Raw genomic sequence first — 134,728 nt, forward strand, 5'->3', positions numbered from 1 at the left:
TGTACTTCAAGCAACACCTTTGTTAAGTGAATGTAACACAGGGCCAGTGACTACGTTTTAAGACTTTGTTGCCAATTGGCAAGTCACCTTATGTTTCAATAAGACAGTAAGTTGACCTACATCTTAGTAGCACTCTGTGTTTTTCAGCACTTCAAAGCCCCACTCCAACAAATTACTTTTTATCAAAGGGAAGCATATAGATAGGGCAAGACTTATATTGCTCAATGTTTCACCATATATTCCCAATTAACTGTTTGTTCCTTTCACAATGTTTGTCTTTTTCATCTTCTTACATTCCTCTTACCTTTCTCCATAGTTCAGTTCCTTCGTTAACATCAGTTAGTCTTGTCTTCTTATTTTCCCCGTACATTGGTTCATCCAATGTTAGTGTTTTTTTGGCTTGTCTTCTTACTCTGTAGGTTTCTCCCTTGTTAGATCCTGGAGATATTGAGTGGGATCAGTACAACATCCAACACCATAAACTTTGTTAAGTTCAAACCAAGAGAACTTGAAACATTACAGCAGTTTGGGAACTTGATGGTTCCCCCCTTCCGCCTCCCCCCACCCCACCTTGTGTTTAGGGTTTAGCCACAAAAACTGTTTTAATTTATTAGGGATTCACCTCAACAGCCACTGGGATTTAAAATTCATCAAAATTTATAATACAGAGTTCTGTTACATATGATACTTAGTTCTTTCATTTACATGTCTTGATTTTTCATATAATACGGTATCTCTAATTTATATCAATGTTCTACACTGTATTACCAGAGGTTACAAATAGCTCTGGTGACACAGACAACAGTTAGCCCATCTCCTGCAGAAGCCTGTTGTTGTCAGTGGTTGTGTCATTATTTTCTGCTCTTGATACATGTACTTTAGGTTAGAAAAAGATACACTGTGCTTGGACAATGGAAGGGAGTGAAGTGAAGCCAGCAAGAGTAGCTCCTCCTAAACCAATGCCCTACCTCCCACAGAGACCTCCCATAGAACCTTTAACACAGCCTGCACCTTCTAATGGACCCCCTCCTTCTAAACCTGGTAAAAAGCCTCCACCTTCTGTCCCCCCTCCCCTTCCTCCTAGAGTGGACCTTGGTGAGACAGCAGTGGATGTGGGCAGTTCAACCAAAGAACAAAGTAACATTGACCTGGCACAGAAAGGATCACCTAAACCTAAGTATGAAATTAACCTGTTTCTTTGTGTGTATTTGTCAGTAACCTGAGCCAGCCAAGGACCAAGAGGCAGCAAATTTCTGCTTGTTTCCATGACAGTCTCTTAGTTTTGAATTAGAATTGTTGTTAGGGAAAATGGTAAAAGCATGCATACACCAAGGATAAAAATTGAGGGGTGTTAAAAGGCCGCTAAGTCCCTGTGATATAATGTCAACTTCTCCTTTATTTCATAAGCAAATACATGTCAATTTAGAGAGCTTTAGAGGGAGAATCAACAGTTTATCATTTTGATGTCACTTGGAACTTTTTAATAGGCCCCCTTCATTAGAAGATTTTAGCAGCCACAATTAAAATATGTATATTTTTTTGGAGATCATAATTTTTGTCAATCTTATCTGAGGTCTTAAGTCATGCCAATTTTGCAATTGTGCAATTTTTGCCATATTAATTTACTGTGTAGATTATACTATTTTTGTGAAGAGGAATTTTGTTGTGTACTGTTGAATTTTCAACTTTTGAGTTTAACATGCTAGTGATGAATATTGTATCACTTTTGCATCATCTCACATTAGAATAAATTGGAAACTGTCTTCTGTGCATGAGCAAGGCCAGCTGTACTCTAGCAGCACCCAGCCCCTGGTGCCTAACCTTTGCTACTGGTTACTACAAAATCATTTTAATGCCCCCCCCCCCTGATAATTTGAACCAATTTGCTTTTTCCAAAGGTGGTTGAAAAATCGGGATTCCACTGTATTATTAAAACTAATTCTACCCCTAGTACTATGTAATGACCAATTTTTTCTCTCCATGTACTTCCCATAAATTCAGTCATTTTAAGCAACCTTTCAGTTCTACAACAGTTACAGCCATTTAGTAGCGTTCCAATAATTATTGTACAAACGATCTTTCTACAACACTGTACAAGCAGTTAAAAGCTGCCAGTGCACAATCTAATGCACGCACTGTATCATACTCGCTTTGTTTAGTTGAAATATTCTAGTCATTTTATATTTTTATTGTAATTCCTAAAGCTTTCTAAATAAACTTCGTCTCTGTATAGCCGATTTTTATGGAAAAAATAACGCATAATTTCCATTCTTACATTAAACCTAACCTTACTTGCAATTCACATTTGATTTGGGTTTTTTTTCACTCCATTTGCCTGCCAAATATTCCATGTAACTTTTCACAGATTCTTCCCAAAGTGGCAATCGCAGAGAAGTTGTACTGTAACTGAATGTATATGTTTTTGTTTGTTTAGTCCTAAAGGTAGACCTGAAATCTCCATTGTACCAGCAAAACCAATGGATTCTTCAGGAGTGATTCCACCTCCTGCAGTCCCCGCCCAACCTGCTCCAGTATTTGAAGAGCCTTTACCCAAAGCACCACAATGGCGAAAACCCAAGGGCCGTGAACCCCCGCCTAGACCCAAAACACGCCCAGTAAGTGAGCTTACCCTGGAATCAGATGAACTGGATATGGGCTCAGTAATATCTGATAAGAAGATAAATACTCACAAAGAGGATGTTACTAAGGCTGATGGCTCCAGGTTGAGTAATACTCCAACTTTTCCAACACAGAAGGTGAAAAATGACAAGCCTGAAATTAATGATGTTTTAAGAACTGGTGAGCATACTAATGACAGTGGAAGTGTTAACGAGAAGTCAGAGTTACACCCAAGACATTTGTGCGGTGAGATAGGAGAGGAAGATCAACAGGTTAACAAAGTTACTGACAAATCAACTGCAGTAAAAGCAAAATCCAGAGAGAGGGAATCTAGATCTTCATCTGATGTTGATGAAGTGAAGGAAAAAGGTTTGGATCGAACTGGAATCCCAGTTGTGGATGCAGTGGCTGCAGAAAAGAAGACTAAACCAACAGTTATTATTGCTAAACCTCCGAAGAAAACGACTTCTTCTCAGGGACCAGAGGAAAAAGACGGAATTGAGGAACATAAGGGAGAAAAACCGATTCCTGTCAGTACCCAGGAGAGAAAGCCACCTCCTCCGGCTAAGAAACCCAAGCCAGCTGTTAAACCCAAGCCCTCCAGTGTGCTGGAACCAGCTGTTAAGGAATCCGCAGAGGACAAGAAGCTTGATAGTACTGTAGCCCCTAAACCAAAGGCGAAACCCACAGTGATATTGCCAGCTAAACCATCTAAAACCACAGACCTACCAAAGACTGGTGGTGAATCTGCTGGGGAGAAGGAAGTGAATGGAGTCCAAAAGAAAGCACCTCGGCCGACTGTGATATTGGCGGCCAAACCTTCTAAAGCTACAGAAACACCGACGCCTGATAGGGAATCTGTTAGGGAGAAAGACGAAACTGTAGCCCAGGTGAAAACATCACCTCGGCCCACTGTGGTATTGCCCTCTCAACCTTCTAAGATTCCTGAAGCACCGAGAGATTCTGATAAGGAGACTTCTAAGAGCGAAGAAGATGGTCAGACCTCTTCAAAGGTAGCTTCTGCTGAACCTAGAGAAATGCAAGATCAGTCTGCTGCACCTCAACCAGTGAAAACTAAGCGCGTACCAACTGTTATTAGAGCGCCACGCCCTCAGGGGCAAGAGACAGGCGTAGAGCGCAAAGCACCCAAAAGACCACAGAGAGGACCAAGTATTAGAAGATCAGCACCACCACGGCCAGATAGTGCTCCTCCCGCAAAGAATGAGGATCAGAGTGAGCTTGCAGCTGGTACTCAGAAAGAAGAAGCGAAACCAGATGCTTCTGCTCTGCTGAGTGATAAAGTACAAACCAAATCAAGGCCTCAAAGACCAGTTAGTATGCGTGGAGTTAAAGAATATGAATCAGTTTTAGATAAAAGGAAATTGCGTGAGTCAGAGTCATCACTAGGGACAGAAAAAAATATAACTAGAAAAGGCTCAAAGAAGGGACCTCCTCCTCCCAGACCCCCTGCAGCTGATTCTGTTAGAGGGGAAGTGGAGCCTACATCAGACATACGCGATGAAGTTCATTCCTCAGATGAAAAATCAAACGAGAAACATAGACCTGCGCCTCGTAGACCCCCTTCGAGTAAGCTTGCTGGTGGTAAGACCAGCGTTAGTTCAGACGCTCAAAAAACACAGGATCATAAACCTAAAGAAAAAAGCAAGCCGCCTCGACCTTCTTCTCGAACTCTAGATAGTACACACCCTAAAGATTTGCATGACGAGCCTGTGGAAGCTCACGTGGAAGTTAAAACCAAACCAGCTAGACCAGCTCCTGCCGCTTCAAAGGCAGATGCTGCCAGTAGGAATGCAGCTGAGATACGAACAGTAGCAGAGTCATCAGCGGATGATCACGTGAACAACATATGCACTGTACGTGGCTCAAGGGAGACAGATCATTCTGCTGCTAAGGGCCTTGAAAAGGCTTCAAAGTCCAAAGCAAGACCACCTCGACCCATATCTGCATCGACTTCAAAGCACGAGAAACAAGCACCATCACAGCCAGTCGCAAAGTAAGTAACATTGTCTTTACTGCTCGTCGCTCTCTTAAGTGTTTAGTGAAATAAGAAAGCGCCTTGCTTATAGAGGAGGTACACTTTAAAGCCCCTTTAGCTCGTTTGCTAACAGCATACTAAAAGCAACGCCAGCAAAACGTCAAATTTGGCATATAATGTAGCATGATTGAAATATCAACTGTCTGGAGGGAAAACAACAAGCTGTTTACAGCAAACGCCGAAGAGATGAACTTAGGACCACAGAGAAACAGTTCTTGCGAGAAGTCAGAGCGGAGCCCGACCTCAGACCTCTCCAATAAGAGTCCACTGGTCACATGACCACGCCATATCCTTCTCGCTGGTACACTCCGCCAGTGTTTACCGTATTTTTTCGATTAAAAGCCGGACCCCGATGAAACGCCGGGTCATAACTGCCGATTTTTAAGTAAACACCGGGGGCGTTTAATCGGGGCCCTGGCGGTTGACCGAGGTCCTGCGTTTATTTGCGGTCGAGGTCATAAGGACCGGTAACAAATAAATAAAATCTCTTGAACAGCACTGTAACGGCATACCAAGTACAGTACGCTGTTTTGGTATTTTAGCAAACGTTCAAAGGAAAAATACTGGTATAACATAACTATACCATAATACTGTAACTTTGGGTAATGTACATAAGGTAATCATCCTCGGAGATCCAGGGGCGGGACGAAGGGAAAAAATCGTCCTCCCGTCCCCCCTGACAAACTGCCCCCGGGTCTACAAAGATCGGTATTAATAAATCAACCTAAAAATGACAGAAAATTGCGTTTCATTAATAAACGCCGGCCTCGAAGACAAGCCGGGTCAAAACTGCCCAGAGCGTTTTTATCGAGAAAATACTGTACATTAGCTATCATCTGGGTCATGTAGAAATGGAAAAAAAGAAAAGGTGCCATTTAGCTGAACCGCTTATCTTGTTTCAGGTCCAGGAAAAAGAAAACCGAAGACGCTTCCTCAACCCAAGTGTCATCTGTTCTTGAAACGTACATTGAGCCCTCTGCTATAGCACTCTATGATTATGAGCCTGCCGCCTTGGATGATTTGTCTTTTAGCGTAAGTAGTTCTCATGTTTTTGTTTGTAATATAAAACCTGATTTTTTCCCTTGCAACCAGACTTTCTTCACAACTGAAACATCCGGTAAGAAAGTTCCCCCCGGAGCTAAGGAAAGGTTTTCAGGTCGTGGGTTCCCTTAGCTTCAGTGTACAGGGGCCATTCCCCGTTTCTCGAAAGTCGCGGTAACCTTTCAGAAATCAAATATTCAAACAAAATTTAAAGGATAAAAGCGTGGTTCGCAGAAAAAAAATCAGTTCATTTTGTTCTGCTTACTAATAATTTTGGCATGGTTTCTGTAAAGCTGTTGAAACCTTTATCTTAAATGTAAACGGAACAGCAGCTTTCCTGGACCTTCAAGAAACGGCTCCCTAATGTACCAAACCTAATGTCAGACCTTCCTTAAGGCGATGTTACACGAGACGATTCGCAACGACGATTTTTAGCACAACACAGCGTTGCAAGACTGTTGCGATATTGTTTTAAAGGCTTGCCACATTGTTCCAACATTGTAAAGCTGTGTTCCGCTAAAAACCGTCGTTGCCAATCGTCCCGTGTAAAATCACCCTTACATGGATTGGTACAGTACGTTTCGCGGGTACTTACTTTAGCGATTTTGGTGAGACAGTTTGTCGCGGGGTTTTATTTTCGCCATTACAATAGGCGAATATGAAAAAAGGGTATTACATTTTATGATTTAAGCGTTTTGGACTTTATTATATTTTTTAAAACTTCTGAACTTTTTAAAGTTTGTAGATGAACTGGATGAGGATGACAGCTAGATTCTCTAGCATAAGTTAAAATACATTACGGCACGTACCAGTAAAACCAGTTAATGATTTGTGTATTTGTCAGTTCATATCCTGTGTACATGTTTTTAAAGGTTGGCCATTTTTCCCTTTATCTGACTGATGATTTTCTACAATGGGTATTTATTATTTTGGCGTCGGTGTTTAAATTTCGCGAGGATTTTTATTAGCGGAGCGATGTTTTCACAATCGCTAAAAACGCGAAATTAAACACCCGCGCGAAATTAACCATTAAGGTACTTATGCAGATTCAATTTGACAATTTCTCAAAATCACGATAGAAAATGAGTAGATAAAAATTCTTGTGCAAACAAATTCTTGTGGATGAAACTGCCGCGCAACTACTAACTTTTATGTGGACGTGATGAATAGTAACCGTCGAGTAAAGGAAAAACTTGCTCACATGAAACAAATTGCTGTTTGTCGTTTGCCGTAGACGCGATTCAAAGGACTTGGTGTAGAAGTTGTGAGGGGTATTATACGGGACTTGTTTCTACAAGTATGTAGATTTTAAGAGAATTCCTCGAAAGAAATCCACTATTATAATTTTTAGTGATTTTTCCGAGTCACACTGGGCTAACTTGAGAAATGTTACCCTAATTTTGACCAAGTTGCTGCCCTTTTCCTCATCTTCACCCGTCGGCGGAGACAACCACAGAGCTTTAGAGAAATTTGTGAAGTATTTGTTAACAAAAGGGGAATATAAATTTTTGTAATATTTTCTTTCCTTCAAATACATTTTTTTTTCTCTAAATTTCTTTTTTCTGCATGCTTTTTGTGTTGTTTCTGATTACCAACTAGCAATTTTGCTCACTGAAAAATGCAATTGGGTATGGTTGGAAAGATCTCTTATCTCCCTCTGTACAATTTAAGCGTCAAAGTTATCTGTGACCGTCAAATTGATGATGTCACAAGGGGTACAAGGACGTAGATCTGTTACGGGCGGCGCGGGTGTGAGTGGGTTAAACCATTACTGACTTATTAGTTTTGCAGTCATTACTTTCTGAATTAATGCGCTTGGTTTTTGCATTTCATTTATCCTTATAGGCAGGAGATGAGATTGTGCTTGTTAAAAAGATTGATGATGATTGGTACGTTGGTCGGCTTGGTAACCAGGAGGGGATGTTTCCTGTGAAGTTTGTGGAAATCATTGAGGATCTTCCTCAAGAGACGGCACAGGAAGACCAGGTGAGAATCCCTGAAAAGGGCTACTAAATGTACACGAAGTCCACACTTTTTGGTTACCAATAGAAAAACGTGTAACATTTATTGGCATTTTTTTTCCATTCTAAATCTTTTTCCCCCCCTCAGGGTTCCGGCCTTAGAGCCCAGAACCCGAGGAGGCACCTTAAATTCCCCCGCGTATAGAAGTATCGAAATCTTCTCAAATGAAGAAACTAGGCGCGCAAGGTGGTCCCGGTTAATTTTTCAGCATGCGTACAAGGAGGTATTGGGAAATTCTGGAAACACGTCGTTGACCGGTTAGCATTTAAGACTCCATCATCCAGAACCACGTTCCCCTCTTAGGTACACTTACATGAAATTTTTAAGTCTCTTCAAACTTTTACTCTTCTTTTCTTTTCCTAAGTCTAAGTCCCTTCTATTATGTAGTGACAAACCTAGCAGTAAATGAAAGCTAACCATTTCGAGTCAGTGCTTAGACGACCTAATAACTGTATTCAGTGCTTAACCCTAATCACTATAACGTTTTTCGCAAAAATTAAAATCCCGATTTAATATCAGCCCTGGGTTTAGACAAGGGTGGGTGGGCGTTTAGGCTTTTATCCGGGGGGGGGGGGGGCTTGTAAGAGAAATAAATATAGTCTCGAAACGAACTGATAACAACACTCAATTTAATTCAATCCAAGAGAAAATCCACAACTCGATTTTAAATTGCTACCAGAACATATCCAAACAAGTTATATATATACGTTAGATACCTGCCGAAAGGCCTATAACCTGGGAGGTGATTATGATCGAAATTTTTTTATAAATTCTGTCTACAAATAAATGGGCTTATAGGAAACTACGTTTCGATTTTTTATCCCACGACTGGAGCGTTAGACCTGAATGGCATTTCATTAATCTCAGCACAGAATTCAGGGGAACATCAATTATTTTGGGGGGCGTTTCACTCTTATCACCTATACTAAACGTTTCATTTACGGTGCTTTCCACAGCTGGTGCCAGCAAGCTCCCCGTTTGATGTAATGGCTTTATATGATTTCCATGGAAACGACCAGGATGGCGAGCTTGTCTTTAGTGCAGGGGACATGGTCCACGTGATCGAAAAGATCAATGATGATTGGTTAAAAGGAGAAACCGGTGGACAGACAGGGTCTTTCCCTTGCAGTTTCGTTGATATAAGTATAGACGTAATCAATAAATTACCACAAACTGAAAGAAACGTGTCGGCAAACAAGAGTAGGAAAGAGACGCATTCAAAACCAGGGCGTACTCTTCAGTGTAAAGCTATGTTTGATTACAACAGCGGTGTGGCAGAAGATCTCAGGTTTAGCGTGGGAGATGTCATTGAAGTGCACGAGAAAATAAGTGACGAGTGGATTAAGGGCAAGCTTCATGGACATGTCGGGATGTTTCCCTCGGCTTTTGTGGAGATGCTTGAAGGTGCACAGGAGAAAATAGGAATTGAAACAGGTAAAAAACGAAATTTATTTCACAGTTTGTCGATCTATTTTTAGCTGCAGCAGCCTCTGACATTACAATAGCCAAGAATAGAGCTGTGATTCTCTCCTGGCCACTCGCCCCTACGGATAGGAGAGAATTGTGGTAACGAGGTTGCTGTGATTTTTGTTATCAGCGGATTTGACTTGGAAGCAAGGCAAAGGGCTCAGTGTGTATTGTAGGTACCCACTAAGTTCTTTTGCTTGTCTTTTGAACAAAAGAATATTTGACTGCAGGTTTAGCTGCAAGATAGCAACAGATCGTTTTCATATGACGTCACGGCGGCCATATTTGATGGCGGTTATGTCGGTGTACCACAAAAGTCCTATGGGGATGAAACTCTTTTCTCATGTAAAAACGTTTTTTTGTTCAAATACATTTGTAGAGCTGCTGACGACGTAAGTGAAAGCGGTCTTTTGCACCGAGGTAAAATCCACAATCATGAGTGATGCGCGAGTCTTGTTCAAGTCTTGAAAGTTTCATTCATGTTTAATGAGTTGTTAAGCGGTGTTTATCATTACTAAGTGGTAAATGAATCAGATACGCTTTCCTTCAGTATTAGAATAAAGCGAGGTGTTACGCAGGCTAATTTCAACATTAATGTGCGGGATCAATTTAGGCTTCTGGGAAACTGCCCATCTACCCCTCCCCTAAGTCAACATTAACACTTACTTCTACGTAAGGCAAAATGTTGACCAAGATGCGTAGCGCGTGTTAAAGAAAAACGTGAAATAAGTATTCCTCGTTCTACAAGCCAACTATTTGTTACACTTCAATGCTTGCCACGCCACGCCACACGGGTGGACAACACAAATAACGCACCAAGCTTGTAAGCAGGCAGATTCAGTCTTACCAGTTGCACAGCTCGTCGCACGAGAGCGATTACGAGTCGCACCACTTGAAAATAGCCCCTCTCTACCTTCCGCAACTTGCCACTCAAATTCGAAGTGTCCATAATAAGGTGCATGTTAACCATGGGTATTTATCATTTACATGGGAAAACCGGAGATTCCGGGTGGAAATTCAAATGTTTCGCGCCATCCGTTTGGGAAGTTCAGAAAATATGGGCTGTGATTTGAGGTGATGCAATTTTTCAACTCATTTTTGTCTGTTCAGTTAATTTGTATCTACTTTGTAGCGGATCGTTATTCCACCACGTCAAATTTTATAGTCTCATACTTATGCACAAGATTTTCACCCTGGTGGTTTGTGTAAATGGTAAGCAACCCAGCTGCACAACTCGTACGACCCTCCCTCACCTCTCAGGTTCATAAAGCCCTCGTAATATACCGTATAATTGGATGTACGACGCGTAGAAGTTGTACCCCTTGAAAAGACTCCCTACAGGGTACCCCTCCGGAGCTTGTTAGCTCTCTCCTGAATTACTGTACTTCACTTATTTTCTGTTATTAGAAGAGACGGAGAAACCTGTGGTGGAATACGGCACAGCTCGGTATGATTTCACTGCCTCAGCATTTGATGAATTGTCCTTCAAGAAAGGAGACAGAATAGAAGTTACAGAAGTTGTCAGCGATGATTGGCTGAGAGGGAGGCTTGGAGATCACGAGGGAATGTTTCCTCAGGCTTTTGTTCAACTTTCAAAAGAGCCAGGTACAGCCAGCAATCGTCTCATTTATTGTCACGCTCTTAAATAGCAGTTTTATCTGTTTTACTTCATCTTAAGTATGTACATAGACGAACCAAACTTTGACCAAACTGGATGTCTGGCTCCTCGACCAGTCTGTTGTTTGATTACAAACTTTCTGTACAATTCCTTTAGCAAACTTTTCGACCGGGTACAAAACAAATATATTGCTTTGTAAGTTGTTTTTAAGCATTTCACGATAAATAGGAAAGCCTTTAGTTTGCTATTTTTAAGTACCCCTGGAAGAAACGCAAATGCCGTGAGAATTTAGTCACGGATTGTCATACCTGACAACAACGATCCTGTCCCAGGCTATTGCCCTATGAGCCAATCGTCAGTTTGTACAGACTACATTGCCTGGTTGATTTCGATATCTGTGTTTGTTAAACCCTTTTAGGACCTCAGCCTAGGAAGAATGTCAAAGCTACACCAAAGGCGAAGGCTTTGTTCGATTTTGATGGCGAATATGAAGATGAATTATCTTTTAAGGTAATTACTTACCTTCAATTTGTTTAGGATCTTGGCATTGTTCTTAGTTTTTGCTCGCAGGCTAAAGTCCTTTCCGCGTCCGCCTATTTCCCTTTCGTAAACGGTCGTTGCCATTTTTAATGGTCGATGCCACCATTGGTAACCAAGCCTTTAGACATGAAGGATGTAATATAATCCCTGGACTAAGTTACAATAAGGCAAATAATACATTTTTGAATAGTCTTAGAAAGAACGAAGTTGAAGCCCGAGTCGAATTTACGTTAAAAATTATGGAAAGAGCTAGGGCGGTCACCTGAATTAACAGTTATGAAAGACAGTTTGCTAGTGAATGTAATTAAAATTTTTGTAAATTTTGGCGGTCGGTGTTGTAGTGTAGTGGTAAGGGAGAGAGATTACGGTACCTGATCGCAACCCTGACCTTGGGTTGCGATTTTCTTTCATTTTAATACAAACGCTTTCAAAAACAGGTCAAAAAATTTTTAAGTGTCTTAAAAATCGCAGCGACCGTTTACGAAAGAGACAACTGCTCCGCCTCCAGTTACGCTTAGGGCGCGAATATAAAGTTGAATGCCAGACTAAAACGACCAGAAATACCACGCTCTCTGGATTGTTAAATCATGACATTAATCAATTAGTCATTGAAAAAATTACTTACTCATTATATATGTCATTGGATTGTACTTAGAAATCTAACCTTTTTGGTCTGACTTTACAAACTAAAGTGAAACTTGCGCCACATGACATGACAAAAGAGAGTTTTAGATTCTGAGACGAGGACGACTGCAAGTACGAGATTTTTTCAATACTAAGCGGTGCTCGCGCGTGAACCAGCGTCATTTTGGCGGGAGTTTTAGCTAGATAGCCTCACTAATTTTTCAGGTAAAAAATATTGCAATGAAGCTTTCCGGGTTGAATATTTTTGAGAATACGCGAAAAAACTTAAAGTTAAATCGCGTACTCGTACTCGTCCTCTTCCTCAAATCTAAATCTCTCTAAAAACTAAACACAACGGACAACAATCTGCTAAAGGTCTTGGACCGACAAAAAAGAATGAGGTTATTCTCTTGTCTGTCCCATTAAGGCGCTAACCTTTCCAAGGCAAACACTAGCCTCCTCCGCAGGCAACTCCTATTGTAACGGTTGTACTGACCGTGAGGAGTCTGAGAACGAGAAAAAGAGAAAAAAGTTGGGAAGGGGTTGGGATCACTGTATCTCCCCATTTTCCCATTTCTCCCCATTCTCCTACTCGTTCTCTAAAACAGGACTGTGAAGCCCGCGGAGGGGGCTATAGGCAAACACTTGGAGCAGCTCTTCAAATGAGTTCAGAAGCATCGCCCCTTTTAAACCTCTAACTGAAGGTTATGTGAGACGCCATAGCAAGCGATACCGGGTCCTGATTATGCATGCGCTTGTCTTTGTCTTTACTCAGGTCGATGATGACATTATTTTGTTGGAACGGATAAATGACGAATGGCTGAAAGGTCAAGTAAACCACAGAGTCGGCAGATTTCCTGCACCATTTGTCAAAGTTTTGACACCACTTCCTTAGGTTTTATTTAATTCAAGACCACTATTAGGTTTTAAAATTGGGACTAGGAAAGAGCTTTATGATTGGGTCAAACCTTCCTCCTCTGTCGGTTCGGTTTACCCTGAGGCGTAGGCAACGGACGTAAAGGAAGCAGAAACAGTTTCAGAAGAAAAAGGAAAAATTCGTTTTCTTTGTATCTCCACTTTCATCTTGCTTCCGTCTCCGTCTGTCTATTCACTTTAGAATCAATTAGCTACTTTTTGGTTGTCTGAGGATGTGATCGTTAAATTAATTGCTGTTTATTTTGTGAAAAGTTTGAACCCAGGAGTGATTTCATAAATAAGTTGAGTTTGAATGATCGTCCGGGTGAACGAAGTCCTGAATAGAGCTGTTGTTGACAGTGACTGACGTTTCGACAACCTTTGCGGTATAGTCATCTAGTGTATCACGTCAGTTGAGGGTATAAAACTCCGGTTATTGATCTGATTGGTCAATTAAGTAGCAGAGGAAGCTATGGTGAAAACGTGCTTTCTTTAGGATTTTGACCTATCAGATTAACTGCTCGGTTTAGCTTGGCCAGAGTAGGTTTTTTTGAAATTGGTACGTAGCAGTCAAGTAAAAACCGCATCTTTGTATAGGTTATATAGCATTCTGCAGGTATCTTCTATTCCGGTATTGTGAAACTATCTCGGAGGGGGACATAGAGATTTTTTGGCTTAAACCAGTTTTAATATCGGTTTCTGCTCTTGAAATTTTGGAGCTCTTTGGATAGTGTTTCTTTTTGACGCTGGTTTTTCAATTTTTAAAGGTTCGGAGTTTTTTAATATACGTATGGAGTCTCATAGCCTCCCACGCAGCCGTTTTTGGGGGGCTCGAATTTCGTCCCTCCCCACAAACGCCAGCTCAACCGAAGACAACATTCCTTTCCCAATCACATTGTACCTTCCAAATTCTGGAAGGTTGACCTTGACCGCAGGGTAATCCGATAATTACTCGATATGCATGTTCACTGGGAAAGCTTTATGACCATTGGGAAGGAATGTTGTTTTTGGTTGAGCAGGCGTTTGTGGGGACGGACGAAATACGAGCTCCCCTAAAAACGCCCGCGTGAGAGGCTGGGAGTTTCAGTGATTAGTGCTTTTTCCCGGATTTCCCTGTGTTTGTCCATTTGCGAAAGAGTACAATTTAGGCAAGTTGAAAATCACTTCCAAGAACGTTTTAAAATTGTTTTTCAAACTGCAATGAAATTTGTGAATTTGCCTGTTTTAATCCACTTTTTAGTAGTTTTGTTGTTTTCAATACCCCTCTCTATGCCAGTGATCGCATAGCAAGGTTTTTAAATTACTTTCCCTGATAATGGCAGACTTGAGACTCATGATTATTTTATGGTTTAATTGAGGTAAACTACATCATGTCACCTTTCTAAAGGGTAGATGAACTATAACATTTGTCCTTGATTTTACAGGGAATAACTTCTTAATAGATATATAATTTTTTAATTTCGGTTAGTTAGCAAGAAGAATTCATTTAACAAATTGTGATATTTTTATTTGTAAATTTTGTGGTAATTTCGACGTGACAATGGTAAAAGTGTACATTAAAATGAAAGTTCCGGCAAAATTTGTTTTATGTTAAAGTAACTTAGGAGTTGTGTTAAGCCTGTCAACACTTTGTTTCAAGACTGTTGATTGGTTACTTACCACGCTCTCTTGGTAAGAGTGCTCTCTTGAAGTTAACGGTTCCATAGCGGTTTCAAAAATACCTCTGTGGCTCCTATTAAGTACCTCCCCCCCCCTTCCCCGCTTCGCGTGCATCACAGAATTTCTATTTGCGATCCTTTGTCGACATTTTGGCCTTTTGCAATAGATGGTTAAGTCTTCTCGTTGCTAAACAACACCGAGATCCAAATTTACGTCCGAAATGCTGAAAAGCAAACACGTGTGTTGTTGTCGTTGTTGTTATTATTGTTATTATTATTATTATCATTATCGTCATCATCATTATTGTTATTGTTGTTGTTATTATTATTATTATTATTATTATTATTATTATTATTATTATTATTATTATTATTGTCTCTTCTGTCACAGTCTTTGCTGGTGTTCTTTTTGTGCATCAGCCGGGCGCAAACCATGCACCTGGACCGTCAGTCACTCAAGTCAGTCGTTCTGTTCATACACTACTTAGCACCTTCCTGAGGATTTGTGCAAATCCCAGCAAGCAGATCTTTGGGTCTCTGTCACAGTAGCTCCCTCTGATACTTTCTTGATGTTTTCTACCATCCCCTCCTTTACTGTACCATGCGCACCAAAATCAACAGCGATCAATTCGGTTTTCATCTGCCACATTCTCTGTATTTCTAGTTCTAGGTCTTTGTACTTGTTTTTCTTTTCGATTTCCTTCAATGCGATGTTTCTATCTGATGGAATAGTCATATACATAATAACAATAAAAAATAATAATAATTATACTACTACATGACAAATTTCTGCAATTTGATTGGCTTAAAGCAGTGGTATTTCAGCTCAATTTGAAATACCTACATGTGAAAATTACAAACCTTTTGTGGGTAGTAGTATAAACAAATAATAGCATGATTTGTACGTGATATTACGCATAAATACCACTCGCGATATTTCAAAATTGTCTCAAATTTCACTCGCCTAACGGCACGTGAATTACGTATAACAATTTCGAAATATCACTCGTGGTATTTATGCCAAATATCACTACAAATCGTGCTTTTTCCTATACTACTAATAATAATGGGTTTTATGGCTCATTTATGCGCTTACAATAGTAAATAAAATCTAAATGAAACTAGGATTACTGTATAGTAATTATTCCTAAAGAGAAAAGTTTTTAAACGTTGTTTAAAAGTAGAAACAGATTCAGAGTTTTTTATATGATCAAACAGTTAGCAGGTGGCATTCACTGAAACTTTAACGATGATGTCTGGTCTGTTCGCTGTTATAGTTCTATCAGTATTGACTGGCATGTCCCACATGATCATGGTGATGTTGTTGCCTTTATTGTGCATTACAGTCTCTGGCTTGTGCTCGTACCATTTGTCTGTAATTTCGATATCGTGATCTTTACAGATGCTCCAGTGGAGATTGGCTGCAGCTTATTAGTATTAGTATGATTATGATGATGATGATGATGATGGTGATGATGATGATGATTATTATTATTACAAGTTTAAAAGAGGTATATAATCCTTCTCTATGGTGATTGACAGTTTTCAAGGATGACTTTTTCGGTTTCCGTGTATAATTAAAATCTTTAACTGATCGCAGCCGACTTAAAGCTCACAATAAACCCATTAATACTCTTTCACGTTTGATCCATACCGGGGAACGTTTAGAAATTTATGGACTATCGATCTCGTGGCCACCGACTGAACAGTATGACCGTACGATTCTCTCCCTGCTCGTAAGGTGTCTTCATATGTCGGGAAAACATTAACACAACATTGTTTATCATTATTTCCATTGTTTTAGGTTAGGGTAGCAAACCATTTGGCTTTTAGGGTTCGAAGAACTACTACATGATATCTCTCCCCAGAATGAAGAAACACAATATGGCCGCCAAATACATCCTTAAAGCTTTGAAAGTTCTTCTTTATAAACAAACGTTGAACATTTATTTCGGCAAACAAACAGTAAAGGGTTGAAAAAGGATTTTACAAAAGTCTCAAAAGTAGGTCTCCTTTTCGATTTTAATTTGCAATATCGGTCGATTTACGCAACTTTTAAACTTGTGGCTCAGTTTTAGTTTGCTTCTGCCTTGAAAATGGAATAATAATTACTCAGGGCTAATAAAGTGTAAAGATTTATAGAGAAAGACAACAAAAACTTGCAGATTTATGGCGAAAAATGTAATTTTAAAAACGAACTAAAATATTGAAAACGCTCTGACACGTCACTGATGACGTCATGTCCCTCTTTTGGTAAAAAAAAATTGTCAGGTAGAACATTACTTTCCTGCAAATTTTCTCTGCCGTGTGATGAAACGTCAACTCTCTACAGCCCTCGGCCTAGTTTCCCGACTTTTTCGCTCATGTTCATTGCCCCCTTAAATTTTAAATTCCGGACGTAAACTAGTTATTTTTAAATGCTCCACACAACCAAACCCTCAAATATGCTATATTATTTTATTTTAACGATGAAATCTTGTCACAGCAACAAAAAACCCTGATTCAGCAATGGTCACGTGACTGATGACGTCATCACCCAAGATGTGATATGAGACGATATTTTATGGCAAATGTTATCTGTTGTGGTCTCACATTCTTTTACGTATAAAATTGTCAAAGTTATAAAGCTTTTAATTAGAAAAATGCCTCAAAGAATTTTGGGATAATTTTTATCATAATTATAATTTACTTTTATAATTATTATTATTCGCCTTACTGGTAGCCTGAATTTCAGGGGTGTCTAGAAAACGACGACCTAGAAAGCGACAACCTAGGAAACGACGACTTAAAAAACGAAGGTTAACTGAAGTCAAATTTAATTATAGTTTAATTGAAAAGAAATATAACCGGATCCGCTTCTTGTCTGTACGGGTTAAAGTCAAGCCAGCCCAGCTCGGTATGTCGCTGCTGCAAGTAGTATCAAATTCAAATCTACATTCCTGCATTCAACAGTGAATTTTTCACGATAACTTCTCTGTATTCGCCAGATTGAAAAATCTTTGAATAGATGACATGGCTATGAAGACATGTATGTATATATCTAGCCGATTTTTTGACAACCAACCTAACGAAATTTGCAGTCATTTGAGTGAAAAAGCGTCAAAAGGCACGTTTCTTCAAACCCGAGAAGCTCCAAAATCACAGTAACGAAGGAAAAGGAAAGGAGCCGAAAGAAAGAGTGAGGAGAAGGAAAGGAGGAGAAGAAAAAAAAGCAGTTGCACTCTTAGTTTTTGTAATAGCTACTTTGGAGATAATTTTTGGCCGAAAAAAACTGTTGGACGCAAAAGGTCTATTTGGCGATAACGTTATCAAAAATCCGGCTAGATATATATATATATATATACTTTGTACAAAGGAGAATGGACTACATATGTTGATTTTAATCCTTTATTGACCCGACGCGTTTCGGCTTACGCCTTCTTCAGGGGTCTAAACTGCGTTCGGTATTACAGTTAATTATATTACGTGTTAAAGGTAATTTCATCCGTAAATTGCTTAATTGTATAGCATAATTGTGTATGTACATCAATTACGAATTTGCGGTATTTAGCGACCCTTACAACGTATGTTAAAAACATTTTGTGTACCCAGAACTTTGTCACCCAGTTTTCTTAAATTTGATATATATATATATATATATATATATATATCAAATTTAAGAAAACTGGGTGACAAAAATTGCTTAACTTACTTCACTGCTCGCCCATACTCATTTAATACGCAAGCAGACATGAATCTGAAATCTACAATGTCAAGAAAGTCTTCTACGCACCGAACGAGGCGGTTTGTGCCGTGTCACGCAACTCCAAGATTCCAGTGGTGTTTGTGTACTGAGATATAGATCGCATAGAGCAAGTCGGGGGCCTCTGGACCGAAATAGAAATTTTTCTGATCGTAATCCACAATTAGCATTCATAACCGGAAGGTCTTCATGAGGTAATAAAATTTACGTTTTTTTTCAAATGACAATTAAGAATTTTCTTGGCTTTTCAGCGGCTCTAACGGTTATTTGCAATCCATTGCAGTTAACAGAGATCTGAAGAAGAAAACTCTATTTTTTTTTTTCGAAAAAGTTGTAAAGATTTGTCAATTTCGGCCTCTGAAGCCCTTTTCAAGATGAAAAAAAAAAGGTTGTAAGGGAGCCCTCAGGGGCGACCAACGACGGTTTCCTCCTAAATACTTTAAAACACTTTTCAGGCGATCCAGAGTACTTTTAGATCTCTAGAAATGTATTCTAAGTGAGTCTTTTCGAAATTTAAAGGGCTTCAGTACTATTTTCCCGAAAATTTTAGCTGCAATTTAAAGTTTTACGAAAGTGATAGTTTTCTGATTCCTCTCTGCATCGCATTTTCGATTCCGATAACCTGGGGAGTGAAATGGGAAAAATTAAGGTTTACATGATCGTATGGAATTTATTAGATAAGCTTCGAAAATTGTACATGAATGGTACGGTCATCTCAAAGTTTTTAGCCTTCCTTAAGCAATAGAAAATTCTAGGCAATTTTTGCTTCTCCGAACAGATATTTCGTAGAAAACAGTCGTTGGGTGCTCCTGAGCCCTCAGCCACGAGACAGTGCAAGTCACGAAGGCCGAACAAGCTTCTTCCCTAAAAAAAAAAAACAGAAAAAATGACGGTCAACTTTTTATGACCAATATTAAATTTGTTATTGGTTCTTTTACTAATAACAGTAAAGCCCACTGAAACCCCCTTGCTCAGAGGGACAGTGAAACACGGTTTACTCATCTGCTCATCAGTGGCACCAACTGACACATGAACTGAATACTTTCCGTAGTTTTCTGCCGTTTAATATGTAGCCCACAGGGAGCCCATCGAATCAGGCTACCTTGCTGTTCGACAACGCGACAGACAATAAAAGACGAGATGAAGTGTTGCGGAATGTGACGGATCTCCTTGCGTCCCCTCAAAAAAGATTTTGTTTGACAGTAACGGATCGCGAAAATTTTACCAAAAGGAAGCATTGCATCCACGTACACGAAGTTACACGCCTGGCGCAAAGGATCATGGGAAAGCTTTTTAACCCAACTTAGTAAGCGAAGTGAAGGCGTTACACTCTTGGAGGTGAAGATGGCCTCAAAGTTTGATAATTTCCAGCTCTCTTTGCTTAAGCAGTTCGTGGATTTATGTAAGGAAAAGCCAGACCTACTGCATGCTCCTCAGCTGAAGTTTTTTAGAGACTGGCTTGAGAGGTAGGAAAGAAGCGAGAAGCGATGTAGGCACGTGCCTCTCCTTGTGTTCTCGCACCTACGTACATGTATGTAACACCTTGTGTGTGGAAAGACCCTCACGTTTTATAAGAAGGGCAATACAGGGAAACAATTCGGTCAATAAGGGATATATGTTATTGTCGCTATCATGGTTTTAATGATTTTATCCAAGTTTGGGTCTAGTGTACGTGACTATTTGAGGCCAAAGGGCTGCTCAAAACGTAAAACATGGTTAAACATAAGCAGAGTTATTTTACTTATCGTACGATCTTTATGTACATATTCTTTTGTCTGAAATATTGTGATGAAACTTAGAAGAGCCGACTTTAAGCAATACATGCATTTGTTCCCTCTTGGATATAATCAACACAGAGCTCCTGGTGTAAGCTCGCAAGGAAGCGGAAGTAACCGATCTCTAGGGGTGGGGGTAAGGTGGGTTGTCAAAGTCATTGTTTGGCGTTTTAAATTTTACAAGCTTTCAGTGGATTTTTTTAATGGCTCCTCTCCTCTTTTAGAGATTTACAAAATCGTGAGTTTCCGAAATGGGTCATTTGATCTCAAGTTTGACAAAGGAAGGAGATAATGCATCAGTCAATTCCACCTGCGCCCAGCCCCCCTCCCCCCCCCCCCCACAGGCCACTGCGGGGCATTTGCCCGCCATGTCAGTCCCAGGGGTGGGGTATTGCAAGTTTTGCACTGCCCGGGGGCCGGGCATTTACCAACGCCAGGACCATTCCCAAGCTTTTGACACACACCCGGTTTCCTATCACAATATAACTACACAGAAGGTTTTACTGGAAAAAAAGCAGATCGGCTCATCTGTCAAGGACAGGAATAAATTGAAGAGGGTTGTAAAGGCATGTTCTTGATTTTATGCATGCATTTCTTCGTTGCTTATCAAGCCAGAATTACATAGCGAAAATTGGAGCTATCAACGTGAATCAACGTTTTTTGTTATTGAATCTTATTTCTGTTTATTATTATTTAAAGAACATCCTTTCATATTTATAAAACTATTCATAACATATAACTTTACAGCGCTCTATTAATTTTAATGTCAATAATTTTATATCAATACTAAAACCATAAACTGGTGCATGTCGTTGCGGTGTGAAGTCTTAATTAGAATCCCAGCGCTATTACAAAGAAAGACGTTTATTGAAACCAAAAATCGCACATTAAAATGCCTAAAATGACACTATTCGACTGTGCGATCAATGAAAAAAGGTTGCAGTGTTGACGGAGGACAGGGCATTTGCCTTCTTTTTTCGACAGCTCAACGGTTCCCACCCCTGGGAATTTGCCATCCAAGGCAAAAAAAATGCTAATGCCCAGGGGTCAGCGCAGGGTGGGGGTGGGGAGGGGGCTGGGCGAGGAAATTGGAAGGTGGCGAGGTGGCGAGGTGGAATTGACTGATGCATAATGACTTTCATTTTTGTGATGTGAAGACTGACAATTTTGCCACATGTATAAAATACCTGACAGATCCCTTTGGATGAATGATTTTATTTTTTCAAGGGTTGAGTTTTTATTTTTACCACACTAACTTAGACATGAGCAGCTCCGTTGCTCCCTGGTTCTTCATTTTAGGGCAGCTCAATAGCAATTCAGTGGTGTGTCTGCTCTGTGTAGAATTGAAAAAAAGGGGGAATAATTAAAGCACCTGTCATTTCTTTCATTCAAATGATTGTATTGTAGTTTGGGTGCCAATATCCCTCCACCACCAGAGAAACCAAAAGAACCTGAACCAACTGAAGAAGCAAAAACCCCAGAAAAAGATGAACCAATGACTGAACCAGAGCCTAAAGAGGTAACAGCTAATTCAAACCTCCTGATAGAGTGGAAAAAATTTTGGAAAACACCGTCTTTACTTGAATAAGTGTTGCATTTAGTACAAAAAAAGGTGTTAAGTGCTGCCCCTGAATAAGACAGTGCTGTGGCACCTGTTCAATCAAAATCAAACTAAGACGTTTATTCTGTCAGTTTTATACTAAAAGTGATAATACGATTTACTTGAGACAATTCTTTGTTACATGTAACTTTCAAATAAATGTTGCATTCAAATAAGTGCTGCCCTTGAATAAGTGCTGCATTTGAAGGGTTAAAAAATTTAATAAGCAGTGCAGCCCTTATTCAAGTAAATGCCAATGATATGCAACCTTTTTTCGGGTGTCCCATTTTTTGTCAAAATTTTTATTCACCATTTTTGCAAATGTCCATATTTATACACCTTGTTTTCCCTAATAAATTTTCCATATAATTATAGCTTTTGTCTCCAATTTCTCTTGTGTATTGCAGTCATCCCATGAGAAATTGAAGACAATTCCTATGCAAAATTTAGTTGTTTTTATCATTGAAGGTTCACAGTAGTTTATCAGCCTAAAATTATGTCTTAAATTAGTTTACTCCCCCAGATTATGCAATTTTTTTATTATTCATTAATGATGTTTCTTATGGAATAATTGGTCAATAATATTGTGTGCACCTACCATACATATATATTGTAATATCAGAAGCCCTGATAAATGGATCTGAATGTCACTTTAAAAATAATTGAATTATCATTAACAGAAGTTAATGAAATTATATCCTTTAAGAAGGCATGGCAGTATTATTGTAGGGTTCAAATGCGTGTAAAATCTTTTATAAATTAAATTGTTCTTAGGAGGCACAAACAGAAGAGGCAATGGAGAGTTCAAGTGAAGAGAGTGATGTGGGTCAGTGTGTGAAGTCAATTAGGCTTTAATACTTCTACATGTACAATGTATATGTACAGGACTGATTAAGAGTTCAAAGCACAATATTCTGTAACTTAATTGTCATGTGGCTGTTCAGCGTAGCAATAATTTGAAAGGGCTTTCTTAGGATTTCACCTTCTTTTAATCAAGGAGGGTTCCTTCGTTTCCTTTAATTCATGTAGACTTAATGAGCCTCCATTAATGTGGCCCTGGTTCAAATCCCAGAAATCCCAGAATACAAGGCTGTGCAGTTTAGTAGTGCCTGGTGGCACTGGACACCTACACTGTAGCTAATTTATTGCTCCCAGGCAGATAAAAAAAGATTAAATATTATTTTTTTCATATGATGAGCACTGCACCTGGCCCTGGATTTGACGGGCACAAAGCACTGAGCTCCTTCCATTTTTTCTTAAAGCACAGCCTTGCAATAATTATACCATCAATTATGTTTGTTGTTGGTTTCCATCTTTATTCAGAGAGGATTATACTCCAAGAATTCTTGTTTCCCCTCTCCTCAAAAACCAACATTTCCAAATACAAATTTGATCTGGATTGGTTAAATGCATTATAACCATTTTGTTGAATTGTGATACTTTTTCATTCATTTCTTTGTTTATTTTACATGTTATTTATTCAGTCAGGTAGTAATAAATAAGTAAAGAAATGTTTAATTACTGATTTTGACTTATAAAATGATTTACTTATGCCCTCTTGTTTACCTCTGTAGTTAAGGTTTAATTATATTGTTACATAAGCATCTGTTTGTAAATTTTAAACTGTACCAAATTTTTTTTTATAATAATACTGTATTTTAACATTATTATTTTAACAGAGATTGACAGGGAGGGATGTATTGAGCCAGACAATGATGAACCTCAGCAGATGGGAGATGCAAGCATTGAAGTAAATAATGAGTTACTTAATAAATAATTAACAATAAAATTCCTGCAAAATTCACCTAGTAATCTCATGCATGTACTACCACTTTACATCAACCTCAAAATACATGCTCAATAACGTGTAGTTAATATCAAAGTTTTGTTCAAAATATGCTACCCTGCTGATGTGCTGAACCTAAATTATTGATTATTGAATTAGGTAGGGCCACAGAAGAGCAGTGTTTGAATCTCAGTTTGGTTAGGCAGTTTGGTTTTCTAGTACATTGCTGTTGGCTGCCGGATAAGATTTTGACACAGCAACATTTTTTTAAGTGTGCTGTATACAATGAGTGTGAGTTATCAGTCTAAAATGAAACTTTGTCTAGTTCTGTGTTCTGTGTAGTCATGGCAGGCGGATTTTCGAACCAGACCTATGCTACTATTGAAACATTCTCGGTGCTGTTTTAGCATCCAAATTATTTAATTAGTCAAGGTTATGACAGTTATGAAGAACTGAGACATGCAGTTAAATATTACAACCTCAGTCATTCGAAGTTAGAACCAACTTGTGTGCATGTTTAATTAATGATTTACAGCTTTCATTGACAATACCACAACTATAGTCATGTGGGAACAGTTTGTTGTGAATCAATAATTACTTTATCTTATTAATTGTAGTGATATTTCATTTTCTGATGTTAGTTTCTCAAATCAATAATATCATAAATTTAGGAATGAAATAATTTCTATCTGCAATAAACCAAATTACTGATATGATTTTTTTCTTCCTAGGTTACTGATGAGATGAGAGAAGAGGCATCTGAAAAAAGAAGTCAAGGAATGGCTGCCATGAGTGAAGGTTTGAAGTGATAGAAAGTTTTTTTTAAGAAGCCTCTGCCTGGTGGAACACAGGCTGTTAGTTGTATAAGATGTTTATTTTTTTAAATTTGGTCTTTGGAAATATAATTGGAGGGCAACATTCTTATGTTTATGTGTAGTGGATGTTTCAGATATACTTCTCATTTGTTCTGTCTGTTGTGTGATAATAATAATTTTTATTTTTAAATAGGAAATCTTGAGGAAGCAGCTAAACTATTCACAGAAGCCATTTTAAAACATCCTACAACTGCCAGCATGTATGCTAAACGAGCAAGGTATAGTTACTAAAAATATTCTGTGTGTATTTTGGACATTTAATTTTTCCATTTCTCTTCATTTTTACAATTTGACCAATAATTAGTTAAATTATTATTATTATTATTATTATTATTCTTTTGCTCCAAACCTTTTCCAGCTGTTTTATTCGAATGCAGAAGCCAAATGCGGCAATCAGAGACTGTAATGAAGCAATCAAGATCAACCCAGACTCCGCCCAGCCTTACAAGTGGAGAGGACGGGCCCACAGGTTATTGTGCTTGCACTTCTTTTCATCAGTTATACTGACTTTTGAATTAAAGCCACTGTTGAATTAAAGGCTCTGTCGTTTAAAAATGGAGGAACCTACTGTTACCTTGAGGGCTTAAACATTTCGTTAGAAGTTTCTCAAAGTTCTTGCTTTTTACTAGCAGTATTTTCTTTTCTTTCATCAGACCATAAATAAATTTTATTCTTGTAGACTCTTGGGTCACTGGGAAGAGGCCGCTAAGGATCTTGGCATGGCCTGCAAACTTGACTATGATGATCAAGCTAATGAGTGGCTTAAAGAAGTTACTCCTAAGGTGCAGTCATTATTTGTGATTATGAGTGACAGCAAAACCCAAAATGTTGTTTACAAGTCTAATACAACAATAGTGGTTTGTGTTTCTGATGCCAAATTACTACGACCTTACAGTCTGAAGGCAAAATTTTGCGTCAATATAGGGACAATTCCCCCTCAACTACTTCATTTTATGATTGTTATGTAAAGAAGTTTGATAGAGCAGAAGTCCGTTTTACTCCTTTTGGTGCCATTTTCTTTGTCACTGCCTCCATGACTAGAAGACTAAGCTGTCTTTTTTTGTACCATAAATGTGGTATATCCTTACTGAACATGCAGGATGGTTGTACATGTAGAAGCCCCCGCAATGATTTGTTTCTTTGTAAAATCTCAGAATAATTTGGTGTGAATGCTTGCCGTACATGGTAATGTCAATCAGCCAACAGCCTTTGTTGCCTCTATCTTTTTACCAATGCTATTTTTGCATATTGTGTTCCCAGGCACACCTTCTTACTGAGCACCGAAGAAAATATGAAAGGAAACAGGAAGACAAAGAAGAAAAGGAACGAATGGATAGAATGTAAGAATGCCCTCGCACTTTTAGTTATGGAAATTTTGTGGTTTAACTTTTTTTTAAGGGAGGAGGGGGGAGGGTTGAAATTTGATTTTGCATTCGAACCTCATCCAACGAGAGCCCCTCCCTTATCTCCTACGCAGTTTTCTTCGTGTCGTCACGCAAAGAAAAAACGGCTGCATACTGGAGACTAGCATTTTCGGCTCCAGTCCTTTCCTATTCGCGCATTCTTGACCAACGGAAAGTACAGGCTGTTTTGCAGCCCTGGCCCCACTGTTTTATTGACTGGATATTATGTGTCAATATTCCTTAAAGATATTTGTTACATTAGACCACTACATCCATCCGTCCCAAGGTGGCCTTTGTAGAGTGGTTTGACCAAGATAAACTTAGAAGAAAACATGATGGTTGCTTTTGCCTTTATCAACCATTCACACCAGAACCACCCGCAATTACTGTGGTGTATCGATGGCATGATTTACTAAAAATACGTGGAACGTTTTTCTTTCCATTTTAGAAAAAAAGCGAAAGAAGCGCAAGAAAAAGCAAGAAAGGTAAATTCAGATGGGCATTAACGTTATTGTCTGTTTTTTAACAAGTTCTAATGGTTGCTTTTCAATTTTGAATATCCACTTTACAGGAAGAAGAAGAAAGACAAAAGCGGCAACAAGAGATGCCTGGTGGCTTCCCAGGGGGCTTTCCTGGTGGTTTCCCCGGCGGTGCGGCAGGATTCCCTGGGGGCTTCCCCGGTGGTGCAGGAGGATTCCCCGGAGGTGCTGGGGGATTCACTGGTGCTGGAGGAGCAGGAGGTATTTAAAAACTGCTGTTTCCCAACTCCTTCACGTTTTTAAACTGTACAGACGACATAAAAGATCGTGTACATCTACCAACGGGGGAAAAAATGACGAACACCTATGACGAAGTCCTACTTCTTAAAGGTTTTTTTGCAAGGCTGATACTATTGTGTGACCTGGGAAATTCAAATCTGCTTAAGAAACTGAGCTCTGGGAATTTATTGACCTCAGAAATGGGAGGCTGTTTTTCATCAGCGGCTGTGGGTATCACAGTTAGTTTCACTTGCTCCTCGCAGAAAGCGCAGCTAGGTCAAGAAGGAACATGTGGACTCTAAGTCTGATTGCTGAAGTTGTGGATCTTTTTTTCTTTCTCAGGTGGTGCAACACCCAACTTAAATGACCTTTTAAGCGATCCAGAGCTGTTAGAAGCATTTCAGGTTTGTCGTGATCAAATCCATTTTGGCTGAGTGTGGAGATTTTGTTTATTTGTCGTGTTTGGATATGTTGCAGTTAATAATAATATTTATAATATTTGTTGCAGTTAATAATAATATTTTATTTCAGTTGATTTTTATTTTTCCTTTGTTTCAAATTCATTAGCATACATTACCATGATACTCAAAAACAATAAAAAATAAAGATTAATTGAGATAAAAAATTAAAACTACAACAGATATCTGGGCCCAGTTGTTCGAAGGCCAATTTATCGCTAACTCGGGGTTAAATTTTAGTCCGGGTTTCATGTACTTTTGTTCAAAAGCATTTTCTCGAATAATTTCCCCTGTTCTCTTTAAAGCATCAAAATGAAGAGAAAAAGAAGTAAACGGAATTTGTTTCTGAATCCTTCATATCTGAATTCGAATTTCGCGGTAAGCCTGGGTTATCTTAACCCAGCTTTGAACAACCCGGCCCAGAAACTTGATCCTGGACTCCGAATTTCGTTGGGTTTAGCAAAGAAAGCAAACTCTAGCTGGTTCCGGTTGTTCAAGATTTGGATAGCGTTATCACCCACTCCGGATGAATCACTTTAACTTACAGGTGTTGTGGCAGCCAATTAGGTTATACAGTGGATAGCACCGCCCACCTTTTAAACAATACCCTTCCCCGTAGGAGAGGGGGGGCGGGGGGAAGTAGTGAGCACTACTTTCTCGTTTCGAAGGTGTACCTTGCTCCATGCGAATTCTTGCTAAGGTAGCAATGTTACCTCAAGCCTCTTATCACTGTTGGGGTTTCGTGGCTTGCCGTACGCTATACAGTGTACGTGCGCCTTCTCCAGCCTTCCTCAAAACCTTACGTTGTACCTGATTTGGACTGGGAATTAAAAACCGCCATTATGTACTTATAGTGACAGTACAATCCGATCTTTGTCTTTTTTTCGTTTGTTTGTTTTCTGGTGTTCGCTGCAGATGGACACACTTGGATATTCTGGTTTCTTCTACTTTCAGGATCCCGAAGTAATGGCAGCATTTCAAGATGTCAGCCAAAATCCAGAAAACCTCTCAAAATACGAAGACAATCCTAAAGTGAAAAAGATTCTTGTTAAACTGGCGAAGAAGTTCGGTCCCGCGGGATCCGGCCCTCCGCCCGGGAGCGGAGCCGGGTTTCCGGGTGGTATGCCTTTTGGTAATATGTTTGGCGGGCAGTAGTTATCGGGTCTTGTGTACAACATGAAGACGAAAAGACATCTTCGTAGGCTGCTTGGAAAATGATTCGTAGTTTTCTACTGAAACGTTTCTTGAGGTTTTATGCGGATATTCCACCGACAGCTAATCCTAAAGTTTTTCCGTGAACTTCTTTTTCTGAAAGGGGTCGAGGATGTGTTTTAGTGACAAAGTGTAGCTGTATTTGTCTCGCGAGTTTTTGGTCTTGCCATAATACGTCGATCTGTGTCTCTAAGAATACTAGGCCTTGCAATGAAATATTTGTAACGACAGCAAATAAATAGCGTTATATATGTGTGCAGTTGTCTTTGTCTGTACTCACAAACCTCGTGAAGTTGACAGAATCTTTGCCGCGACCATTTCCAGTGATATTCTTGTTCACGACACGTAACATTGCCATAGCAACTATCTGTTCTTCCAACTACAACACAGTTCTTCGAAGTTGATTGTTTCTGATATTAGGAAGGAACTGCATTTTGGACTTAACCTCGGTGTAAGAACGTGTGAACGTTTTCTTTGTTTCCTACCTTTTGTTTTCCGAGGTTCTATTTTGTTGACTTCTTTGTTCCTTTTTTAACTCGTGGGTACGCGCGAGCGTACCACGAGTTATTGCAGGGACTGAGATATGCAAATGAGTCACTCGCTCACTCGTAGTAGATGCAAACAGGGGTCTTTTTTGCATGAGCATGCGCGACCGCTGAGCAAGAGATTTGCATGGAGGCTCACCACAGGGTTTGCCTTCATCAAAATGGCGCGTCTCTAAGCTATCATAGCGATTATTTTGCTCATTGGTCTTGGCGAATGTGCTCGTGATTTAACAAAATGTGTAGTTTGCAAAAAAAAACGCTAACATAGTCTTAACAAAAGCGAAGTAGACCGGCTTTAACATACACGAGCCACTATCAAATTTCATCTCCCCACTTGACCTGGACATCAGCGCGCGTATACGTAGTGCCTGGAGGATTGCGCTGACCTCATCAAAGTCTAAACGAAGTGCAGAAACGATTGTTGATGCAAGTAAACACTTTCATTTTTTTTTTGTTTTGAAATCAGAAAGGTAGAGAAATATTAAAAAAAAAAACATAGCAAATTTCAGCGAGTGGTTCGAAGTGCGCGAAAGCCGATGTTCAGTTCAGCAGTGAATTAATATATGTTCTACAATTTTCCCAGCACTTTAAAGCTACAAAATTAAGAGCACACGAGACGTAGATTAGTCACCTGGTGAGATGTAGGTGGTAGTCAATCTGTATGTCTCGAACAATAAAAAAAATGAATATCAATGAGACACAGTCCAAACTGCATTCAATGTATAGGACTGAAATTAAAGTCCAATCTTGTGACCGATTTTGATGAAACAAACGGTTAGGTTTCCCAAGAAGTACAGTAAACATGTGATGCCGACCAAAAGTTAAAAATCATTAGAAAATTTAAGTTCTGGCTAAAAGCAAATTCCTGTAAAAGATGCGTTACAATGTTAGTCCACGCAAAAACAAGAAGTTCTACAATTTTCCTATAAACAAACTTTGTATCGCTAAAATACTTAAGGCAAAAACTTTCTATTCCAACTGAAAACGGCGTGGTAGTCGCCCGCTGATCGTTATTAATCCACCCCCGAAATATGGCTAAATCAGCTATTAACAAATAATTGACAGAAATCCTCTACGGCATCGAGAAACTGATTTACATCCGATTTATAGACAAACACTAAATAAAGAACAATTTGCTCAGTAGCTACGCATCAGCAATGCCCTCTATGCCAAACTTTGTGGTTCTTAAAGGGGAATCAAGACACGAGTCGAGCGCCAAACAACAACAAGCAGCCATGTTCGTGTCAGACATCCTTGAGAAACTTGCTCTTTCACCTCGTTCAGCGCATCAGTCTCCACTTTAAATCAACAGATCTTTACTTATTTTGTACAACGAAGGTCTTTCCTAAGTTCCTGCTACCATTTCAATCTCAAGCAAGCTTTCAAAGTGAACAATTTGGTTCCTAAAACCATGCAGCACGTTCGCTGTCACTGGTCGCGTGCTCTTTGACAAGTCAGCGGTCGCGCATGCTCATGCAAAAAAGACCCCTGTTAGTAGATGCACTTCGTAATTAATCGGGTCCGAACTCGAGAGCGCGAAGATCTATCGTTTCCAAGGAAGGACGCGCTCGCCGAAGTTCGGTAGCATCAAATTCCGCGCTGCGAGCGTGCATCGTGCGCTACAGCACGGTTAGGATAGAGGTCTTACCAAATTTAAGACAGGCAGGAATCTTTCAAATTAGTACGATTCAAAAGCCTTTGACCCGTCCAGGCGTTAAACTTGACAAGAAGATGAGCATTTGCTCTTCGACTCCTTCAACTTCGACGCTGGCTTGATCTCCTACCTTGTTGCCCCCGCAGGGTTCCGGCCCTGAGGCCGGAACCCGAGGAGGCACCCTAATGTCCCCCGCGTAAAGAAGAAGTATCGTATTACTGTTAGTATATGCGAAGCTTTCCCGATTTGATGAAACTAGGCGCGCACGGTGGTCCCGGTTAATTTTCTGCGCGTGCGCGTGGCTCAGCAACCGCGCAAACTGGGTTTGTCAACGAGTCGCATTCGCCGAATTGTGTCGTACACAAGCACAACAAGTGGCTCCAAATGCTCGTCCGGGAAGATTTTCCACCGAAACTCCTCTAGAGCGAGAACGCCGACTTCAAATTCAGCGTGAACAACGAAGGAGAAGACGTCAACAAGAAACCGCGGAGTAGAAGGAACATCGATGAGCACAGCGAAGGCAACGCCGACAACAACAGACAGAGGAACAGGAGATTGGAATCAAAGGAATTATGATCGTTTTACACTGTCGAAAACCCAGATTTCTTAGTTTGCCGGTTTCCCCGCAGATATATAGATCAAAGTCTGCAAAGTTTCAGCTCCGTATTACGGCCCGAATAACAATAATTTTCAGGCGAACTGCACCGGGCCATATTTGTTCTTTGTTTTTGTCTTTTTCTAAATGCGAAATAATGCTAAATGTGCTTTTCAATACACTGCTAACAATAACACTACATAATACGCAAAAAAGAAGAAGAAGAAGAAGAGAAAGAACAACGTATGGACCTTTAACACGATATTCGCGGTTGGTCACCCGTCCAGTTCGTAACCCCGACCGACAGGGCTTAACTTGAGTGCCGTTACCAAACCGAGTTTCGCGAAGGTTATTGTGAGATACATATTTCTATAGAGTTAAAAAGTTATTCAGCAGTACTGCACAATTGTTTGGTATTAGAGAACTTGATTTGTCAGACACAAATCAGCAACGTGGATCGACAGAACTTTAAACTGGTTTTGTCAACGTGGATCGACAAACTCGATTCAAACCATATCAGGAATAGCTCAAATTTCTCAAAACCCAGTCAAAGACAAGAAAGGTGCTATCGTAAAATAACCGGGTTTTGTTCTATATTAAGGTATTCAGGGTTTAATAAACAGTGGTCCATGTGTTTTTAGGGTTAGTTTATGGCGAAATCCCGATTATTTTATTTGATACAAGGACATGCCAGAAAAAATGAACTGGGAAATATCTCAAAGGTGAGAAACTTGAAACGGTGGTCCATGTTTTTGTATGGTTAGTTTATTGCGAAATCATTTATATCAGTTGCGTTCGACGTTGCGTTCAAGAATGTCACACTCGAAGCCAACGCATCCGTTCGACACATTAGTTCTAGGAAATTTAGTTACAAATAGATAATTAAAGATGGTTTTGCTGTTTAACACGCGTTCTATTACATTTGCAGTGTTGGTTGAACTCATTATGAGATGTATAAAAAACAATTGTCCATCCTAGGCATGTCATGTATGAGGATTTTCATTAACCCAGGAAACAAAGTGTAATAATTGAGAAAACACAAAAGAGAACAAAAGAATTACACTCAGAAACTCTAATACGAAAACTGCATTTCAAAGGTTCATGGCAAATACATGGACAACCACAAGGTGTCTTCATTCGGGTTTTAAAAGGTCGGGGGCAGATTTAGTGACAACTATAACTAGTAGTAGTGTAGTAGTTTATGTGTATGAATGAATTTATGGCGGTCAGTATAAAACACGGACTGCGGACTACGGACTGCGGACTGGGTATAAAATACGGACTATAAAATACGGACTGGTGAAATGTATGGTAAATAAAGGCACTTCTTCTTCTTCTTCTTAAGGACTCCCCAAGATCACGGGGGGAAATGGATGTGAGTTTGAGCATTACCTTTTTAAAATAACAGCGGAAATCGAGATAAGAAAACATAAGCTAGTGTTTTGCGTCCTACTTCGCGGAGGAGTTGTGTCGGCTTTGTATCGCATATGTTCTTTCACTGCCATGAAATGCGTTTACTTGTCAGTAGCCTGGTTTCAATTAGCCTTAATTTCATCCCATTGCTTGGAGTCGTTTTTATGGCTCGATCGTTTGCCCCGGTCGTTTGCCGGCGGAAGTTCCATGGAAAAGGCATTAAAATTGAGACTTTTCGCCACGTCATGTGACCATCCTCAATGGCGTAGTGGCTATATGAGGTCCGGTTAAACTGAAGGTACCGGGTTCAAATCCTGCTAAAGACCTTCTTTTTCCCTTCTTCCTTCTTTTTTCTTTTCTGTTTTGTCTTGTTTGCTTATTTGTTTTGCTATTTGTTTTGTTTTTTGTTTTTAAATATATACTTAAATAACTGTTACTAAAGTGCAATAAACAGCAAGAAAAGTATTGTGTTTCCAGAACAAGGATAGTATATTTATAATATGAATTTCTATCATTTCCTCAAATTCACTGTGGGAAAACCAGAGGTGATAACTAATTGATTATTTTCTAAACAACGTACCCACGAGTTGACGATAGTCTTTCTTTGATTACTTCACTTGTGAGTTTTACAAGTTCTTACACCGAGGATAAGCCGTATTATGTCATGGCTACGATTATTGTTTAACTAAACAACAGCTAATTTGCGGGCGTATCATTCTACTTTCTATCTTCTTAACTGAACGAAGTTTGGCGTATTAATGCTGATACACCAGACATGCTTTATTTAGTTAAATATTAAAACTGCGGCTATAAATATCAGAAACGGCAAAGCTGAAAGAATGAGCGCTTATGCAAGATGTCTGTAGTTTTCACAGGACCCTTTGAGAGCGTGACATTACTTTCTTGAGGTGAACTAAGATGGCGGCTCCCTTCTTGTATCATAGTGTTGTTTTGTTTGTGAATTACTTACACTTATAAGAGAAATATTTTCTATTCGGCGGAGCGTAGCGAAAGAGAACAGAATAGAGATCTACATATCTCGTACCTAAAAGTGATTTTAAGTTGCAAATTTGCTTGCCTGAATAAAATTATCGGAATTAAAGCAACAATAGTAATTATCTCTTTCCACCCTAGATCACTTGTTGTAACAACTCGTTAACACTTTTTGTCAAAAATTTGAGGCTCTGCTTTGCTATTTTTTCTATTTAGTCAGCGACGACACAACTAAATAGCACGGAATATTTTCTCGTAGCCTTTTAGTCAACTTAACGGAATCGCAGACAATGTTCTTGCTGAAAGTTTTGATGGTTAGTGATCCCGTATTTTTGTGGGGCTCCCGAGAAATTTGATATCTGAAGCATGAAGTTAAGTACACCACAAATCGTAACCAATTCCCCACAAAAGACGCCTCCGAACAACTCTTTACGGAGTAACAGTTTTCCCGGCATCGAAGAGACCACCAAACATGAGCCATCAAAGTTACGCAGAGCCAGTATTGAGGCGCCATCTTTGCCTTTGCTTGGACGACGATCGAGTGTTTGTGGTACGCTATTAAATGTCCCTGGATCCCTTAAGAGAGAACTGTCAGACCCGATTTTGGAACAGCAAGAAAAACAACCAACCCTGTTGAGACGTGGATCGATCGCTCCTCGCATGCGTTCAGGCAGTGTGTTTGGAAAGAGCCTTGGAGTACCTTCCACTGGTATCTTGAGGACAAGGCGACGCAGTAGAGTTTTCAGTGCAAGAGAGATCAAAATATTTCAGGTGAGTGCCAAGGCTCGACTTCGTAAAGCAACAACCTCCTCCTGTAAATAAATTGTTTAAAGAAAAAAAAAACCAGCCTCCTCCTCAGGCGCTCCGTTTTTCGTACAGGGGCGGGCGCGACACGCGAGTGACACGCGAGTGGCTGGTGAAGAAACGCAAGGGTCCATGGGAAGGAGAATAAATGAGCGACAAAGACGTCTCGCCCGTTTTCTCCTTCCCGCCTTTCTTTGCGTGCAAATTTTCATCGAGAGAGAGAAACGACTTATTATACATGATTAGTGACATCTGAGTGATTGATGGTTTCCAAAAACTAGCACAGTTATTGGCATAATTTTAAAAATGTACAAGCACTGCTAGTAGCATATTATGCTACTTTTCAGGAGCGTAGCGTCCTTATACGCACATGGGTACGCCCGTGAGTACAGCTGAAATCTGGAAAAAATATACGTTTCATCATATTCCCTGAAAGCATTTTTATCGTTAAATCGGTATGACTGATAAATCTATCCCATTACATTGGTGTATTTGCCCGTCAGAAGGATAGATGTCTCACCCTTTGCTTGTGACCTCCTTCATGACCTCACTGTTTTACCCTTTGTTTTCCACAAACACCGTACCCTGCCGATAACACTGGATATGTAAAATAAATAACTATTGCATCCTTCGTATTTATTTACTGAACATGTCCTGCGGAAAACGCAGGAAATGGCATTTCTGAGCACCTAAATCTGAAAAATTTTCTGAGCGGAGCATGCCCCAAGTCCCCCCTGGTTTGCAGTACCTTCGGACAGATGATAAAGATGAAGCAGAATAAACAACAAAATCAATGTTTTTTTGTAATATTCGTTTACTAGAGAGCAACGCCAGTCTTCAGTAATATGTTTGATATAAATACTCTTTTGGATCATCCACCGTTATCGGATAATTATCGATTATCGACTGTTCTCGATTTTTGCCAATCAATAAAAATCGACAATTTTTTCTGTGAGTTCGATTGTTATCGATTTCCAATATCGATTTCTATCGATTGACTACGCCTGCTGTGGAGCATACGATAATTTTAAAAAGCTAACTGAGAAACAAAATACAATCAATACCTAGAGACAGGGGGTCCTGCTAGAGAGGAAGTAGGTCGTTTGTATTAAAAAAAAATGAGACGAGAGGATCAGTTGATTCGAGAAGGAAGGAACCAATTATCAAATGTTATCTTTTGTTATTTTAAAAAACACGAAACGTGGAAACCGAGATACCATCTCCACAATCCCCAACATTCGGGTACTTATAATACTCAACTGAATTTTTGTAGTTGTTGCTCATGCTGAAAACTTGCTAAGTATGGTGATAATTTGATTAGATGGTTATAAAAGCAAAAAAAAAAAAGCATATCGAAAGTTATTTCGGACATCAAAGGTTCGAAAAGGTCAAGGTACAAACCTTAGAGTCAAATTTCCTCAGCGTCTTAGTGCGATCCATCATCTGAGAATGATAAGCTTAGTTAATACTAAACATAAAGCTTTCGCGTTGCGTTTGTTTAGAAATGCGTCCTGCCTTTGAAAAAAAGCCGCTGGTAAAGCGTGATGGTCAAAATTGGTGGGAAATGAACAAGACTAGTCCTAATAGCTCAGATTTCGAGGCTTTATTAACCGAACGTGATCGCGGTAAGAATCTTAAAACATGTACACGACTGCAGTCTCGAACAACTACCGTTGCTCGCAAAGACAGCCTTCCAATCATTGCTGAACAGCCGGATCAAACGTGCTTTAGTAGAGCGGCGCCTAGCCTCGTTTTGAGCGAAGAGTGCAACCAGTCATTGGGATCAAGGAATGAAAAAATTCGGACATGTGTTAAACGGTGGAAGAAATTAAGTAGCAACAAATCCAGTGTATCGGCGACATGTCCTTTAACAACTGGTTGTCACGATCACTTTGAGGTAAGTTATCGTCTCTGAGTGGGAATGTTGTTTTCAAAAAAACCGTCCAGGATGTGAAAATCAAGCACTCAGTATTATTTGCAAAAAGGCTAAGAATTAAACAGAGCACTGCAGCTTAACAGCTTTATATGTGATCCGCCACATCATTTACTAGGAAGCCTACTTTGTGAACTTAAATGACTACTACATTTTTAGACTAACCAAGGATTTAGATACTTATATTTTAAAAATCATTTCTAAAAGCTCAGTACATAATATGATTGAAAGCTTATTAGTCCGTCATCATTCATCTAAAATTAACTGAGCTTCGGCGTAGCTCTTTCCCTGGACTGTGAAAAACTGAACTTGATTTCGGTAGGACAAGTTTTCTCCTGTCTTTTTCTATAAGTACCTCAATCCGGCAAAGCTTAATAGAGGGGTCACCAACAACACTCAAGTCTTAGCTTGCAAGAGTGGAAGTCCAATCGTAACTTTTTTATTGTAAACGCTTGCTGTTGGACACTAGATAAAAAAACAAAAATTTCACTAAAAGACAAAGTAGCATCCCAATCCTACTGTTTGTATATCGTGCAGGAGGCCTTACTTTCCTAGTTGTCTCACGTCTCGTTTCCCCTTCCTGTATCTAACTGATAGGCTTGAAGGTGTCCCCATGCACGCAAGCCTCTGAGCTGTCACGCTATCTCCCAGGGGCCCAAACAATAAATCCTCTGTGTGAAAGTAAGGGATAAAAAGTGATTAGTTTTACTGAAATTGCTGTGGAGCGATCCTTTAGATTCTGGGTGATATTAATCAATTGAGGACATCATCATGTGGTTTTTGTTTTGCTATGTACTGTGCATGATTATCACTGTATGCTCTGTCCGTGAGATCTTTCGCACCAGCCCGACTAAATAAAATATTGTGTACCGTGAAGATAAGTGTATGTTATCCAGATGTATTTTGCGGTTAATTGAGTTATTTGACCCACATGCTATCGAATATGGTAAATTTGTGGTAATGCATGAATTAAGCGCAACTTAATTAGCATGCACGATAATGATTAACTGCCGTTTTAAACTGGATATACCTTCTCACGGTTTTTTCAACTTTTTATATGGACACGTTCGGAAAAATCCGTCGACACCACTGAAAAGAGCGCTAACATTGCCAAATTTGAAAGTGATTTGTTGAAAACTTATGAAGATATAGCTCCTCAAAATTGCGAAAATTTACAGACGTTTGTATGGTGGGGGTGCGGGGGGGGGGGGGGACAAGTTTGTCCCCCCTCCCCCCCCCCCCATACAAACGTCTGTAAAATTTCTCGACCTTGAGGCGCTATATCTCCATAAGTTTTCAACAAGTCACTTTCAAATTTGGTAATTTTCCTAATTTTAAGGCGCTCTTTTCAGTGGTGTCGACAGATTTTTCGGAACGTGTCCATATCTCACGTGTCCGTGTCCACGTCTCTCAGTCAATAGCCCATGAGGCCGAAGGCCTTATGGGCTATTGACTCAGAGGCCATGAGAGGAGAGGAATAATTGTTTTAGTAAAATCCAACTAGTTGGTAAAAAATATTGAGACAATAAAACTTAAGCTAGCAAAACCCGATTCAGCCGCCATAGTTTTGGTTTTCAAAGCCGGTGCTTTTCGCTACTGGTGGACTATAACATATAACCTATTAGTAGCTCAACCAATCAGAACGCAGCATTGATAATAGACCACTAATTGGATTTTGCTAATTGGGGATATCGTTAGAAGTCATGCGTGAGTGGGACGCGAAAGGTGAAGCGAGATAGATGGGTGGAGAATGAAAATAAAGGGAGCCTCGCGGCTTTGACGTTCTCGCCCGCATTCGCATTGCGGCTCACTTCGCTCGCGCCTTGTAAAGTAGTGCGCACGCCCAAATGAAGGACTTGCTTGCATGCAGTCATTGTTACTTAAGAACCTTTTCTTCTAATTTTTGAGGTTATATTATTTTTCTTATAGCCGTTAGAGAGCTTTAGACGATTAGCAAAAATGGTTCAAGTTGTCATACGTGTAGCACGGGCTCTCAAAAAGTAAGTATTGACAATACCTTAATCAGAAGATACTCTTTACATAACTGCATGAGGATGAGAAAACTAACTACCATCTATACAGTTTTTTTACAGTTTTTGTTAACTTGGCAATACGTGATAAGCTATAAGCCTGAAATCTGCATACAGCTGATAAAGTAGCCGAGTCAGTTAAACGAATCATCATCATAGCTTTTTGCATGGCAGGATCGATCTTCTGGTGCAGCATTGTAATTTTAATTTACAATTTGTTTACCACTACACGGAGCAATTAGGAGTTCTTAAAACCTCATTAAAACGTGTCCGTGCGTTCAGCTCGTGCCACGCGATCACCAAATTTACTGAAACATCAAAATAACTTCTTTAAAACTGATATTAAAAGCCGAAAAGAAAGAGCAATATTGACTGACTTGATAGATAGAGGGTGTGGTTGCCTTGTACCGATCTCATATCTTATATATTTGTTATGTAGAGATGAATTTGTCAAAAAAGGTGTGTCTTTTACCAATTTGTAGTTTAACCACTTAGTTAGGGATAAATATATATCAAAAAAAAGAAGGGAAAATGTGATGTATTAGAGCGTTAAACAGATATCAAAAAGGCAATACTATGGAACTTGTTCTTATAGATTGAATTAATGTGTAAAAATACACTACAAAGCAGATGGGTGATCTTCTTTAGCTTTTAAATCACATTTATTGCCGTAAAACTGAATAGGTTTTTATTGTCCTCCTGTCTATGGCAAACTGGCTTTGGCTATATTCCTTTTCAGTGACCCAAAGGCTGTGTTACAGCAGGATGGAATCTGTAAGTCATTTCTTGAGATCATGGAAGGATACATGGCAACAAGAGAAAAGCACCTGTCCAATAACAATGAATACAGACCGGGCTTCTCAAGTGCTGCCCCTGTGTTTGATCCAAAACAGTTTAAAGCCAATAGAGAGGTCAGTAAAAGCTCCATGTTGGACATTAGATCATAACTGCAACAATAGGGTGCTTTAGCAACTAGGCGGGCGACGGTTACGAAAGCGTCATTTAAAAAGTGAATTCGCGCTGCCTCAGACTTTATCGCGCTTATCCCAACTTGTTCAATTCGTCAAATGTTGGCAATTTATTCTGGAGTTGAATTCTAAAATACTGTATCAAAGTTCAGGAAAAGAAAAAGGAAGTCGTTGTCTTGTGTTCACCGTCCTCCACAAAACGTGAAATAGTAGCCACTTTCACGCTGTAAGACCGGATGTTACACGAGACGATTTGCAACGACGATTTTTAGCGCAACACAGCGTGGCAATGGTAGAACAATGTTGCAAGCATTCAAAACAATGTCGCAACAATGTTGTAATGCTGCGTTGCGCTAAAAATCGTCCGTTGTGAATCGTTCCGTGTATCATCACCTATTGCTTTTTTGCCGTTCTCGTTGCCGTCGGCGTCGTCGTTGCTTAAGGTGATGTTACACGAGACAATTAGCAACGACGATTTTTAGCGCAGCACAGCGTTGCATCATTGTTGTGACATTGTTTCGTATGGTCGTAACATTGTTCCAATATTGTATTACTATGTTGCGCAAAAAATCGTCGTTGCGAATCGTTCCGTGTAACATCACCTTTAAGCTCCCTAGTGTAACAACGAAGGCGAAGGCCTCTATACAAAAATCTTTCACCAGTCGCACCCTCTATAAAGGAACCCCTTCAGGAAAGTGGTTCCTGGATCCTTACTTAATGATAGAGTCTTGTGAGCCGGTTCTAGCATGTCTGCCTTCCGAGTATATGGACGAAATCCTGTGGAGTCGCCATTCAAATGAAACGACCTCTAGCTTTGGCAGTACTGTCATGTTTTTTTTACATTCAGTAAATGTTCTCGAACTCTCTGGGACGAAAAACAACCTTAATGAGATTTCTTTAGTTGATCCGTTTGAGCGTGAGTTGAGCAAGGGTTTTGGATAGAGTGTCGTTTTATGGCAAAACAGCGGCAGGGAATAACCTTGCTGATCATTATTATTATCATTATTGTTAGAAATTCGTACCGCGCAGTTTCTGTGAAAATATTCAACTGGGGCTCACATAAGAAATTAAGTAAGGATGGAAAATAAAACCTTCTAATTTAAAGCCTTACTAAATAAGAAAGTTCTAAGGTTTAACATAATAGCAAACATTTGTCGACAGGTAAAGATAAGCAAAGAAGTTCAGCAGTTTTTGAGCTCAAGACCAGACGAAAGGACAAGTTACCAACTTCAAACTGTAAGTCTAACATGCTGACAGATTCTGTTGCATCAGACAGTGATTGAGGGAAAGAAGGTATTATTTATGATCGTAACAGCGGATAAATGCGGGAGTCAGAAGACATGCGTAGATCTTAGCCTCTTCCTGGAGCCAGATCACCTATAGTGGGGATGGCTCAATAAGGAGCCCACTGGAACAGGCGAGTTAGGCCCTCAAATTGAAGGGAGAGGAGAGGAGAGGAGAGGATACATGTGTTACCGCGATTACGAAAAAATGAAGTGCTCGCTCCTCCCTTACACTGTTCACAGTTCTCCTTCTCGACCTGTTTTTTTTTTTCGTAAGAGAGGTCGAAATCGAGCGATTACCTTTAAAGCGACCAACCTGGTTTCAAATATACCGAGGTGGCGAGCCCCGGGAATTAAAGTGATGGGGGAGGGAGGCGAAAAATACAGGGACTGTTCACTCTGTTGTTCTCACCTCCTCCCAAATCGTTCCCCACCACCTGAATAGATTTGATACTCAGCCCAAGCTAGAAACGGCACATTTTATGACCAGCTGTAAGGGTAGGGGGCTAGATCTCGACGATCTTATGAAAAAATAGGGGACTGCATGTGAACTACTCCTACCTTGCGAACCCAAATCACCTCCCTCTCACGTTTTGAGTGTCTGCCATGCAGGCTACCATTAAGTATGTGCAGGAGCCAATCATTTGATGGGCTCCTGGTATGTGTAGACTTTCATTTTCTATAGCTCATGGCCTACCTCTCCTTACCTGTCCGCGTGTCTCTGCAAAACCAGTGTAATTTATGTTGAACAATCCTGAATTACTCCAGCAAAGGATCGAGCTCTTACATGTAATTAAAAGGTAATGATCTTGAATTTGCCTTGATGTAGATTCTATACGCTCTTCAAACCCTGGAGTCATTTTCCGACCTTCCTCTTCACATGCAACAGGATGTCTGCAAAGTTGCTTGGCTACAAAGGTAATCAACGCTGATTTTGTTATGTTCGCCTTGTACTTGAGGTCCCTAATTTCAAAATGTAAAACCGTATTTCTTTTTTTTACAAAATTCTTTATAGCTTGTACAGGGTGCGTGCGGGCTACGAAGTCGCCAAAGGATTGACCTTTGCTCAAGTAACATGTTTATTGTCTCCAAACTTCTCAGAACGATTTTCTTAGGCTCAGTATTTCCAACACTCAGCAACACTTTGTTCTATCGCTTCTTTTCTTTTTTTTCTAGTCTTCCTCCTAATAAAATAATCATCAAACAAGATCATGTGGCAGATAACTTCTATTTTATTATAAATGGATCAGGTAAGTCAAGTCTGGCATTTGCAGTGATCGTTAAACTGACACCTTAACTAGGCAAACATTTGATGGAGAACCCGAGCACCTTTGAAATGCTTAATAATACAGACGAAAATCGCTCTAGTGAACCTTTCATCTCAAGTAGATAATAGTTTTGCCTGTTAAAACCAGAGTTAATTGTCTGGTAGTATTTTTTTTTCTGGTTTTGGATTCTCATTCTTTTAACTTTTCCCGAATCGTAGTTACGGTGGTTTCAGAAAATGACCCAACATTGGACACTCCTTTCACTTCACTGGCGACACTCAAACGAGGATCAAGTTTTGGGGTGAGTCATGCTCTACACGTAGAGAAGTTAAAGAATATAAGAGATGATTGTGACGAAAAGAATAAAAATCTATCGACTAGATGAATTAACTTCGGATAAGCAAAAGAATACAAAATGTAATCCTAGCAGGCCTCTTAAAGTTACTCCACTAAACTAAGAAAAGAAAATTAATTATGATGAACATTCTGATTATTGGACCTGACGTTTCTTTTAAGGCCCAGACGCTCGGCTGGAATAACATACGTCACATAGTGGAGCAGTTAAACAAGGACCTAAGAAAAAGCTAAGGCTTATTCAAGAACCGCGGAATTGAACCTTGACCTTTGCGATTACATGGCTACAGCGTTTCTGTAAAAGTGTGCCCAAAACTACTAATCGCAGACCGGTTTCAGCACTAATCTTCAGGGATCTTCAGCAAAACAACAGTCGTGGGCAAAATTCCCTGGGAGAGTGATACGATAGATGCAATATTCGTAATTGTCTGTAATTTCAGGGTACCTCCATAAAAAGAGTGCTATACAAGTGCCTTGCAATTTCTCCCGCGGCCCCCTCCCCATGCAATATTGACAGTGTGGGGAAAGATTGTGTATGTGGAGTGGAGGAGGGGGCTGAGCATGTGTGGTGTGTGGCCACAAATACAATTCAGTCGCAAGACTTTTTTTTCATGATTTTAGTTCAATCTGGCTTCATTTTCAAATACTAAACTCGACCATATTTGGCTAACCTAGTCGTGTTTGTTATTTTGTTCTCCAGGAAACCGCCATACTAAATAACTGCCGCAGAACAGCCACTGTAGTCAGTAATGATCCTGTGCAGCTTCTAGTTGTTGGAAAAGAAGTATGAAAATTACTATGCTTTGTGGATAACGCGCCACCCTCTAGTTTAGCAACGACCCGATTTTTTCTCAGCGCTGCCGCAAGAACCTGTGAGAGCCCAAATAATCGCCACTTAAAACAAGCGCATCGTTTTCTTCGAAACTTTTGGATTCAGTACTGTTAAGAGTGGTAATATATTATTCAAAGGGGCATACAAAAGGTTAAACATATTTTCTTTAAGCAGCAGCAGAAATGTATTCTTCATCGGATTCAGTGACCCTTGAGAATTGTAGGGAGACGATGCTATACGATAAAACAGAGTCTCCACCGTATTAGTGGCCCTGCCTAACAATGCGACAGGGTAAAAAAATTAACCAAATGGTTCGCTTTCTGTTTTTCGCAGGACTATAAGAGGATTTTTATGGGTCAAACGAAAACAGGAGAGGAACCAGCACATTTGAAATTTTGTAGGTGAGTATATAGTTTTCCTTCGATTTCGTGTGGGATTAAAGGAGCTTTGTCAAAATCTTTTGGAGTTACTTTAAAACCCTAAAAACACATTGGACTCCAAAAAAAAATCCTGAAATAATTTTCAGTTTTATTTGAAGTTACTCTAGTCTTCTGGCTACTATATCTCGTCTTTTGCTTTCGATGGCCAGGATGGAAACTGGTTGCAACTTGAAAAAGTTGGTTGCCAACATTTTTAACGTTTACCGCCCCATGTGTTTTCGAAAACTGTCCAAAAACCGATCATGCAAGCTGCTTTTTTTTTGTTTAATGCAATCATTTATTTTTGATATCATTCTCTCAGACTTCAAAGTACGACAACTCACCATGACATACCCCCCTTTCAGACCAAGCTAGTTCACAGAGAGTATAGGGTAGGGGAGGATTTCACCCGAACATGTGTTCATTTCCTTATAAACGGAAGCTACAACTAACAGAGCTCAAACTCTTCAGGCGCGATTTGCTACGTGCGCATCAATCCATCAATCTAAGCCTGTGCACGCGTCTCGACTGATTCGAAAACAATGAAACGTTCATTGGAATACATATTTTCTCAGGAGTTTGGATTTTCTTGCTGATTGGCCAGTAGATCTTCTAGTTGCACACCCGGAAAACTGCCTCTTTCATTACTTCAGGTAAGCTTTCAGCACGATTGTTTTTTTTTTTCGCCGGTATTGATTAAGGAGTCATTTGTTGCTTATGATTGCCGTCTTTAATGGCTATGGGTGGAGTTTTCTATATGTTTTAATGAAGTATTTGTCTATTTCTTTTAAACAGAAGAGGAACAGTCATTGTTAAAGATAGCAATAAATCAGACTGGCTATACATCATAGTCTCGGTAAGCAAATAATTTCGATTTAAATAATTTTAATTTGGCTATATCCGAGTTGGCATGACCTAAGCCTCTGTGATTGTTTCAAAGCTTTCAAAGCAGGGCTAAGTGGGCGACGCCCTTGGACCCAGACTCCCGCACGTAGTTATGACCATTTTATTCATTCATTAATACTGTGAAAGGTTTGAACCCAGGAGTCATTTCAAAAGTATTTTGAGTTTGATCGTCCGGGTGAACGTAGTCCTGAATAGGACTGTTGTTGTTGACAGTGACTGACGTTTCGACAACCTGTGCGGTATTCATCTTCAGAGTCAAAGTGAGTTGTATCACGTCAGTTGATGGTATTATACTCTGGTTATTGATCTGATTGGTCAATTAAGTCGCGATGGTATTGGTCATCTATCAGTTAAGCCGTGATGTTATTGGCTATGAAGACTCGTAATCAGTAATTGGTGCATTTCGATCCGTCTATTGTCACAGTTAAACAGTCGTCTATTAGTCAAATTGTCAGTTCTCCAGTAGTTCTCTCGTAGTTAGTTTTGCTTGATCTCGTCAATAAGTCGTTTGTACGGCGCTGGTAACTGTTGGCAACGATTCAGTGGCGTTTGTTCTAAGTTAGTAAACCAGCTTTAATATTGTTGCTATTTTTTTTCCCAGCAGGCCGAAACACTTTTATGAAAGAGGAGCCGATAGTAAACGATACACTTAATTAGCGTGGCCTAATAGAAGAAACGTTTCTTTTTGAAACGAAATGTTCCTCAGCTTTCCCTCTTTGGCATTGATTCAATTAATTCTATGCATAAAACAAAACTTTTTATCGAAAATCGAGTTTTCTATTTGTCCATTGACTGCAGGGAGTTTGTCAAGTTCTGCTGAGACTTGAAATAATCAAGCCAAAATTACACAACGTCTCTGGCAAACTACAATGCAGGGAGGACTTATCAACAGCTGATAAACTGGCTGATTTGACAGAGAACCGTCATCGAAAAACCACTTACTCAGCTTCAAGGGCTGGACGAACGCCTGCAAGAAGACAGACACATCAAGGTGAGTTCCTTCTGCTCCTTCTTTACCGGTATTTCAATTCTAACGGTGTAATGTGTCATTGTATTGTTATCAATTTGCTGAAATTAAAAGTCGCCTATTAAAGTAGTGACAGCATAGCGCCTAGCTGGGTGTCATTAAACGCATGAGCATTAAGTGAATAATCATGCGTCATGTTAAAAGACGGCAAAATAACACATCTCTCAGTTTCAATGGAAATGATAATGAACTGAAGATAAGGTAAAAAAAAGAGGCATTCGTTTGCGAATTTGAATTGCATACCGGATTACAGTATCGCGACGAAAACTCCTCATTACAAATAAGAATACGGTCATCTCCCCATCCGAAGCATTGCTATCTGAAAGGATAAGAAAATCACGCAAAAAAACTCTTATCTAAAGTAAAAGACTGTCTCATGTACATGTTAGACGAGAAAATCGGTAAAACATTGTAACGCAACTAGAAATTTATATTTATATAATTCAACAAAAATAACAAAAGTTTCCCGACGAGGGAAGAATTCACAATGTGGAACGCATGCGGCCATACAGGGTCTTTACAGCATCGACCCAAACAATCGCTCTTTACCATATCAGTTCTGTTAGATTTAACTGACGCTGAAGTGCAACTGTGTTTATAAACAAGGAGGATTAAGAAGTATTCTTAAATGCTCCAGCTTGTCTAAGCTTTTCGCTGTTTGTTGCCGTTGTTGTTGTTGTCTAACGTCAGACGGGCGTTTTCTTTTTGTTTAGTCTGATTTCAATTTCTAGCTAACACAAGGAAAACGCTTTGCACCTTTGTTTGACTAAAGGTACGGAAAAGCGGGCAACAAAATGTGCCACTTATTTTGCAACATTGTTGCAAAAACGAGTTGAAAAGCGATGTTGGGCGTTTTAGTACCCTGGAATCAAACCTGTCTTGCAACAATAGGTTGTTGCAAGAGCCATAATATGGCTCTTGGATGTTGCAGGTTGTGAAAAATTGTTGCAGAAAGTAGAGAGACTTTCTACTTCCTGCAACAAAATCTGTACATGTTGCGCGTTTTACCGGCCAACGCAAACTTGTGCAACAAGTGACTAAGTGCTGTGCACGACGTGACTCCGGCATAATTCTTTCCAGTCAGTTGTCAGTATTCACGCAATTTACAACAACCTGATTGGTAGCAAGAAAGGTTTGAACGTACGTGGTAAAACGCGCAACATGACTTTCGACACCTTCTGTAGTAATGTTCCAAAACAAGTTGCCCGTTTTTGTTACCGATGTTACGGTAGCTTAAGAAAGTTTATTTTCTTTTTATCAACAGCTTTTTCTAGTTCCCATTCCACTCGCCAAAGGCGAATCAATTCTCTTCCTCCTGTGGTAAGTTGCTGAAACTATTACAGGACTTTTGTAGCCCCCTGAATGAGGAGAACTTAATGGGTGACTTATGGTTCACCTAGTCCCAAAACTTGAAATGCAGTGTGGTCTTTGATGATGAAGTTACACCTCCCAGAAACACAGACAGATCCCTATATTACATAATGCTCTTGTTTTACTTACTTTGACTTCCAGTTTCCTGTCACTGAAGCATCATTTATCATCCCCCATCAGCACCAGAAAAAGCAAACGGCTTTTGTACAGTTGGGATTACTCCATCCTAGAAGTGTGTTTGTGAGTATTACTCTTCTACGTATACGTTGATGAACTGGGACTTAAACTCATTACCATCATTACACAGGCCTGATCATTACATGTACCACTTTTATTAGAAAAAAAGTCCGTCAAACAGAGCCACTTCATTCGCCGTAATATGTAGCCCGTGTTTTTTTGGCAGCCAGCCTCTTTTGCATCCAATCTACTTGCGCTATGAATGTTTGCATCGTTTGATTGACAGAAATCTATTTCTATATGGTTTGATTTCGAAGGTCGCTTAGCTCTAGCATTAGAAGAAATCTTAAGCATTTACTTGAAAAGAGCAGATCATAGAGCATTTGCTGATTTTCGACGAAAGGAATTTATCAGAATATTATTGTGCCCTAACCATGTGGAAGTACCCCTTTGAAATGGCGGACCTTTTCACAAGTAGTGATTCACTTACAATCATGCATTTCCCTTTATATAGGGTACCTTTTTTTCATTCTTATAGGGGAAAACCATAGTCTTTTTCAAGTCTATTAATCCTCCTTTAAGGAGCAACTAAACTGAATCAGTGTCTCAGTCATAATATACTACAAGCTATCACTTGGAAATGATCAGAGAATTAAATTGAGGAAAGTTAATTGCACTTTTTACTTACTTCCTGTTTTTGGCTTTACTTATAAGGGTTTATCTACACTTTTAAATTTCGAGGAGGACTTTCAGTTTCTTCAGGAGCCCGCTAGCGTAAGCCTGGTGAGTCACTGCTGTCATTTGATAGCTTAAGTCAATGAAACAAGCAACCGATTTTTCCTTTCCCCGCTTCGAAACTTAGATACCGCCGAGAGACAGATCGAGTTTTGTGAGGCGCTGTTAGTATAAAGCCTATAACCCAAACCTTCACTCCACGCCTTACGCTCTCACACATTTTGCAAAAAAGATATTCAACAATGCAGCTAACTGCTCAATGACATTGAAAAATGAACTGAAAAGGAAAAGGCAAACGGGAGAGATGATCATCCTTATTGCTCACAAGAAAACGTCCTCTTCAAGCTGAAAACGAGCAGCGACAAAAGGCAAGTAAACGCCGACTGCGGAAATGGTCACGTGGTCATCTTTGCCTTTTGCCTTCTTGCCGTTTTCTCGCTATTGTTATTCATTGTCGTAATTAATATCATTAGATAGCGTTGTCTTAACCTCCTCTTATTCTCCGTTATAGGTCAGTCGAGGAGCCGAGTGTGTAATGATTTCCAAAAAGTTCTTTATAAATCAAGCAAGCGAGCTTACCAAAAAATGGATACGACATAATGTAAGTATTTACCCCGAAAAAGCCCCCCCCCCCCCCTGCACAAATCATAACAAAGAAAATGGAGCTTCGAGGTTAAACCAGTTTCGAGCGCATGAAAATTAATGAATAAAAGGTGGATAACTAAAACTGCAGGCAAACATTGCACACGTTGCCACTTAAGAAACGGAAGCAAACTTGGCCGAATGGACTTTCACAAAGACTTCTGGGTCTGCGGTTACTAAGCGGTTACTAAGGATAGGGGAAAATTGGCCAATAGCCAGGAGCTGACCAGCCCGTCCCTATTAACGATCCCAGAGGCAATTGCGGGACACAATTCGGCTCCAGATCCCTTCTCGTTTCTATAGTGGCGAATGCAGGAGCCGGCTTTTGAGATATATAAAAATGTCCAGTTACCCTATTTTGACTCAGACTTCTCGACACGAAGGATTCAGATCAGGGAAGCTATTTGAGAAAGGCATTAACCGTCCACTGATTATTTCAAGGCAGCAGCTCTAACTGGGAAGCTGTAGATTTGACTATAAAATTCAAGATTTTATTTTCTTCTCATAAATATTTCAGGTCAGATCTTACCCTTCCAGAGAGACACTGCAGAGAAATCTACAAGAAAAAATCAACTGGGATGCGTACAAACAGGACCTTGTACAAACTATAATCACCAGATAGCATTCCTACACGATCACTGCACCAAAAGCAGTTCGGTTAAAACTTTCAAACGTTCCTTGAAACAGATTCATCTTTAGCTCTTTTCTCTCTTATTCACTTGTAAACTAGACATTCTCCATATATTTTATATGTATAATTGTGAAGAAAAAGAATCACGCCGTAGTTAAAAAAAAGTATAAAAATGGATAGTTTTGTGCAAGGAGACTGTGCATGCCGAGTGTTCCTGTCAACAAGGGTTTAAGGAAAGCACTATTATTTTCCGTGAATACGTCATCTCATACCCAGAACCCTTGGACTCTTTGGACAGCGAGGGGGGCGATTCTTCTTGCTATTCTCACTGCATTTTTTCCCCTGATTAATTAGCTCATCGCAGGAATTATGTACCCGTGCGCATTCCCTTGGGTTCGAGCATGCTTGTTGTAGTTGTAATGCTTTGCGCCCCTTGACTATAAATTTGGCCGTGGTCATTTTCAGTGATCGTGATTCGAGACCACTTTTAATTTTCCGGACCCGCCTCTCCTGCCCTGGTGACGAGTTTATAAGATTTGTTTTATCATGTTCATTCTCTCTCCATTAAAACAGACACCAGTTATCAGGTCTTCCTACCTTCCTCTCCGCAGCGATGGCTCGTTTCTTTTCCGCTTTCGGGCTGACTCCGGGCTTGCCTTCCCCACCTCAGGCCAGTCCCCTGATGACCAATTTCTCAACCTCGTTCCCAGGGTTCTCTCAGGAAAGAGAACCTGGAAACGAGGTTCCCAACTTCTCACCAGACAGCGAAACAGTCGGTTCTTTTCTCAAAATCGGTTTAGTGTAGCTTAGTTCAGCTTAAGAGTCTCGCTGTCGGTTTTCAACCTCGCTCCAGACATTTTGTTTGACGGTTCGCGCGTACTTGAATACGCAAAAATGCGGTATTTGTTTTAGTCTAATTCCTCACCGTTGGAATGTACAGCTTGAGAAATAGATATATAGATAGATAGATAGATAGATAGATAGATAGATAGATAGATAGATAGATAGATAGATAGATAGATAGATAGATAGATAATCTTTATTTATCCACGGTTCAAAATTCGTCAGCTATAAAAATGCGTAATACTAAATAAATATAATAAAAATATTTAAATAAAAAAGCTGCTTTCCACGAATGCCGTGCCTTACAGTTCTTTGAGTAATCGTTTAAATTACCCAAGGGACTCTGCTTCCCTTAAGTTACAAGGAAGACTGTTCCAGAGAATGGCGCCACTATAGCTGAAGCTGTTTTTGTAATAGTTTGTGCGCGGTAATGGAACATTGAGTTTATTTTCAGAGTCCCTAAGGTTATATGCGACTTCTCGCCTTTCAAATTTAGAACTAAGATAGTTTGGACCCAACCCGTGCAGAGACCTGTAAACCATCGTAGCTCTTTGAACTTGTTGTCGGCAAGCTAGGGTTTTCCACCCTACAAGTTTGAAAAGGTGACCAGCATCTACGTCATAGCTTGAGTAGGTCAAAACACGGGCTGCTCTGTTTTGTAGCTTTTGAACCTTATTCTGTAAAGTTATCCCACCGTTTCCCCAAACAATGTTGCAATAATCAAAGTGTGGCTGTATTAAAGCTTGATATATTAGTTGTAAGGTCGCCTGAGGGACAAGGTGCCTTATTTGTTTTATGGCCCCAGTACCAGAAGCGACTTTCTTATTTGTTACTTTCTCGATATGGCCACTCAAATCAAGTCTGTCATCGATGGTCACTCCAAGTGATTTTGCAGTGGTGACCTGGCTAACTTGAAAATCATTAATTGCAAATGTCGGGGACTCTGTGAGAGTACTTAGCCTCTGCCTAGATCCGATAAGCATAAATTCGGTTTTAGTCATATTTAGAGTAAGTTTGTTTGCTCTCAGCCAATTGTGAACATTTTCTAAATCTTGATTTAGATGCAACTGAATATTGTCTGCATTATCACCTGCGTATGTAAGGTGGGTGTCATCAGCGTACATCCTCGGCTGACAGTTTGAAAGACAGTCTGGAAGATCGTTGATGTATAACAGAAATAGAAGTGGACCTAAAATCGTCCCCTGGGGAACACCACAACTTAATAAACAGCTTTGAGAGAGCGATCCGTTGATGGAGCACATTTGAGTACGATTCTCTAAACATGACTTAACCCATTTGTGCACGTTACCATATATGCCGTAATTGCTTAATTTTGATAAAAGAATCTCATGGTCAACTGTGTCGAAGGCCTTTTTGAGATCTAAGAAAACAACGGCGTTGATTTTACCGCGGTCAACAGTGTACGCCCAAGTGTCCGTGGCCTCAAGGAGAGCCTTGACAGTTGAGTGAATAGCACGAAAGCCTGATTGATATTTACAGCTTATATTGTGCTCGTCTAGGTAGGTATATAATTGATCATAGACGATTCTTTCAAAGACCTTGGCCATAACTGAGATCACCGAAATTGGACGATAATTATTTAAGTCGTCCCTATCGCCTTGTTTAAAAAGTGGGATGACCTTTGCGCATTTCCAGTCATCCGGAAACATGCCTTGACTTATTGACTGGTTAAAAACATCACGGATAGGAATGCAAATGAGATCTGCACATTCCCAAATGAGCCTAGCAGATATCTTGTCAAGGCCAGCTGCCTTTGACTTATTTAGACGATTCAAAAGTGAGAGAACTTTATTTGTACTGGTCGGATGGAGCTGAAACCGTTTTTCTGCGCCAGTGAGGTACTTTTGATAACCATCACTATTTGAGGAATCAATATTGCTGGCAAGTTCTGGACCGATAGTAGCAAAGTGATTGTTAAATTGGTTCGACAGCACAGTTGGATTTGGTATTGATACTCCATTTACTTTCAGAGACTCCACCGATTTTTTCCCGGATTTTCGTGAAGTAAGTTCATTGATAGTCTGCCAGGTCTTTTTAGAATCGCCCGTATACTTGTTAAAACTATTTTGATAATAGGCTTGCTTGGCTAATCTGATTTCGCTATTTACTATATTGCGTTGTTTTTTTAAAAGTGACCAAGCATTTGAATCATTCGATTTACTTGCTTTAATCTTTAGAATATCCCGATCATGCATTCGTTTCTTAAGCTCAGATGTAATCCATGGGGAACTACGCGTGCGAACACGCATTGCTCTCAAGGGAGCATGCTTGTTAACAATAAATAGAAACGAGCATTTCCATTGTAGCCACATTTCATTGGGATCAGTTGAATTGTATTTGTTATCCCAACAATGAGATGCAATATCGTTCCGAAAATTTATTCGATTAAATTTTCGAAAGTTTCTGTAGGTTATAGTATTGTGCCCACCAGACATTCCATTCACGGATAATTTTCGATAGGCAAAAACTATGCTATGATCGCTAATACTGATATGACGAACCCCCGAACACACAACTTTATCTGGACAATTAGTATAGATTACATCAATCAAAGTTGCAGAAGTCGGAGTATTCTGGTTGGTTCAGTGATAAGTTGCTGTAGACCATAAATATCAGTAATACTCATTAATTTGCATGTATTGTTGTCATATCGAGTAGCAATCATGTCGCAGTTAAGGTCTCCCATTAGAAAATATTCAATATTTTCGGAATCGAGTTTCCCAATTAAAGTTTCGAAAGGTGAAAAAATACCAATAGGAGAATCAGGTGGTCTATACCACGTGGCAACAACAAACGGTTTAGATCTAGGTCTTTGAATTTCCAGACATAGATTTTCAAGAGTGTCCATGTTTAAATCATTTCGTATGGTAAAATTTATTGAACTTTTCACATAGAAACACACTCCTCCTCCACCGTTTGTAATTCTATCACGTCGAATTATATCATAGCCAGAGATGTTGACCTCATTGTCGCTAATAGTTTCATTGTGCTTAGTTTCATTAATCGATAAAATATCTATTTCGTTATGCGCTAGAAGAATTCTAAGTTGATCTATGTGTGTGATTAATTTATTGATATTTAAAGAGGCTAATTTAAAACCTCGTTGAGATGGTAACACTGAGGTAGGCTCATGAGATTCCTCAGTATTGCGCTTTGTACATTGAACAGGCACGGCATCGGTGGATAGCGCCTATGCCCTATAGGAGGCCCGGGGGGAGTACTCCCTTATAAGGGCTTAATGGGGACGTGCGGCCAGCCAGGGTATGTTTTTTGGGATTTTTGTCTTAAACAGGGTATCGATTTTATCATGTTTTGTCTTAATCAGGGTATCGATTTTATCAATTTTGTCTTAAACAGGGTATCTTTTCTTGGACGATAAACAGCCTGCGCGTTTGTTCTACAAACTAAACTACAGCAAAATTTATATTTATTACTGTCTTACACGGGGTATGGTCTCGGGTTAAATGTCTTAAACAGGGTATCAAAAATGGGAATTCTGTCTTAAACAGGGTAGGAAAATCAGCGATTTTTATCTTAAACAGGGTCAGGGTATGAGGAGCCGGGCCGCACCTCCCCACCCAAGGATATATCGTGTACCCGCCCTGGGAGAGGAGGCTTGGCTTGTCGGAGGGGCTTTTTTTTCTTGCATGCCTTTTTAAAATGTTATTTATTTACTAACAGATATCTTAGCTCAAGTCTAATTATCGGTTGTAATATTTTACCTTACATTTTAAAGGGGAAAAAAAGAGAGAGAAAAAAAATAGATAGAAGAACAAAGTCCACAAAAAGACAACAATAGATCGTTTTCACGGTCACGCAACAAAAAAATAAATTGAAAACCGTCCAGTGGAAGAAGCCAAGAAACTGAAAACAAAATGTCATAAAAGACTAATACATAACAATTCGTCCAAGTCTCAGGTCTTTGTGGTTCACAGTTTCTGAGTTATTTGCCGAAACGTTTCACGCACCTTTGTAGAGCTTTGTATGGAGACCCCATATTGGTGTACATCAACAAAAACCAGTCTGGAGTTCACTTTTTCTATAAAAGCTCTTTCTTTTCACTCGAGAACTAGCATACGTGCGCATAAATATATCTTCTAATAGGTGAAATGGTTATACTGCTTAAGAGGAGAGACTTTTTTTCAACGAGGCCGCATTCTTATTTTGGTGTCACGCACTGTGAAATCTCGGAAGTTCAAATTGCTGTATTTTCGAAATGAAGCATGCTACGGGAATGGAAACTTATGCAAAGATTTACTTTGGGTTTATCTTCAACCCGAGTGTAAATAAGAATTCGTAAAACCTCGCTATTTTGACATTACAATTTGATGACGTCACGGTGAAAACCATCTATAACAATCACACGGAAGGAACCAAGGTTGCCTGCCCTTTGGTCCTCCCTCCCCATGTGCCTGCCTTGGGCTTTTTTGGTCGGTAAGGCGTGGAATCTGGGTACGAGATTGTCTCGGAATCCAAAAAAAAAAAAACAACAACAACAACAACAACCGAGAGTCTTCCACAGAATGACTCAAAATATTCTTGAATCAGCGCTGGAGTACTGAGCCCGCCAATTTCTTAGAACGTACTCTATATATGACGCCTGAAACTGTCTACTGCAAAACAAAATGGCGGATATTAATTGTGGTACGGCAAGTTTTGATCACTTCTTTCTTTTATAAAATAATCAGTGATAGTCATCCTAGAAAATGATCAGAGATGAGGCCAAGGACTCGATTCTATGCAGAATCATTGAAAAGCTCCAGAAAAGTTCACTTTTTTCAGAGATGAGAGCTGATTTGCAGGTGACATAAATTTTTAACGTACGTCTGAAAACAATGCTGAAATGTCTGTCACACTTACTGAAAACGCTACGTAGCTACCTAAAGTCTCTCACGTATCCCATCAACGTTAATTTAGAACAGTTTGTTTGAAATCCACAATTGAGATCAAGTGTCTACGAAATTTAAGTGCTGGTGGGACAAAAATGACAGGGCGGATTGTAGCTTTAAAAGGCCGATACACACGAGGGGTTTTGCTCCCGGAGCATGCTCCAGGGGCACGCTCCGGGAGCAAAGCTCCTCCGTGTGTACCAACGATTTCATGGGTATACTTCATCCTCGGGAGCAGAATTTCCACCCCGCAAAATGCTCCACGATATTTAACCGCTTAAATACTTGGGAGCAAGCTCCCGGGGCAAATGACGCTCCCTCGTGTGTACTGACACGTGCAAAATGATCCTGGAGCATGCTCCGGGAGCAAAACCCCTCGTGTGTATCGACCTTTGCATTCGTAGGTCCATTCCATTTAATATACAGGTAATCGGTCATCTCACCATCAAACCATCTCGCCACCGACAAGTCGACTCACCGCCAACCAACCCGCCACCAAATAATAACTCTGTAATCATATTCGAATAAGCTTGGTGTAGAAGTAAAAATTCTACGTAAGTAATCCTAGGTGAGTAAACATGATGATTAATGCAGAGTCATTACTTGGGGGCGATTAGACCTCTTGGTGGCGAGTTGGTTAGCAACGAGTTGACTTCTTGGTGGCGATTTCATAGAGACAGTTTAGTGGACAGTTGCATGGCGAGATAACCATAGACCAATTTTCACCCCCTCCCCTGCCCCTTGACGAAGGACTTTGAAATTGTCCGAGCTCTCAGAAAAATGCTTTTCTCTCCCTCCAATGCCCTCAAAAAATTCAGTGATGAACATAAATTATATCCCTTCAGAAAATTTGCCCTACAAGTCTAATAGCTTTAAGAATTTTTTTCTTCTACTTGGTACCCTCAGAAAATCTGGCCTTCAGTCTCACAACCTTCAGAAATTTTTGATTTTCTGCTACTTCCCCTCAGAAAATCTGGTATTCAGTCCTACAGCCTTCAGTCATTACTTTTTTGTACACATCTTCAAAAAGTTTTTTGAACAGGGGGGTAGGTGGGGGGTATATTTAATGGGATGGCCGTAGATCAGACCGTTCTCGGGGCAACCACTAAGAGTAAAGATTAAACAGAACAAAAGCAAAAGCTAGCTTAATAACGCACTTTTAATGGCGTTACTGTGCTTTTCACAAACATGCGAGTTATGAAGTTCAAAAGCCAACTGACGATTGCGTTTTTTGCTGCTGTCAGTCATCTTAACGGACCTCTTAGGAAACAAAACTTTACTTTAACGGGTTCAAAAGGTCATGGTTTGTGATTTGTGATTGGTGGATTTCGATCCGTTTTGTGTGTTTCTGTGTTTCAAGGTTCGTTGCTTGTGATCCTAATTATGATTGATGGCAGCGAAAAACGCAATTAGGAAGGCGGCTTTTGAACTTTAGAGTTTGCGTGTTTGTGAAAAGCGCAGTAACGCAAAAAATGTGTGGCTGTTTTGCATGTGTTTTGGATGCTTTTCTAGCTCTGAGGTGTACTGTACAAGATGCATAGTTATTATTTTGTTGCTGCATCTCTCGAACCACACCTCTGAGGTACATACATTTAATTGTATAGGGGCATAACTAACAAAAACAAGTAGAAAGACAAAGCAAGGGAAACCAAAGAAATGTTGAACCTCCATTTGTATTGACATCATATTTGTCCATTTTTTGAAGAGAGAGGTTTCAAAGCCTCATATTCATGTTACAGACATGAAAAAGAGTATACAGAGCTACTTACGGGATTCTGGATGGGAGATGAAGGTGCAGAATGCTGTGTATGCTCAGTTGAAGAGGTCAGTATTTTTTGGTTTTCATCAGCAACAAAGTGACATCGTAAATTATTGAGCTGTAAATTGAAAAGCTAATAAATAAATTATTTTTCACCTAAAAGACTCCTACATTGCATCCTGCGAGCAGAGCCTCCAACTGTCTGCCTGAGTAAGGAGGAGAAAAGAAGGCTGTGCCAGATCAGAATTGTGTAAAGCCTTTGAGGTTGCCGCAGTGCAAACTTCTGGACTATAGTCAATCTTATTTTCTCTCATTAAACTTGTTTTTTGGGTGCAAGCATCTGCTCATTGATAAACCGGTGGTCATAACTAAGCCCACTGTAGCAAGCGCATGGCTACTAAGCTTGGGTTCAAAACTATATCCTAGAAATATGCTGGGCATGCTCAACAAAGATCTTACTCCATTCCTTTTTGGAATACACCAAAATTGAACAAGCAGAAGAAAGGCTCTGCTGGCAGAGTGCCTACGAAGTTCAGTAATGCTGCAACAAAGTTTAGTTGGCAATAATACAGTGTATGTCACCAATAGAGCATCAGTCTGCATAGTACTGATGGGTTTTTAAAACCAAATGTGTTTTTGGTACAATGGATTTTCTTGGAGCAATATCTGCATTAGGTCTCCTGTGTGAAAGCAAAGTTGTAAAATTTTAAGCCTGTACGTGTGTACAGTGTGTATAGTACACTGTCAGACTGATGGTAAGGGTCAGTAAAGTGACTTGGAATAACAAAGATGTGATGATAGGTTGCAATAATTTCATTTCCAAGCCTCTGACATCACTGAATGTTACATCTGTCTACATTGAAGATGCAGTCTGGTGAATGTTCTACGACACAGATAGTGCTGATGTGTGCTTGATCACAGACTTCATTCAAGTGACTACACAATTGCAAAACCCAGGAGTTATTTCAGAATGTCAATCACGTGCCTGTAGAATACAATCCTTTCATTGTATAATAGAAGCTTGTAGATCACATAACATACTACTTCCTTTTGCTTAACAATAATTGAAAACCAAAAATAATAATGATAAGAGAAATTACTAGCCCTTAAACTATTTTCTAAGTGTCAATCAACATCTCTGAGCATAGATCACTGTCAATCAAAGAAACATCAATAAACACATCAATAGATGACAAGTCCAGTTTTAATTTCGCTTTGAAACGACCATTTGTTATGGTCCTTAATCAGACATAGTCCTTCAGATATGCAGGCTTTCTGGTAGCTCTCTTGGGCCTTAATGACACTGCAATAGGTGTTTCACTGGGCAGCCTCACTTCCTATGATGGATGAATGCCTAGAGGAAGTAGAGCGCAGCACTCGTGAAGATGAGTGAGGTTAAAACACACCGATGTGACAATACTGCCAGCTACGCAGGCTAGCAATCCGTAACATAAAGTTATTGTCTTAGCTTGCAGACTTTAAAATAAGTAGCCCACTCTTTCTGATCTCAAATGTTCTTATACAGGCCAATCCTCACTCTGGTCTTCCAAGACTGGTCTATTGGTTTGAGTTACTCTTTAGCCTAGACTTTTGTACAACACCACAAGTATTTACCCCCTGGAACATGTAAAACTTAATTTTGATTTCATGTATTAATGTCCCGTCTGAATCCTCAAATCAATGCACACAGTTAGTTTGCGGCTATTCTCATGTGCACTGTAATTAGTGAATTGAACTACCTGTAGCCAGTTGTTATACCGGTAGTTCAGTTCCAAGTTTAATCTCTTTTTAGTTTGCCAGATGTATCATCCATGCCAGAAACTTTACAGAGCCAAGTGAAGGAACCACTAGCATTCATCCGCAAGGCACAGGTATAGTAATAATCATATATGTGTAGCCCATGAGGGAAACCTGTATCCGCAGATGGTCTGTGTTGTAAATTGGGTTTATGGAGTACAACACAGAATCCCCCCCCCCCCCCCCCCCAAAGCATTAATTGTATAGTGTAGAATTTAGGGAACTTGGACGTGAAAAGGTTACATAAAAATTATGCAGACCTACTGTGTGTCTGGTCTTCTTCCTCTACAACATTATTTTTGTGTACTGATGCCCACCCAGTGATCAAGAAAATAGCCTGTCTCTTCTCAAAAGTGTACATGTATAATGTAATCTTTTTGATCTGAAATGAAGCTTGTCTGTGCAAGTCTTGTTTGATCGGACATGATTTTGCTGCATTTTGTTCCTAGATGAACTGGGAGAAGAGGATAGTTAAGAGCATCAACAGTATGTGTACTGAGTTATCGCTTCCACTGGCAAGGAAAGTAGGTTTAAGATGTGCAATCTTGTTATTATCCTTGCATAATATCACACCCATGATCAATGTAATCGAGAAAGAGAGAAATACTTGTGTTTCTCCTTAGGTTCCTGAATTTTCTCAGTCCTCTTCCTAAAAAAGTTCAGAGTTCCCATTGAAAAAATCCCGTAAAAAAAGACAAACATCCACACAAGATTTTATTCTATGGCGTAAGCGCTCCTCCCCTAAATCCGGGGACGTTTATTTGAAACTGTCAATCAATCTTCCCGCGCGTAAAGTAATTTCCGGTAAAAATGCACTTCCGGTTCGCTCTTACAAACAATTCTTTTAGAAAAAAGGCACAAGAAATAATCCTTAACATTTTCCCCCTCCTGGATTTACATTTGACTGAAAATCCAACACTTCAATCGATCTCTGTTACAAACATAACGCAAATTATTCAAATGTTCCAATAACTGTTCAAATGTTAAAATGCAAATGTTCAAATGTCAAATGTTAAAAGGTTCAATCTGTCAGATTTAGACTTAAAATTCTCTGACTAAACAAATCATGAACTGTTCAACTGTTCCTACAAGTGTTCATGATGCAAATCTTTACGACTATAGCTAGTTAGTTCACTGTTCCGTCCCGTCACTTAGTAATCTTCAAATTCCAACGGTGAAATTCTGGAAATTGGTCTTCGTTTCACCCCTCCTTTGGTTCTAACGTCTACAGCTCGTACTAGTCCATCTTTACCAGGATGCACTGCCTCTATTCGTCCAAGCTTCCAATCCCGTCTTGGTGCGTCTGGATCAATTACCAACACCACGTCCCCCAATGTTAGATTCTTTGAAGGTGGGAACCACTTTTGCCGGGATCCAATACTTGGCAAATACTCTCTCATCCAACGACTCCATACTCTACGAATCAGTTCCTGTATTCGTCTCCATCGTCTACGCACACTGACTGCCTTCGTATCGACTGTGTCTGGGGCTAGCTCTCCACCCATTTGGCCAATTAAGAAATGGTTTGGAGTCAGCACAGACTCGTCATTGACATCTCCACTAACTGTAGTTGAAGGCCTCGAATTTAACAAACTTTCGGCTCCAGTAAACACGGTTTGTAATTCTTCATCATTGACATCAGCTTCGTTCAAAATTGCATAAATTGCCCTCTTGGCTGACTTGATCATTCTTTCGAAGACACCGCCAAAGTGTGGCGCTTCCGGTGGGTTAAACTGCAACTCAATTCCTTGGTTGGAAGTAAGCCTTTGAATTTTGTCTTGGTTCATGCTATCCACTAACTCCTTGATTTCTCGTGCTACTCCGACGTAATAACTTCCATTGTCACCGAGCATCAACTTAGGCCACCCTCGGCTAGCCACCATTCGCGTCAGTGCATTTAAGAAATCATCCTTCTCCAGGGAAGCAGCCATTTCTAAATGACAACAGTGTGTCTGTAAACACACAAATAAGCAAAGGTAGCGCTTTACTCGTGGTCTACCTCGTCCTTGCATCGTGTAGAATGGTCCTGCAAAATCTGTCGCACAATTTGCAAATGGTTTCTGAGTCATCTCTAATCGAATTCTAGGTAATGGTGCCATTTGTTGTCGTGCTGGACAGCCCCTGAATCTTCGGTTACGTTCCGCACATTTCTTGATACATTTCTTCACTTGTTGTCGTCCTTGAATCACAAAGTACTTCTCTCGTAAATGGTTTAATGTAAAGTTCACTCCCATCTCGTGACCTTCCCTCTCATGGTGATACTTCACGATTAACTTGGTAACGATGTGATTCTTTGGAAGGATGATTGGAAACTTCGTCTCTTCTGGCAAATCATCTGAATATCGCAGTCGCGTGTTTGATCGAAGGAGTCACCCACATAACTTTGGTGTAATCTTTAGTAACGTACTCTTACAAGGGAGAGGCCTGTTGTTTTCAAGTGCTCTTATCACGTCAGGAAAGCACTTTGCTGAACCGCCCGGATGATTTGCTCTTCTGCTTGATTAAGTTCCCTTGGGTTCAACTCCCCACTTTCTCGATCGTTTTGAGGCTTTTTGACATTTGCTAAGAATCGATTAATCCAACTCCAACCAGTCACCCACACCAAAGACATTCCGATCTCCAGCTTTCCTTTTGGCTTGGTTCTGTACCATTTTGAATACTCCATTGGGTCTGGTGTGCTCTTTGGTTTGACTGTTTCCACGTAATAGCTCTGTGCATTCATGCTTAGCTCCCTTTCCACGAGCTGTTCTCGTTTCTCTGATTTAACTTCTTTGTAAGCTTCTGGGGCTTTTCCAAATTTCCTCTCTGGCCACTCATCCTCTCTACGTTTTAGAAACGGGGGTCCATACCACCAGCAGTCATCCTTAACTAGCTCTTGAACTGAAGCTCCTCGAGTCCCTTGATCCGCAGGGTTGAGTTTCGTTGGAACGTACCGCCATTGATGTGGACTGCTATCGTCATGAATTTCCCCAACCCGGTGGAATACAAAAGGTTTAAAATTTCGACTCTGTCCTTGGACCCAAAACCCGACATTTACGCTGTCCACCCGAAATGTGGCCTTGTTCCTAGGAAGCTCCAGTGCTGCACATATCTTCAATGTCAGTCGGAGACCAGTCAGTGCTCCCATGAGTTCTACCCGCGGAATGCTCATGGCCTTCAATGGCGCCAACCTTGACTTTGCTGCGACTAATCTTGTGCTAACTGTTCCATCTTCATACTCATGGCGAACGTACGATGCTGCGGCATAAGCCTTCTCAGACGCGTCACTGAGCGTGTGAATAGTAACATCTCGAAGTTCCTTGTCTTCCTTCAGGCATCGTAAAACATGGACCGCACCAAGTTCTCCAAGTTCCCCGAACCATCTTTTCCATTCCATTTTAAAATGATCTGGCAATTCTTCATCCCATCCGAGAGCTTCAATCCAAGCTTCCTGCATCAGCATTTTAGCTCGCACTACGAAGGGCGTCAGAAATCCAAAGGGGTCATAAATTGAGGCCGTTTTCTTCAGCACGTTCCTCTTTGTTAATACCAATTCGTCTGGGGGTGGAACAAAGGAAAATGAGAACTTGTCTTCCTGAACAATCCACACGACTCCCAAGGTCTTCGTCACTGGAAATTCTTTCTTTTCGAGATCCACTTTAGTTGCTCGATCAGCTTCTGTTATGTGCATGATAACTTCAGGCTTCTGAGAGATCCATTTGCGAATGTGAAATCCTGCTTTATCTCCAAGCTCGGTTAACTGCTGTCGCATCTCCTTTGCTGTTTCCACCGTTTCCACTGAAGGCATCAGGTCATCCATATAACAACTGTTCTTCACCGCTTCAGCTGCTAGAGGATACTCTGCTCTGTGATCATCCGCATGCTTCTGCCACACATACTGCGCACAAAAAGGACAGTAACACCCTCCGAACACATATCTCAAGAATTCGTAAACTTCTGGCTCCTTGCTCTGATCCATATTTCTCCATAGAAACCTGTGTAGTGGCCTGTCTTCAAGAGTAAGGGCAAGCTGATGATACATTTGACTTACGTCACCCACCAGGGCAACCAGTTCCTTTCGAAATCTGACTAGAATGCTAAACATGTCCGCTTGCAGTTTCGGTCCCGGTAACGCTTCGCTGTTCAAACTCTTTCCTTGAAACTTAGCTGACGCATCAAATACAATCCTCCTTTTCGTTGTAGTCCTGTCAGCACGCACAAGGGGAAAATGGGGAAGTAACCATTCTTCAGTGGGTGTCGGCTCATCTGGCGGCACTCGGCGGGTGTAATTCTTCTCCAAATATTCTTCAATGACTTTCTGATAGGACTCTGCTATTTCTGGATTCTTTGCCAATTTACGCTTTATGGACTCCAAGCGCTTCTCAGCTAACGGCCTGTTGTTTGGAAGGCTTGGTCGCTCATTCCGCCAAGCAACAGCTACTACGTAATGATCATTCTCGAACTTGATTGACTTGCTCACTTTATGCCAGGTTGCTGTTTCATCGGTAGTCATAACCGGTTTAGGAGGTGTAATTCCCATGGTTTCCAGGTCCCAGAATCTCTTCAACAACGCATTTAAATCATCTGACTGATCCACTGTCGGTGCCACTTCTCCAAACTGTTGCATGCGAAAAGTATGACACAAACTGGTGTTGTGATCTGCTCCTGTGTTCTCCATATTTATCCTCCCCACTGCCGTCCACCCCAGAGGACAAAGTCGTGCACATGGCTCCTCGGCTCCACCAATCACTTCTCTCTTGGGGTACATCAATTGATAGTTATCAGTTCCGAGCAACACATCAATCTTTCCCCGATTCGCAAGCTTTGGGAATGGAATGTCCTGCAAATGGTTCCAATTGCCCTTAACCCTAACCCAGTCAACTGCTTTCATCCCACCGCAGATTTTCTCAGAAGACTGTGCTACACTCTTAGCGTTCACACTACCGTCAACACTCTCTAATCCAATAGATGGATGGAAAACGAACTTCCTGATCATTAGCAACGTTCACAATTATCAACTCTTTCTCCCCTTTGACTCCGAGCTCCTCAACTACATCTTCATTAACATATGTAGTGTCACTTCCCTCATCCAAGAAACAATTGACAAGAGTTCTCTTCTTACCATGTTTCAAGATTGCTGGAACAGTTCGCAGTGCCACCTTTTCTGCTTTCTGTATTTTTAGCGAAGTTGAATTGGTGTTAGCATCCCCCTCCGTGCTAAGCCCGCCGCTTTGTTCTCGAGTTCCTTGTGACAGAATGTTGTCATCTCTGTTTGACTGGATTTCCCTTCTTCCTTGAATTGTCCTGGCCAACTGAAGCTGGGTTGACTGGGACTGGGCTCCCTGAGGCCGTGTTCCTTGAGGCTGAGTTTCTTGAGGCTGAGTTCCCAGGGGTCGAGACTGAGAGTTGTTTCCATTTCGATTCCCATGTAACAACCGGTTGTGTCGGTCCCTGCAACCATCAATGTTACACACTCTACTTCTTGGGCACTCCCCTCCCAGATGATCATCACCCAAACATCTGTAACAGAGTCCTAGTTTTTTCGCCGTAGCCCATTTTTCCTGAATTTTTCTACTTTTAAAGACATCGCAATTCCATACAGCATGGTCTTCCCCACATACTTTACATGTTCCCCTCTTTTTGTCATCAGTTCTGTTACTTCCAAAAGACTTACTTCTTCTGTTGTGAAATTTGCCGCTTGAATTTCCTGATTTTAAACCATGTTTAATTTCAGTTGCTTGAATCTGATATTCAGCCTCTTCTGCAGTCCAATCTTTGAGTGTAATTAGAGACTCGACCCTTCTATTTTCTTTTACCCAGCGAATGTATTGAGACAATAATTTCTCTGGCAGTTTTTCAAGAATGATAGTGTACAAAGTTCCCGCTTCTAAATCTGCCGCTCTATTGTTCTCCTGTAGATTTATCACTGCCCTCTCCAACATGTCTGCAAATTTTTCCAATTCTTTTGAATTTTCCTCTCCGATTGGCTTCAGTTTTATTAAATCGTCTACATGACACTGAATTTCCCTACGATTTCCACCGTATTTTCTCAACAATCTCGACTTAGCAGCCTCATAAGCAGCCTCAGAATATCCTAAACCTTGAATCGTTTCTAAAGCTTCGCCCGTTAAACATGCCTCCAATCTCAACATTTTAAACTGAGCAGACATTGCAGTTGCATCCACGCAACTCGTAAATGTTGCGTTCCAAAGCTGAAATTCAGTTTTGTTCCCGCTAAATGTTGGAATGCGACTTCTTTCTAGGTTGTTCACCCCACTATCAACCTTCCTTTGCGGCAAACTGGTGTTAGAGTTACTCGAGTAAGATGGTGGACTTACCGGCCGTGTGTTCCGTGTTACTGAAGTCAAGACGCGACGAGCGGCGCTAGCTTCACCTTCAATTCTTTCGTTTAATTCATCCGCTTCATCCCCGACGTTAACTTGCATTTCAGTGTTCTTTAGTTCCTGATACAATGTCCGTAATTCTTCCAGTATTTCGAAAGTTTTTTCCTTAATCTTTTCCAAACGCTCCAAAGTAGCTTTAATTTCTTCAATTTCTTCAAAACTTCTTGGTTCAACGCCGCCGCTGACGCCAGCAACCCGACTCGCTAACAGTAAACTCATTTAACCGTCTTGTTATCGCCCCTTTTAATTTCCGTTTTTCCGCTTTTAAAGCTTCCACTTTCATCATACGGTCTTCGGCTGAATCTTCTTCGTTGTCCGACATTTTTCCACTGATTTCCTTAGTAAAATCCACAAAGTTTCCTCACCTTTGACGAAAACAACACTACTGTCAACTCACGCCACACAAATCCTCCACGTCCAGTACCGTTTTCCTTTGAAAATTCCAACTTTTATTCCACTTTATCAGGCTCCGAGGGACCAGAAATGTTTCTCATTACGTTCCTAAATTTTCTCAATCCTCTTCCTAAAAAAGTCCAGAGTTCCCATTGAAAAAATCCCGTAAAAAAAGACAAACATCCACACAAGATTTTTTTCTATGGCTAAGCGCTCCTCCCCTAAATCTGGGGACTTTTATTTGAAACTGTCAATCAATCTTCCCGCGCGTAACGTAATTTCCGGTAAAAATGCACTTCCGGTTCGCTCTTACAAACAATTCTTTTAGAAAACAGGCACAAGAAATAATCCTTAACAACTTGTGCTCATGAGTGAAACCCCAAGTAATGAAGCAACAACTTAAGGGACGTCTGCCAAAACATGATGTATCAACACTTATGCATGTATATAAACAGGACAACTCAGTATTATTGTAAGTTATTATTATTTATACTACAAGCACAGTCACTTATTTTGGGTCCAACAAAGGTTTACTAAATAGTACAGTGCAATACATAAGCCGGGCCCTCAACCCCCTTTCTTGACCTTGCACTAGGTTTACATGTAAGTTTGGCAAATAAAGTGGGGTTCGAGGCCCCTGGGTTCGGCCCCTTCCCTAGATCTGCTTTAACTGTGACTGTAAATGCCTGTTATACATGTAGATGGTTCTTTCTTTTAATGTTCAGAGAACATCTTCAGATCAGGCCCACATGTCATCAAAGTTTGAAACTTTGGGAGGAGAACTGGATGAAAAACGTAAGTTTTGTGCTGTCTCAGTTGATCTTGAAGTATGTTCTTAAAAGGAAATTTTAAAGCTCACCTGGATTGCACAGGACTCAGAGAAAAAGGGGCAGCCATTTTGACCTCAGGGACTTGTCAGAAATTATCAGGGGGGGAGGGGGGTGGGAATTTTAAATTTGGGTTCGGAAATTAGGTGACCCATCCCTTCAATGGGAGTGAAATTTACAAACCCTCCCCTTAAGCTTGGCCTAAAATATCATGACCCTCCCCACCTTACAGAATTGAAAGAAAAATGTTCCAGGCTCTTTAAGGTGCAGTATAGTATTCCAAGCCAACGAGAAAAAAGGAAACAAAAACAAAAGGAAAGGAAAGCAAAAAAAGCTAGGGCAAAAAGAATGGAAGCTAACTGCAAAAAGGTTATTGAAACCATTGCACCTCATCAAGTGTCGCATAATGTTACAGAGCCTATTGGCCCATTATCTCTTCATTATGAAGGAATAAGTGGGCTCCTCAAAACACAAAGGCCATATACCCAATACGCCTTTGAGGAGGGTTGTTCACCAATGAATAACAGGAAATTATCAAGCAATATCCAAGCTTCAACTTAAATGAAAATCATGATGATGATGAAAGTGATTGTATCAATGCTGATGACATAGATGATGATGACAGCAGCATTGATGGTGACGCTGAAGACAGTGTTGAAAAGGATAGCCAAAATTCTAATAACATTAATAGCAACATTATTCATAATAAAAAATGCAATAAGGCTCTATAGCATTGCCGTATAATAAATGAAAAGTAGATGTTTGTTAAATTCTTGCGATAGTACTTCACAGTTTATATCCATAATGCTCCGTTAATGGTTGTTCTTTAATTTTTTTCTTTTTTTTTTACCAAATAAAGAACTCTACAGGTGAACCTCTAAACGATCACGGGCCTATATTTGCATGAGCCTCCCCCTTTTAACGGCCCATTTTTCATGCCCCCTCCCTTTCCTGAGTCTCAAAACGTTGTGACCCTCCCTCTGTTTCCACCCCCCCTCCCCCCCTGCTAATTTCTGACAAGTCCCTCACTTATCCGTACAAAGAAAATTATGTTTACCGTAACTATCAGCGATAATTATTCAAAAATTCAACATGACTGCATTTAATTTTTTAGCCGCTTTTCAGGGCAATCACTGGACACGATAGTTACGTGTGCTACACCCTTACTAATAACATTCAAAAGAAGAGATCTGTACAATGTCTATGGAGTGAATACATTTTATGGAGCTTGGAAAAAATGTGACGTGCAGCTAATTTTATCTTTACAACACTTTACAATATGATGATGTTGACAATAATGCCTTTTTTTCTTTCTTGGTTTTTGTTTTTTAGAAATGGAAAAAATCAAGCCAGTGTATGCTCCAAAAGATTTTTTTGAGGTACATGTATTTCTGAAACCACCTACGAACAAAGAACAGGGTTCGCAGGGTCTTGGAAAGTCCTGAATTTAGAAAAACTCCTTGAAAAGTCCTTGAATTCCATTTTCTTTGAAAATTCCTTAAATTGCAGGGCAAGTCCTTGAAAAGTCCTTGAATTTTGTTCGACTTTGGATCTAGTGGCCTGGAAAGTGTTTTTTTTAATTTTTTGTTAATGTTTTTTGGTTATCCAAGACAATCTAAATCATAACTCTTAGAGAAGTTAAGAGTGATTTACATAAAGCATTTTTTGTTTTATGCAATAATTAACAATCAATTTAAGACAAGTGATCTGCAAAAAGGAAGAGAGGTTGGTGGAGCAAACAGTTCAAGCCCTAAAGTCCTGTTCGAATGCACTAGGAATGTGAATTTTTGTACAATCTATTATTACATTTGCCGTACGTGGTCCTTGAAAATTGAACGTGGTCCTTGAAAAGTCCTTAAAAAGTGATTGCAATTTTTTGCATGAACCCTGATTAGAAAAGAAAGAAAGAAAACAAAACAGTTATCATTGTTTTTATAACAATAATTTGCATAATGGCACTGACGATAATAAAATAAGATATTTTTAAACTAGATGTATTTAAATCTTTTCTCTGCTGTTTACACAAAACAGAGGGTAAAACAGAAACTCCAAAAAAGGCAGGGCCAGAAGGGTAGTTAAAGCTCATCTGCCTCCTGGGGTGCAGGGGCGGGGGGGGGGGGGGGGTGGTTATGGGCTATGGTAAAGAATACTGGTTAATTTTTCTTTACCTTTCATTTGCAGGCCCTCATCACTATAGAAAACCCAGGTTTCACCCCACTGCGAAAGACCCCAAGGTACACTCAAATTCATTATCTATACTCTACATATCATAGACAGTCTTGATTTGGAAGAATAATTATATGGGCACCTGTGTGGATAGTCATTAAATTGCACGAACCAAGCAAACTAGGAGCTATAATATAAGGTTCTTTTTTTCAAGTTCAAAATTAATGTACTACCCTCTTATTAATTTGTTTGTATGTTACCTACATGGGTGTGTAGCATTTTGGACAAATTGTTGTTAAATTGTGCAATCTTCTTATTAAAGCTGTCCCTGAGTTCTATACTGTATTTTGCTTTTTTTTCTGTTATGTCAGTACTTTCTTCTCCATGTCAGTAACTCCTGTAAGTAAGCTCTTTCCTTTTGAAGAAATTCATTAGACTAGTAAGTTCAAATATCTATTCAAATGTTCTTAAAGCACAGGCCCGAAAGAAACATCCTAGAGATGCTGACACTTTCAATGACTGACAGCTATCTTTATCAAAACTAACGCCTTCAGAAGCCTATTTATGGCTACTGACACCTGTGATGTTTTTAGTTTTGGTAAAGATGGCTGTCAGTCATCCCAACTGTCAGCATCATAAGGATTTTTCTTTCGGGTTATTCTTAAAGAACATTTGAATAGAAGCTCTTTCCTTGTTTTTGCACTCTGACCTAGGGTTGATTTTAAAATCTCTACAGCTCTATCAAAGGCTGGGGCTTAATCAAAGTTCACTTGCACACAAAGTCACTCCAAGAACTGGTAAGTTACTTTCTGATTTTTGCATGCAAGGGAGCAATAATGACTGTTTGATGGTAGAGCGATTTTCGTATGACCTTGAAATATTGTTTCGGTAAGTGTTCGTTATTTGTTTTATCAGCCAATGGACGAAAAGATCAAAACATGGCCTGTTCGTTTTCCCGCCAGAGAAAACCCTAATATGGAGAAGGCATTGTTCGATTGGCCAATCGTGTTGCAGTATGACGTCAAAGCGAAGTATCGATTGATTTCTAGAAAGTTCTCGGGCATGAAGTTTTTTCACCCGAGCGTTCGCTTGACCAACCAAAAGCCACGCTTGTTTCTATCCGTTCGATAAACCAATCAAATCGCTCTATTTTCCGGTTCGTTTGTTGTTTCTTTTTTGATTGCGCGTTTTCATTTCAAGGTCATACGAAAGTCGCCCTAATAGTAGACTGTAAGGAGTCATGCTAAAGATTAGTGCTTAGGTACACAGGCATGTTTTACGATTGAGCTCCTCTTTGTTTAAACGTCCGGGGCGCTTTTCGTTATTTTTAGTATGATTTCTTTTGTCATTCAGTGGGAAAATGGGTAAGGATGTATAAAAATTTATAGTTACAAGTAGCTTGCGTAGCTGTCGTTTTCAGAGTGTGAGAGTGCTTTTTGGAGGTGGAGCTCCGGGGCTCAAAATAATGACCGGCCAGATTGGCGTCTTGGCGGGCTAGAAGCTTCACTCGTCAGTCATGTTGATTGGTCACGCAGACTCTTATTCTTGAATAAGCAGTCAAATCCGCACCTGTAAATCTGTAAATTTTGTCTCTTGGTAAAAAAAATACAAACACGTTCGCTAACAGAAAATTGCCCAAGGATTAGTTCAATTTTTCTCCAATTTTTAAGCGGTCAGAGACTTGACCAAGTAAAAATTTCTTTGCCTGGTCATCGTGTCTGGCCACACTGTCTGAAAACTATTTTTAGCCCTGGGCTACCGCACAAAGTGAGTTAGTGAAGCTGTAAGGGATCTTTGCACCCCATTCTTCTTGCAGATTTACAGTATACATGTAAAAGACAACACAAAAACATTCGTGAAATACTCACGTAGGTTACGAGGGTTTGACATTCTCATTAGCCTGTTATAGGCGTCCATATACTGGGCAGGGCCCAAAGAGAATTGAGCAGCAAAACACGGCAAAGGGTATAGAAAGAACATTTTTTGCCAGTCTTTTATTTGTGCGCATGGAACAGGCGACTGTAAATAAACTTTTTTTTTCGTATGATGTCTTTGTGAAGTCACCTGATAAAAGCGTGTTTTGCCTTGTGTCGTCTTTTTTTAAGTTTGTATGTTGAGAGTAAAATCCTTTCTTAAGTGAAACCAGTTTTAAACCTGTTTGGTTAGCTTTTTGCTTGGGTACCAAGCCTGGAGCCTGGTACTAGGTTAGACACTGGTTTAACTTGAAAAACGGATTTGCCTTCATCAGGTATATTTATGATTATGATATGCATCATAATCATTTTATACGTGGAATTTTGTTGATATATATCTACTTACTCGTACAAACAGAGAGCAGCGTATAAAGAACTGGATGCAGGAAACTCGCATAGCGGCGTGGATGATGCTTTGATTGAGAGCTACTCTGGGGGTTAGTTGAATTTAATTGTATTTTCAACACTGTGTCTCGTAAGAACCTTATTTTGCACGAGCCTTGAAGCGAATAGTGGGAAAAACTTGAGAATTTCGTAAGAATATAGCTCAGGCTGGGATTCATCCAATTGTAATGGTATTCCATCAGTCAAAACATAAGTTAAAGAGCGGAAATTATAAGGAATGCAGTAAAATGTTTAGGTAAACAATAGTATACTAACTTGAAGCTACGTACAGTGTACATTTATTTCGTAATTCCCTCTATTCAACGCATTTTTTGGTCAGGTATACATTTTAAACGTCTAATATTAAATGAAAGCATTAAACATGTAATCTGAGAACAATTGAGAAACATTTTTCAAGTCGTCGTTAAAAACGATAAGAACTTTTAGTAGTGAAAGAGTGTCTATATGAACCATGTAAAATCCCGCTCACAAGCGTGCGTGTTTGATAACGCGTACAGTTTTAAGCGTTTGTGGCACTGGCCTATTTAGAAGATTTTTGCAGTGCCGGAATGTGTTACAATCTTGTTGAAGCGACATTTTTAACTCATCAACTCGCCTCAATTTTACACAGATTCTTTTCCATCTGAGTGGAGCAAGCTGGGACGTAAAGGTAAGCTTACTAGTGGATGTCGAATTCAAAGCGACCAATCTTGAACATTAATTTTAAGAAACCCTGAAAAACTATCCTGAGTTCTTCTGCAATGTACATGTATACGGATGTATATCACAGCGTTCTCGTGACGACCTCTGATGAGCCTCGCAAAGCAGTTAACTCAGCCGTTTCCTTAAAATAAATGCGCGGCGAATTTTTCAAGATCCTCCTCGCGAAAGCGTGAGAAGAACATCAAACATGTTTGATGCTATGTTTACAGTCTTGCGGAAATTTACTGCGTATGTATAGAAATGGCTGAGCTAACGAGCCTCGTGAGGCGTTTAGCTCCTCGCATGAACTGCGAATTGAATTGAATTGAATTTTAATTTCAATGGAACGACGATGTATATGTTAGCCCATGACTGGCAAATTTGTTTTGAAGCTCTGAACATTCATGACAGTACCTCTAAGGCCTAGGCCAAACCTCGAACTTTTCATGGGACGAACCAAACTTAGAGAGTTAAAAAAAATACGACTTCGAAAAAGTATCGACTACAACTTCGCATACCTCTTTCCAATGTCCCAGGGCAAACGCCTGTCACAAAAATACTCCGGAATCGCCGATAAAACATGGGCTGCAACCTCGCATTTCCGGTGTCGGCATTTCGAATAGGCTCGATTACCAGCCGCTGTTCGGGAAAATGAGCCCGCAGACAGTGTGGAATTAGTTAAGAAGAAAGAAAGGTACATGTATTCCTTGACATTGGCCTCACAAAGGAGTCGTTATCACAGCTAGAGATATTGGGAAGGACACACTCCCCCCCCCCCCCCCCCAAAGCACAACCTCGCTTTAATTTATTGACAGAAATCCCTCGTGTCTATTTTCTATTTTCGCAGCAATTCAGCATGGGAGCTCCTTAGTTGCCAGACAGTATGCTAAATATGGCTGCCCTTCAGGACTAAGGGGGGAAGTGTGGAAACTCATCTTAGGTCTTGAAGTAGATGACCTGGTATGTGGATACTTTTTCACGCGTTGTTCGTATCCTAGACAAAAGAGAGATGAAGAGTCACGTTTACAACAAACGGCATATGTGAATTTGTACAACGTAACCAAGTTTTCCCTTTACATGTCGTTTAGTGTACCCTGCGAGCAGAGGCCCTTCGATCTTCCTCTGTTCGCAGGGTACGTTTAGTGTTGATTGGATCTACATAAATATTGGAAGTTTTATGCCAGGTTCATGAATAAGAATGGTTTTGGAAAGTTTTTAACCCTCTCATTTCCGAATTTGAGAAATTGTCAACCTGAATATGACGTTTGCCGTTTGCCGTAAACTTGATCTCTCTTGTGTTTCGTTCTGTCGTGTCGCAATTTCGAGATCACCGTCGCGAGACATGTTCGATACAACAAATACGCTGCACATATTATATCATGCAGTGAAAGTTGCTAAAACTGGAACTGGATTCAGTCCAGTTCGTCCACTAAACGCTTTCTGGAACAAAATGCTGCCTGTTTACCTCATGGGGTTTAACAGCGACAACGTTTTTGTGCAACGCAAGTTCATAATTAACTTTTACATGAAACTAAAGCTGTCAAGTTCAAAAAGTCTCTGGAGAGCCTATCATCCGCCTCCTGACTGTCTGAGATGTGATTGGCAGGGTGATAAAAAAGTAAGTTTGCGCTTTCCGAAGCTACTATCCTATCCTATCCTTTCTCCTTTCCCTTTCGTTCCTACTTTATCCTACTCTTTTGCTACGCTTTGCTATCATGCCCTACTGACCTTGCCCTTCCCTACCCGATCCTATCTTACCCCATCCCATCCCTTTCCATCCAATCCCATCCTATCCCAACTCCATCCCATACGCCCATTCTATCCTACATTTTCCCTTAGGACATGTCACTAAGTGTTATTACATTTTTGCAGGATCTGTTGTATTTTCAGCAGCTAAAGCAGTATGTTGTGGAATATGACATGCTGGTGGATAGTCTCATTACAAAGGTTACATAATTTCTTGTTTTGCATCCCTTTACCTATTTTATTAGGCGCTCTAGCAAAGGAGTTATGTTTATTGGAGCATGCACTTGTTACGTTTTTCCTTCAACTCAAAATTCAGCACTTAAAAAAAGTGCGCTAATACAGTTAATGCCCAGGCGCGAAAACCATATTGGATATAGGGCTTCTGTTGACACATGAGAATGGTTTATCGGTGCGGTTTCTGTATTGGAACGAAGCTGCGCCGCGGCAGTTGTCCGAGCCTGCGAAAACATCCCTTTCTCCTCGCTCTTGCTGGGGACGTTTCGCGCGGAGGAACGTCTGCGATTCAGGGACAGAAATTCCATACTGATGATGTAAAATCTGTCCGGAATCCGGTCAGAAGCGCTGATTGGTCGACGGCGCAGTCACATTGTTTTAGCTATTGTTTACGAATGACAGACAAAAGACAAAAGGCCACAAAGGTCAACTGTAACGCGAAGAATCTCTAACAAAACAGTCAATATTTCTGGAATATAGTCTTCTCTAGAAGAACCATTTGAGTTTTGCTGGAGCTCGTTGGCAGATGAACACAACACTTCACCAAAATCGACCAGAAGACACGCAAAATTGGACAAGGTTATATTTGGAACCCCATGACTACCGGATTTATTATGTAAACATTGATTTGCGTCATCAGTATGGAATTTTTATCGCTGAGTCGCAGACGTTCCTCCGCGCGAAACGTCCCCAGCGGCGAAGAGCGAGGAGAAACGGATGTTTTTGCAGGCTACAGTTGTCCCTTTCTTAAACGGTTGCTGCCAGTTTTAAGACACTTAGAAAATTTTTGATCTGTTATTATGAGTGTTTCTATCAAAAAGAAAGAAGATTGCAACCCAGGGTCGAACCTGGACCTTTCGTATCCTAATCTCTCTCCCTTACTACTACACTACAACACCGACCCGGCAAAATTAACAAAAATTTTCATTACATTCACTAGCAAACTGTCTTTCTTAATTAATACTTCAATAACAGGTGACCCGAGCCCTTTCTATTACTTTTAACGTAAATTCAACTCAGGCTTCAACGTCGTTCTCACTATTCAAAAACGTATAATTTGTCTTATTGTAACATACTGTAGGGTATTAAAAATGGCAACGACCGTTTGCGGAAGGGAAAGTGGATGGTCACATATAACGGATAAACCGCAGCAGGATGAGCGCTTAACTGCATAGCGGGAGGTCGCGGGCTCGATTCCCGGGGCCGGATCAATACTCGGGGTCTTAGAATAGCTGAGAAATGAAGGTACTCCCTTTGCTCTGCAAGCGGCTAGACTTTCGCGTGGGTCGGAGGACCACCAGTAAAATGGTGGTACCGTCTTCAGTGGGAGACGTAAAAATAGTGTCCTCAATTAGTACTTTCGTGCTAAATATATCGACACTCAAATAAAGTACATTTTGTGGCGCATTGTGCACAGGTGATCTTACTATAAGTAAAACTGGATAGCACTTCATTTTGAAATGAAAACCTATCCTGTATAACGTAGACGTAGCGTTAGGCTCTTGTTGCGTGACGCGTAAAAATGTACATTTAATCAACCAGTGGAAGAATGTAATCACTACGTTTACACCTTTCGATCTGATTCTGATAACTAGCCCGCAATGCATGGTTCTCACACGCGGCGTACCGAAGGAATGAATGAATGGCGGTTCTCAACTCGGGCCATGCCCCTTGCCTGTTCCTGTATCCTACTATGACAACTGTTTCGTTGCAATTATAGAGTACTTCAACAAAACATGACATTCTAACCATAGCTGGTGATCTGTTTCGTTTCCTATCTCATTTCAGGACATCAAGCTGACTTCTTCCAATGATGATGACTACTTTGTTTTTGAAGACGTCCTTTGCCAGGTAAGGCCTGTTGAAGAAAGAAAGAAGAAACGAAAAAGTCAAAGAAAATCTTAGGTCCTAGACGAGGGCAGTCTTAGCAAGTCCTTTAAGTTAAGACGTAGTAAATAATCAGTTAACAACAACTTTGTCTCGTAGGCTCTTCTTGTTTTCAGTCGTGATACTTTCATACTCCAACATTTTGAACAGTCCAGCGCTACGCCTCCAAAGTCTTACATTCGAGGTAAGATGTTTTGCTGTTTTACTAGTTTCAAGTTATTTCAAATCTCTCTATTTCGACTGATCTTCACAGACTTCCGACTTCGGAACTTAAGGAAACTACGACTTTAACGCCAAGTAAAATTAATATTCCTTACATAACAACTCTCGATGTTCACCATAGAGTTATCCCGGGCGGATCAGGGGTGAATGAGTTAAACTAGAAAAGAAATCTGTCTTGAAAAACGACCCTAACCCGCTAATACGGCTTTCACGTTAATAGAGCCGAGCCAACCCACTATGGCCCGCTGGTGACCGCATTATCAGGTTTCATATGTAGTCTGTTAGACTGTTCACCGTCCCTTGTTTTTCCGTAAGATCGTCGAGAACGAACGCTAGCCATCTTGACCGAGTGTAGCTTAAAGATGACTACAGTACCTACTTAGAAAAAAAACACGTGTCTGGTGTCAGTATAAATCACCAACCAATCATCCAGGTCAGCATGCGGGACACCGGCTTTTAAGTGGCCTTCACGTCATTAATATCCCTTTTTTGCGTTCGTTCCAGGAAAACTTGGTGTTCAAGACTATGCCGTAGTTTATCCCCCAAATGGTAAGGCGAAGTAATCAATGGCTTCATGCAAAGTTAATATGAAATTACTGAATTGCGAAACATTTTTAGAATTTAAAATCCAAAGCTAAAGCCGGGAGCTGGTAACGACATGTAAACTTGATGTATTTCACTTTTTACCATCCGGTGTTTTTCTTGTCGTCCAACGTAAACCACGGACGTCAAACGTGACGTTGAAGTTAGTGTTAATGTTATATCAGTGAGGTTGAAGTTTGTTGACATTCAAGGAAAAATTAATGAAACCTGGTGATGAATGTCTATACCGCTTACTCATAACGGCGTTTGTTGCTAGTCATTCGCAAACTTCAGATTTTTGGAATTGTGACAATAGCGCGGTTGATGTAGCCTGCGTTACAGGTTCATGAGAAGTATGGAGAGGGTGTAGCGCTCACTCTAAAGGTCCATAAAAATCATTTCTACTTGCTTATCCTTTACACGTACCGAGATCATGCGCCACACATTTCATATTCTCCAGGGTTTGCAGGTATTGTTTGTGAAAAACGCACAGGTTAGGTTAAATTTTTTGTTCTTTTTTCTTTTGAATCAGGTATTATACCATTTCATGGGTTTTCTTTGTACGGTAAGTTCTTGCTACTTTCTCTTTTCCTTTTTAAACTGAACGCTTTCGAAGGTTCTGTCTTACAGATCACCTGTATTTATTTTTCTGTTATAGCTTCTCCGCTTGGTTATATTTGTGCTGATGCGCCCCAACTCTACTTTCTCTTCCGACAAATTTACACAAAGTAAGTGCTTGGCCAGTGCAGTGTAATATAGGAATGTAGACCACATGCGACCATCCTCTGTTGCCTTCTGTTCGTGTAGGGTGTGGCAGTTGTTGTTGTTGAAATCTGAGTATCGATAAAGAGTACATGCCTTGAAGAAACACAGGTGAACAAAGCGGCGGTTCCAATTTGCTACAAAATACTCATTTGAATGTAAATGTTCCAACGACAGTTCAAAGGAAATTTTAATTGAGTCATGGTGCCTCGAGAGTAAAGATTCCCCTCTAACAGTCGTCCAAAAAAAAGATGTCGCAAAATGACGCTTTATACAACCTGCGATGTTTAAACACCTAAAACTCAGTGAAGCGGACAGAAAGCAATGTAAATCGCGTACCAAAAGCCCATTTGTTGGTGCACTTTCTTTTCTTGAACCCGATTAAAAAGTAAATTCAAAACAACGTGGTAATCTTATAAGCTCCATATACTTGACAAGGAAAGATTTTTTGTCTTGATTTATTCAGCTTAAACTTTTCGTTCAACTTGTTGCAGGTATTTTTTTCGTCTTCATACCATGTCATCACATCCTCAGGTAATCTAATCGATTAGTTCTTTTTCTACAGAAGTTTTATGCGTATAGCCTGGCATAATGAAAAAATTCTCTTTTTCACTGCTCAGACTTGCAACGGATGGCTGTCATTTCCGTGTAACATCATCTTGATTATAGGCTGCTTGCACGGCGGAGAAAATCGATAGCTTGTGGAAAAGCTTTGCGCGCTGAGGGGTGAGCCGGGTTATGGAGGGTAAAGAGCTAAAGTATCATCTGTATCTGCCAGGTGACTGAGCTGTTGGCGCAAGCCGAAAACGAGTATCGAAAAGGGCGCGAAAAGAAGTTTTATTTTTCTCTCCTTCTCTCTGTAATTTGACTGAAACGAAGAACTGCTTAGAAATAAAACCAAATCATTATTGTCGGGAACTTCTTGGAACTGTCGCAAACTTTGCGATGTAATCTCTTGCCGGCTTTTTGTTTTTACTGCCCTGTATCACGATGCAGCGAAAGTCGATGATGCTAGATTAAATCAATGGTTGTTCTTTGGTTCTCTATGCTAGGTGTTGTTCGTCCCACGGGTTATTAATCATATTGTCTTCACTCAGTCCATGTCGTTCATTTTACAGGGAATTTTATCACTTTGTGTGCTATTTGAAAATCTTCTTCAAACTCACGAGCCTGCGTTGTTTTATCACCTCAAGGAAGTTGGAGCTCATCCGTAAGTAGCCGAACTAACAATCAAGGGGTTAAGCATCGAAGTTAGAGCAAATGTACAAAAAAGGAGGAAAATGTGGCTATAAAATGGCCACATGGTCATCTCTGACGTGACGCTTAACCTCTCATATTCTCGGTTATCACATGACGTCACCAAAATTCAAACTAAGAAACTATCAATATCTTCTGAGTTTCTACTTTCATGAGGTATTACAGCGCCTAAAAACCTTCATTATTGGGCTGCCTGTGGCAGGCCAGTCGTTATTTCCGTTTTTGGTCGTCTTCGTAGAAAAACGAACACACGGGAGAGGAAACACACGAGGTCTGGGACCGAGAAACTGTGTTCTCACAAGTTGTTTCATACGATTTTCTCTTGCACGAATATTTTTGTTTCTTTTTCTTTTGTTTAAAAGCATTTTCGCGGATAATTTTCTCTATTCCTTTTTTAACTGAATTTTCTTTTCAAGCTTTCATAACTGAATTCAAATTTCGCTCTAACCTGGGTTAACTTAACCCCATTAGGAACAACCCGGCCAAGCTGTTTAATTACAACCTTCACTGAAACTATCTTTAGTCAAATTCACATATCTCGGCCATCGCTCCAAGATTCCCTCTTTGACTTATTATTATTATTATTATTATTATTATTATTATTATTATTATTATTATTATTATTATTATTATTATTATTATTATTATTATTTTCATGAATTGTGGCGAGCCACGCTTGTTGAGAGCGTGTAGTACTACTGTGCGTGCACCAGTTCCTTCCATTTTTGCGGAAAATTATGAAGAGAAAGAAAGATTTATGTCAAATACTGGGTTATGAAAGCAGAGGGAAACCTGTGTTACTTCTTTTGAAGTTTCTATTACAAAATAATAAAAAGCAAACTTACTGCTCTTACTTTTGTACTGCTTGCATACTTTGTCTTTCCTGATTTTGTTCCAGACTTCGTTTGGCTTTCAACTGGATAATCTACGCTTTTGCAGGCTATTTAAACACAGAGCAGGTGAGCGGTGGTTTTTATTTAACCTATCGTGTTACGTATCACTGAAATTCTCCATCATACTCTGTAATGTTAAAAAAACTCGGTACCGTAAGCAACTAGATCAGGTCACAACAAATCTGTAATCGCTAGCGATAACATCGACTTTATCAGAGCAACTTTTAAAAATTGTTCTCTTTGTTCGTTAATCTTTATTGGATCTAAGGTGTTTTCAAAAAGAGGGTCGTTCTGTTTAGCTAGCAAAGACTGGCAGTTTTTAGATAAAGTTGATTGAGCAGTTGATTGATTGATTGATTGATTGATTTGTTGGGTGATTGACTTATCGATCTTATCAACAGTTGCTTCTTCTGTGGGACAGGATATTCGCCTACGACTCAATGGAATTACTAGCAGGTGTGTTCATTGCCTCTTGAAAAGCCTGAGAATCTGAGTCTTTGATTGCTGGTTCCTGCAACTCTGATAAACTTTCATATTATATTCGAACGTTTCAAAAAACTAAAACCTTTCTGATTTTCCAGTCATATCACCTTGAGTTCAAACCGGCCGCCTTCTGCAACTTCCTTTTCTCCCAAGATTGGACCCACTGTCAGTCTGTTCTACACTCGCTCCAAACAATTACGTGTTGCAATTTATATTCTCAGATAAACACCATATTGTTCTCCATACAGTGGGCTGAATCTCCATCACTTCCCTTTTGTTTTTATTCTCCGCTTCTCATGTCTCGTCGCTCCCCACTATTGAGGTGGGACTTCAATATCGGGAGAATTTTTAAAATATCAAAGCATTTTTAAACTGCTCCGTTGGTAGCGTGCTTGTCCTGTAAAGCAGAGGTTTTCGGAATGGACAAAAGAAGGTACTGCCTTTGCCATGCAAACGGATTTAACCTTCGCGTGGCTCGAATGATCACGCGTTCTGACTATCCCAACTCCAGCAGAGGGTTTAAAAACACTGTCCTCAGTTACTAATTAGTGCTCACATTTGATACTTAGTTAAGTCGTATTTGATCGCATTCTCATTACCTTCGTTTTTCAAAAAGTAGTCCGGCATTTTAGGAGGGGAATTTACAGTAATCGGAGCTCGCTCTAACGACTACTCCAACGAGAAGATGTTGGACGGTGCTGATATCTTATCGGTTTCCTAGGGAGACCGCAAAATTGCGACAGTTACGGAATGATTTCACGAAATTTCGTTTTTCGTTGTTTTGTTTACTTGTTTCCAGTTCTGGCGATGGCGATCTTGTCTTACCGTCGGACAAATCTGCTAGAGGTCACTAACCTACAGGCAGCCCAGGTTTGTGGTCTTATCGTTTTATTAATCATACTGAAAAAAATACCTCTTTGCTTTATTCCTTTGCATGAGTAAAAAATGTGGAAAAGAATACCCATTCCCTCCCATTCCCTCTCTCCATTTTCCCTCCGAAAGAATAAGTTTTATTATACTCTTATTATTTTCATTACAGTGTTCAAAATAATTTTTGGATAGTGGCCGGTCATGTTGACCACCATAACAAGTTTAAGCTCGGTCTTGGCTCGTTCCTGACCAGTCAAATTCACAAAACCACAGAGTGTGATCGTCAGACGGATTTATAACTGCAAGCGGCTAAAATATTTTATGATTTAACTGTTTTTGTGATTTACCAGAATTAATGTGAATAAATCTATTTTCCCGGGTATTTACTTGAAAGCCATGCACTTGACCAATCAAGGTGACCAGGCCAACTGAAAGTTTGTCCGGACAAATGGTCATCTGACCTCATCTTGGCCGGACATTGTCCCGCTGGTCGGCTGTTATTTTGAGCCTTGCATTATTATTATTGTCATTATTATTGTTGTTATTGTCATTTTGTTAATATTTGTTTAAAACGGAACGTGTTAATTGTAGACACTTCGCATTGTATGCGTTTCTTGGGTGCGTGAATGTTTTGATGAAATTAAAGATGGCTGGCGGCCACCTCATTAAGAACATAAACCAGCGGCTTTAGCTCGCCCAAAAATACAACTGGATTGGAGGCTAAAACTAGGACGCAAAGAGACGCAAATCACACCTTATTAACGATACCCGCCATTTTTGCACGCGCTTAAGGACCAATGGAATAAAAGCAATGTCACGTGGTTTCTCAAGGGGCAAACAAGTGATAAAATCTGTCAATACAAGAAATCGCGGTCGAGTTTGTTTAGTGCGGTAGACATCGGAAAATGGAGACCTTATTACCTGAAAGACGATGAAGACAAATTATGGGTGGAAATGATCATTGTTACTTGTATGGATGCAGTAGCGACGGCCTAGATGTCCTCATAGCAAGGAAAAAGCCGTAACTTGTCGAAACTCGAACTGTCCATGAATTTTGCAAGACTGAAATTGTCGCATCTTTTTAAGAAAACAAAAAAACACTTTTCCGCGATTTCTCGTATTGGCAGATTTTATCGCTTGCTTTCTCCCTGAAATACCACATGACATTACTTTTATCCCTTCCATCCTAAAGAGCGGGAAGAGATGGCGGGTATCGTGAATAAGGTCTATTGGGTCGTAAATTAGATACTTGTTTACATGGAGGAGGGGAAGCCAGATAGGTGAGGTAACATGCGGCGGGTCACCCCACCTATCATGTAAACGTGATCAAATTAAAATGAGAGATAATATGGAAAGGTGAGTTACCCCAGCTAAGCGGGTTACCTCACCTACGTGGGGTGCCCAACTCCATGTTAACAGTCCCTTATAGACTGTTCTGTTAGCTCAGTTGGAGTTCAAACCCCGGCCGGACCAACACTCAGGGTTTTTAAATAACTGTGTCGAAAGTGCTGCCTTGTTATGACATCTGCAAACTGAGACTTTCTAGTCCTCTTTGATAAGGACTATAAACCGTAGGCCCTGTCTCACAACCGTTGCTCATATAAATTCTGTAGGACGTTAAAGAACCCACGCACTGTTCGTAAAGCTGGAATAGGGGACGTAGACCTTGGTGTGGTGGTCTATCTCTCATGGGGAAGGGACTGTTACGTGCCCGCAGTAATTGGCGTCATGCGCTGTTGCGGTGACCCTGCCAGATTTGGCAAACCTAAGTATATAAATAAAGTAGCAAATGGCAGTTTTAAACGATGACTTTAATGATGTTATTAATAATTTTCTCTTCATAGACGGTGCTGGCAGACATCTCAACTCTTAACGCGGTCGCTTTAATACAGTATGTATTGTTTGTCAAGCAGTAGCCAAGGCTATTTTGTGGATACGTCCAATCACAAGACTAGAAAGCCGTCACGTGGTTTAACCTTGAATTTGCAGGTTCCAGTTGTTTCCCGCCATACTTTCCTGCATCTACGACATCTAGCGTTGTGTCGTTTACCCGGCGCAATAATGTGCAGCAAACGGGTCTCCGTGAAACCTGTTTTTCCTGCAATAATTTACTGCATTCCATAAAGACACTAGCCGTAGAGACGTTAAAGTCGTCTAGACGCATTTAACGTCTGAGACGTTAAAGTCGTCTGTTAAGTGCGTCGTTCGGACGCACTTAACAGAAGACGTTAAAGTCGTCTGCCTTATTTACCGTTTTTATACTAGACGTTAAAGTCGTCTTAAGACGACTTTAACGTCTCTAGCATAAAAACGGCCACTGTTTCCTCTCCGCAAAAAAAAAAAAATACTGTTTGCGTTGTCATTCTCGGCATAAAAAAAGCTGCTCAAGGCATCTAATGCCAAAAATCAAATTAAGTTTTTTTTCACAGCATCGAACTTTTTTGCAATAGATCTTTGAAGAATTTCTCGATCCGATGGACAATAATTAAGTAATGTTCTCCACTATTATTTTATTAACCGTGATATACGAGAAGTTGTCACATCCTGTCCGAAGTTGTCAAATGGTGGAGGTGGAAAGCTATTACACCTTTAACCGTCACTGATAAATGATCATGTAGTTTGCAGCTAAAAAAATAATAGACATCATCGTGGCCCTATTTCATTTTCCATTTCATGTGACTTCGGCTGTAAAAAGATTGTGTAAATACCTAGTTTAGTATTTATTTAAAAAGTGCTACCTTTCTTGGCAACTAATCGGTTTCTTAGAGGGTGTGCTTTAAATGTAATAAAAGAATCAAATAATAAACAATAGTGTAACCAGTTTTTATGTTATTTACATTTTTAAAAAAAAAGAAGAAAGAGAATGCAATACAATGTACTTACTAAAATTTTGCGTCTTGGTTACCTGTTACAGAAAAAAAAACCGCCACACGAGCATCGGCCTTTTAACAAGATTTCATCTAATACTTTACTTCTGTTCGTCATTTTTTTTTTCTCCAATCGTGTAAATATTTAAGTAGTCTGTTGACGAGGTTTGATAAACGCTTCTGAGAAATACTCTTCCGCTTGGTGGTTTTTTTTTAAAGGGGAGTACAAGCTTATTGAAGACATTTAACACTAGATTAAGATAGAAGGCAGGTATTCTTTAAAGTAAGACTGGTGTCTTTCTCGCTAACTAATGAACTAAACTGACGCTTATATATTCATTCCTTTATTGATTGTGTACACCATCCCACAAGGTGTGTTTTGTTTAGTCCGACAACAAAAACAATGGTGTAATCCATTTCTTTGTTAGTACTGTTTATACACCGCATGCCAGGACGAATATACTTAACAGCCACTTATAGAAATGCCCTGTACAGCATGACAACAAAGTTTAGTGGAATACGAAACTAACCTAGCAACAGGAGTTCAGCTGCTTCCCTTTGACCAAAATATATTTACTTCCTATGTGAAAAACAGTTTTTTCACCTCTTGACACAATCGGCGTGCTATTATAGAACCAACTTTAGAAGGGTACAAAGAGTACTATCGTTAGACGAAGTACGCGTTTCAGAGCGTGCTGTTTTATTCATCGGCGAGGGTTATCGCAGCTTTCGTCGTGAGGAGCTTCACAACTTCGGATGCAAGTAAGTTGCGATGTCTCGTTTATCCCTTTGTATGTTTTTAATATTAAGAGTTTTTAGGATCAGTTGTATGGAGTTTAGTAGGTCGTAAGGTCAGGGAGACAAAAAAACGACAAGGGTTTTCTAGCAGTTCAAATTAACATAACCTATGCAGGAATTAAATCTTGCTTTTATTTTGTAGCAATTCATTCAGCTCGTTTATAACTTTGTTGCGCCGTGGGGATCTTGTTGTTATTATTTCAGTTCCTTGCGATGGTTTAAATTTCTATCCGACATGCAAGCTGCTTATAAGAGCTCGACCAAATGAGCTTTGTTGAATTGTAATAACAGTAATATGCAACAATTTATTTTGCGTTGATTTGCACAACTTTATTTTCCTGCCAAAATGTCTTTAGCACAATAATGATTTTTTTTCTTATACTGAAAGAAAAGGTTCTTAAAAGAATATGAAAAGGGAGGAAATTAAGCTAGCTTATCTTGCCGTCGTCAAGCTGCTTTTAAGAAAATAAGTTAATCGTGTTTTTTATCAATATTTATTTCTATTTTTTTTTTCACCATCTGTAGATTCACAGGATATTCAGGTGGTTTCATCTGCTTTTGTGACTACATACACCAAGGAATATACGGGAACCTTTGGACAACCTGCTCCAAACGCAAGGTACCACGTCCACACAGTCCTTTTGGCACGAGAAAAACGCGCGAGAAAATCCTGCGTGTAAAGATACGCGCGCAAGTGCGCAAGGAGGTGTTTGTCACAGGCGTTCAGCTGGAAATCGCGGAAACTTTCAACTCTTTCAATGCTACGTTGCTTCACAGCCAGGCAGAGTTTTTTTTTTAATAATTATTTCTTTTTAGCGGGGAAATTTTACTTTGAAAACACAACATCGTTTATTCAAAGACATCGCTCCAAAATAAAAAAAACTTTTTCCGTGTTCATGATTGCTTCGGATCCTACCCCTCCCTAGACAAATATTTTGTCCAACAGATTCACCAGGACTTGCACCTACCCCTCCCCTAATACGACATTTTTCCCTAAGGGAGACGTTGGTGTTAGGGGAGGTGTAAAGGCTACGATCCAGGCCATACTGAGTGAAAATGTCTACTGGGGAGGGTTTTCTTCCGTTAAGCTTTGTTTTCATTAACATTACATTGTATTGTGCCTCTTCAGAGTACGAACATCCCGCTTTTATCCACCTGGACAACCAGCCGTGAACTCTACTTACAGGACCCATTATCCGAGTCATCATAGTAAGCCTCGGATAAAGGTGCCTTTTGGCACTTCCTCAGGATATCGGAACAACAACCCTCATCCTCACAACATGGAACAAGTGTTCAACCATCCAGCAAAAGTAAGTCAAAACTTAATCCGTTTTGACAAGAGAGGAAAAAGTAACATTTTCTTTTGGTGTTGATAAGCAATGCTCGACTCAATTTTTTGTTCGTGACGACAAGAGAGCTTTATCCTCTCTTGGTTTCGATTTTTCATTTTTTCCTCCTTGGCCTCGTTGCATTAAAAGTCGGCTTTTAAAAGATTACGGGGGCTTCGAAACAGAAGGTTTTTCTTCCAAGACCGTGCTGGTCAAAGTTGGGTTTAAGAATTGAAAACCCAGGTTTAGTGCGAAATTTGAGTTCAGATATGAAAGCTTAAAAAGCAAATTTAGTGTCAGTGATTCCTTTGTCTTGATGATTGGATGCTCTAAAAAGAATAGAGACAATTATCCTAGAAAAGGCCTTTGGACACAGAGAAAGAAAACCGAATCCCAATTTAACCCCCGGGTTAGCGCTAAAAGCGCGGCCTTTGAACAACTGGGCCAAGACAGTACCTACCGTTTTATGCAACCGAGCCTTGACTCCGCATTGAAAAGCAGCTTTTTCCAGTCCTACAGCTGTTAACGTGTAATCAAACAGATTTTTATCCGCTACGTCACATCAACACTTACTAATTCTAGCGAGCAGAAATTGTCAAAACAGCTTTTACAGCAACGGTTACCAACTGACCAATTTGCCTCTCTTTTTAGGACTATTTCGTATGGTCTCATTACCAGAAGTTACCTCCAGTGGGCCGTCAAACACATACCCTAGAAGGATCCAACAGCTCCGAGCTCCTTAAGCAAGTGTGCCAAGATAAGACACGGTCCATTTATCAACAGGATTATGTTTTTCCAATCCAAGGTGACTAGTGTGTGTATATGTTCTTCAGTTCTTTCTCACGCGTGGATATAAAGTCTATAAACTTCCTATCTGAGGTGACTGAAAAAAAAGTAATGAAATGCTTGACCCTCAGTTATGTCTGTTATAATTGCCTCTGGTTATAGATATCGCAACTTACACATTTTCATAACAACGTTTAATACGGGGACAGGCAACTGATTAGGGGAAAGAAATGAAATAAAATGAAAATAGAGCCACATCTTTATTCACCGCTTAATCAATGGTTTCATGAAAGAAATGTGAATAATGGCAATGTACAGGCAATGTATGATAAATGTTTTAACCACCTTAGAACTAACGCTTTTTTTCTTTCCTTTTTTTATTTGTTACCAGACGTACCCATGTCAAGTCACAGCGGAGCCAATGGTATATTACATCTTCAAAGATGACAACGATATTTTTATACTTTTTTAATGAGCTCGTGCAACTTAGTTGTAGGACAAAATGTAAAAAGTAATATTTTCTTTTGCTGTTGATGAGCAATACCCGACTCAATTTTTTGTTCGTGACACAAGAATAAGCAAACAAGAATCTTTGCTTTTAAAACGGTGGCAATTTTTTCAAAAGCAAAGTCAGCAATATGAAATGCGTTGAGAGCTCAAATCATATATGGACCGGGTTAGAAAGTGCGGAAAAACTGGATAAGCAACCGTGAGTCCGTGACCGCTAGTCTGCTTCACCGGACCGCGATTCACAGCCGTTTTAAGTGTCGTCACGCAACGCTCCTCCCCACGCTAAAACGGCTACAAAAGTAACAAAGTAAACTCCGTAACTCAGTGAGGTGCATTAATTTCAGCACTGAATACGAAGTCTGTAAATGAATCGTGTATTGCACTTGTTGAATGATAATTATATCCTGACGCCAGTAAAGTAATTTATACAGAGACTTAATTGGTTTGCACACGTAATCTCGTCTTTTGTGTGCAAGTACACATTTCAAGCGTTTGAAGAGTACTGTGCAAACAACACGCCAAATACATTGTATTTTGTTCCTCAGGGTGAGAAGCAATAAAGTCAATAAACTTGTAAATATTTGTTTAACTCTGTTTGCCTTTTTCTTAAAGGAATTGCCAAATAATGCACATGTTAAGTGGACGTTTGCGCGCGGGTCCACTGCGCTCTGAATTTTGAAATCTTCTGAGTTTGCTTACATTTTATCCTGAATTCTCCAGCCTTAATGAGGGATTCAGGTGAATTTGAGTTAGAAAGCCTTGTTTTTTTGTTGTTGTTGTTGTTGTTGTTAGTTTAGTCTTGAGACAGACATAACTAATTTTATTTACACATTTGACAGTGAAAAATTTTGCGTTTCGTGTTAATTTTTCACTCACTGAGACTCAATCATTAAAACGAGTTATGTGTGGTTGTAAACTTGTGATCATTCTAAGGAAACGTTTATTATAAATAAGGTCCTTTAACATTCTACTTTTGAGTAAAGTTTCTTTATTTGGAAAGGAAGGGTCCCTGAATTGACTTTTTCAAACAGATCGGAACGACGCACATCTTTTGTTGGATAAGTAAAAAGATCATTAGATAACCAATCAGAGTTACACGTTTATCAGGGGAATTAGCCGTTTGTTCAAGGAAACCGTGGAAACGACGACAATGAAACGATAAACGTAAGCTACCTGCTACGTGCCTCAAAAATACCGGTATTTGAAATTCAGGTGAGCGAGTTTTGCTTTAAAAGAGTTTGACTTTTGTTGATCCTGTTTTCCCTAACAGCGTATTTTGTAGTAGTGTTCTTTGATTAGCGACATCTAAGCATAACGCTAACACTGAAAACAAAGGCTTGATATTGTACATACTGGATTGAAGTGATAACAACTTCTTAAATAAGTCGAAAACAAGTTAACACTTCTTATATTGTATACTTAACTTGTAAAGTATTTTTCACGAGAAAACTGAGCAACGTTAGTAACTTTCTTTGGATCTCTTCTTATTCTTTAAAACTGGCTTGCTAAGAAAGGTTTTTGGATGCGAACCTTTAGGACTTCCCATGCTTCACCAAAACATTATAGTCGTTACATCTAATATCACGGCAAGAAGTTATTGATTCTATATGCTTTTACATATGTATAGCAGTTTATTAGTTGCAGAAGTAAATTTACAATTTGATTCATGAATGTTTTATTCACTAGATGGACTCTTGAACAAGGAAGTTGATTGTTGGAAACAGTTTGGATTGCTTGCTGTGTACAGTACCATGTGACATGCCTTTTCAAGGCGGGAGATATCTACCTCCTATAGGTAAATAACTGACTTACTATATATATGTGTAATTCTATAACTAACGTACACACTGTATGCGAACTCAGATGTGACTCTTCGGCATCTGCATGTAAATACTTGAAATATACTTATGTTTATGTTACTTTAAATAATCTCTTGATAATCTGAAATTGTGCCAAAGAACTGAACTTTATGGGTTTACACGCCGAAAAGTCTTTTTTCCAACCGAAAATAACACCTTCCAGCACGTGGGAGTCTAGCCGATTTGAAATGAATAATTATGCGGTGAGATGGAATCTGGTGCATTTTGAGACACAATTTTGAGAAATGTTACAGTGTGTACACTGACCTCGTCGCGTCTGGATGATTTTTCCAATATAGTTACTTTTGTACTGTAATGATAACAAATTTTTAGGGGGAAGCTGGGCATTTTGGGGTAGGTTTTTTCCCATACAAATCCAACGCATAGAACCCTGGTGTTGAACCGTACAACTAGCTGAAGGTTTTCTCAGTTTTTACTGTGAATGGGCTAGGTTTAGGTTTTGAATGAATAAAACTTTAGCGCGTAACGTTCAAGAGCTGTTTTAAAGTAACAGGGGTGGCCTGTGAGAGAACACACCTGTGAAGCAAAAGAAGCTGGCAAGGCGTGTGCTCTCGCAGCCGGCTAGATAAAAATAGTTAATAATGATGTTACCGGCAAAGTTGGTCATTTTAACTAAGGTGTCTGGGTCTTTTCTACTGAAGTCAAAATAGTTTTGACAAATATAAAATGAAAATGCTCTATTGAACAGCAATATGGTGTATATAGAGGTAAAGCTTCTGGCTTTAAACAGTTTCATGAAACGTGATGTGGGTACCTAAAACGCCAAATTCGTGAGCATAAAAAAAGCATTTCTGCCATTTGAAAAAGACACATCATTTCCTCTCTCTAGGGATATTATCTTTACAGTGAGGCCCTATGTTCGATCGAAGTGGTCGATAACAACTCAGTATGGGCGTTTCCCCTCTAAGTTGGGGAAAAACGAGGTTGCGGTTTATCGATGAAGCACACGCTGAACGGTTGACTTTGATCAAATAGTAATGTTACATAATACTAAGGCGTTGTTTTCTCAGGTCTTGGTTACTTTTCTTTTGTAGCGACTCCCATACTATCAACATACCAAAAGGACTTCATCCGCCAGTCTGTGACTCCACAGAAATCATTCAAACACAGGTCAACTGGCAACCTGCGTGAGTATTTCAATACCCTCTCACGTTTTTCAAGTCGATGGATATCTCACATTATATTGCAAATAAATTGTCGGTCAATTACTCATTTTCTAGCCGGCTAGGTAGGCTTAATAGTCTGCTCTGCCAAAGAATATCCAAAGATAACCGAAGGGTCTTTTTTGGAGGTAAACTAAATTGGGGGTTTTTGCGATAACGTCTTTTCAGCACGTCATGCATAGTAGAAAAGAAAACAAAGGAGAACGAAGAAACAGACTAAACAAAAACGCAAAGCAAAACTATCAATGATGATGATGATGATGATGATGATGACGTTGATTATGGTAAGAAACTATTGCAAAATATAAATACGTATCAGTTAAGTGTACACTATATTTGCTATCGCTTTTCAGCTCCAATAAACTACTCGCGACATCGTACAGTAAGTACAGAGAGTAAATACAGTACAGAGTTTCAAGGATCGTTTGGACCACCTGCTCCCAGCGCCAAGTAAGTCACATTGTGCTCGCTAAATCACATGTTGAGCTACACTGAGCTCTATTTCAAAATACCAATACCCTAGCAGTCACTTCGTCACTACACTGTGTAAGAACATGGTAGGTTTTGATTAGCTAATGTTCAAGGAGTCTCTGAAGGGCTTAGAGCTCTGCCCTCGGTTGTTTTAACGTTGGATAGCGGTATTTGTATACGTAATAGTATGATTTGTAGTCATATTTGGTATAAATACCACGAGTGACATTTCGAAATTGTTAAACGTAATTTCACGAGCCTTTAGGCGAGTGAAATTTGACACAATTTTGAAATTTCACGAGTGGTGTTTATGCCAAATATCACGGACAAATCATGCTTTTATTTGTTTATACTACTACCCGCAAAGGTTTTGTAATTTTCACTTGTAGGTATTTCAAATTAAGCTGAAATACCACTGCTCTAAGCCGATCAAATTGAAGAAATTTCTCATGTACAGTAGTAGTATAAATCGGATAAAACACTACACAACGAATAAGTTTTAGGAAGGCCAGTTGTGTTATATAATTATAGGATTAAGATTTATCCAGTGGAAAGCGTAAACCACCTTTCCAATAACTTGGGCTTGAAGGTAAGCAATACTTGGGCTTGTAATCAGATATTACGACTCTCTCTGTTATTTTTTCACATATATCAAATGCAAAAATTTCGGGAACGAAAATTCACCACTCCAAAACCAGGAGAAGAATGGGTACAAGGTTCCGGCGCAAAGATTTGTGGGATCGTTCTGTTGAATAAGCGTTTGTTGTTGTCTAGTTAGTGGTTGCCTAGGATACCAACTACCAATTATAACAAACGCTTGTCCACCCAAAGATCCCACAAATCGTTGCGCTTACAGCTTGTGCCCACTCTCCCCAGTTCAGTTAATTCAATTTGTAATACCCCGTAGTAAAATCGCGTTAGCCGGAAATACAACTAGCCTGTTCCAGGCGTTCAGAGGGGACGTCGCAGAGAAATGTGAGAAAGAAAAAAACAGCCACTCTCCACTTTTAAACGCCTTGGGAGACTAAAGTAAAACGTGCCTGCTGTTTATCGCTAAAATTCGCCCTTTTTGATTATTTTGCTTAGAGCTAACGCTTTTTTCCCCCTTTATAAGGTTGTCTGCTTAGTTATCTTATAAAATATGCGGCTATCCCTAGTTTTTTAATAACCAGTGCTGAGGTCCCCGGCTTTATCTGCGTGGCCATGAGCGGTAACAATATCCTTGTATATGGTAATCCTTTACAGGCGACCTTGAACAAAACTAATGATCTATTTTTCTGAATGCATTTCTTTCAGACCTCTTCCATATGAATATCCGTCAAAGGACCCCTTTGGAACATCAACGTACAGGGCAAATTTCAGAAAGAGCGATGACTCAAAACAAGGGACCCTTCCCACGTCCCCGCTGCGGAAAAACAACCCCCACCCCCAGAGTATGACAAACGCCTTTAATTTCCCGAACAGGGTGAGCGTCTCTTCTCGATATGACGTCATGATATGAGCGTGCGATTTTAGATTTCTTTTTGGTCTTTGAATTGTTCGAAGCACTGGGAAGTGGCGATTGTGGAAATGATTAGCAAATGAGGTAGACTTGAGCAATACCTACACCACCACTCAATACCTGACCAAGAATGATTTCCGCGACGATGTACAGTAATTGTAGTTTTGTTCAATGGCCTTCTCATATTCTGATACAATTTTTGAAGTCAAAATAATAGCATATAATCAACTATTGGAAGTCATATAAAAGAGCCAAGAGTACCTCGCCTCGAATCATGACACTATTATATTATTTCCATCTAAATTCAATCGCCCAATCGCATTTTTTTTTTTATTCTAACGTCTAACAGATGTGTTTTTCTACGCAAACATTTAATTAAAAACAGAAATGCAAGACTGATTCTACGTAGAAAAGTTAACTTTGTAATACATCAAAATACGATCTCAGAAGTCAGAACTTGACATAGCCTGCAAGGCTAGTTGTTTCGTTTTTATGAGACCTTGTCATAACTGCATACGTTCATGAGCAGCATTTTCGGTCGCAGTCTTATCCTCTTTTTATTCTTATTCCATGACTTTGTAAATCGTCTTTTGTGTGTGTGTGTGTGTGTAATGGTATTGAGACAGTGAAAGGGAATTAGTTCTAGTTGCTTTATCTTTTTCAGGGTTACTGGGTGTGGCCACACAGACTTCAACCGATCCATTTTCAATGACTGAACAAGAAACCAAAGACAACAAGGAGGAAACAATAAACCACTTAGTTTAGAGAAACGTCATGTAAAATATTTAGTTTCACACTCCTGTTCTTGATGTTTTTTGTATGATTCAATCAAATACAAAATATGTAACTTTTAAACTTGAAGTTATTGAGTGCCTTTACGTCATCACGTCTTGCCTTAATCTCCCTAAAAACTTGTGCATGCACTACTCTTACAAACTCAATTGTGACATTCACAAAAGCAAAAACCACAGGGGCGGATCTAGAGGGAGGGTGCAAGGGGTGCGCACCCCCCCCCCCCCCAACTGGTATTCTGCAAAAAAAACTATGTGGTTTATTGGTGTTGAAGTAGAGCAAGAGACGAGTGCACCCCCTCCTAAAAAAAATCCTGGATCCGCCCCTGAACCAACAAACCTATCTGGGTAAAATGAAACTGAGACATTCAAATTTTCTTTTTTTGACACTTACTGTGCTTGTCCTTATTTTAAAACATGGCTATTAATCTTTGATTGCGGGTGCTTAGAGATGGAACTGGACAACAGATTAATCACGAGTGAAAGCTTGTCTAGGAGTGATTCTAACAGTTTTCTGCAGAAAACTCAACATGGTCAGATGAATCGTGCCTAACATCAAAGATAATCACTGCTAAAAGACAAACAGACTAGGGCGAAACTTTAGGAAACCAAACAGCTTACAAGTCGAACTAACGTGGAAATTGCATAGTCAAATTTATGAAAGAGCTAAAGATTCGTTGTATAGAACCGTGGAAGTTTGTTGCAGAAAATATATGTCACTAACGTATCACCTGAAATTCTGTTTAAAACAATTTTTATTGAACGACTGTGTACCGTATAGTGTTATTACCCACGCACCACATACTCCCATGTTATACAATGCGATCCACTCTTACAAGGATCAAAAGATGTCGAGTATAGCCATATTTTCAGGCCGCTTACAAGGCTTACAAAGACCATCCTTGACTCCACCTCAGTGAGGAACACTTGAGAAAGTTGTTGACCGTTCTTAGGGATAAATAGTAATCGCCTTTTTGAGTTTTACCGAAGCTGTTTAAGGAGGTTTTTGAAACGAAGCGTACGTTATGTCATCCTAAAACTCCTTGACAAACAGGTCTATACCTTAATTAGAGCGAGGTCTCCTTACGTTAAGTGCGAGTTTAGAAAGGAATTTGCATAGACAACTATGGCTGTGTCCACACTTGGTGCCCGGGAGCGGTGTCTGCGTAGGGTACTCCTTGCTCACTGTAGTGTGAACACACCGTTTTTACAAGTACCCAATACAAAATTCGGGCACGATGCCGGTGCCCAAGTACAGTAAGGTCAAGAACTTGTACTGGAGCAGTGAAGTGGGCACCGTGGTGGAATCCCTGTGTGCACTTGTCTCTGCTAGTTCCGAAGCAATTCACTTCTTTTCACAGCCTTTTCTTCCTGCTAAGTTTGCATTTAAAACGACGCCTAACAGGACGAAATGGAGCAAGTATATCCAGCTCTATTTTTTAAAACGTTACCACCAAGTGCATATATCCCTATTGCACCTAACATAAAAACCAAGAGTGCAACCTTTGCTTTTTCTTCTCTTCTCCTCTTTTTTTTTTACTTTTTTATATTTCTTCTCCTTTCTTTCTCCTTCGATATTGACTGAGATTTTCGAGCTTATCGGGCGCAAAAAACTTGCCTTTTGACTGGCCCTTTTCCACTCCAGTGGCTGCAAATTTCTCTTGGTGCGTTTTTAAACTTAAATTCCGGCTTGATATACAAGTTTACATTTGTTTGAGAATATAGACTAACTGGACAGGACATGGCCATATTAAACAAAAAGTTTGGAAAGAGGTCTCTCAGTAAAACTTCTAGCTAACAAAAACTTTAAGAAACTATCAAAAGGATTTACAAACCTTAGTTAATACCTCTTAGTTTTTGTTGAACTTTCTGTTGGGTTATGACGATTGCATTCGGTGTTGGTAAAGTATTACTTCTTGGTCGGAAAAGATTTTTTTAGGTTAAGGTGGTAGTATAAGGCTCTTTATTTGATTGGTCAGAAGCTTAATGCGGATTGCAATTATGTTAACCATATCCCGTCAACCTGGGGTGTCGGATTGTTCACTTCTAATGTATACCCAAGGCCGGAAACGAAAAGAAAGTGTAAATCCCCAAAGTTAAAGCAATAAATCACGGCAAAACATTTTCCATTGCGCGTATTTTCTTGTTTATACTAACCGTGACTCATAATTGCCAAACTCCTGAAACCGTGAAGAGTGTTTGTGTAACCAGAACACTTTAATCTGTATGCTAATAAACTGCACGTTTCTCAAAGAACTGTTAAAAACATAAAGTACAGCGCAAACAACCTCACAACATTCATTATCACCTTGTAAACAAGTTGTTTGCTACTTCATTAACGACTCAAAAAATTCAGCCACGAACTGAGTACCGCGTATATCAAAATATTTCGACAATCGACTTGTTAGCAATGAAGCCGACAAAAGCTGTCATTTTGTAAAATATCTAATTACGTTTAGCTAAGCCCAAGCTGAAATCCTTTTTTGCTGATGTCTACTAAAAGAGTTAACAGACCGTAAGAGAAGCTAATTTACTCCTTTTCAGAAAGCGTTAATCCCTCAAACAATGACCCTCACAGATGTCTTTATCGGTTAAACAAATACTTAGACTAAGTACCATAAACTCAATGATTAAGTCCGAGGTTATATGGAGCGAGACTATATGTATTGCAAAAGACTGTAAAATTTGTCAAATTGTGTAAGTCAGGCCGATAAATGTAACGCCGATTTCTTACTAGCCCTTGCAAGTTCGTCAAAGAAGCCTTTCGCTTATATAACAGAGTACCTTTGTCAACAGCCGGTCTCATTTTAAGAAAACTTTTGCTTGGGGTTATTTTTTTTACTCCTAACTTTTAAAAATGCGGGAAACTTTGTACCAAATCAAGTCGCCGACTAGCAGAGGTACTCCTTACAAAGACTGGGCAACTACAGGTACGACAGTCGCTTTCGCAATAGTTTATTACTTCCGTTCTAGTTATTAGTTGAAGACCTACAGGTTCAGTTCACTTCATTGTACTATTTTTATTGTTTGCAGTCAAGGAGGCCAAAGCGCGTCAAATTCCAATCGGTCTGCCACAGAACTTGAAGAACTACTTCGAAAATGCCTTACGAAAGCCTCCGATCTCAAACATCTTTGGGTAAGTTTGTCAATTTTGGTAGGAATATTACCCAAGTTTGCAGAACGTTCTAAACCATTCCTGTGCCATAGCAACACTGGGTCCATGTTGTACTTTAGAACTGTTGTTTGGATGCGCGCTGGTCCCCCGCCAAGCACAAGCGCACGGTACAGTGTATAGACTCAGTCAAGAGATCAGGCTGCTTTCCTATTATGATCACTTGACTCAGACTAAAAGATGACCTTAGAACGAAGGAAATTTTCTTGTCTTAAGACCTGTTTTGAGCAGGGATACAAAATTGTTCGCGAATTCTTTTTATTGCATTTCAGTGATTTAATCGTCGACCACTTCTCAGTGATGCAGCAACAATTGTCTTGTAGTTTGGAAAAACTTTGGAGGCCTTAAAAATTCATGATATATTCCAACGAAGCATTTGTACAAGAAACTAACTAGCGTGTTTTGAATTAGTTTATTTGTAAAATTTTAATTATGAAGCTCCTTACAAGGTTCAGAAGTAACTTTTTAGTTGCTCTGCGGGTACTGATTCGTGTATGCGACTGTTCACTTAGTAATAAACAACCAAATGTTCGGGATATGGTTGATATTTTTTCTTCCTTTGCTTGTTTGTCAAATCAGTCTTAGTTATACAGGTACTTCGAGAAAGGTTGTCGGGAAAAGTGTACGCGACAATTCCGAAAGGTATTGTGGGTGGTTTTTAGTTCACTGTTCTTCAAAGAAATTTGAAAGAATGTCACGAGAGGCTATGGACTTACGTTGGCGAGTGCTAAAGGAAAGCAACAAAAGTAGGCTCGACAGCTGCAGTGTCAGTAACAGTGTATTTATTATTTGCTATGCATGTTACCTTTCGGGATTGTCGCGTGCGCATTTTCCGACTACCTTTCTCTAAATAGCTGTATGCCTCGAACTTACGTCAGCTTCTAACCAGCACCAAATTGATAAGGGGCTTTTCAAAGAAAATACAGAACGAGGTTTTCCTGTGAAATTTCGACTTTTTTACCACACCACCAAATAAGGCAACCATCTACCTACATTAAGCCCAACGATAGTATATTATTTTCAAAACTTTTTGTTCAGCGGTGAGTCTAATGAAGCACAGGAGCAGCGCAAGTCACATGACAAGAGAATGACAAGAAGGAATGTACTGTGTCACGTGAGCAGAAACCGACCGCATCCAACGATATACTTTCCATTTCAAACTGGTGACAGGGTAAGAAATAAATACTGCTGAAAAAAGTTCTTCATTTTTTTCTCTCTCATTGCTACCTTAAATAATAAGATGCATTTAATTCAGCACCTTGTTCTCCAGTAAAAATCCGAAACTGAAAGAAGTGATTTATATGTTCTCTTTGGTAATTAGCTGATCTAAATTTGTGCAGTAGAAAGTTATATTTCTCTTGCTAGCTTTTCGTATTGCCAGAGGATTATTGAAATAAATACTTACCAACTGAGTGGGCTTTTCATCTTCGTACGTGCATGCTCATTTACGCGCTTGCCAGACAGAACCGCCAGCCCGGGAGGGTGTGCCGCCCGGTTCTTCAAATCCTGACCCTATTTCAGACCAAAAAATGTCATTTTCACACCCGTTTTCAGACCTGGAGGCAGTCACAAAACGCAACATTACATGTTTACGTAAAACAGAAATTATGTCGTCATTGCAGAGATTAAAACTGCAAAAAAAGGTTTTTTAAAATCTATTTCCAATTCGTATTTTACACTTTCTTTCTTATTCATTTGGAATTGAAACGACGAACACATTGATACACAACTGAAGTTCCTTCATACACGATTCCAGACCAAAATGGGCAAAATCTATACCCGTTTTCAGAAAAAACCCTACCATTTGGGGCGGGACATACCTACATGGCTTATATAAGGGAGTGCCCACCCGGGACTGCCAGCAGCGCAGGCTAAATGGAGTACATTTCTCTCTCTAGCTTCAGACATACATGGTATGGATACCAGAGGACAGACACACGACCACCAGTATGTCCCTACCACCCGTTCATCAAAGGAGACCCCAGCAGTCCCCACCCCCAAGAAACTGTCAAACAAGAATGAGCAAAAGCTTTGGCTATGGACAGTTCACCAGCCTCAATCAAACAACTTATCAAGATGAAATTGCCCGGACACCATTCCTGCACAGAAACAGTAAGTAAAAACAGGAATCTATCACAGAGAATCAATCGGCTAATAATTCTGGCAACACGTTAAATTTTTAGTCCTAATATTAGTCCACCGAATTTTGTGCGGTCACAAAGTCAACGCTACCCAACAATCCAGCATGGCACTTTGTCCGTTCTGCCACTTTTTCAGCGTCACTTTGGCGGAAGACCTGGGTATGAGAGTAGACAAGAGTACCTCCTCCGCGTTCTTTGCTTCTCAATAGCTTTGCTGCATGATCTTTTACTTCCTTGGTCGACCCGCCGTAACAGACCGTAACCTGAACCTTGTAAAACGATGCAAAAAATTAAAGACAGAATAAAGAAACCACATTTTGAGGAACCTGGGGACGTTATCCAACCAAACCTTGGGAGGAGAAAGAGAACACAATCTTACCCCCGAGAGATATAGAGTTATACTTCATTAAGAGAAAGCTTATTATTACATGTTCTCCATTTGTTAACACCCGTTTAACAACAAATTTCACCTTTCTATTTCAGTTAAAATGAGGGACCACTTTCCAAGTGGAAATCTAAACAGCAACATTTCCTCTTTTCATCGTGTAAGAGTGCGATAGCCGACAGTTTTGATCGATAGCCTCAGCGTCACCGATAGAAGCTGCTGCAGACATGTTGTTTAAAACGAAAAACACTGCCCCATAGGCTTATTAGATCCAGTTAGTCCTCTTTCAGGTGCTTAGAAAGATATCTACCAAAACTCAACATGATTTAACATTGTAAAATAAAGATAACCTTAGCCATTAAAAGCAAATTCAGTTCAACTTACTAATCTTGAATCTAAGAATTTTCTTTCCTTACAAGAACGTTTGCGTTTCTTTTAACTACTCTAGCGTTGTTTAAAAATATTATTGGGTCATCTCAGCTTACTTGGTATTGGGGATCAATGAATTTGATTTGGTAGGGCGGTTGCGTTAGTGCGAGTTCGAGATTAGCAACGGAGCCACCAGCGCAATTCGGCGAGGCCGGTGTTACAGTGATATGGGCGGGCGCCCGGCATTTTGGGCATCCCCATTCCCAAAACCCTAGTGATATGAGAATCCCCTTCTCATACTACCTAAGCGATTTGGTTTAGAGTTAGGGTTAGAAACACAAGGGATGCCCATATCACTAGTGTTTTGGCAATGGGGATCCCCATATCACTGTAACACCGCCTCCAAAACGTCTCCCAAACTCGCACAAGTGAGACTGCTCGCAGTCGAGTAAGGCGACGCTTTAGTAACGGTGAGAGGTAAGGGTATTGGGATGTGCCAATACCTGGGAGGGCTCACAAGTGGAACGAAAACAGCTCTCTAAACAAGGTGATAATTACACTTACTTTATTTCAATTCAGCCCAAGGGAACATTGAAAACTTAAGCTTTATCTGTAGCCGTAACATGATAAAACAGGAAACATATTGATACAGTGTACATAAAAAGGGGTCTATAACAGGGGGAGGAGGGGGTGGGGAGGTTCATGGGCGGTATTTTACGGTATTTTAAAACGCTTATATCTTACTATACGGAAATTTGCTTTTGCGATTGTTAAGAGAACTTAGTTTGGAGTTTTTCTACTAGGGAGCTGATATATACTGCAGGGATGATTTGAGTTACGCCAAGTATTCATATGTGACTCCAACCAGGAATGCATAGGCTCTTGGAACACAGGGTTCTTTATCCCGCGCCAGGCTCTCGTTCAGTGCAGAAAAGCCAAAATAGCCTAGGTGGCAGGCGCCGGTTAGTTTGAATGGAGCTCCCTAGGAGAACACGTGTGTGCGCGCATATTCTCGAAATTTCTCCCTTCACCCGAAATTTTTTTGTTGTTGAGTAAAACTAAGACAAAACTTGTTATGAACGTATGTCAGCGATTGGTCCCAAGATTTTGAGCTTTTATTTAAGTTATATTTTATTAGTTAAGGCAATTTTCAATTTTTTTATTAATGTGAAACGCTTGTGGAATAAACGCTACATAAATAAATTGTTATTATTATTATTATTATTATTATGACTATGATTATGATTATGATTATTATTATGATTATTATTATTATTATTATTATTATTATTGAATTTTGAAAAATAAGGCTGTCAAAACGCGCTTGTTATTGCAACCTCACTGTTGACGTCACGATGATTTTTTACAATGTTCCCAGATAACTTTTAGGCTTAGGCGGTTATAGCTTGAACGGTTTTGAAGTTTTGTGCAACTTTAGAGTGAGGAGGGGGAGGGGGGGGGGGGCAGGGTAAAGCTCCCGCTGGTCTGCCAATGAGGGTTAATGCATTGGAGCTTATTGGGTTTAATGTTTTAAAGAATGAATCATCCTTTGAACAACTATTTCGAGCTCTTAAATCTTGTGATACGGACACGGAAAAGCCAAACGGTTGAAATAATAAGTTACCATGACGGAGATTGCTACATTGCCAGGTTTCTACCTGAAAGAATTTCTCCCCCACCGAATCAGCTGCACAGTTAACTGAGACACTAAATAATGAAGTATCCATTTCAGTATTTCTTTTAAATTTTATTTTACTAATATAATTGTTTTGTTTTTAATGCAAGGCTCTGCTTTCTCTTTATTCTCTTTCTCCAATATTTTTCGGATGACAGTGTTAAATAATTTATACTAGCAAGGGGAAGCTTTTACGATATAATCTTGACACTGTACACGTTATGAATTATCGACCATTTGATGGTTTAATGAGCCTATGAATTACTTAATGAGGTTTTGAAGAGATAAGAAGGAACTATAGCTCACTAGCCCTCTTCGCAACCGTAAATTCCACACGATCTTATGTCATCAACGATCGCTTTTCCTCAGGCAACAGTATTTTGCCCCACTGAGGTCTCGCGAAAGCAGTTAACTACCTAAACTTGTCTCACAGAATAAATCCTTACCCTGCGTTGTTTAATAATTAAAAAACAACTTTTTAATGACTTATTTATTTTAGTGGCACTTGTTGGTAAAGATATAGTCCTTAAGGCCAAATCAGCGCTACATCCTCCTCTATGACTCTCTACCTTCTATTCAATTTCTACAACCCTGGTCAAAATTCTTGGGACACTAACGCAATAGCTCATCAAAATGACGCATTTCCCCTCCCCTCTCCCCGCCGGTGCAGTATTGACATTATGCATTTTAATGCATATGCTTTTTTAAGAGGTCGAATACGAGTTAATTTGACAAAGTGCGTGTCCTAATATGTTTTGACCAGGGTTGTAGCCCCACTTGTTGGATAATTGTTGGAGTGTAGCAATTACAAAAACAAAAATCCTTGGCGTTTCTCCTGGATCATTGGACGGTTCGACTTCAGGGCTTGTTCCTGAAGCTTTCTCTTACAAACTGGAGATCATGAGCCTGTTCTATATAATTGAGAATATTTAATTTATTCCGTTAAAAGTATTTTTTGGTTCATTCGCAATACTTCTGGACATTCTCCAGTGTTCACATTTATTTACACTCCAATGGTTGTTTTCTGCACGTTCTCGTATGTTGATACCTTTGAATTTGGTTCCGCCTTATTTATCACTTCTGTCGGTGTCACGTCAGCATAAACCGTGGGCGCGTACGGAGTAGGTTTGCGTACTTTGATGTTGTTTCCGGAGTCTTCAGACTCAGGCATATCGAGCTGAGCGTATAAAACATCTCCTTTCTTTTGCTGAAAAAATAAATAAGAAAAAGAATTATACGAAAAAGAGGAAGAAAGAAAACTGAGAAAATACATTTAGTGGCATGTTTGACTCATTAAGTCACAGAGAGTGAGTCAAAGCCTTGTACGTCTTTACGTCTAACCCTAACAGCCTTTATGTCCTGGCTACAATATTAATAGGCAAGCCATTTGCAGGTGGCTCGATCAGGGACCTGCTTTTACATTTTGCCTCTTGAAGCGAGCGATCAGTGACGACGAACTGCAGCTGAAATTTGCGCAAATATTTCCATTGTTCGCAAGTTTAAGAAAGGGTTTTTATGAAAATACTTATTTAGTAAACCAAGAAACTGGTTCATTATTTCAAGATGAAGCCATTTTGTTAACGGTTAAGTTAACATAACTTACCTTTCGGTTCTTCTTGTTAACCACAGCGTACTCATGGTCCATTTTAGGAGGTGCTTGTTCAGTCAAATCCACGTGCTCTCTATTTTTTGGCTGTAAAACAGGATTCTTTCGTTAAAGCAAAAGGTAGACATATCATACTTGGTATAGTTGTTGACAATAGAGCACTAAAGTGATGACGTCATAAAAATGAAATTTTTGAAATTATGGGATTTGTCAGGATATTCTGAAAGAACAATGTCCAAGAGGCCTACTTTCCAAAAATGAGCATTTCCAGGCAAATTGTTCCTGAGATGTTGGCCGGTTATACTCAGAAAACTCCATACAAACCCTTCTAATTTTGGGGGGCTCGACCCAAAAAAATTTGAAAGGGTTTGTGTGGAGTTTTCTAAGCATAACTGGGCTACGATCTCAGAGACAATTTGCCCCGAAATGCTAATTTTTGGCAAGTAGGCCTCCTGGGCATTGTTCTTTCAAAATATCGTGACAAATCCCATAATTTCAGAAATTTCATTTTTATGACGTCACACTTTAGTACTCTATACTTTTGACCGTAAAGAGCAACAAATTCTCGATTGAAGCTTCCTTGGGATCTAAGCCGTATTGAAGAAAAACAGACTAGCATGATACAGACCGATTTAGTTTTAAAGCGAACAACAGTAATTAGTATTTTGTTAATAACCCCAGCATCCTTTATTTTAATATTTTTTCCTCCAGATAAAAAGTAAATTAAGTCTGCGTACTTCATAATAATTCGTCTTATCTTTTTCTTTGATCAAATACTGCTGACCCACATTACGAAAGACAGTGAAACGAGACCCTCACTGCGTATGATCTTTTATGATTTTGTACGTTTCGTATTTAAAAGGAGAATCGCATTGTTGTATACCTTTGTGTCCTCTTTTTTGTTGACCATATCGTATTCTACTTGTTCAGTCTTTATGAGACTAACTTCGCCGGTACCGAGCAGCTTTGCAGCCTCAACAGGATCGACGGATTCGTACGAGTTCTCTGGTTGGTTCCTTTGAATTAACAAAAGGAGTCAAAAGATTTGAAAAAAAAGACCATTATATTATGAATGAACGCACATATCGGCCACTTGAATAATAACATATTAAGTGGGTGGGTATTCTGACAATGAAATGGCACATTTAGGGACAGAATGTCAAAAAACATGACGTGATTTCAATGGATGATTAAAAAATAACGCTTACAGGGCGTTTTTCTTGGGCTTTTCAGAATCTAAAAAGAAAGAAGAAAAAATGCATTAACCAGCTGGAATGACCATTATTAACAGCGCACAGATTGTTCACAGTGTCTTATTTCCCCATAAAATCGTCCAGTGCTTATACCATAACGTCATGTTTTGTTCAAATGTACCAGAAGGGCGATAGATTTAAAACCTTTGCCCAAGCTAGACTCGGGCGAAACTCGCCGCACTGGCTAGTCACGATAAGCGCTAGATCTCGACGATCTCACCGATAAAGTGAGGAGTCGAATAGTGCAATGAAAACCATAGCTTCGCATTCGGACTCGTAGTTATTTGAGACGTCGATAGTGAAATTTACAATATAAATCTCTATTTGTCGGAAAAAAGAATTTTTTAAAGTTTTCTATGGCAACTGAAGCCTAAGTAAAGCGATTTAATATGGAGCTGAGAAAAGATTCAGTATAGGCCTTTAATTATGAATCTGGAAGTAACGACTACAAAGGAAACATCCAGGTAATACCAATTTTCAAGTTCAAGGAAAAGTCATTGAAATTAACCCTCGGACGTACACGCCAATTCATACCCCCAAAGTGGTACAAGGGTGGTTTGGGTTGATGGAACCCGTCCTTAGAATTTTCGATATGTTGCAGCCAGTATTTTGAAACGATTTTGCCCTCAGTGGAAAGGCTTTGATCTTCACAACAAGTTGAGGTATATTTTATGGGAGGTGGCGCTTCTGGAGGCCTCTGACGTCACTAACAATGGTCGCCATCTTCGCCGCCATCTCGGATTTTGCCAAGAATAAGAAATCAGGATAAAACCGCGAGAAATGGTAACTTTTGGTACTTGACATGAGAAATAACACAAAAATGAGCACTTTGCATCATTTTAGCCACAAGGTTTACTTTTATTGTTGAAAGAAATTGAAAAAGCATTTATTTTCACTCAAAAATGGCTTGACCACCTGCTACTTATGACGTCATATCTCATAACCATAAAAAACTCACCACCACTAAACTTGCCTCATAATGCGCGCGAGAGATAAAAAAACAGTTACCGAAAACGTCAGGTGCTGATGTTTTATCGTCTAGGAAAAAACTCAGAAAAACATCAGAAGGGGGGTGGCAACCCCCCGCTCCCTTCTACGTCCGTGGGTTAAATTCAAGCAAGGTTACCAATCCAATAACACAACCGGTAGACATTTTTGATGGAAAATATGGCATAGAGATATCATACAGACGGCATAACCTTTCAAAAGATGATGTTTTATGGCAAAAGCATTTATACCTTTCGAACTATGTCGCCTTCTTCGCTTTAGCAAAATCAAGGCAGCAAGTGCAATTAGTGCAACAAATAGCACTGTTCCTAGTGACGCTGCTACAATGACAACTGTGGACGAATCTTTTTCTGCAGTTTTTCGCTCACTTAAACTCGACGTTCTGGCCAAAGTCGTAATATCTGTCAAGAGAAGAATAGATACTTAATGCCTGATTACATCAACCTCGTCCCCAGGGCTTTTCCCTCAAAAAATGGGTGAGGGAAAAGCCCTGGGGACGAGGTTGTGATTACATACCTCTTTCAAGTTTCTAGGGCGTATAGCACTAGACTTCACGAATAGAAAATCACCTAATGATTACTGTACGTAAGAGTCAAGGAGAATTCTAGTTGTGTGTCTAATGTACACTAGCTATCGACCATTGGCAGCACCTTGTTCCTTTATTTTTAATTAAATCTAATTAATTTAATTTGTATTAGTAATTTGTTTTATTTGATTTGTTGTTTATTTTGATTAGTTGTTTAGCCATTCATTTATTTATCTACGCGGTTTGAACCTGGCCCCCCCCCCCGGGGGGGGGGGGTTGAAGAATGTAACTGTGAATCATGGACGCTTATATGACCTAAGAAAACCCGTAATGAAGATTAAAGGTACATATAAGTGTGCATACCTGAAGAAGAATAAGTAGGATCTGCTATGTTGAAAGTTGTCCTCCCTTTCGTGGTGGCTGTTATAATTACTGGTGGCGTTGCTGTTGTTGTGATAACTGGGTTATGATGCATACAAACCCCTTGACAGGTGTCTGGCGTCAAAAAACAAACAAAAAAAAAAAACGAAAAGAAATACAGCCGACTCCTGATAACTCGAACCGTCGCTAACTCGAACCAAAATCGATTTCCCCTGGATTAAGTTCATGCATTTACTGTAATTTTACCTTGAACCATCGATAACTCGAATCGAACCTCCCGCTAACTCGAAGCAAGTTTTATTTTATTTTTTTATTTTTATACTTTAAAAATAAAATAGGGAATAGGCACGAACGGGACTCATAGGTTCCATGCGAGGTGCCACCCCTACCAATTCCACAACCTGTAAAGGCTGTGTTTTGCTTCCCTTCAGATGATTTCTACATAATTTTAACCGGCTTGATAACTCGAACCATGTTTTAAGCGCGTCACAAGTCGATCGAAAAAGAAGAAAATTTTGTACTGCGGTCCGAAACATTGAATTTAATACTTCAAAACAACTTTATATTCTTTGTCCTTTCTTTTAGGTTTCAGTCCAGTTTAACTGAGTACAATGTCGCCCCCTGTATATCAATGAAGCTTTGTTGCCTAATTCCTTATTTCCTCATTTCCGGTCACTTGCTTCAAACTCCCGATAACTCCCCCCTTTTTAGATTTTCCTTAAAGGTTCCAGTCATCAAGAGTCAACTGTATAACTTGTCTAGAAGACAAAATACAAGCTGTAGACAGTGTGTAGACCATGATCGCGGATTCCAGTTATGCTCTTGCCAAAGATAGCAGCTGAATTAACCTGATCCTATATACAAAAGTCCCTGGAAATTCTCCCGCATCTAGAATTATTTCGATACTCAGTAGTTTATCACAAAGTAGACCAACAAGTTACGGACAAGGCATTTGGAGTCGTACCCTAATATAACTTTCTAAATGTATGTTTCCTTTCAAATTACCATTTCTTGTACGTCTGTTTCTGTCTGAAGATGATGTTAAGATGTGAAAGGCTGAAGTTGCTTTCTTTTTTACCTTGTATCGTCCTCCTTGGTGTTAGACTTAGGCTATGTTTACACTCTACGGAAAGTGATTTCTGTACTGATGAGCGAACCTGCACCGCGCTGATCTATAAATTGGAGAGTCACATATCGGATATTTAGGTGTTCACACTATATACTGGATAGCATCTCGTGTCTGCACAAAAAGATATCCAGTATGGTAGTCAGTTAGACCGCATTCCGATTAACGATAACTGGTGAACGGAAATTGCGTTCGGGATACGTGACTCTCGCACATGTACATGTGTATAAGTGATAGAACTGGTACGAGCTACTGGAGTCTACCGAATAACTTTGTCACGTGATTTACAGTAGGAATCACGTGACAAAATGTCGAATTCTATCACACTTGATAGAGATTTTTTGATGGAATCTGGAAAGCACTGTTGTTTTTTAAACTTTCCTCAGTGTAACATTCTGCTAAAAGGGCTATCAATCGATCAGTTAGACATACAGGCAAGCACAACGTCACCATTTCTCGCTTTCATCATTAAATAATTACATTATATGTAGACCTGCAACGAACTTAGCTAGACCACAAGAATATAAAAATGAAAAATATAATTGACAATCACACCTGTTTCTTCCTCGCATATCCAGGCTCTTCCAATGTCGCCTCTGATGGCGTCAAATTTCCCTTCACCAATGAGAGCGTAGTAACTGTTTCTACTAGGTTCAGAATCCCGCCATTTCGTTATAGTCAGTGGTTTACCGTTGACCCATGTCCAGTTACTAACTGTTCTTTTCCGAAACAACCCTATGTGCCACTCATTATTTTTTGCTGTCCGATTCTTTAGCGCATTCGTGATAAACTGCCACTCTCTCTCTGTTTCCATGGCCACGAGATATTTCTTGTTATATTTACAAGAAGCCCTTGCTTGCTGCCACTTCATTGACTGATCACTTTCAAAAGTATAACAAGAACAAGCTTTCTCGCCATCTGGCTTAGTTAAAAGAAAAACAATTTAATCAATTCACTTTGCTATGCATGGCTTCGTCATTGACCCTATCCAATCCCTATTGAATCACCATGGATTAAAATCCCTCAATGAGGTTCTAAACGACGTGGTTTTCTTTAAACAAAGTTCGCGATGAGGGGGGAAAACGGTGAGGTTATAAAAAGGCGCGGGAATGACTTTGCGGAATGGCATGTGGCATGCATGGCCTGCAGAATGACATAATTACACAGAATGTAATATATGGGAAATGGCCCAAAGAAATAAATTAAACAGGAAACAATGCGCGTCTTTGCCACGCTTTTTTTTTGGCGGCAATTTGAGTGAGCAACCGCTTTGCCTGTCCATTTATTACTGCTGGCTCAAACCAACAAGGCAGAGCAGAAAGAAGCGGTAAGCTTTAATGCATTCGTATCTATGTAATACTTAATTAATACTTAATTCATATTTCATTTTGGTGTTTTCAACAATACTTTTTCTCTTTCTGCCCACCATTCTAATATAGTCAAATGTCGAAATGCTGGAGGGAAAAGGACGCTTGTTGAACGTGAAGTCAAGCGAGCTACGATTCCAAGGATTATTATAAATACGGTGCGCGTAAACTCATTCCTCGTTTTACCCTCACCGGGAGGAAAATAGCGAGGACAATAGGGCCATTTATACGAGGAAAAATAAGACGCGTCTTACATAAGACACGTCTTAAAATAAGACGCGAACTGTACCATTTATACGAGCATGTCTTATCTAATAAGACGCGTCTTAGCTAAGCCGCGTCTTATTTTAGACGAAATGTGCCGTCTATACGGAAAGTTCGCGTCTTATTTAAGACGCGTCTTATTTTTCCTCGTATAAATGGCCCTACTGTTTTAACATACTGAGAATTGGAATTGAACTTAACCACCCAGACGAAGAGCCTTTGAGAAAAGCAATGAAATTGAGCTGCGCAGTTTCACATTTTTGCATTGACCTGAGTACGTCGGACGGAAAGATCAAAGGTTGGAAATAAAAACCGTAAGTTCGTCTTTTAGAACGGACGATATTAATTAATTAATTTATTTATTTATTTACGTACTTTTTCGCTAGGTTTTACTATATGCGGTGAATTAACCAAGGAGGAAAAAGAATCAACTAAAACTGGGAAATTACACTTCCAATTTGATAACTAGCAATTTGACTAAAACAGTTCACTTTTTCAGGTACTTTCATAAACAACAGCAAAGATGTCCCACGAAAACAAGGCCTTGCATGATCGGTTTAAGTTTTTTCACAATTTACATAGCCGTTCCGTGTAAAGATTCAATATAAAATTATGGTCATTTTCCTGTTCACCAGAAGAGAAAAACACTACTAGTTTCCTCAATCCCACACCGAAACAAAGTGAACATCCTTTTGAGAAGCATACCACTTCATCACGCCAACAGACGATTACGTAATATACGCCTGTGGATCGACGAGCAAGTCACGCGATTCTTTCACCTCATTTTCGTGACCTGGGTGCTTGATCGATCACGTACATGTACAGTTCGTACCAAACTAATATTAATGTCTACAGGAAGTGAAAATAACATTCTCAGGAACTGGCAAAAACGGTCAAATTTTCATTAAACGATATTGAAAAAGCTGTAAAAGACTGAACACTATCGATTGATAATAGCTACAGTTTACCTGGAGTTTAATTTTGTCTCTTTGTTTTGTTGAGTTTACTCTATATGTATATATTAGTATAAACGCCTCATTATTCATCATTACCTATATGTAATTAACGCAAAAACGGTTCACGGTATTATGTATACAACAAGTTTATCAATTTCATGTTTATTGTGGGTCTGTAAATTCTTTTATGTCATGAACAAATCGTCTGACACAACTTATTCGACGTGGAGATGGTTCGATTATTCGCGTAAAATATGGAATTAAAATGAACTTGCCTGCCTCAAAGCACATCAGCTTCCATAACAACACAATCAGCACATGAGCTTTCTTCACGTGCATTTTCTAATCCTTACAATTTCCCACGAAAATAGCAGGAGAATTGAATGTAAGCCTTTGGTACATGTATAAAATTCGACTTCGCAACCTCCGGTCGTACAGAGCTGTGCAGGTATTTGTGTACGGTTAATAAATGCAGGGCGACAACGGAAGTAGGATGAAACGTCACCAGAATCACTAGAATATTCTACATACAGAGGAAACAACTGAAAAAAAGGCGTTGTCCGTATTAAGGATTTCTGCCTTTATTTTCGAACTGGCTTATATTTACTTGTGTCTATAAACGGGGATCAAAGCTGGCAGCAGGTACTAAATAAAGCGACGACTGATAAATTACATTCAGCTTCGTAAAATTCTTCGATTTACCAGTCTCTTATTTCATTTTTCTCGTTTATTTAAAATAGCTTTTGTCACTGTATTCATATGAACAATCATCGAAACCCGAGTAAAACTAAGAAGTGCTGAGATTTTTAGAATATCTTGTACGTAATAATGCAATACCAGTCTAATAATAGTACCATGAAGTAAGAAAAAGAAATGTCCTTATTTGGTCTGAGATATTATTCTTTCAGTTTCAAGTGCTCTTTTCGCCTATATATTTTCCCTAGACATGTTAGTCAGTATTTAGCTCACTTTCTTGCTAACGTCACATATAAGATGATTTGCACAATCGATAACAGGTCCACTCGTGGACTGATTACTTAATACGCGCTATTTGAAAATTCAAATAAACTTGACGATGCATGTCACATTCGTTGGTTTCAGCAGGAAGGGAAGATTTTAAGCTCTTAAACGTGTTTTATTTCCGTTACTGACTGGTAACACATCTTCGATAATAGAGCGTTATCGCTCATAATATCTTGCGTCGCTTTAAGGAAGGGTTAGCTTAATGCTATCAAGGAAAGATTGGTTGTATTTTTATGGACTTGTACTAGGTGGGTACCTTAATTATACGTAACAATCAGTGTGTTACGTTACATATTTACTCAACGGTCAAATAACCTGTAGCAAGACACAGTAATAAAGGAAACTAAATATTCCGATAATTTGGAACGGAAGAATCGGCTAAAAATGATCTTCCGCGTTCTCGGTCTGCTTTTGCGGCGGTTCTAATGAAAGCTTGGCCAAACCCACGGTTTTAATCTGGGCTTGTTTCGTCGTCGTTTTAAGGGAGGTTCCAGAAGCACAGTTGTTTATGTTGACCCGGCGGCAAGAAAATCAAACAAAGAAACAAACAATACAATTTAAACAAACAAAAACTTATTTCTTCTTCCTTTTCTTCCCCTTTTTTCCCATACGGATGCTGCTCTAAAGTCTGGTCGGGTCATAGTTGAGGGAATATCACATGTGGGTCTTTATTTTTTAAACTGCTGCCTAATTTAATGAAGCCTCAGTTCCAGGAGGTCAGAGATGGTCCACGAAATTCAAGCGCGAACACGAAAATAAAACAGGAGGAGACTGCAGATCACGCGCTCATAATTTCGCGTACCTTTATAATTTCACTTACAAGTCATCCTTACTATTTGAGGGCCAGAGACAGGCTAAATTCAAACTTGATGCTTGCACCTTGAAGATCCTCGTGTTCCCGAGGCCAAGACTTAGTGTTCACCTTAGACGCTATTCGCTATCAGAAGCTATTAGACAGGGGAAGTTAAGAGAAATTACAAAATGTTTGCTAACCCAGTTTTCATAACTCTAGCTAGAATTACAAAACATAAAAAAAAAATGAAATTCAAAAAAAATCAAAATCGCATCAAGTCTGGGCTATCCCAATTCCTAAAAGTCTACAAAAAAAGATGACAAAAATGTTGATCTAATGGCTATATTTATAATTTTTTATGTTGCTGCTTTTTCTCTTTTTGTCAATGACATGTGTGTAAAGTAGCTTGGCATGCCTGTAAAGCCTAATTAGCTGAGAACATTGACCATATTAAATAAAGGGTATTGTATTGTATTTGTATTGTAATGCCAATGTCATTCATCGATCGTGTCTAAAAACGTAGAGCATTCGTCAGCTTCCTCCCCAGGGCTTTTCCCATTTTTTTAAGGGAAAAGCCCGGGGGACGAGGTTGAGCATTCGTGGGAGAAAACGACAACCAAGGGAGCTCATGGATAGGTTTACACATTTCACACATCTGTAATTTGTGCTCATTCGTCTTTGACCAAGTTCAGATATTTTTCTTTTTTACGCACTATATATTGTTATTAAGGTTAGACTCGAAGCCAACTGTTAATTCTAGAACATATAGGCACTTGGACTGGATTAAGAAAAGAAGATCCGGACAATAATTTTCATCAGTTATAATTGAGGGATTCAGAAAACCATTAACACCTGCGTAGAGTGAAGAGTGAACTTGATAATAATAGTAATAATAATAATAATAATAATAATAATAATAATAATAATTAATAATGAAAAAATTTTATTGACAACAATGCTAACTATTAAAATCCCATTTACAATTAATTTGCTTGAAAAAAAGAAAAAACTATTCATTCAAAACAATATTTACAATCCTTGTCGATTTAAAAAGCACTTAATTTAGCTTAGAAAGAGTTAATTTACTAAGAAAAATTTATTCGAATTAAAAACATTTCATTTCAATAAAAAAAAACTGTCAGCCTCTAAAATTCAAAAGTTTCTTTCAACTGTTTAAAAAAATAAAATAAAATAAAGACAATTAATAAAGCATCTATAGCTGTTGAGTCTAGGGAAGTCCTGCTTGACCCTTCTCTATTTCTAGATCCCTTTCCTTAACGGCAAAGTTCCTCCTTCTCGGGGTTCTCGATCCCCTTAGGCATAGGAGCGCGCTCCAATGCTAACTATTAAAATCCTGCTTACAATAAATTCACTTTGAACAAAACGATTCCGTCAAAACACTATTTACAATTCCTTTAAAAAAAAACACTTAGTTTTGATTACAAAATATTCATTTAATTAAAAAAAAAATTCGAATTAAAAACATTTCATTTCAATTAGAACAATCCATTTCGATTTTAAAAAGCAAAACAAAACAAACTATTTTCAAGGTCGATTGCATTCTTAATAAGAAAATCACTTTAAAAAAGAGGAAAATTAATACAAATAATAATAATAATAATAATAATAATAATAATACTCTTTGTTGTCCCTCCAAAATTTTGCATATGACTGTTTTCAATTTCTCTTGGGACTTACAATCGCCCCAAGAGAAATTGAAAATAATGCTGACCAATGTTTATGCAAAATTTTGAAGCGACAACGAAGGGTCAACAAAGAGTATTATGATAGTTTTTAACGTCGTTAAATTGTTCTACGGTGGGCCAGGATACATGCAAAAAGCTGCAAGCTAGAAACTACTTTTGCATTTTTTATTCGTTTGAGCTCAAACTTGGCAGGATGGTAGAATTCTATATTCCAAAAAACCCTAGGTTTTTTGTTTTTCGATTTTAACGGTTTTTGGCGGGAAAATGACGTCGCAAGATTGACAGCAAAATTAAAATTTCAAGATATGGCAACAAAAATAAACAATTCTGAAAGAACGTTACGTGGTAGAAACAAATGTGAAAAATTTTTTGAAAAAGATCAATTGGTTTAGGAGATATAGCATCCTTAAATGTCCTTATGTTTCTAAAATAGTAACAAAATGGCGGGAAATTCAAACATCAAAGCTTAATAACTCTCCAACCGATTGAGTTTTTGAAAAAATTTTTTCACATTTGTTTCTATCACGTCTCGTTCTTTCAAAATTGACCATGTTGCGAGGGGCTTGTTTATAACACTCCAACATCCTGCTTTTGTAATTTCAATGTACAGTTCAGTGCATCATTTTACGGGGGGGGGGGGGGGGCTTGTTTACAGCGCTCCGTCATCCTGCTTGTGTAGTTTTGTGGTATCTTCCCAGTAGGCTCGAGGTAGCCAACATCAGGTGTAGCTTAGCAAAACCCGTGTTGCCCCAAGACTATACGGTGGTTCATTGCAGTACCCATTACGTACCCTTGTCATTGTTTTGGCATGAATAGAAACCAATTTTAGATTGCTTTCACGGCTGTATAGAGCTTGTTAAACTGCTTGGTTTTAAGGGGTTTATTATATTTTCTGATCTTAGACTGCTCGGTTATAAGGAGTTTATTTTTTGTGGGTGGGGAACAGGGTGGCAATATTTGTTAACTTTTTAATTTAGGGGATTTAAGGGAAATGGGTAATGAGAACTTTTAATAACACTATTTTTGATTTAATTCAGCTGCCTCAGCAAAAAAGAGGGTATTAGAGGGATGCAATATTTGTTAACTTGTAACTTAGGAGAATAAGGGGAAATGTGTATTAAGAACCTATAGTAACATTATTTTCTGTTTTTAATTCAGCTGCCTGTTCCAAAAAAGGGGAAACTAGAGGGATGTTGAGCAAAAACAACGCTTCAAGATATAGGATTGCTGTTATAGGAGAGGGGATTTATGGACCAAGATCTGAGTGATAGATAGAGAGAGGAGCGATTGATTAAAGAGAGGAGCAACAGAGGAAGTGGAGGACGACACGATGGGGCACATACCTTGCAATAAGAGGATAACTTATCCTTCACAAGAGATTACACGAATTGCTTATCTACTGCAGCACAAAATATATAACACTTGGGCTCTGTATTTATTGAAAACGCATATGTTGGTCTTACAAGTTGTGCAAAAATTTTCTTAGAGATAAAATATACGAATCATTACACGGAAAAATTTTGTTTTCTATTGTTGTAGTGAAAACATGACGAATAATTATGCAATAAATCAACTTATACCTGACTGCCTTAAAATTTACTTTAATGTCCGACACTATTTATTCTTCACTTTGACATTTCTGAAAGTACGTGGTTTGCCAAACGGTCAAGCCGCCCGGCCATAAATTGGAGCTGGGCAGCCACCCGTTTGGCTTCCATTGTGGTTTTTTTTAACTCATTTGCTTTTTCTTTTAATTTTTCTTCTTTCTCCTTTTTGTTTTTGTTAGTTCAATAACCACACAGCAGTGCAATAAGTACACAACAGATCAATAACCACACCAGTAGTTCAATGACCACACATTAGTTCATTGAGCGTAAACTACATCAGAGCTGCGGGAAAAATAGCCACAAATACGTTAGTTATTTTTGATAAGGATGTATAGCATTAAGTAAGTGGTAAATACTCATTTAGCTATGGTACGAGAACTAAATAGATAAATAGCTATGTTACACTGTTATTAAGTTCTAGTGAGCTCACTAATATAGACAGGAACATAGACTGATGTTAATTTAAAAATTTTTAGTCTGCTCAGAAGGTCTGTCATTCTCATCAGGGGCACAGTGAACAGACCTGGAAAGAGAGTCAGCGCCGAAAAGGGAAAACACCGACTCGGTCCGGAGAAAACTTCAACTAGAAACCCGACAAAGTGCGCGTTGATAAAGCAGAAAAAAACAGTTAACGGTGGATGAAACCTTGTTTTTTCACTCTCTTTCCGCACGTTTCAAACCGTGGTACCACAGCTGGCCCTACGTGCCTGAGTCGACTACCATGCATCAATCCATGTTTAAAAATAGTTATTTTTTACCGTACAAGTCCTGAACTTTTAACTTTCTTGGTTGCTTCAAACTTGAAAAGCCGCGGCTCGTTTCCTGACCATATTTCAAAAATCTGCTTTCGATACGATAATGTCTGTGCAAATATAAGAGATCATAACAATTGCAGGCGATGCCTAGAAAGGTACCAACAGTTTTCTTTCCAAAACGAATTAGAAATAAAGTTTCAAATGCGTCTAAGTCACCGTAGCTTGAATAAAAACAACGAGTAGGATGACCAGGGATCTCAGCCAGCTCTCTTGAGCTTTTCTGGGGAGATCCCCGAAATGTACTTAACGTTTTACAGATAGCCGATGGGTTTTTAACCGATTTAGTAAATAATAGGTAACTGAGAACTAACTACTGAAGTCTTGAAAAATTTGTGACTCACCGTAAGCCATGGCGTACAGAGTGCAACCTAGTGACCACACATCACTTCTCTCATCAATTTCACAGTGTGATGGCACTTCAAAAAGCTCTGGAGCCCTACAAGACAGTAGTTATTTGATACTGTTCAAGTACATCACATTAAGTACCGCAATTTAAGGTTGGATTTTAGGGCTTTGTAGGAGGGTCATGGAAGGCATGGCATGTAAGCATGAGGTCAGATAACCAGTGCCCTGGTAAGAGAAAAACAGTAAAGGAGGGCGCTTGTATCATGAAGCGGTATTTGCAACGACCAAGGAAACAGTTGAATCGTTTCCAGGCTTCGCGGAGAAGTTATTAGCATATAGTCTGTGAAGACTACGCCTCTTAAGTTGTTGTTTTCTTTTTTCCAAATACGCCTTTTGCTGTTCATTGCGATCCGAGAAAGTACGCAATCATTTGCGTCAAACGGCGACCAATTGTGCGAAGATACATTCATTAGCGCGAAAATACGAACATTTGCGCATAAATCAAATTCAATTACGATTTTTGCATTTTAATCAACATTCAACAACACTTTGGGGCATTCATATGGGTCACTGGTCATACAAAAGGGAAAAATATACTTTCATTAACGCCAACATCAAAGCCATTAACACCATCTTGAAAGTCGATATGAAAAACTGACATACACTAAAGTGCAAACACTATTCATTAACATTTTTATGACACTGTTTGCAATTCAATAGCATTCCTGGACAACCTAAGGATGGATAAGACAAACATTAATGCGCTTGTATAACCAATTGAGTGTTCTTTACATTTAATATACAAAAAACGATTTTCAATTAAACAATAGAAATTCAAACAAATTTGGCCCGAATTTCAGTCCGTTAAATGTATATCCCTCAAAAACCTCGCTATTTAAACATTTTGGGAGGTAGGTTTGCATGAAATGGTACCCCTTAGCACATTTAGCTGAGGTTACAATGTCATGTTTCGGCGCAGAGCTTCAAGCACTGCAGTTGTTGTTTCCGAACTCCGCTTGTGGGATTGCTAGGGCTTTCCCCTAGTTCCTTTTATACATCTTTAAATTTCCGGACTCGAGATGTCAGCCTTTGGTATCGCTTTCAGACAACTTAAATCCTTTTCAACGATGTCGAGGGGGAAAGCATAAGCTGTATAGATAATGGAGCGGGAATGGCCAAATCTAGGTGTGCTGGCACCCCGTCATACGCAAAGACCACCGACTTATCGGGATCCATTTTTTCCTCGCCCGTGCCAGAAAAAAAACCGACACAGTATTCATTACTCCAGCAGCTTCCGAGGAGAACATTTCATTGGTGATATTGCCATGGTCATAGTTAAGTTTCGTCCTCGTTGGCCGCACTCTTAGCGGTACGCCCTCCACTCCCTGTCGCGCCCCACCATGACTTCTGGCCGTCTAGGGTAAATGTATAGCCGAAGCTGTCGACGAAAACGCAGTGGAGAAGTAGAGATCTTTCACATAACTCCAACTAGAGCCACTATAGTGCAAAAGTCCACTAAATATGTAAAATACTCGGGGTGTTTTCGCATGGGTAGCTTTTCCTTTATTTGCGGCACGCACGAATAAAACCATCAAATAAAAGACGAATTGTGTGACAAAAAACATTTTATTTTCAGAGTTTTCGCTTACAAATACTATCAACTGAAAAAAAATGGACAAAAGAACATTGGCAGTTCAATATTTTGCATGTTTAGTCCTCGTCGCTACTGTTGCTATCGAGTTTATTTAGGATTTGTTCTATCTTACTGATCATTTTCACATTCTTGCCACGCATCTCCATGTGCGCCTCCTCCGATGTCCACTTTCGCTTCCTGAAGCACTTTTTCTCATGTTTGTCGTGTTTTGGCTCAGGTGGTGCGCGGTTGGCTTTCCCCTGGGAGGTCAGCATCGGCATCGGTGCCGGAACTATCTTAGCCTGCAGTGCAGGAGTATTTTGGCCGGGCGAAAGCTGCTTGCTTATGTTCGTACTGTTGTAACCGCCATCTTTGTTATGACGGAGCTCAGGAAGATTAGGGAGAGTAAATTTCGCGGATTTTCGCTCTTCTGTTAACTTCTTTGCGTATCACATCCTGTTATCCACAATAGTCTGTGACATCGCCTTCTTGCTCGTACTTGTCGTGGCAGTCAGCTGTTTAGCTTTTTGGAGGTTCTGGAAAACAATTCGTGTAATCCTTTTTATCGACGATTCCCTTTGGGTAGAACGACGATGCTCTCGTTGTTCATAAAATTTCCAGCCGGTCAGTGTTTGATGATGAATGATGACCGATTTTGATATATGGAAACATACGTGAGTTGATGCTTCTGTAACAAAGTAATTTGCAGATATGGCAAAATAAAAATCTTTTCAAAAATTGAATTCTTTCGATCCTTCAGTCTCAAAAATAATGTCTACGTATGTGAGATGCCGCTGAGTTTTCAAAAAAAATGTCAGGGGGAAAATTGGGAAAATGTCGGCATCTTAAAGCGTTTGCAAAAATGAAGTGCATTTTCCGTCTGCTTAAAGTATCTTTTGAAGCCCCAACCAGGTTTTATTTTAACTTTTTCTACGATCTTTGACTCGCTGGTAAAAAAATAAATCGTGCTGCACTGCCCCATAAATGCCGCGAGGCCGCATGGAGAGTACCAGACAAAAAAAAAACAAAAAGTCTACCCGTGCGTCGAAAAGATCATTTGCATGTTTTGTGGATCTTTCTACTGTTGTGACTCATTAGCATATGGTGTTGAAGTTATTTGAAAGATCTCTAGTACGGCGTGATTCTTTAAACCAATTCCGGCCAATTTGGGGCGGTGGGGGGGGGGGGGGGGTGAATTGGTATTGTTTAATTGAAAATAGATTTTTGCATAAGGCCGATTAAAAGCGTTTATCTGACGCCGGGCAGTAAGTTAATGGTCCCCAGAAGCATTCCAACGAGTCCAAATTTAAAATGACGCAAATTTTAGAACATTTATTCAGTAATCTGACTTCGCGAAGTTCCAAACCGGTGTCATTTCAGTCTAGAAATTTTTAAGTTGAGTGAACTGCAGCGAAAGAGTGCCTGGTTAAGGCTTACATAACAACTTAAATAGTTAGCAAAACACAACTTTTTTCGCGGTCCGATAAACAACAGGATTTCGCATGGAATAGACAAGAAACTGAATGAAACGGCTGTGTATAAAAGTGGGACGGGGACAAGCTAAGGGGACGGGGACATCGGGACGCGTGTGTGGGGACTTAGGGACGCGAGACGAGGGACTTGAGGACATCAAGTATGGGACGTGAGGACGTGTGGGATGGGGACGCGGGGACGTCAAATACAGGGACGCGGGATTTGAATAATTATCGCAAAAATTGGAGGTAAATGCGATATCTCTTTCTTCGTGAAAATGCGTTATTTATGGTCAACATTAGATTCCATCTTCCAAAACCACATTGGACACCTTATGATGTTTACACAAAATATGTCTTTACAATAGGAGTAAGCGCACTGCCTCTCGTGATTAGGGTTAGGGTTATTTTCCTCTGTCACGTAATTTTTCCATCCCTACGTATGTGAAAATTTGTGTTCTCAAATAAGATAGAGGCAATGTATGACAGGTCGCACGTAAGCGTGAAAAGTAGAATCTCGCTCAACTTCACGTCTAATCTCAAGAATTTATATCTTTCCAATATCTTAGTCATTTACATGATTAAAATTTACTTGCGTTAACGTGCATAGCCAAAAACGCGTCAGTGGAAATCAACCTTTAAGTACTGTTAGCAAGCATTTACTGTTAGGTTTGCCACTAAAAATATATTTAGAACAAAATAAATATTGCTTGAATAGTTGAATCCCTCGTGGTTTAGTGGTACAGGCGATGGATTTCGGAGTTAACACTTCGGGATTGAAGCTCGCTTATGCCACTTGATCATAAATTTATTTGGAATCGAATGCTGTTCACCCCCCTTTACATAGTTTTGGGCAACCGCAACCCACTCTACCATGCTTTGGGCTCCAATGTTCCATCAGTAAGAAGACCAGGACAACGGTTTCACTTTCTTCAATGCAGGGGTCTTCGCCGAGTCTTCGCTTCTGGAGGAACCCTAAGGAGGTCAGGGTGGGTTACCTTCACCAAAACATATTCACGAGGAAAGTGTCCGATACCTGGCATTTACCTCCAATTTTTGCGATAATTATTCACATCCCGCGTCCCTGTATTTGACGCCCCCGCGTCCTCGTCCCACACGTCCTCACGTCCCATACTTGATGTCCTCAAGTCCCTCGTCTCGCGTCCCCAAGTTCCCACACACGCGTCCCGATGTCCCCGTCCCCTTGTCCCCGTCGCACTTTTATACGCAGCCGAATGAAACACAGTGCACGAATTATCACCTTCTTATCTGCTAAAATCAGCCTATAGTTCAATGTCATTAGAGCCCGCTGAAACTAGACCTAGGTCCAATTTTCCTAAGTCGAGAGTTGCTTTTACAAGCTAAACACCGACGAAACAGTATTGTTGTTGTCACACCCGAAAAAAAACTAAGTCTTGGCCTGGGTCAAAGTTCACCTGCAATTTTCCTCTAATTCATTTGACTCCTAAGAGCCTGTTCACCTTAGAAAAGCGAACAATATCGTACCTTTCTGTCTCAGCCCGGATCAGGGTGATTGATCCGTTTAGCCAAATGAAACGAGAATATGATACGATATTAGACGATGCAGACTCTGCGAATCATAATAACTTTGTCCCATCTCAGAGCTTTACATGATGCTCTCCGGGAAACTTTTCTCAAGGTGACCAATATCTAAAAGTAAACTGCTCAACGGCACCGAAACCAGCTTTAGGCGCGCACTGATTTCAAATAACTGTCCACTTGTATCAAAGAGAGAATTTTGGGTAGGGACAAAAAAAAGGGGGAGTTAGATAGTAATTCTGTCCACATCCACTTCTCACAAATCCCTAACCACAAAACAAGCAAAAACAAACGAGGACATAAGCAAACAACAGAGTAAACAAACTATTAGGCAGGGCAAGTTGAGTAAAATTTCAAAATTTTTGCTAACCCGGTTTTCAAAACTCCAATGCAACCCTAAACGAGACTTTCACGGCTAAATATGATGGCGTTTTGCCCAGAACACCCTACGTGAGACCAAAAATCGAAATTTACACCCCTAAGCGAGACGACAAGCATCCCCACCCCTTTCGTATGCCCCCCTCCCCCTCCCGGGAAATGAATGCCCAAAAATGTTATTGAATGATGATTAAAATGCAAAAATCGTTATTGAATCTGATTTAAGCGCAAATGTTTGCTTTTTCGCGCTAATGAATGTATTTTCACGCTGTTGGTCGCCGTTTCAAGCAAATGAATGGGCATTTTCTCGTAATGAACAGCAAAAGGTGGCAATATATTCACTCTCCTTTTGCGTATCGTACCTTTCTTTAAACTTGGCCCTCAAGACCCTCTTTCCAGCACTGTCGATGAATTTTCGCTTGCTGCTCTTTATCAAAAGTCAGTTTAAAAAAACGTGGAAGGGTCTCTATTGCTGCCTTCGCAACTGACTTCACAACGGTCGAGTTTTAATACGCTGGATGGCAAGAACAAAGCGCTTCCCACCGGTGAGAACTTAACTCTTTTTTCAGGCAAAAACCGTGAAAAAATTTGCGTGTTTAGTCGACCAACATGGCACTCTTTTTTTACTTGTCTCGTGGTTGCAAACCACTAACAATTAGTTCATTCTACGCACACTTTCAGCTATGGTCTATGGCAGCAATCAAGGACACGTAACGTAGATGTGCCCCTCTCCTACTAAGTATTATTCCATTTTCTGTAATTAATATGTGTTTGTAATTAATGCTAAGTGCAGAAAAATTAAACCCAAAAATGCAAATACAATTACAAATGCACCTAACCTGGGTCACGGAACCCTAGTTCCTCCCTTCTTTCCTGCCAGTGTTGTTGATCTCGGGTTTTTTTTAAAGCTCGTTTGGTCAACATTGGGAGCGATGAAAGGAAAAAAGGTCGAGCCCAGCATGTGTACGTACGGTTAATGATATCATTGACCTAAGTTTAGGTCACGGATTATTGTTGGTTTTCACATGACGTCACTAAAATTCAAACTAAAAAACTATATATCCTACCGCGATTTTACTTTCACGATGCATTAGAGCAGCTGATCACTAGTTTTCTTCCAAATTTTCGCTTCAAAAGGGTTCTTGGTTTTGTGATAGAGTACGCTTGAATTTCTAAGATTTGCGTGACGCGACATTTACATGACGGCCAAGAGAGCTGTCATTTAGGTTAAAAAAATGACTTATTTCCGGACATTTTGCTATTTAAACAGTTCGTGTATTAGAAAAAGTATTACTTTAATGTTAATGCGTTTCTCGACGAATAAATTCACGCTTTTCTAGCAAAAGTCGGTAACAGATGTTTCTGTTGGTTTCCGTCCGCCATGTTGGAGCTCATCCAGGTGGACACCAGCATGGCGTCTCCATACAAATCCCTATAAGTTTGGGTAAAACATTTCTTCGGATATCTCGTATACGAAATATTCCTCTGACCTGAATCTTGGCGAGGGTCTTTGTATATGTACCTCCTTTCATTTCCCAGATTCTGGACTTTATCTATTTTTTGATTTTTATTTTGATCTATTTTGAATGGTGTGACACTGAAAACCAGCAGGGGCACCCAACGACTGTTTTCTGTAAAATATCTGTTCGGAGAAGCAAGTATTGCCTAGAATTTTCTATTACTTGAGGAAGGCTAAAAATTTCTAGATGACCATTCCATTCACGTACAAATTTTACCTTTATTGTTTTTAATTTACGTGAATGATCTTCCGGACTGTCATCTGGCAAGCGATATTATTCTTTATGCAGACGATACTGTACTCTATTACTCATCCAAAAGCGTTAGTGATCTTGAACATCACATCAATGCTGACTTGGGGACAGTGTCTGAGTGGTTCTCTAGAAATCTCCTGACACTAAATATATCCAAATGTAATATTGTTATCTTTGGAAGTTCTCAGAAACTGAATCGTATTCAAGGCATTTCGGTTAAAGTAGAGGGCACTAGTATTGAAAGAACACAATCATTCAAATACCTAGGCGTAACGCTTCAACAGTCTATGCCCTGGGCAGATCATGTCGATGCTATCAGCATAAAGATTAATCAGAGAATAGGCCTAATTAGGAGAATCAGGAATCTATTGCCGCTACAAGCTAGAGTTGCCTTGTACAATGCCCTAATCCTCCCTCTTTTTGATTACGGAGACGTTATATGGGGGGACAAGAACAATGACACCATCATGTCAGAATTACAGATTCTACAGAATAAAGCTGCTAAAGTTATGCTGGGGCAACCACCCCGAAGCTCGTCAACTCAAGCACTGAAGAGTCTAATTCTGAAGTCACTGTCCACAAGAAGGTTTTTTCATCGCTGCATTGCAATCCACAAGTGCCTTATTGGAGAAACCGATTTCAACTTTAATTTTACTAAAACTCAAGCTGGTCATTCATATAATACAAGACGCTCTAATGATATTCGCTTACCCCTACCCAGAACAAACTGGGGTAAACAAACTTTTATTTTTCACGCCGCGAAAGACTGGAACAGCCTTCCAAATGATTTAAAAGAGTGTAATATTTTATCTATTTTTAAATCCAAGTTAAAAACTTTTTTAAAAGATCTCAGCTAATTTTAAACCTTGATATTTTTTGTATGATCGATTTTAAGATTTTAAATTTTTAAATTTGTTTTACATGTAAACATATTTTACTTTTTTCGTAATAATTAATTAATTAGTTAGATTAATGCATGAGGGCCCCACTGAAAACCGCCTTGGCGAGTTGGGCTCCCTCTATAAATATTATTATTATTATTATTATCATTATTATTATTATTATTATTATTATTATTATTATTATTAAGCTAATTTAATAAATTCCCTACGGTTTTCTGAAGTTTTATTTTCACATTTTACACCCCAGGTTAGGCTATTTTTCGTAGGAAAAAAGAAACCTAAAATTTTCGGATTCAAAAATGTGATGGAGAGAGGAATCAAAAAAAATTTCTTTTTCGTAATGCGCTAAATTGCATCTAAAATTTTCGGGAAAATAATACTGAAGCCCTTATAATTTCGAAAAGACTCAAGTTCTCCTAGGATGACCGAACAGCTCCGGTGAATTAAGGAATGGAGCACTGCACATCTGGAGGGGGGTCGTCTGTTTTAGTAGCGGTGTTACCTTTCGCATTAATATTTTAAATTCAATATCTAATGTATTATCTGTGTCACGTGACTTGCCACACACATTTTTGACTTTTTATTTCAATCCAAATTTACACCACTTTATAAATAACACTTGTAATTTAATTCAGTTTTTGTCAATGACTGTTGACACAAAGTTTATGGAATTAATCGGGGTTTTCTTAAATTATCTACGTTTTGTAAACTATAACGTTTCTTGTTAAGAGGGAGACTGGGACGAGAGAAGAATATCTAATAATTACGAAGGAATGGATCATTTCACAAATCCCCGATTAATTTAGCTTATTTGACTGAAAATGAAATATTATGGAAGGAAAAACGATTGTGTTCACATTCAGTAAACTGGTGTAATCTGTAAAACCCAAATTTTGCATAACTATGGGCGTGGCTGGTCACGTGATCTAAAAAAAGGAGTGTTTATGGTCCAAAGTGGTTCTGGTCTAAAACACAGCGGTCTAAGATTAAAATAAAGGAAGATACTGGAAAAAAACAAGATCAAGTCATAAAACCCCGCATGTAACGAGAACCCATTCCTTAATTCACAGGAGAGATACAAATTTTATAGCGCCGCTTAGAATGCATTTCTAGAGGTCTAAACTTACTCTGGATAGCCTAAAAAGTGTTTTAAATGAATTTGGGTGGAAACTGTCGTTGGGTGCCCCTGCCTATAGTCGCGTCATTAAATTACTTTCAGTTCGGTACAGCTGTCGACATTGTTTTCCTAGTGGAGACTGTACTGGAAAAGCCTTGGAGTTTTTCTACTAGTCAGTTATACTGTAGGATTGATTTGAGTTACGCAAAATTATTCATATGAGACGCCAACGCGTCCGGTCATCGCAAAAGTGAGGTTCAATTTTTTCTCTTTTTTTTTTCCCTTCAAGATCTATTTTTCGTGTAGACAATTTTGCGCGAATGGAGTGGGCGAATTTCGAGTTCTTATCATAATCGCTATTAAAACCATTTGGACTACAAAGAGGCCATGTTACCTCTCTCTAGGCGGCCGGTGAAAATCACCGCCCTTTTATCGTAATGTTAAGCGCAGTGGGTGATACGGAATGCAAAACAAAAGAATTACCTTAAAGCTTTATTATATAATGAATTAGGACTGAAGATTTACAATTATTCCTACTCCCCTTGCTTGTCTATGTACTTTATACCTATCAACGTCTTCAAATGTTCTTTAATTTTAGTCTGCCTTATTTTCCTTAGAAGCTTAAATCTGTATTTTTAGCATGTTTATGTTAAACTAGCTAATATATAGATTTAGCCAAGGCTAAAAGCGAGGCCCTCGTGGGATCTTTGGAGAAATATCATTCTCAAGTAATTCAACTTTCGCCGTAAGCAAGAGGCAAACTGAATTCCACTTGAAAAAAGTACCTGAGCCTGCGATCAATTTAACACCAATAACTTTTCAGAGGATAATTTTGAAAAAAACCAGGAGCCGCTCCTGGAAAAACACATCAACTCAATGAAATGTTCACCTGGGCCCGCGATAGAGTCATGTGGTTAGCGGACAGCCTTTTTTGATAACTCTCAATTGACCATAACATGGATGCCCAATATCACGTTAAATACAAATTGTATATGCCTTAGGCTCCTTGCTAGTAATTGTGACATTTCACATCCGCTAACATGATGGGCAGACGTGCGTATCGGACGGAAGGACGATTTTATCACAATCGAAATTTCCTGGATGCCAGAAAACCAAATTTTATTAACCATGGTGCTCGGCCGCTGTGCGCGGAAGAGCTCCAGTAAAAGCTCACCCACGTATAGTAACAGTTACCGCTAGCGATACTTAAGAAGTCTGTCACGGAGTTTTGTGTTACATTTCGTACACGAGTGACATTTTTGGTCTTACATCAGTAGGCGATCACGTTTTGGAGCACGTGATCATATGACATTTTGAACTGAGTAGTTTTTCGATTGAGAATAGATTTTTGATGACAGTGCACCTTTGAGAGAATTGTAATTTTGTCGAAGACTAGTGTTAGGTTTTGAAGTCCGAATGTTTTGGCAAATGTATCGGTTTTGAAGCCCGTTACTGTTGGAGTCCTATTGGTTTCGAATAAAATCTATCACAAAGTCAAACACCCCTTAAAAGACTTTTTTTTAATGAGCGCCGTACAGATGTGTAAGGAACCTTAATACGCTTTATACAGTCCTCAGTGTGAGGTATGGGCCCCTAACATCTCGTCAAGGATCGAAATCGCACTTTTCTTAAGTAAAGGAGACAGACCTTTCTTCACCTGACCCACGTGTTTGGCTTTTTGAAAAAAACGTTATCTCCATCAGCCGTACTTCAGAAAGTTTTTTGTGTGTGTTTTAATGGCTATTTAACACCTTCGAATAAATACGCACATTGCACTGAACCTATTTGAGCTGCCTAGTACATACATCAAGAATGGAATATCAGAACCATTGCACACAAACCCACTGCTTAATAGGGGGGGGCACTATCTATCCTCGTCCCCTCCCGCGTCTTAAATGGTCGCCATTGCCTATAAGATGTTCCATCTACAGTGCTTCGACAGAGAAAATAATTTTTGTTATCTTGGATTAGTTACGGGGAGCTCTCACATCTGAGAAGTTAATAACAACTGGATGAATTCATTAATCATCCATTAATCAGCCCGAATACAATCTAAGGAAGAACGCCAAATTATTTAACAATTAATGAATGAGGCTGAGTATCTTATGAAGAATTATGGAGATCGAGGAGGGTGTTATCCGTCGAGGCCGTAGGCCGAGGCGGATAACACCCTCCGAGATCTCCATAATTCTTCATATGATACGAAAGCCGAATTCAATAATTGTTTTATTATTCATTCAAAATAATTCCTAGTTTAAAAACATGGGCAAAACATGCTTACCTCCATCCATCCATCGATGTTAAGTTCATCTTCGACAGTGCACGTTTAGGTTTGTCCAGCTCCGCAAATATTCTCCAAATAGCAGATGTCGCCCTTCGAGTTGTCTTCTTGCTGTTCTTGCCTTTTTTTAGCTATTTTTTCGCCTAGTTCTTACTCTTGAAACGAGTGAAGTGTCCGCCATTTTTCAAGTTCACAACCAAAACAACTTAATCTCATCCCCAGGTCTTCTCGGTTAACGGTGCCTTAACCTGCGAAAATGATGCATTTTTGAGGTCATTTCCTCGTTAAACACAAAATTCTTCCAAATTTGGTCATCAGTAACTGGTTATGGTGAATTAAACGTGCGCTTTTAGCCAATCAGAATCGGGAAAATATTTTGAATGAATAATAAATTTGTTTAATGAGTCTATTATTTATAGGACAAAGATGGCAGAAAACGTTTTTATATTTCGATACTTAAACTAGTATGATAAATTGTTATTGTTGCAGTACAATGTAAATACTAAGAATTATAAATAGCCTTTTGTAATTTGACTCTTTAATTCAGATTTTTCTGCCAGAGAGTTTTACAACAAGCTATTAAAAAAAGATACAAAGATTACTTATTTTACCGTCAGCTAGTGCAGGGCCTGGATTCGAGAAATCTTGGGCGACCTGGGACAATCGGAAATTCAGCAAGTGATCGGTGATAAAGTGACTTCTTTTAAGAGATCCAAGGGGCTCCAAAGTTTCTCGGTTCGTGACCTCGCAACGGCTGACCACAAAATTCCAAATGGCCGCCATTTTGCGGAGCAATAAAGAAAGAAATCTTAATTTAATTAATATAATCTATTCGGATGTGAGAAACCCTGTGACTGGTGGTAGTATATGATTATCATTCATTCAAAACATTTCGCCGTTTCTGATTGGCTCTGATCCCCCGGCGAAATCTTCATAACCAACTGGCGTTTATCATATTTGGAAAATGCGAGCAATATACCATCGATTCGGTGGTATATTTGACGGGAAACGAGGTTGATTAGTGGTATATTTGATTTTATAAAATAACTAAGATAGTAGGCGCGTTCTGATTGGTTAAAAACCTATGGATTATTGTGCCTGTAAACTCATAGTTTTACTTAAAGTTATTATATAAAAGCAATAGACCACACTTTCTATGGGTTTACCGGCGTGATAACCCACGCGGGTTGCAAGCTTGTAGATCACTCGCCTTCGGCTCGTGATTTACAACCTTTTCTCGTGTTCTCCCAACATCCCGCGTGGGTTATTACGCCGGTAAATCGATAGAACGGTGTGGTCTATTGCTTAAGAAAACGAGGCTACTTTGGCAATAATGCACTAAAAATTGGCGTTCATGGCCATCCGAAGACAAAATAGCTGAATTTCTGAATTAAACTAGGAAAAAAATGCAAGAATACGCAAAACTTATTGCTAAATGGATGTTATCTACTTTTTGAGGAGTATCCGCAAGATAAAGCATCTCCTTGCCAAGAAATAGGTTAAAGCAAGGTTTGAAGAAAGTCTATGAGGAGGGAAGTAGAAATAATTTCGATGAATAATAAAACAGTTATTGAATTTGGCTTTCGTATGATTCTAGAATTATTCAGAGCTCAGAGGATGTTATCCGATAACATCCCCTGAGATCTGCATAATTCTTCACTACTCAGCCTACTCAGCCTCATTCAATAAATTAAAGTTTCATGCCATATATCTTGGTCATTGTATGTTCTCCCGTACCTTCCCTTATTGGTCGTCCGTTGTGGCAGTAGCTGTCATATGGCATTGTAGCAAGTATTTCAAATCCCCGTTTTTCAAAAATTTTCTGCGAAAAGTTCGATGTCCCCTCGACTTCTATCGCTTTGAATCCAAGCTCTTGACACATAGCCACACTGGCCGCAACAAGACGACCCCCCAAACCCATACGCCGGTAATTCTTTTTTACTCCTAAAGTGAAAATATGTACCGCTTCGTCAACTGCATAACGTTCAAAAAAGTTAACTTCCTTGTTTTTATGATTTAAAAAGGTAATTATTCTCATCAAAGGATGTTCTTGATAAGACTGGTCCATCACAGGATCTTTCTTGTTCATTACACCAGTGCATGATTAGTATACCTATGATTTCATCATTGTCCGTTGAGGTCAAGCAGACGGAAAGGTTTTTCTTCAGGTCTTCGAGTGCCATTTTCTTGAAACACTCGTCCCAATTTATCAATCCAAACGCCTGAGAAAGCGGTTCGTCTGGAATGAAATCATTGGCTAAGATGGCATAAGCCTCCTCGTATCGATCAGGTGTGATAATGGCAAGCTTTCCTTCTACGATTTCATATTCTGCTTTGACTTTATGTAGGGCCTGAAAGAAAATATTTCGTATCCATAAATCCACTGACTTAGAAACAAATAACTTGAGAAGTGCAGCTCCCTAAGCTGTAATCAGTTTGTTAAATCACAGGTAGCCCAAGCTCGAAATATGAGCATCGGCGAGCATATGTATATGGGAGAAAAAACCTATTGTTTCTGTAACCAACGAAAATGAAAGGATTTCAATAAAAGACAGTTTACCTTACTTAAAATGTGTGTTACATCTCTCCTGTGTGGACTACGGGCCGATTTATGGCCGTTTTATGACAGTTTTATAGGTTTTTATGTAAACGGTTTTCTCTCTATATAAAGCCACCAAGGTTGGGCACTCCAGCGAAGAGGCTCGACTGATCCACCGAAGGAAAACGGCCGGAACTTCGCTCCAACTGCTCCAATCGCCTCCAAATTCCGCCTAGGTAACACACGATAGTTCTTCTTTCCAGTCGTTATCTTGCTTCAAGACTCCTTTGCACCGAGAGCGAATCAAAGGTCGCAAATCTCTGCAACCTTTCCCCTCTGAAGCCATCGACCGAGGCTCGGCTTGAACTCCGCGTTACCGTTGAAAGATAGCGACAGGGCCTGAGACTCCAATTACGCGAACGAAAACGTAAAATTGCAAAAACGCACGTAAAAACGTGCGGCGAACGAAAAAGTAAAATTATGCTCTCGACCTACTGTGACTCAAAAGAAAAATAGGAGACTGCTCGCAGTCTAGGAGGCGATTAATCGGCTACACGAAACAGGATTTCCTCGCTAAAAGTTTTCCAATTCCTACTTTATTGACGGTCGAGTATTCTTCAGGATATTTACTTTTTAAATCTTATTCGACGATTTGTCTCTGAATTGATTAGAACATGTGTGTAAATAAACGAAAATCAAGGAAATGTGATGAACTTGGAGCGTCATTTCAATGATGGCCGAAAATAAACCGCATGTTCATCACTAGACTCATTTGCATACAATAAAAATTTACAACACCCGACCAGTTAACCTCACTATTAAGCCTCCCACGCAGACGTTCTTAAGGGTTCGTTACGCGTTCCTGCCCCACTATGGGCAAGAACTTAGTTAGGGCTCTTCTAAGATGTTTAGATATCACAACTGTTTGTGATGGAATAACAGTTGTCCTGTTTTAATTTGGTTACAGGTGATATCTCCCCTGGTGGAAAGGTCATATTCGAGGGGAGGAAAAGGTTAAGTGGAAGCAGATTTGCATGAATTATCACAGTGTTTCTTCAGAGTATTCAAATACGGGTGCATAATTACACGAAAATCAAGGGCCTCGATTTGGGGAAAATACATCATTGCCAAACAGCCAAAACGTGATCAACCCGGTGCGTCATTTCAGTCATCGCGCAAAATAAACCGCATGTTCATCACAAGACTCATTTACATACAGTGAAAGTCGTCACGATTCTAATCTCCAGTTTCCACGGTCTCCGCTAAAAACGTCTGGGAGCATGCCCCATTTGGCGCAAACACACGGAAAAAAAAAAAGAACGCCCCTAAAAGCTGTAAGTCTCCCTTGCTTGGAGATTAAGACGCTCTAAAAGCGTTGACTCGACCTTGCTTAGAAATAAGATAAGAATGAGGGGGCAATTAATTCTTAAGGAGCCTTTATCCGGGCGTGGAAGCCATAGGGGCCAGGTAGGGAAGGAGAAAAAATGCTTGCTAGCCAGGTTACACAGTAACCATTGACTGCCTTTGGTACATTCAATAGTATAATATTTGCGCTGCATACCTATTGTTCCGGCACAGGGAACTAAGTTATGGGAGGAAACCGCGACTACTAGGACAATAAGCATGCCGCGAATAATGAGGGTAGGCGACGTCAACCGCCCCCAGGGAAGGTGGGAGGGGCGAAACATCTAAGTCACTCCCACTAAACTCCGTTGAACTGGCTAATAGGCAGGCAAAATCGCTAACTATTAATTATTATGTGGTTCAACCTCAATAAAAACCATGAGATTGCTTAAAAGTGAATTTTTTATGAGGTTGAATTTTAGCAATGAATAGAAACACCACACTGTGGTGCTCCTCTTCATCTCCTTCTTCTTCTTCTTCTTCTTTTGTTAGCAGTCGAAAACAAAAGAATACTAAGCTACTAGTAGCCTGAGAAAACAGCCGACATTTGGCGACGCTACCACTGGTTTCCCCGCCAAATGACGTCTGAGAAACGAGCTTAGAAATTCCATACTGATGACGCGTCACTACCCAGATCTGGGTAGTGCTTCTGATTGGTCGTGCCGCGTGGAAAATTTATTTCAACCAATCAGAAGCACTACCCAGATCTGGGTAGTGACGCGTCATCAGTATGGAATTTCTAAGCTCGTTTCTCAGACGTCATTTGGCGGGGAAACGAGTGGTAGCGTCGCCAAATGTTTGCCTGTTTGTTTTGTCAGGCTAGCTACTAGTAGCTTTTGCCCTTGTTTGCCAGGAAATGCAATACGAGTTTTAGGTATATTGTAAAATTCGCACGGATTAAAACGTGCCTCCAGATTCAACGCCATATTGGCAAGACAATGTTCATAAAAAATAATTGTAATTGATATTCTATTCTCATAAACGAACATTCACCCAAGGAAAATGAAATTTCATTCGCACTAAAGAATGTTGTTTTCGATAAAATGCTATAGCAATTGGCCTTAATGATTGTTCTTCTTGATGCAAAAATCTTTAATGATTATGCCACGTTAATTGATAACATTTATGGCACATTTGTTACTGTTACAGTTTATGAGTAATAAGGGCCATGTTCCGAATAAGTACCTTGTCTCGAAAACTTGAATTTTTGTTTACACTTTGACGATTTTGGCGATTAATCGCCATTTCTGACATTATCGCCAAATACGCCATTTTGGCCAAAATTGCCACTTTCCAAAGGGCCCCTTTGCCATCTCATTTGAATTTCGTTTAGCTCAAAATGAGAACAGAGAACTGCAAACGCGCATTTAAGCTCCGTGATTTAAAAAAAGAAAAAATACTCTTCAGCAGAAATGCAGAGTTTGTGCCCATGATGTCATGGCATTGTTGTTTCCGAATTGCCACTTTAGAAACGAAAACAGAACTGGAGCAGAAATGTATCCCACAATTGTTTCTCAGTTGGTCACAGAGAACGCGCCGGTTAGCGGCCATTTTCCCCGCCCTGTCTCAGTAACAGAAAGTAACTCGACCCAGTTCCTTTTCGTTTCTAAAAAGTAGCTAGTATATAGATTAGAAGGCGTAGTAGAGTGTTTGTGACGTGCATAATAGGAACTTTAAGATCCTAGACTACGAGAAGTCGCCATTTTCCCTCAGGTATAGTAGAGCGAGCGAAATGCGAGCGCGCGTGAAAATTCGCGCCTCGCCTTTCTCGCGTGGAGTGATTTTCACGTGTACTCTCGTTTCGCTTGCTCGACTATCCCTGAGGGAAAATGGGGAGTACCCTTAGTCTGTTAAGATCCAACGAAGTGACAGCTGACAGCAACGAGAACGTCGCTTAAAAAAAATTATTAAATTAATAAATTATTCCTACCCACTTACTTTGTCAAATGTAGGCGAACCCCTCTGGAGTTCAATTCCTAGGGACCACTATATTCAATTCGAGAAAGAGAAATAAAATTTCGTCGTTGCTTGTTTACGTACTCTATAAAACACGAAATAGGCATTTTCACGTCGTAGTCGTGCAAAACGGGCAAAGAAATGTACAAATGAGTGTGATGCACGTGCAAAGTTGTTGTTTTGCTTATAAAACCGTTTGTCTCTTTGACGCTCTCGTTGCCGTCCGCTTCGTTGGATCTTAAAGTCCCTAGTATTGTGGATGGCGAACCCCTTAACAGTAAATCCGTCCGAGAATTCTGCTAAGCAGCCGGGTAAACGCCCTTTGATCAGAATTGATACCTTGTGAGGGGGAGTTTGCGCGAATGGAGGGTCAATGTTGGAAAGAAACAAGAAATCACCAACAGAATCAAAGGGAACACTCACAGGCCTTAGGTGAACTTCATCGACAAGCCGATCGGATCGATGCGTGACTGAAACCGAACAAAAATCAGAAACAAAAACACAAAGAAGCGTTGCGTATTTTCGAGAAAAGAAGGAACGAATTTTTGATGACCTTGCTGGTTCCGTAAAGAAGATGGCGATTCCGCAACATGACCCACGGCAAAAAATAACAAAATTACACAATCGCGGACACAAAATACAAAGACGGTTTACACAAGCAGATGAAAGCAACAACAGAGTTCTCACAATTATGACCACATTAGCGATGTATAGCAATATTTGCCAGGCTATTAATCTTTTTTCCGACCTCTCTTGTTCGAATGGCTGTGGCCGCTTGTGCTAATTTGCACAAGCGACCCGCAGCTCTCGTCCGTTACTGTGTGACGTCACACTGGCACGCGGAGTGCTTGAAGAAACGTGGTTGGAATACCAAATAGTTATCTCCTTGCTCCCACCCTCTCCATGGGCTGATCCTATATGTGCTTACATGCCTGAAAAGGATAATATTAAAGTTGGTACCTAAGGCGTTGCTTACCGTGTGGCTCGAAATTTTTGCGAGAGTTTGTTTTTGCAGATTGGCGGTTTTTTTTGTTTTGCGGGAACTCATTTTTGCAATTAGGACAGATTCACTGCATGAAAAATCTGATTTACACTTAATTTACGCAGTGCAAATTTGGTGCAAAAAAGTGCAAACTAAGATTAAATAAAAGGCAAAGATGGTAAATACCGCATTTGCCCTCAAATTTACAACCCCATGTAAATTGGCAAGCAAATGCGGTATTTACCACCTTTGCTTTTGATTTCCCCCTAGTTTGCACTTTTTTGCACATATTTGCAACTAGTAAATTTGTGTAAATCCCATTTTTCGTGCAGTGATTGGATTTTCTTAAATGTATAAAATGTCGTCAAGTCCACAGCAACAAACCAATGAGTGGCCGGCCGAAGCCGAAATATTGGGCAATTTGTTTGAATATTATATTTTTTATTTTATTCTTTTGTTTATTTCTTCATCGCCTTGCTGTAAGGATCAGTTTGCCGTTTCATATTTTTCTTGGATTTTCTTGCTAAGAATTAATTTTTGCTATTTTTAGAAAGTCCCGGACAAATCATTACTAATATTTTTGTTTTTATCGGGTAAGTGCAATGGAAATACATATTTTCAAACAATACAACGGTGAGCGTATAGCCTGCCACGCAGGCGTTATAAGGGGACGGGGAAGGGGGAATTTGGGCGCACGAGGGTGGAAAGTAAAGAGAAAGTAGTTTTCCTCCTCCCTCCTCCCTCGCGCGCGGTCTCGCGCCCTAATTCCCGTCCCCTTCCCTTTCCAACGCCTGCCATGCAGGCTAGTGTGCGTACCCTATGTACAACTTTCCAGTAAAACAGATAACTGAACGAAACAGACGAGTTGTAGTTGAACTGACACTATTTCTTTATACTGTATTTCTGTGTAGCGAATTTAAGTTAGTGAATATTTACTCTGGAGTAAATTTTTGAAGGAAAATGTCTGAGGTATTTTTTTAATTTTTTTTTTCGCGGGGAAATCGCAAAAACTAGAACCACAAAAATTTCGTGCCACACGGTATTTGTTTTCGAGGCAAAGTGTGAATAGAATTTAGCCGAAAAGAAATCCACACTCACCTTCGTGGTCTTTTCCAATGTTAGGGTGTCCACAATGGCATCCATTTTGATTGGCTGGTTCGATCCCTGACGTACCTTACATAGCACACCTAGCGAGAAAAGCGTAAGACAAACTCAAATCTTTGTATAGGTAATAGCATGATTTGTAGTGATATTTGGCATAAATACGACGAGTGATATTTCGAAATTGTTATACGTGAGACAATTTTGAAATATCACCAGTGGTATTTATGTCAGATATCACGTGCAAATCATGCTATTATTATTTATACCACTATACTACTACTAAAATACCATTGTTGTAAGCCAAAATAGACCATTTCCGAGTTCCCCCAGGCCTCTGTTTCAAAACAAGGGTAGGTGCTCAGCCTTATAATATGAAAATCATTTTTCATTATCATGCAAATAAAACTCATTTTCACAAGAAAGGTTGCGCACCTAGCCTCATTTTGAAAGTGAGGGTTTTTGGAACTCGGAAATGGCCTATTGCACAAATTTCTCATGTAGTAGTATAATCCTAGCTATAAATACTACTCAGAACTCAGACCAATTTTTTGGCATATAGGATCAGTGCAATAGACCTTTCCCGCATTACGCTCCAGTGAGCAAACATAAAGAAATGAGGCAGGGGCACCCAACGTCAATTTTCGGAAAATATCCGTTTGGAAGACTGTTTGAGATCTAGAATTTTCGGAACATTTGTTGTAAAATTCCTTGATTGCCTGCCTCTCCTAGGATTTTCGAACATCTACAAAATGGTATAATTGCCCATTTTTAACGTATTTTTACCCTAAAAAGGTAACCTAGAATTTTCGGGCTGCAGCCTTTTTTCTAGCTGAATTTTCGAAAAGGTAAGTCTTGATCCCCATAATTTTCGGATCACTACAGACTTTCAGCTAGGAAATCCGAACAGATGAAAAATTTCTAGGGGATAAAAATATGCCTATATCTACCGTTTAAATACTAAAATACGTTTAACAATGCTATGTTTAAGTGGTTTTGAACCATATCCTGGTTGGGTGCCCCTAATGAGGACGAGGCTCGGGTGGACAGTTTCGTACAACAACAACAACAACGTAAGCTTTATTTGCATGACTATAATTATGTAGTTACAGTATTGCAAAAGCTTTAACATAAAGTTACAATTTATAACAATGATAATGCAATTCAATATGATTACTACAGTCAATCAAGTGCCA

The 134,728-nt window shown here is 39.6% G+C and overlaps 8 protein-coding genes and 1 pseudogene across 10 annotated transcripts in view; 7 read left to right on the plus strand and 2 right to left on the minus strand.

Annotated features, from left to right (window-relative positions):
* The window catches only part of LOC140947981 (uncharacterized), a 177,113-nt gene extending 162,644 nt beyond the window's left edge, over window positions 1–14,469 (plus strand). Inside the window, exons 3-10 of the mRNA XM_073397211.1 lie at window positions 883–1,177; window positions 2,435–4,633; window positions 5,578–5,707; window positions 7,562–7,702; window positions 8,695–9,172; window positions 10,613–10,810; window positions 11,242–11,333; window positions 12,763–14,469. Coding sequence (XP_073253312.1) covers window positions 912–1,177; window positions 2,435–4,633; window positions 5,578–5,707; window positions 7,562–7,702; window positions 8,695–9,172; window positions 10,613–10,810; window positions 11,242–11,333; window positions 12,763–12,882 — 3,624 coding nt within the window. The 5' untranslated portion in view covers window positions 883–911 and the 3' untranslated portion in view covers window positions 12,883–14,469. The remainder of the gene's footprint in view (window positions 1–882; window positions 1,178–2,434; window positions 4,634–5,577; window positions 5,708–7,561; window positions 7,703–8,694; window positions 9,173–10,612; window positions 10,811–11,241; window positions 11,334–12,762) is intronic.
* Window positions 14,470–19,577: 5,108 nt separating this feature from the next.
* Window positions 19,578–28,424, plus strand: LOC140947991 (hsc70-interacting protein-like). The gene is made up of 13 exons (XM_073397221.1): window positions 19,578–19,768; window positions 21,485–21,596; window positions 22,452–22,503; window positions 23,357–23,427; window positions 24,195–24,261; window positions 24,472–24,556; window positions 24,697–24,807; window positions 25,018–25,120; window positions 25,599–25,678; window positions 26,190–26,226; window positions 26,313–26,481; window positions 26,842–26,903; window positions 27,912–28,424. Exons 1-13 carry the CDS (start codon window positions 19,647–19,649, stop codon window positions 28,110–28,112), a joined length of 1,272 nt encoding a protein of 423 aa, XP_073253322.1. The 5' UTR covers window positions 19,578–19,646; the 3' UTR covers window positions 28,113–28,424.
* Window positions 28,425–33,596: 5,172 nt separating this feature from the next.
* On the plus strand, window positions 33,597–49,824 carry LOC140947512 (cyclic nucleotide-binding domain-containing protein 2-like). 2 transcript variants are annotated; one of them, XM_073396630.1, is made up of 17 exons: window positions 33,597–34,140; window positions 38,036–38,106; window positions 38,876–39,047; window positions 40,266–40,340; window positions 41,217–41,305; window positions 41,564–41,637; window positions 41,874–41,956; window positions 42,710–42,793; window positions 43,175–43,242; window positions 43,836–43,913; window positions 44,056–44,116; window positions 44,965–45,157; window positions 46,458–46,513; window positions 46,706–46,804; window positions 47,456–47,524; window positions 47,988–48,077; window positions 48,636–49,824. In XM_073396630.1, exons 1-17 carry the CDS (start codon window positions 33,736–33,738, stop codon window positions 48,738–48,740), a joined length of 1,872 nt encoding a protein of 623 aa, XP_073252731.1. In that variant the 5' UTR covers window positions 33,597–33,735; the 3' UTR covers window positions 48,741–49,824. The 2 variants fall into 2 exon arrangements, with proteins under 2 accessions (XP_073252731.1, XP_073252732.1); XM_073396631.1 differs by lacking the exon at window positions 33,597–34,140 and adding an exon at window positions 35,648–36,070 and having other exon boundaries at window positions 48,636–49,820.
* Window positions 49,825–49,921: 97 nt separating this feature from the next.
* LOC140947982 (uncharacterized) lies at window positions 49,922–54,021 on the minus strand (annotated as a pseudogene).
* Window positions 54,022–54,253: 232 nt separating this feature from the next.
* Window positions 54,254–81,878, plus strand: LOC140947374 (TBC1 domain family member 19-like). The gene is made up of 23 exons (XM_073396452.1): window positions 54,254–54,415; window positions 56,208–56,326; window positions 58,054–58,132; window positions 58,508–58,582; window positions 65,560–65,629; window positions 66,994–67,040; window positions 67,843–67,895; window positions 68,564–68,624; window positions 70,159–70,237; window positions 70,816–70,854; window positions 71,734–71,846; window positions 72,759–72,833; window positions 74,655–74,717; window positions 74,853–74,937; window positions 75,480–75,524; window positions 76,090–76,122; window positions 76,216–76,285; window positions 76,814–76,853; window positions 77,438–77,529; window positions 78,475–78,535; window positions 78,871–78,925; window positions 79,752–79,822; window positions 81,667–81,878. The coding sequence occupies exons 1-23, from the start codon at window positions 54,320–54,322 to the stop codon at window positions 81,736–81,738; spliced, it is 1,593 nt and encodes a 530-aa protein (XP_073252553.1). The 5' UTR covers window positions 54,254–54,319; the 3' UTR covers window positions 81,739–81,878.
* Window positions 81,879–82,383: 505 nt separating this feature from the next.
* Window positions 82,384–86,700, plus strand: LOC140948925 (uncharacterized). The gene is made up of 6 exons (XM_073398188.1): window positions 82,384–82,392; window positions 83,361–83,451; window positions 84,013–84,106; window positions 84,617–84,797; window positions 85,467–85,620; window positions 85,993–86,700. Exons 1-6 carry the CDS (start codon window positions 82,384–82,386, stop codon window positions 86,046–86,048), a joined length of 585 nt encoding a protein of 194 aa, XP_073254289.1. The 3' UTR covers window positions 86,049–86,700.
* Window positions 86,701–87,773: 1,073 nt separating this feature from the next.
* Window positions 87,774–91,936, plus strand: LOC140947238 (uncharacterized). Its single transcript, XM_073396297.1, has 5 exons — window positions 87,774–87,906; window positions 89,026–89,118; window positions 89,508–89,604; window positions 90,922–91,090; window positions 91,791–91,936. The coding sequence occupies exons 1-5, from the start codon at window positions 87,870–87,872 to the stop codon at window positions 91,836–91,838; spliced, it is 444 nt and encodes a 147-aa protein (XP_073252398.1). The 5' UTR covers window positions 87,774–87,869; the 3' UTR covers window positions 91,839–91,936.
* Window positions 91,937–94,774: 2,838 nt separating this feature from the next.
* On the plus strand, window positions 94,775–97,983 carry LOC140948926 (uncharacterized). Its single transcript, XM_073398189.1, has 5 exons — window positions 94,775–94,847; window positions 94,951–95,053; window positions 96,128–96,260; window positions 96,988–97,201; window positions 97,714–97,983. The coding sequence occupies exons 1-5, from the start codon at window positions 94,775–94,777 to the stop codon at window positions 97,788–97,790; spliced, it is 600 nt and encodes a 199-aa protein (XP_073254290.1). The 3' UTR covers window positions 97,791–97,983.
* A 1,727-nt stretch (window positions 97,984–99,710) lies between these two features.
* On the minus strand, window positions 99,711–108,636 carry LOC140948544 (uncharacterized). Of its 2 annotated transcripts, XM_073397794.1 has the most exons (8): window positions 108,422–108,636; window positions 106,115–106,477; window positions 104,416–104,547; window positions 103,757–103,927; window positions 102,474–102,501; window positions 102,149–102,281; window positions 101,263–101,352; window positions 99,711–100,866 (listed from the first exon to the last, which is right to left on the minus strand). In XM_073397794.1, the coding sequence occupies exons 1-8, from the start codon at window positions 108,483–108,485 to the stop codon at window positions 100,663–100,665; spliced, it is 1,185 nt and encodes a 394-aa protein (XP_073253895.1). In that variant the 5' UTR covers window positions 108,486–108,636; the 3' UTR covers window positions 99,711–100,662. The 2 variants fall into 2 exon arrangements, with proteins under 2 accessions (XP_073253895.1, XP_073253896.1); XM_073397795.1 differs by lacking the exon at window positions 104,416–104,547.
* Window positions 108,637–134,728: the final 26,092 nt, after the last annotated feature.

This window comes from Porites lutea, chromosome 9 (genome assembly GCF_958299795.1).
Source record: "Porites lutea chromosome 9, jaPorLute2.1, whole genome shotgun sequence".
Lineage (NCBI taxonomy): Eukaryota > Metazoa > Cnidaria > Anthozoa > Scleractinia > Poritidae > Porites > Porites lutea.

Bases quoted from the DNA above. Each gene is read 5' to 3' on its own strand.
- LOC140947238 (XM_073396297.1), top strand. From the start codon at position 87,870: ATGCCTTTTCAAGGCGGGAGATATCTACCTCCTATAG. The intron at 87,907-89,025 runs GTAAATAACTGA...TTTCTTTTGTAG, and splicing joins GAGATATCTACCTCCTATAG to CGACTCCCATACTATCAACA. The intron at 89,605-90,921 runs GTAAGTCACATT...CATTTCTTTCAG, and splicing joins CCACCTGCTCCCAGCGCCAA to ACCTCTTCCATATGAATATC.
- LOC140947374 (XM_073396452.1), top strand. From the start codon at position 54,320: ATGATCAGAGATGAGGCCAAGGACTCGATTCTATGCAGAATCATTGAA. The intron at 76,854-77,437 runs GTAATCTAATCG...TTCATTTTACAG, and splicing joins CCATGTCATCACATCCTCAG to GGAATTTTATCACTTTGTGT. The intron at 78,536-78,870 runs GTGAGCGGTGGT...TCTTATCAACAG, and splicing joins GCTATTTAAACACAGAGCAG to TTGCTTCTTCTGTGGGACAG.
- LOC140948926 (XM_073398189.1), top strand. From the start codon at position 94,775: ATGCGGGAAACTTTGTACCAAATCAAGTCGCCGACTAGCAGAGGTACT. The intron at 96,261-96,987 runs GTAAGAAATAAA...TTCTCTCTCTAG, and splicing joins CATTTCAAACTGGTGACAGG to CTTCAGACATACATGGTATG. The intron at 97,202-97,713 runs GTAAGTAAAAAC...TTTCTATTTCAG, and splicing joins ACCATTCCTGCACAGAAACA to TTAAAATGAGGGACCACTTT.
- LOC140947512 (XM_073396630.1), top strand. From the start codon at position 33,736: ATGAAGTTAAGTACACCACAAATCGTAACCAATTCCCCACAAAAGACG. The intron at 39,048-40,265 runs GTCAGTAAAAGC...ATTTGTCGACAG, and splicing joins AGTTTAAAGCCAATAGAGAG to GTAAAGATAAGCAAAGAAGT. The intron at 41,306-41,563 runs GTAATCAACGCT...TTTTTTTTCTAG, and splicing joins AAAGTTGCTTGGCTACAAAG to TCTTCCTCCTAATAAAATAA.
- LOC140948544 (XM_073397794.1), bottom strand. From the start codon at position 108,485: ATGCACGTGAAGAAAGCTCATGTGCTGATTGTGTTGTTATGGAAGCTG. The intron at 103,928-104,415 runs GTATGCACACTT...TTCTCTTGACAG, and splicing joins TCCTACTTATTCTTCTTCAG to ATATTACGACTTTGGCCAGA. The intron at 101,353-102,148 runs GTATACAACAAT...CCTGTTTTACAG, and splicing joins ACAAAAAAGAGGACACAAAG to CCAAAAAATAGAGAGCACGT.
- LOC140948925 (XM_073398188.1), top strand. The intron at 83,452-84,012 runs GTAAGTTGCGAT...CACCATCTGTAG, and splicing joins CTTCACAACTTCGGATGCAA to ATTCACAGGATATTCAGGTG. The intron at 84,798-85,466 runs GTAAGTCAAAAC...CTCTCTTTTTAG, and splicing joins TGTTCAACCATCCAGCAAAA to GACTATTTCGTATGGTCTCA.
- LOC140947991 (XM_073397221.1), top strand. From the start codon at position 19,647: ATGGCCTCAAAGTTTGATAATTTCCAGCTCTCTTTGCTTAAGCAGTTC. The intron at 25,679-26,189 runs GTAAGAATGCCC...TTTCCATTTTAG, and splicing joins AAGGAACGAATGGATAGAAT to AAAAAAAGCGAAAGAAGCGC. The intron at 26,227-26,312 runs GTAAATTCAGAT...TCCACTTTACAG, and splicing joins CGCAAGAAAAAGCAAGAAAG to GAAGAAGAAGAAAGACAAAA.